Source organism: Pocillopora verrucosa, chromosome 8, assembly GCF_036669915.1.
Source record: "Pocillopora verrucosa isolate sample1 chromosome 8, ASM3666991v2, whole genome shotgun sequence".
NCBI classification, from domain to species: Eukaryota; Metazoa; Cnidaria; class Anthozoa; order Scleractinia; family Pocilloporidae; genus Pocillopora; species Pocillopora verrucosa.
Genome location: NC_089319.1, coordinates 18,826,890 through 18,965,854, shown reverse-complemented (window position 1 = coordinate 18,965,854; position 138,965 = coordinate 18,826,890). Strand labels below are relative to the sequence as shown.

Sequence of the window (138,965 nt, the reverse complement as noted above, 5' to 3'; positions counted from 1 at the left end):
CAGTCGGTTGTTGTAATACCATTCGTTCGCAAAAATTCGACGAAAAGATCCCATTTTTGTTCCCAAGACAGGTGCAGGCAAATGAATGCCGAGTTCTAACCAAATTCAAATTACCACTCGGTTTAAAATGCCGAAGATTCTCGCAAGATCACGAGGAATTCGTGCATTCTAGCGTAGCAGGATCCGACCGAATATCAGGGAAAAAATGAAGTCATTAAAAGCTGAAAACACACTTTACTGCATACATTAAAAGCTAGATAAGATACACTGAAAATTTAAGCGACAGGCAGACAATCTCTTTATCATGAAGAGAGGAAACGAATATTTAACTGTAGAAAAATCAACCTTCTCATAAAACGACAGTGAAATTATTCCCTGACAATTATTATTAGCAGTTTCGGTGTAATTTCTGTATTTCCTTAGTTTGCACAAAAACGAAACAGCCACTAAACGTCGAGTTGTGTTACCATGGCGTCCAACCACATGAAGGCTGATTAAAGTCAGAAGTAAATTTGGCAACCTGAATAAACGAAAAAAAAAATGACAAAAGAACCATGACGAATCATTTAAACAGAAAGAAAAATATCGCTGACGCTACAGGATGTGATTCGTTGAAAATATAGCTCTCCAAAGAAAAAGATTTTGTCGGGAAAAAAAAACAAAACAAAAAAAAATATACTGGTGTAGAAAACCGTATATCGAGTCCATCGATATTCACTACGTTACATGTTGTACACGATCATTGAGGGCCCATTACTTGAACCTCATCAAGGAATCTTTTAGTTTTTGGATTTCTGTATATGGTGAGATTCTTGGTATTTGAAAATAAATATTTTTCCTTAATTGTGCGGAATGATAAAAATAAGGTCTGTTGGTGTTGCAACATGAATATACGCTCGACCTCCCAGAACGCCAACATAGGACCGAAAGGAGACTACTGTCTCCAATATACCGTAACTGTGTTAGTGCTGAAACTATATCATACTACGAGGAAAATACTCCAGTGAACTGAGAAAAATTTGTCTTTCGCAGACGCGTTTTGGCTCCCTGCGTTAAGGAACAATTTTAATAATACTATCCTTATAAAAGACAGGTGTCGGCGACTCTTCTAACAAATGAAGTATACTTCCATGCAGTAGACCAGTTTTGAAAACTATAATCAACGAGGTAACATAAGAATGACAAAACAATGCACCCCGATTGCCACTGCGGGCGTCCAATTAACGATAACAATATGACGAGCCGTGAGCGATATTTTTGATTAAGAAGTTCGTGACTTTTTAATGTGTGTAATGGCATATCTGTCACGGTTTCCATTGTAGGAGTTGACAAAGCCATCTATCAGCGGTTAAATGCACTGATGGCGGTCTAGTTATTCTTCTTTTTCTCGAGTACGTGCAGGAACGAAAAAAACACAGGTCAAGGCGCGGCGACGGAAATGCTACGTATGCAAGACTTTTGAGGCTCCAACCACGGGGTTTAAGGGATCGAAAGTTTGTAATTTTAAAAAGAAAACAAACTAACCGCAGTTTTGTTCAAATCAGCTTGCAAGACTAAGATGACGAAGATCGTCCCAACCACACGCTGTCACATAAATGATGTATGTCATGCCACTAGCGAATGGCTTCATTACAATGAAAAGCAAATCAGTAAGAGGGCGTCAACTGATCGTTTCCTCCAGGCCTGGCCCCTCAGTCTACATAGCTACACATTTCACAATAGAGTGTGATCACACGTTGCTCTCTCCTCTCAAGTTCGGACGCATCCTTGATCGCTCGCTGATTTTTCTCGCGTCTTGCCCCGATTGGAATAGTCACTAAAGGTGTTTACCCAACGTTGACAGCGTTTTCCGAGTAGTAAATTCGACCCCTTTTGAAAATATCATGGCTCCTAAAACGTTTAAGTGGACTCTAGGACTCTTGAACAACGCCAGTAAGAAATATCTCACGCTCGAGACATTCGGTTTCAAGCTGAACGTCGACGGAGTTTCAATGAAGAAGAAGCAAATATGGACGCTGGAACAAGACCAAGGCAGTGATATCTGTTATTTTCGGAGTCACTTGAACCGGTACTTGTCTGCTGATCCGAAAGGCAACGTGAAGTGTGAAGAAGAAGAGCGTACAGAAGAAACGAAATTCACGGTGGAGACGCAAGCCAGCGGAAACTGGGCGATAAAGAGCGTCTACGGCGCATACTTCGGAGGATCGGGTGATCAGCTGAAATGCGTGGCTAAACCATCAGCAACAGAGCTCTGGTCGATTCAGCTCGCAATGCACCCGCAAATCAATGTGATGAGCTCGCGAAGGACACGCTACGCGCATCTCGACACCAAAACCGAGACCATAACAGCCACAGAGGTTATTCCATGGGGAGCAGACGCTATGCTTACCCTCGAGTTCGACGAAATCCAGGGAAAGTACGCTTTTGTAGCCAGCAATAAAATGTACCTGAACAGCGATGGCTCTCTAAATGAAGACCCTAGCAAAAAGAGTCTGTTCACCATTGAGTTTCACGAGGGGGAGGTGGCCTTCCGAACGGACAAAGGCAATTATCTAGCAGCGGTGGGAACAGGTAAAATCCAAGCCGGGAAAAATACTACCGTCGGAAAAGACGAGCTATTTGTTATTCAAGACAGCCCGCCGCAGGTTTCATTCATCGGCCAACGAGACCGACGACTATCGATTCATCAAGGTATGTATGGCTTGTTGTGGTTGAGTACAAGTAAAGCTTGGTTTATTTATTGTTCAAACACGAAACTTTTCACCGATGTCGACGAGTCATCGATAGTAGCGACGTCGATGTGATTTTCATTCACCAAAATGCAAATTTTCCTCTGTTTGCCGATAAATCAACAGGTTTTAAGTTGCTTTGTTTCGAGTCCTCTATTTGTTTATTGTGAGAGCCGAGTTGAAAAGCAAAGATAAATGGATTTGAGATCGATAAACTTAAACACGTGCAACACGACTCTCGGAGAAAAATAGAAAAAGCTTTCGAGCGAAAAATGCCATGAAATGGTGGTCATTCTTGACTTGAGTTTCAACTCGAGAAAAAAAATACAACAAAGCTAAACTTAGATCAAGAAATATTAATAATGAAAAAAATTCCCAACTGGATTTGGTTGCCGACTGTGTCCTACACAGGGCCCTTGCGGCAACTGTGTTCATAATAGTTTGGCACCATTTAAACAATGGAACAATAAAATCGTTGTGGTCTCGTGAATGAAAAATCATACCAATAACTTTTTCAAAGGCAAACCGAGAACGAGGTGAATTTGAGAAGGAAGGGAGGTTCTTAAGAAAGTTGCATGGGCGAGTTGGTGGAATCTTGACAAGTATTTCCGCGCAGTAGAGTCAGCTGATTCATGTGGCGCTTAATTGATTGATATTGATCAAGCGTTCAATCAATAGTTATTTGTCACGAAATCTCTTTTTTAAAAGGTAACAATAGTCATAACCTCTTCGATTGGATACGGCTCGTTTCATCGCAAGGAAAAACATTCAATTTCCTTGTAGCGATCAAAATTTTAAAAAAAAGAAAGAAAAAGAAGAGGACGGCAATCCACAGCTTTTACTCTCATATATCTATTTTGTTGCCACTCAGACGTCCGACGGTCGCCTCTCGCTCAAAGAGTTTCAAATGTTTGCTGTAGAAACTGTTGTTCAGATCGGTGTTTTCATTTGCGGAAACTTATTGCACTTAACTTAATAAAACAAGAAACATTCTTAGCATCGAATTCTAGGAGAAACATAGCATGATGATGGCGATGAAATTATCGAACGAGCTGAAAACTGAAATTTTCTCAAAAGATAACCCAGCAAGACAGTGGATGATGAGATTGGGCCGAAGCAAAATTCTCTTTTGTTTGGTATTTTGCCCTCTTTAAAATGTTCAATTTTTCGGTCGAATTCTGTGTAATTTATTACCTTAAAAGGTAATATAGGAAGTGTGAAGCCTTAACTCAATAAGAGATCCTGACATTAAATAATAATGTTATCCTTTTTGTTATGATAATTACCAGCGATAACAGTTGTACAGCCTGAAAGGTGTTTCGTGGTAATATCAGTCACTGTATATAAAGTAAGAATATATCCAACTGGAATGTTGTGGATTTTTGAATTGTTAAACAATGCTCAAAACTTATCAGTTCTCATCTGTTTAAATTATGTGCGGTATGGCGGGTCATGAGGTTTGTGTTCAAGAGCATTGTTTGGTTGTCAAAGACTTAATATTTGTCACAACAGGAGTGGAAATGTAAAATCAGCTTATCTTGATACGAAAAAAGCTATTTAATACAAAATATCCTTAATATGCAACATTTGGAGAAAAAATTATTATACTGCCTTATCTTGATCTTTAGAAAACAAAATATATCCTTTCAATTTAATTGAAATGTCTTCAGTTTAAAGTTCTGGAATCATTGAAATAAAGTTTTTTGTGTGCCCTTGGCAAGATTTCCTGTGCTGTTAAAACATATTCAAAGGCTAAGTCATTGACAGATTAAAGCCTAGGTCATGAACTTTCATACAAAGACACCTTAATTTGTTGTGCTTTTGAGACACCTAATGTTCCTCTTTGTGGAAACTGATAAGAAAAAGTTTGCCTAGGGGAGCTAACAAGTGCTCAGGTTATGTCTCGACCTGTCGTTCTCTGACTGGGCAAAGCTATGCTGTATAGAAGCTGTTTTGCACGTGATGCACTTACACCTAAACAGAATGTGCATTACAACAATTTTCTATGGAGTCTTGCAAATAATCCAGGATCCTATGGCTCTTGTATTACACTCAAGTCTTTTACAATAACTACTCAACCTTTCAGGTTCAAAGCTAAACCTTAGTGCAACTGTGTCACTTGCATATTTCCACACCTCACACTGCTCATACTTATTTTGCTCATTTCCCTTGAGTTCCCAGCAGCTTGTTGCAACGTTTACAATGATTTAGGTCTGCTGAATTTCTGATTACTTTGGATTCATGGCACTTAATATAAAGGTGCTCTGACTAAATGAATAGACTTACACTGTACCTTCAAACTTGCCCTTTAATAGGAATGGATGTGATCCTTAGTCGTCGTGATGAACTTGAGGACACTGAGATATTCCAGTTAGAATTTGACAAGGCCAGTGACAAGGGACGGGTAGCAGTACGTGGAACCAATGGCAAATACTGGAACCTAGGCGAGAAGGGCATGACAGCATCAGCAGAAGCACCAGGAGATAACTGCTGGTTTGAGCTGGAATGGCATGGCAAACAGATTGTTTTCAAAGCTGGAAATGGGAAGTACATCACAGGCAAGGACAATGGTCATCTTATCGAGGGCAGCGATGAAATTGACCAGGAGAGAGGGTTTCATGTGCCAGAGCTGGTCAACAGACCCATGCTGGTGCTGCGTGGTGAACATGGCTTTGTTGGAGTGAAATCTGGAAAAGATTTATTAGAGAGCAATCATTCTAAATATGATGTGTTCCTTGTGACGTGCAAGAATGGCCTGTACAAGATCCATACCGACTCTGGTAAGTACTGGTGCTGTGATGAGAAAGGCAACGTAATGTTGGCAAATGACGAAGCTGGTGCCCATGAGTACAGTATTGAACTTCCTAAGTACAACAGAATGGCAATAAAAGCTGCTAATGGACTTTACATTGAGGGCCACCAGAATGGATCCTTTTGTGCCACAGGAAAGTCGCTTGGAAAAAACAGTTTATGGGAGTACTAAACTGCAGCAGTTGTAGAATTAATTAATAATTTTCAAACTTAGAGGACAATATTTTTTAACCAAGTAAATTGGAAGCATAACAAATCATTTCCAAAAAAATCCTTAAAGAAGCAAATTTAACTAATTTCTTCTTAGTCTTTGATGATATAGTTATTACACTGTAATTTTATCATAAGAAGGCTGATTAAGATCACTTCTGAGTTTCATTGAAGACCAGAAGAATTAACATAACAAAAAGGTTAGAATGTTACTGCTACATGAAGCTCAGTAACATCTGTTTTCAACATTAAAAAGTAACATCTTCAATCAAAGTATGCAATAAGCTAAACATTGAAGCCATTGTTATTTTTACTATCATTATTATTGTTGTTATCATTATTAGTTTGTTTACAATTAAATTCACTCAATGGGGCAAAAAATTTTTTGCTGGTTAATGACCTGAATTTCTCAATGTCAAGTCAGAATCCATATTAGAAAAACAAAACAAAAACAAGAAAACATTAAATGACAAAAAAGTTAAACATTATATTACCAAAATTCATTTATTTAGGTGGCAAAGAGTGAAGAGAAACGGTGAAGTTTTGCCAATTATTGGATAAGGTCAGAGAGTACCTCTACTGGCAATTTACAGTCTCAAAAAAAATACTAGACAAGAAGTGTGCATTCACTTAACTTACAAACCAGATCCCTAGACTAAGAGAGAACAGTATGCAAAAATTACTTTAAGAATACTTGTTAAATTAATCACAGTACTATCTATCTTACAGAAGATCAAGTTAGTATTTTTGGGTTTAAATGTCAAGGAGCAAATTCCCTACATCAAAAATTGTCTCTTCACAAAATGAAGACTACTTACAAAAAAATTGAAATGGTGAAGTTGTAAACCCTGCTGTTGTTTTGAACTATGAATAAAACTGTTACATCCCTTTATCACTAATTTCCCTTGGTATTTTCATGTGTATTGATTATTTCCCACTCAAAATAACTTGTAATGCTTGGTTAACATGACACATTCTGGCCTTTTGTTCTCTAGAGTTATTTTGGCAGGAAACCCTCAAAAATTTGCAACAGGTAATTTCTACTGTATGTGTCGCAAAATTCCTTTTGTTACATGCATTATGTTTCAGCAATTTAAGTTCCAGAAGCTTGCCGTTCAGTCTACATTTTTAGCCTCCCAGCATGTTTTAACCTTGCACACAAATTTTTTTTAGATGCAACTTTTCACTTTGAAGTAAGTAATATCACTTCCTGTCATGCCAAGCAGTACCCTTCCACTACCTAAGGTCAAAACATTTGAAAGCAGAAGGCACATAAGAAATAGGTGCTAGGTAATAATAGGTTCCATGTTATTTCCTCAGATTATAAAAAAAAAGAGGCAAAGAACTTTTAAGTTAAAATACCCCACACATTCTACAAAGTTTGTACCAACCTGATCAAGGAATTGATTCACACATCTAAACCTGTTCTGATAACTTATCAATCAGTCCCACTCCAAACTGAGAAATGGCTACCATACAAACTTCCAGATTGAATTTCTATATTTGTACCACGTTTCATTGGCGATTTTGGCAAAGGAAAGTTTAACCCTTTCACTCCCAAGATCTTATTAGTAATTCTCCTAACTATCTTCCATACAATTCTTATGATGTTAGTTCAGAGAATTTGGTATTGGATCAACTAACAATCCCATAATTGATATTCTTCTCCATTCTCATCACCTACTCGCTTGATATGGTATTGATATTGTTAGGAGAAATTCTGTCTTGGTCACTTGTGGGAGTGAAAGGTAAATAGCTAACAATAGCAGACTAACCAGTAGTGATGGCCAACAACCAGCTCTTAATGACAACTCTACAGTTTGAACGACACATCCAAGAAATGGGTGTTGAGAAGAGCTGAACTTATTTGCTGTATGGAGTTATCAAGATTTATAGCATGATCATTTATAACATACGAAAGGAGAATTCATAATTAGATATCGGGAGATTGAGGGTAAAATCAATTTTAAGCCACCCAATTTTCCTTAGCAGCTAGTACTTAGAACTGTCAGAACACTCTTAATGTGATCAATGACCAACTCAAGCTCAACTATCCATTATTTATCCAGAGTATAAAAATTAATAATTATGGGAAGAGCTTTGATATTTGAAGTTTTCGTTGCAGTTATCATGACAGGTTTGCTTCAATAATTTCGGCATCTGCATAGCTTTTTCGGTATTTTGCAATTTTGCATACAGCATACAAATCATCGTTCAAAGACATAATTAACAAAAAAATTCAACTTTGAAAGAAACATTCTTCAATTCATTTTGACACGTCGCCCCTGGCTATCAAAGCAGTTATCTGACGATCGATCGAATGTGTTTCAACCTGTACTTTCCAAAAAACAAAAGAAATACTTTACAGATTGATATCTCATCAACGAGTTCTGTTCACCGCCTGTCAAGTGCAAATACTCTTTTGAAAGTTAGCACTGAAAGAATTTTTCTACCTGAAGCACAGTGCAGACCGACAGATTTGCTGCTTCGACGGGTCTGGTGACGAACAGCTTACCTCTTAGTGTTAAGTAAGCCTCTTTTTTTCGGCATTTCACTCCGTCTCCTGTGCGAATTTACCACGGGCATGATTGGAAAGTGCTAGATTGGTCCATTTCCCGAGTGACTGTTCGCGTCTCCAGGCAGTGTGATCCAACCGTGTTCTGTGATTGGCTCATTTTTACACCATGGAAAATCTGTATCAACGCGACTGTATCAGGACTTTGAACAAGTGGATGGTGGATGGAATAAAAGCCCGAAAAAAGGTTGCCTTGCGCGAAAAGCCTCAAGATATGAATATTGATATTGCCACCGATATAATAATGATCTTGAGCTTTTTCATCAGATTGAATAATGAATGGACTTGATAGGTTGTTTCACATTTCCAAAAATCTGAACTCAAGAAAACCAGAGTAATCAGGGTAACTTGAACAGAAGCCAGACATTTCTATTATTTTAAAACATTATGGTCTATTTATTTCCTACAATTTGTTTAAACGTTCCGTCGTTTTAATAGTAATACATCCGAGGGGATATCCGAAAGCTCTTATTTCGACTTACGTACGGATTTATAAAGCTTAGACTGTAAGCCAAGATTCCCTCAGAAATGTCATTCCGTCTCTAGATTTTGTATTGGATTAGGTAAAGAAAGCCAAATTCAGCACAGTAAAACTATCTCACCGCGACACGCATCGTGACACACGTAGATCTACGAGAAGAGACTGGGCGGAGAGCAAACAACAATTTAATGGACACAGCTCCAAAAGCCTTGGTGAACATTCCTGACTATGGTTTCCTAATCGGTTTTTTTTTTATCTTTTTAGATCGTACCACTTTCAGAATAAATTTATATATCTTAGAGCCACTATAATATTCATACAGTGTAAAAACATGCGCGACGACGCCAAATGATTTCACGGATAAAAGATACTTTAATATTCGCTAATCAAATTTTATAGGCTAGGGGAATTTTTCCAGAAAAAGGAGTACCTATAAATTTACGACCTTTTTTTCTTCTAAACCCCCTGTGACAAAAATATGGGTAGTAATAAGAATTTAATCAAACAAAGAAAACTACTATTACCCATAAAGCCACCTAAAACTATCGCCGACGAATTAACGAAAGCGTACGGCGTACGCTTTCGTTAATTCGTCAATTATTGAAACCTTAGCTAGAAGGCAAGGGAGAAAAAGTAGTTTGTACCATAGGGGTGAAAGGCGGTCAAAACGAATGAGAGGGGATGGGAGAGGTGGTTCCCTCACCTTTCCCCGCCCCCTCCCCTCCACCGTCCCCTCTAACTCAAAATCGAACGTGGCCGGTCGCTTAAACGATCGCGAGCTTGTAACATTAACTCGCCCTAATAATACGCCTGCACTGTAGGCTATTGAAACCTGAACTGTATCCTCCAAGACAAAATACCTCTCCATGATTGAATAACTAATATAAACTCTAGCCTTATAGGTCATTTGAGTCACTTATAATATAAAATTCCCAAAACAGTTTCGTTTCCAAAAATGGACTAACTAATATGACATTATCTATCACCAGGGCTCTGAGAACCCCAACGAGATGACAGCAGGGATCCAGTTGTTCAAAGAAAAAATAACGCTATCCAACGGATAAATCGCTATTCAGTGGATAAGTGTTAACAAAACATACTGTGCTATCCACCAGATAAAGATAAATAAGGTGGACAGCGTTATCCACCCTTTAAACAACCAGAAACCAATCTGTAAGTTAAAAGAAGTTCAAATATACAATCTCGCCTCTTCACGCACTCCTCTGTACCTCTGTATGAACTAACTGACCACCTGGAAGAGGATTAAATACATGTGTAACATGAAGTACTAGGAAGAAGTGACGCCATATTAACACACAAAAGTTGTTCACTGTAGGAATAGCAGCGAGCCAAACGAAATGACCTATTCGTACTCAAATCGGAGCCATTCCTAATTCGAATTATCCAACCACAAAACAGTGCTAGCATTTTTCATCGTTTCAAAGTTTTTGATTGAATACTTATTCTCTATTGTACATTTTGTTCTGTGCTACTTCTTTAACATAATCTAGACATCACTTCTGGCCCATTTTCGACGATATCATAAAGGCTATAGACCATAGGCATCGTCAGTGCTTGAAAATGTGCCAAACAATCAAAACGGATATGACCTACATTTAAAAAATCTCAGTATCTTTTGCAATTATAAGGTTTATTTCTTACTGCTCTGCGGTGGATTGTAAAATCTAAGAGACTTGTGCAATCCTTACACATCCGTATCCTTAGTATCATAAATGAGGCCTCTGGATTCATTATTGTCAACGTCCACGTCGTTGTGTCCTTTAGTAGAGTCGTTGGCTGTACTGGCTAGAAGGTTACGTTTTGGTAACACAGGGGAATCCTCTTCTGTTAGACGCACCGACACTTTCTCCTGCGTTTTAACGTACATGGTCCAAGGTGAGACGTCTGCTTGGTTCTTCTCCGGTTGAAACAAGATCACGTACCACTTAGGGAGGTAGATACAACCCAAGATGTTGACAGCGAATAGGAAATCCACAAAGGCCAAGCCAAAAATCTTGCCTTTTCCATTTACGCCGTAGTTGATGGTGACGTAGAGGAAACAGATCACGTACCAATTGAACATGCAAAGCGACGTCCAGCGCACCTCCATGTCATTCTCGGGGGAGATCTCCTCGCTCATGGACATAATTGAATACACAGTGGCCACCGCCATGATGTAGAAAATGACGACCAAAAAACCGAATCCCTCATGGATGGAACACTCGATGTACACAGTGAAAGGGTCATCCGTAGGGTGGCGTAAAATCTCGTTTGGCAGAAAAAACGCTATGACAATTGTAACACCTATGTGGATGAGAACTGTTGCTATGGCAAACAATATACGCGGCGTACAAATGCACTGTCCCCAACTCTCCTTGATTTGACCTTCCGGGTCGTAGTACCGGTTGTCGACAAATATGCTTCTAGCTATTAGGGCAGCTAAGGGAATACCAAGTGCTATGATGAAGAACCCTCGATAACCCTCACAGGAGGAGGCGCTGGGTTTACTGAGGAGGGGGACTGGAATCAAGAAGAGAATAATAACAAAAGGCAACAGAACTAACATAGCATTCCTGGCTCGACGCATCACAGGCGTGCCTCTGTTCTTGAACAGCACTACTGCAACGTAAATGCTAAAACACATTCCTGCCACCATGATGAACAACATAACCAGGCTGCCAGCGTCGCTCCAATAAACGTAGTCTTCAAAGTGAGTGATGCATTCAGTCTTTGCAGCGTTGGCCGTGGACCCCGGTAGACAAGGAATGCATTTTACTGAATCGTCCTCTGTGCTGATGGAATTTTCTGCACATGGTAAGCAGTGCCAACAACACTCGGACTCGCCTCGGGTTTTCTTCAAGGCTTTGTACTTTCCAGGTTTGCATGGATCGTGGCAGATGGATTTCGGTACACTGGTTTCCTTTGTATTCCATTGGATCTCTGTCAAAGATCGCAAAGTCAGTTCTGGGTTTTCTGTGCCCGATTGCTTCCAAGTGCCAACAGAATTGAGCTTAAGGTATGTCTGATCTCGAGCTGACATGGCTGATCCATTTCCAGTTTTCTGAAGGATTTCGATTTTGTACTCAACATCTTTTAAGTTTCTCTGACGGTCGAAACGTATCCTTTGACCACTAAGGCTTGTGAAATTTACATTCTGTATGAACTTGTGAAAGTCGTGCTTTTCTGGGCAGTTAGTTTTGCACTTTTCACGTGCAGAAAGTGCATGAGCCACGGCAAAAATAGAATCAATAGTGCAGGTGGCACTGTATGCCATCGACTTTAACTCAGTCACAAGCTGTTCCAGCGAAGTCTTGTTCAAATGGACAGCGGTGGGTACCACAGAAGGGATAGTAGTGGTCGGGGCTGATGTGGACGGTGCAGGCGGAACTGTAGATGGAGGCTCCGTACTATTTTTTGTGGAGTTAGAGGAATTACTCTTTGGCGGAGTGGTAACTGCAGGCGGCTGGGTCGGTGGACTGGTTGTAGTTTTCACAATAGGTTTCGTGGCTGGTTCAGGGGAAGCCGGACCTAAGGACACGATGTCCATAATCCATGCGTTGCGGCCAGGATTTGACATCAATTGTTGAAGATGAGCTTTAAATTTTCCAATCACTGCGGACGCACCTACTCTAAACATTCCTTGAGCTGCTGTATTTTCGATCGAAAATTTGGCCGCGTTGTCCCATGACGAATCGGTTCCGATCCACGTTAAATCGTTAATTTTCTGCTTAAATGCTTCGTCAATGATGCTCTTGAAAAGATCTTTTGAAGTCAACATTACAATCACCGAAAAATTTTTCTCAGCTTTCAGAGAACTGATAAATGTCTTGACTTGCGTGCCGCTCGCATTTGATGCCAACGAATACTTTTTACCGATACAGACAAATTTATCCAAGGCCTCTTGTTCAAGAAGGTCTGCTGTATACTTTCCCACAGGGCTGTCGTTGTATACTACTCCAACATATGTCCAGTTTAATCGCGCTGCGAGATGAACAATCGCCCTAAGGTTGGATCTGTCCCTCGCGATAGCATGAAATATAAATTCTGCGCGAGATATAAGATCGGGCTTTCTCTCGACTCGGTAAGTGGAAGCGATGCAGCTCATGTGTGGCGTTTGACCGGAGAACAGGATCATCAGTGCGCGGTAAAATACGTCGGTATCGTCATGTTTCTGAGGTAGATCGCCCACAGCTGCAGCTAGAAACTGGTCTTTAGGTCGGTGAGAATTCACCACCAGGTCCATGGCCGCTTCATCCGCCCGAGGACAAGTGTCCCTAATTTCATAACCTAGTGATTGGTTGAGGGAAACAATTTTCTTCTTATTGATTTCGTCCACAGCAAATAAAATGGCCTCGACCGTCAAGATCCCTCGTAAGTTAGGTTTAACACACGATTCTCCTGTTTCCCTCTGATGCACGGGAACAAGACCGGCGACAATCAAACCACTTGGCTTTTTCATATCTCTGTTCGCACAGGTGAAGTTGATGCAGAGCGAACAACAAAACCAAAGCACGCTAAAAACCACACTCGTATGAAATCCTTCCATGCCGAATTCGTCCTTCGTACAGAAATTAAATTAAGAAGGGAACCATGGACGGCGTCTGGTGAGCCTGATAAAGTCAGATGAAATAACTAAGTTCAACGAACAATGAAAAGATTTACTCAATTCATAATAAACAGATAATTTAGATGATTGCGCAAATTATGAGAATGATAAAGGTTTCCCAGGTCTGGTGCATGCTTCTGTTTGAAAAAGGCCTCTGAATTGCTTTTACATGAGAAATATCTACGTACCTTGAATTATAGAACGGATTGGAATGAATGAGTAATGGTTATATAAAATTTCATTTTTGTATTAAACCCATCACTTCTGCAGGAAGACTAGAAAGCGTGGAATTGTACTTCGTTGTGGATCACAGATATGTTGACACCTGAATGAATTGTCAGCTTATGACAATCGAGTTCTCTTGGATCAAGAGCATTTGCATTTAACCCCAAACAAACATAATAAAGGTAATTATCATAAGTACATCTTGCTTTAGTAAGACCTGTGGGCAGCTGCTCGTTCATTTTTAAACATTGATCAAGAAATGTGATCTCTTGTATTAAGGATTTCCATTTTCTCGCGCTTCATGTAGCAGGTTTTAACGAAAGAGGGCAACCCGAACCACATTACGAGAGCAGATAACTTACTATCGTTCAAAACATGAACTTTTTTTTTCTGGCGCCCCCTGAATTTATCGCTATCTCACTGTGACATGACACAAAACGCGTGTTGGGACTCTTTGTGACCGCAGATGCATGGGATCATATCAAAACAAAACATAAACAGAAACTGAGAAGGGTCTAGTGAACACTGTGAGGTGCTCAGAGATGAAACTGTACATGCATGTGAGGTTCTTTTTACTCAACGAGATCTGTCGATGAATGGTTCCTACACGGCCTTCCTTGCCTTAATTTAAGTAAACTTCGAAATTGGTTTTCGCGTTAGTGAGTTCCGTCTGAAGGACAGGCTTCGAAACAGAACTGCTGAACAGAACTGACCTCCAAATATTTACCCACTGGACAAAGCGATAGTTTTAAGAGCTGACATGAGTCGCTGCTGTTTCTTTGTTTTTTTACCCTATGGGCACTATCAAGGGTACAAAACACACAAAAGAGACGTTTTTGTTTAGTTTAATCCCTGAAGAGAGTTTAGACTAAACGTGCTTGCATGAAAATTATAATGCAGATGTAAAACATAAACCATAACTTAAGTTATAACGGTTGATCCCGAATGCTGATAAAAAAAATCATTACCCACTGGAGAAATTGAAGATGAACCCACAATATCGATTCCTTTTTGACAAGAAAATAACTGCAACACATCCACGACATTGTTAGACCGGATATTAATTGTTTTTTAATAAACTTATCAAGGTGTGTCAAGTTTTAAGTTGTTCTAGAAACACCGCATCACTGCCTGAAGCTATTAACCAGGCGAAGGCTGATTTCGGCTCCGTTTTATGTTTTAGAATAATAGAGGAAAATTTAATGATAACGTTCACAGTCTCTTCAGGTTTTGTAGGAGAGAAAACGAAGGAAAAAGTAGAAAACAGAGAAGAAATATATATTCTCCACTATGATCTTACAGTCGTAATCCGCAATGACACTTATTTGCTACAGATTAACACTAAAATTTTCTCTGACTAGACCAATGATTTTAGGCAACTGAAAGTTGCAATTAGTAACTGCACGTTTCTACTTGAGCAAAAGCTTTCTTGAATATGTATATGTCCACAGGGTCATCAGATAACATGGAAGAAAATTAACAATTTCCTTAAATGTCACGGTAGGTCAACAACCAGTTGTGACCATCTATCTTTCACGTGTATAGGACTAAAGGAGACTGTTTCTCACATGTGCTCTCGTAAGATAGAATAGTAGCAGAGAATTTGGACATATTAAAAGCCCTTCTTTTCTGCACAGCTTTCCGCCAAAAAATGCGGCCGTACTTTTTCGAAGAAGGACTGAATGGAGAACAGGGTAAAATTTAGTGAAGTGTAGTCACAGTGGTTGACCCTTTTTCTTTCTTGTTTATTTTATCAGGTATAATCCTTTGTAGCTGATCTACGAATTGAAATTTTATCAGCAATCAAAACTAAATCTAACTATAGTAGTCTGGTTTCGATCTCTTTCCTCGATCAGAACTGATCACAGAAGTGTTCACAAATGCATTAACTCAGTTGCAAACCAAACAGAAAATGAATGAATTCTCTCAGACGAACACACTGTTCAAGTAAAAATGAACAAATTAATTTTCGAAGAATTGGTGAAAGATCTTAGCAATCAAACCATTTTTGTACTACTTCTTGGGGGGGAACCTGATGTTATATCGGTACAGCAAATATCCTTCCGAGCAGATTTTCAAACTTTCAGTGTGACTCTTTATCGGTCCAAAGCTAACAGATGATCAAATTTAGAGCCGAACAGGTCTGACTGTTTGTGACTTTCCTCTGAATGTCATTGATCAAGAAAAACTGAGTTTCTATTTTTTTCGAGAAGGCAATAGAGCTGTTTGAGCCCTGTCTGCCAAATGTTTCGTTAGAGCTGGGGAAGTAAGCCTAAAACTTTTAGTTCATTTCATCCACCAACTCTCTAAAATGTTCAGTCTCTCGAATGCAACAGACCATATCAAAATTTGTCATGACGCTAAAAAGTTCGCCCTCCAAATGATGGAAAATGACGTCTAAGAGTTCGTGACGGTCTAAGTGCCGATTTTACGTAAGTGTTGATTTCAGCTTGACCCTTGGTTGAATGATGAGGTTTTTGAGCAAACGTCTTTTAAAGTACGCTACGTTGCTCTGTGCAGTTATCCGTACGCTTTACTGAACCGTTGGATAAGAGGATCGGTTACTGTTCAACCGTCTTTGCGAAACGATTCGTACTTAAGCCATCTTAGACAAACTGAATTTGGCGTGACGTGTTTATTCTTTCTGTCGCAAGACTGAACGCAAGTTATGGACTTCCTCTAAAAATTACAGTTCCTAGAAAAGGTGGCCTCTGATATGCTGAGCTTTTAGACATGAGCAATAAATTGAGACTAATTCAAAAAAGTTGCTGAAATGATACGGTGGATAATGTTGCTGAACTATTACTGTGGATTACAAAATTAAGGTAAACAGTGTAGTCCTCTATGCTAATATGAATACCGGTTTAATTCGCTTTTCGCAGCTTCTGCTTATTGCTTAAGAAATTCGTCGGAGATTATCATTAGGCATGAAATCGAGATGAAAAAGAGAGATTTAACTGTTTATCGCAGATTTGCATGTCATGCTCAGAATGTTTGTCTGTCACTGCGGTGAAGCTTAATGATATGATTTCAAGCAATGGTCCGCAGGTTCAACAAACCGGTTAATCTTTGTCAAAATGAATCTTCTTAGGAAAACACTGTACTGAGAAGATTGGGGTCTTAAGGAATAGATTTACTTAATATATTTTTATTGAAATAAATACGCTTAGGAAAAATTCTTTATCAGAAATTGCTAATAAAACCATCAAAACAACAGGTCTCCTCAAAGTACTTCTCACTCTTTACGCCGCTTGTAAAATGCATTATGACCTCAGAGCCGGTTGTTGTCATGATGCTACATCTCTATCATGCTACAAATTACCAACCAATAGCTTAAGGGATCACTGTGGTCAGTAAATGCTACACTCTAAAGTGAAGAGGTTTTGGATTGCTAGTGATTTCGAAACGAGTTCAAGCTATGTTTGAAAAAAAAGAGGATGTTTTCACCGTGTGCGTGCGAGTACAACGAATATACATTCAAAATAAAATTACGCCTGGCTATATTTACAGGGAAAACCTTCCTTTGAGTTCTAATGATCGACTCGTCTATTAGCGAAAACAGAACGAATTAAGACTTTCCAGAGACTTCTGTTGGCTTCGTATCATAAAGTCATAATAACTTGGGCCAAGACTAGATGCAAACTTATTACCAAAAACTTCCAACGAAATAACATCTAGCATATTCTTAAGCGTGACAATCGACCAGAGTGCTTACTTTGCAGACGAATAAAAACTTACTCTGCCAGCTACTCTGACTGCTGCATATACTGCGCAAATTGAAAAAAATGAATTTATATCAATGTTCTCGAATTCTCACCGTTTAAGGAAAACTCCGCTACAGTTACCAGACGTCTAATGCAGCACAGGTTTAAAGAGCAGATTTTAGCTGTGGCCTACGCGTTCATCAGGAACGCGCTACCAAAAACCCCTTACAAACATGACAAAAATGTTAAATGCCCAATCATGGCTCACAGTCATTGAGGTGAAGATTACATATAAACAAACTGAACGGCTTACTTAACACGTGGGGTCAAGTTTCAATATTTTCTATTTTTTTCACCACAGGTAGCCTAGACGTACTGTTTCGTAAGTGGTGTTTGAAAGGTCGAAACGTTCTAAGACATCACTCGCATACCTCCAGCGAAACGACTCTTTGTTTGCATTTGCATTTTTGGTGCTGTATCCACCATCTTCTATACACACTATAGACTATACTATCTTGATATCTTAAAGGCAAAAAAATGCCATATAAACCAGCCAGGTAAAACGCGGAGGTGTTCAGCTTTAGACATGAAAAGAGAAGTTTCACTATATTCCGATTATTTACCCACCATTTGGATCTTGATAAAACTCTAGGAGGGTCTTTTAACGGCTAACAGTTAGTACAATTTTGGCTAATTTAACGGCTATCGGTAATATCTTTCCACTGCGGTCATCAGAAAACTTTTTACGTTTCATTTATATTTTTTTTACGACTTACGGTTAATATTTGTCAGTTTTTACGCCTATCAACTTCATTTTCTGACCGTTTTACGACTTACGGTTAACCCCATTGAGATCCTCCTCGACGATAACAGCCCCAACGGGGCCATGACGGTAAGCAAATAAACTAAGAAAAGCAGAACAATTTACCACGTATCGAGGACAAATAGGACAGGATAAAGAAGGACAAATAGGACAGGATAAAGAAGGACAAATAGGACAGGATAAAGAAGGACAAATAGGACAGGATAAAGAAGGACAAATAGGACAGGATAAAGAAGGACAAATAAATAGACAGGAAAAATACACTAGGACAAATAAATAGACAGTAATATAAAAGCCAAAGAACATCTATCCCTTGAAAAAATATTTCAAATCCTTCGCAGTAAATTTAAAATTAACCCACAGACTGACAAGTATAATAAGTGCGTCTGGGCTGCCTGCGTTTTAACCGGTAACGAGGACGTATTTTTTCTATAAACACTGGCTTTTAAGGCACATTAAGCTCCTTGTCAGTTCATCTTTCACAAAAAGAAATTTTAATCTTAATTAACGGACGAAAAATATATACCAATCGCTCAAACTATACTTAACATTGAAGATGACAGAGGAAACCAAATGTCACGACTTTTTCGTAACCTCGATTTTAAGTCGTATCACGGTGAAACACGAGCTCTTGAGTACGGCCTGGACAACAGACAACGGACAAAGGACTAGGGTGGATTTCGAACTATGTTTAAACACAAACTGAGATATAAACACAGCGCCTTTAGGAGACCAACTTTGAAAAGAAGGACCGGGTATGAAATGCGGACTACAAATCACTGGTGTACGGTTATCTAATCATAGTGATGGACGAGCCGTGAAGCCGTGAGCCGTAAAGCTGTTTTCAATGGTGAAGTTTCTTTATCACGCACAATGCTAAATTACTCGCTTTAAGTTCTGAGGAGCTTTCGATGTCGATATTTCGCGAGTTTCTTGATCTCGAGGAGTTGTAAGTGTCACTGACAGCATAAGAGCACCTTCACTTAAAGACAAATTGATTCTCCACTTAGCCCAAATACGAGGAAAATACAAGAAGTTTTGATACACGAATATAATTTTCTGGCTAAACATAAATATATCAATGTTTCAGTAATCTAGACAGGTTCACAATAGGAATTTCGATTGTTGTCATTCGCGACGCGATCTCTTTCTGTCCATTTGTTGTCAGTATGAGTCGATGTCCTCGTCTCTGGCTAAAAACGGTCAGCGGTCCAGAAGAAGATAACAGGTGTTCAAAAGATATTGCAAATCTCTGAAGAAAATCAACAAGCTGATAATATCTTCGTTGGAGTTTCAATCCTTCTTCCCAAAAAATGGGAAAAAACATTTGACGTGTTTTGTCTTTTCATGTAGATGAGAGAAAAAAATCAAGAAAAGAAAACCTAACACGTCACACGACCCATAATTAATTTAAATATGGCGTGACAGATTTTAAAGCAGAAAATATCTGAAGAGGAATAAGCTTTTACCGTAATGGAGATGCACACGAAAATGGCAAAAACGGAAAAATAACCTTTGAATATTATTGAGGTACATGTAAACGTGTTGTTGTAATGGTCATCATGTCAGAAAAACTAAATAAACAGCCGAATAATAATTACTTCAAAGTGTGCTTACCACAAGTCTTTATATTTCAGTGGCTGCGACGATCAGGGAAGAGTCCTTTCCAAATTTCCTGCGACTGGGAAGTATCTCAGGAAATATTCGTGCACTTAGAATCATCCATTGTCGAGAAAATAACGTTTGCTAAAATGAAACAAAAACAATAAAGCAAAAGACGAAACGAAAAATTACATTATATCAATCATTGACTTGCTTAATCTGCAATAATCCAGCTTTGATTCAAGCGCTGTGAGTATGATTTGTAATACAGAAATGGATTCTCATCGGGGGGTGAACCTTTTCTGCAATCACACGAAGCGGAAACAATGCTCTTGAAAGAGTAGAACTAATCAAGACACCAAAGTCTATTCAAGGTTGCCTAAACGCTATAAAAGAAACTTTACCCCAGTTGATCAGCTTCAATGGCCGGATGCAGGAAACCAATTGCTTTCTGTACGGGTTTTAATTTGAATGAACCAAATCATTTATTTTCCACAAACGTAAGTTATAAATTATTTATAGAGACGTGCGTGTACATATAAATGGACTTTCTTTCCTTTTTAGTCAAACGAACGCAATTATCCACTCGAAAAGATGGCAGAAGTTTTGATCAGTCTGCTATCATCAGAAACTGCCAAGATGTTTTGTGCTTAATGCCTGTCCACAATGATAATTCTATCCTGTAGTCTTTCATGTTTGACAGGTGATCCGAGCAAAATTTTAATGCCTTCCTGTCTACGAATATGGCTTAATTTAAAGCGATCCACATGAAAGTTTTTCTCTATTTTTACTATGTTTTGTTTTATAATTAATGCCTTGCCTATTCCACAATTATCTTTCCCTATTCTCTTCTAAAAAAAAGGAAATAAAATCTAACGGGTGTCATTTGTTATGCAGGAAACTCTAATGAGTTGTATTGCCTATCTCCTATTCACATCTTGTCTATCGGTTAGACTGAAATGAATCTGCGTCTAATTTTAACTGCAGAAAAATCCAAAGATGAGAGGTAGATCAGGAGATATGATAAAATGAGGAAACAAAATAAAGCCATAAAAATGATAAGGGAATGGGACTTAGGACATTGTTGTAAGAGGCAAGGGACAGTTAGCTGGTGTGTCGTGCCGGTAGGTAAAATGAGAGAGCAAATGGTTCACGTTAAAGAGCTGAATCGAGGAGATTTCTCTCCTTGTATAAACAAGGTAACAGTTAAGAAGACGAGAATAAAAGATCATTCAATCTCGATAACCAGGGAAACAACAGACTTACGTTTATATGCAGATCTTTTACAGTCACTGTCCAATCCCCTGAAAGTCATCAACCTTTCATACCTTAACATCAGTATGCATATTCTCCATACTGTTCTTTATACATTTTCTAAGGTGCTGACAAGGAGAATTTGTTTGCCAATCAAAGCTTCTCCAATTGGTGATCATTTCCTTAATTCTCACGACCTTAACGTGTGATTCAGGAGTGATATTCCAGGGAGAAATTTGATGTTAGTCACTCTTAGGGTTTAAAGGGTTAAGGAATAGTGTACCTAACATGACAATTGAGGCGTAAGGGACGGTGATTGCCACTTCATCTTGACAACCCGAGAATGGGAACTGATAACTGTTGATACCCCTTGGACTTTCTTCATCCCGCTCTCAGGAAGATGGGGCACGTTGTGAGAAAGAGCTGGGCTGATTTCAATCACCATGACAAAGATTTTAAGAACCAACATCTTGAAAAAGTTAACCTTAATTTGTCAAGTTAAACATTTTTAATGTGTGTTAATCTTCTCCATTTTTTGTCCGTAGAAAAGAGCGGGAAACGTGTACGCGAAAAAACGGTGGGGTTTTGGGAGAAGAGAGTAGGGGGGTCAGCTGCAGCTGCCGTCTATCGCTCTTGACCATCCAACACAGAGGTCAAACGGTGCCGCATGCGCACTAACATTCAAGCAGCATGGCTAGTAAACAAAGCCTTTTCATCGAGAGCTCAAGTGCGACGCGCGACGAAAGTACATCAGTTTACATTTTTTAAAGAAAGTTCGAAGTTTCTGAGGCCACTACTTACATATGTCGTTGTTCTAGACTTTCCACCCTCCTCATTTTTTTACAGTTTACAAGGTGGCGTGATGGAGTCGCTGGTGAGCTTGGCCATGGTGCTTGTAGTTATCCTTTGTTTTGTTCATGGTGGAATTGCCGGCAAGTATTGAAGGATATGTATGAAAAATAAAAAAAAAGAACTACACAAGATATTTGTGACGATAGCAGGTCTATAGCTATGTTTACCGCAGACAGAAGACCGGAAACAAGAGCAACAGAGAAAGGGGTAGAGAAAGGTTTTGTCATTTACCTTCATCACCGAAACGAAGCGTCTGCGTTTAAACAGTTGGGTTATTTAACAATAAAGCAAACACAAGATTGAACTTTTCGCTAAAATCCGTCTTTCATTTGTCCTACGTATTGGAAATTTAACCTTTCCTTCCTCACTTTACAATGGACACGCGCCCAGAACTGCAGTCCGCCATATCGTTTTTAGACTCTTGCAAAACGAACGGTGTTTGACAATCCACGTTTCCTTTCTTCTTCTCGTTTTAACATTTCCAAAATCTGACGTTCTGGTGTTTTTGCGATTACCCTCACGCTGAAGACACTTTTGCGGCAAAAAGTACTGACAATAAATTAATCAAATCATTGTGTTGTAGCATGATGAATTTCGACTGGCATCTCATAATATAGGTGCTGTTCAATGACAAATAACCTAAAGTTTCAGCTAGATTAAACAACTTAACGAAACTAATGATTATTTAAACTGTTCATTGAATGTACTATTTGAACTAACATGTCGCCTGTTTGCTACCCGGCTGCAGCTGATTATGCAGTGAACAAGACTTTCAGTATTTTAAAATATTTTTTCTGAATGGCAATTCATTATTTCAGACCTGAAAACTCAGTGTAAATAATTCCACATTCGGCTTCTAGCTTTCCCAGACACGGCTTGCTTTTGCGTAAATATGTAGGAAAACCCGGAAAATTTTCCAATGCAAGTAAAAGAAAATCTTCATGAAAAAATCCAATTTAAGTGAGAACAAAGTTCTTAAAACAGACTTTCTTCACATCTTAATGAGTGACTATCATCCATCGAATCGAACAAAAAAAATAACAACTGAAAACCATTTCGTTTCTTTTCGCACACTGCAAAGCTATATGCTCCACAAAAAAGGGACTGACAGCTCTCCAACATCCCGCGTTTATATGGCACAGGCAGTCAACAAAAGGATTGAGAACTGACAGACAATTCAGTATCATTCTTCAAGTGTTTGCCCATTAAAAGATAACCTTTCTGTTAATTCCTTTTCATCCAAACCGACAATATCTGAAGACATCATCAAAGTAACCTGTTCTGTGCTAATTATAGCTGAGGGAGAAACTTTTCTATACCTCCAATCAGGTAGTCATCTAGAATTTATCAGTTTTTTTTCGTTATCAAGCATATATTTCTATGTAACTTGCAACGGCTTTCCCCTTGCCCAATCAAAACTTGTTATTCCATCATTTTTAACCCGGGCCATACATCAGAAAACAAAACTGATGCAGATCTCTTCGACCAACACTGAGGTGACGAAGATTCCTCTCTCGTAATCTAGCACTTTGAAACCTTTAACAACTTCATCTGATACCATAAGCATTTTCTATAATTATATAGGATGCTTTGATCAAGGTAGCACGCACACAAGCCTTTAGGAGTCGTTAACAATCATGCTTGACTACAACAGCGAATCTTAAATTTTTCTGTTTTATTCAGCCTTTTGTCGATGTTCCCTCCGGCAAAGTAAAGCTCTACTGTTCTTTCCTTTATGATGCGAATTACGGGGCTATTGTGATATTTGATTAAACCGTTGACCGGTAAATTCAAAAGCAACCAGTCGACATCAAATTTGGCCTCACAAGATCAATATTATTATTTTCCGCTCAAGCGTCGGGCGGGGTTAAAAAGGATATTGTCTTAATTTGTTACTTTTTTTCTTACTTATATCTAAAATTTCGAGAAACCGCTATTCTTAATCATTTGTTACTCAAGAGTTTTTGAAGTTTGTGCTAAACAATACTAGCTTTGATAAAACTGCCGAAAACACAAGAGCTAAAAAGACGCGCACTACTCCTGTTGTTGCACTGCTGATATTTCTCAAAGAATTGAACAGCGTCACGATATTTCCCTTGAATTTTCGCACCCCAAAGAGTTATCGTCATCTTGAAGGAAAGGGCGTAATATAAGCATGGGAAAAATCGAGAAATAAAAAAGATGTAATAAAAAACAAAAAGGGCAAACAGATTATCACAATATAACTTGAGAATATCAACAAGGATCGCAAATGGGAAAATTGAAAAGTTGAGTCATATTCTCTCAACATGAATCTCTCAACATGAACAATCTGTCAATTAGCAGTCCCCCCCCCCCCCCCATACTGTAGAGAGTGATCTCTTCTCTCAACACCAATTGGTTTTCAAAAACTGGTAAAACACTTTACACTATTTTTCTGACGGTGTCAAGTGTTTTCCAGGTAATCACGAAAGCACATGAACCTATATATAATTTTTTCGTCTTTGAAAAACATAAACCAAGCCAATCAGACAAGAGGAAATATCCAAAGGAGCCAAGCAAACTATTCTGGTTATGTATATGGATAAGATTTTGGAATATATTTAAACCCCATCAAATGGGATATTCCTGGGAGGGCCTCTTTATAAGTCTTCTTAAAGCGATTAGGGAAGGGATTGAGGTTTCTCTCGAGAGCTAATAATTAATTAGCGAAATTAAGTACCCCTACCAAGTTTTTTGGCATGTTTCGCACTGTCACATAAGTTGGTTCCCACTGATGTGTTAATTAAACACATTTCAGCATCTTGCGAATGGGAACCGCTACGAACAGATTCTACTCAAAATGCACAAGTGTGTGGTGATCATTAAAATGTAACATACAAATTCTGGTCACTGGACAAACAGAGAACACAGGATTAATTTCATATTTTCATTCAAATATATTGCCGACTGAAATAGATAAACTACCTGACTTAAGAAGTATACAATCTTTTGTGCTGGGACGCTTAATTTTATTATGGACAATACATTCTATTGTATCTTTGTGTCATTGACTGAAAAATTACACCTTTGACTGAAATCATCAGGCTTTGAACCTTCCATCTTTACGTGAATCATTGCGCAAACGCTTAGCGTCCACATTCAGTGATGCAGGATAGCTGTTTCATGAACATTGTAACGTGACCTTACTACGAATTCGATAGAGGTCATTGGTAAAGCGTCTGAAATACTAATTTGGGGGTTAGAGGATTTTATTCATGTTGGAAACTTGGAATTTCTTTTGTCCAAGAATACTTCTATCATTGACTGAAAAATTTCATACTTCACTGCATACTGTTGTCTCTATTATCGATGAAAGACATAAACAGTCCGACAACAATCACTAGCTTGAATATGTACGTTGTAAAATATTACGTGGATAAATTTCACAGTGTTCAATACCACTTGACGGAAGGATGTAAAGGATCTTGATACAAATTGATGTAAATCGTTACATTTCGTTGATTTCTATCGTGTCCCTAAAAGTAGAATCTCATGCCCTCAATACCCTCAAGTCACAGCTCACCGGCTCTAAAAGGTTCAATTTGCAAAATGAATAATTCGATAAAGACAACAAAAGATTGAATGAAATACTTTTTAGTTAATGTCTTAGTCTGTTACCATAGATTTACAGTTTGTTTAGAAACGCTTCAGTCCATGACAAAGATCTCTCGCCGTGCATCACTCGACACACACTCGTCACAATTCTAATTCGACCATTTGAGCGAGCGCCGCGAACAGGACGTACGCATATTAAGCACAAGTGTAGATTGAGGTCAAACACTGGGAGACCTGGATTTCCGTCACTCAGCGACGCCAGGTCATGCAACAACGCTTATATGGCAGTCAGACGAATGCGCAGACGTTTTAGCTCATCGAAAACACGGCAGATGAATACGCGCGCGACATCCTTATAAGAAACCTTGAAAGTACGCTTGGCTAACAATCAGCACGTCAGCGGCGTGGTTCTTGGCTCTGGTACAAGTCACTCTCGAAAACAAGTCATCAACATCGCAGAATCGTTCACCAATATTAGAGCTAAGTTTACCGCAGCAGAGAGTCAAAACTCTTGTAAAAGGTCGCATTTATCCCCACTTCAAATCGTTCTGCTGGCTCAAGGATATTAAGCCAGAGTTATCGACGTGACTAAGCACAGTGATCATATTTGAAGGCCCTGCTTAATGTCATACAAAGATTGATACGAGAGAAGAGTGCGTAGCCATTTGCAGGTAACCCAATCAATCGGAGTGCGCTCGAGAGCATGCCTTTCTGCATTTGATGAATAATTTGAAGCCAACTGAGTTATGTGAGACCAAAAATGCGACGAACAACAGGTCTTCTTGTAGTTGGAATTCTGAGTTTCATTTTAGTCGCTTCAGCTGGAGAGGGGAACCGTAATGTAATTGCTGAAGGAACAAGACGAAACAAAGGTACGACTCAGTAAAGGATTCTGCTCTCACACGTTCGATTTCATTATTTAAAACCTGTGTTACAGATGCGGAAAATTTGCTTGTTCTTGACTGTGTTACGTGCGTTCATCTGATAAAGGTTACCAAACGACACTAGCTTATCGTAGAAACTGTGAAGACCGTCCGAAGCCATTCTGACAGAAATGCCTTCAAAAAAAGCTACAATAACAGCCAGACAAGAATAACTATTAGATATTTTGAAAACGACTGAGTCTTAATAGCTTTTTACTTTCCCATCGAATTGCTTCATGTCATCCGAAACTCAACTGATAAATTTTTCAACCAAAGATGTTCAGGGAGCAAGTAAGATTATTCGAGAGGACATGTGCGTTTTGGTTAGTAAGTAGGCTAATATCTCGTACAAGTATGGTGTTTTTAAGTACCATTCAGAATTTGATCAAAGCGCTCCCGAATTACCCACGACCTATGCTTTTGCTTGCATTCTTTGCAGAATTCGTAATGACTTGTTATGATGCCATTTACTAAAAAAAATCGAAACCTTTTATTGGGCTTTTTATCGCGAATAATCTAAGAGAAAACGCTTGCAGATTTGTTTGATATTGCTTATTCTGTTCCGTCCTTGATAGATAAAACCTCACCAACAGCTTGCCGACGAGGTGCCTTGTGCTGCAGACTTGGACGAAAGGCAGTACGACTTGATTACACGTCGTCAGTTTACACATGCAACATCGAGGCTTTGATACAAGGTCTGAAACACAGTAAGTCTGCAAGTCATCGATTACGCAAGCCTAACCATTCACAAGCGGATAGAATGGATGCTGCTAACTCGCTTCGCATGTCACAAGGATTTGGACGGCGTTTGAACTTCTGCAAATCTCAAAGACCAGTGCAAAGGCGATGCTTTGAAGATTGCTGCGAGCGTAGACTGCGAGAAAGGCAAGTCAAGGCAAAAGCAGCCACACAATCACAAAAGCAAAGCTCTTCTACAGAGTTGGAGACACACTCTGGAGAAACATAGTCTTTTTGAAAAAAACTCTTCCGTAGTAACACGTTGGGGTTTACATTCTAATAGAGAAGCAGGACAGAATGACTCGATAATTAACGAGATGGTTTTGCATTTGTTCCAGTTATACCGTGTCAGTGTTTCGATGCCGTTGGTAAAGTTGTTTATAAAATATTTTATTTCTAAAAAAAGAGTCAGTAGAGACGAATTTATAGTATTCGTGGAATTCTTAATTGCCATTCAAGTTCCTATTGCCGATTTACGTCTTTTCTGTAGAAGAATGTCAAGCATTTGGATTCTCTAAGACCGTGGTTGACATTTGCTTCAAATAATAACGAAATAGCATGTCCATTTTCATCCAAATCGTTATTTCGTGAAGCAAAATGTGCGTCGGCCATTGGTATCCTGCCACGATGAAACAATTTTTTCTGAAGTTGTAACAAAGATCATTAGGAAATCAAATCGACTTGAAAAGGGTTTAGACCCTTAGGCATTTTAAGATCTTCATAATGGTGGAAAAGCGTAATTTCTTGTCCCGATCAGAATTCTAGTGTTGACTAAGTAAATGAATAATCTAATTTAAGACTGTCTGGTTTTATAGCGTTAATGACAGCAAAGAGACTATTAATACGTCGGCTGTGTTGTTTAGTATATCTAAGCTGTCAGCATTACACGTTCTAATGATGTGCTAAGTCAGCTGCGTGAGTAACGTATAGCAAAGTGGAGCTAAGTGGTGGGAGGGACCGAGTTACTGACAAATGTGGGCTGAGCTACCATTAGCATTGTTATCACGCGATCAAGGAACTGTTATTGACGTACTACAAACGTTCAAATATCCATCTGCAAAGCCACAGGATTGCTTGACCTCTCGAAACTTTTTGTTGTCAGGCAGTAAGACAGACGAGAGTACAAAGGACTTAAGGGAGATATTTAAGGTTAACGCTTAACGCAGGTATTAAAAACAGAGAGATTTTCCCTGGAAACTACATACACTGTTCAAGCTCTGTTTCCAGACATTAAGGCAATCCTAAGCAACTCAAGAGTAGTTGGTGCTATTAGCGGGTATAAACTAGCAATACAGGAAATAAACTGAAAGCTAATCACAGAGATAACAGATATACGATCAAATACAATACAGATTAACGATTTGAGTGAGTAGTTGCCTTCTCCAAAGAGTTCTGATCCACGTCTTTCGATAATCTTCTAACATAGAGCTACACCTTTGATCTAATTAACAATTCCTTCTTTGCATCATAAGTCCGATAACACTCATTTTCTGGTGTAAACGTTCCTCTTTCATTAATTAGAATTCGCAATATATTTCACTCTACCAATATAGGCACCCGACGTGCAAGTAGGGTTTGAGTTAATTATCCTTTCCCTTTGAAAAAGTTTTCTTATCTTGTCAGACAATTACATAAAAGTTAAAAGAAAAGTTTCATGTAGTCATTATTGTCAGACAATTACATAAAAGTTAAAAGAAAAGTTTAATGTAGTCATTATTTTTTGCCTATCCTTTTTCCCCATATAATCTTAGCACCAAAGTCTTCGGATGCTACAGTCAAACATTTTCTCAGTGCGGATGGACCTATACTGATCCCAAGTTTTGTGGTATCAAGTTGATCTCTTGAGAAAGAAAAAACGCCGATGTCCTGAGGTCAAGAGTAAATGTAATAATAAACCCAGTAAAATGTCTGTTATTCAATGAAGCGTGTGCATTGACGTCTGAGTTCCTTCCTGTGTTAAAAACGGGAAGATTTAACTTGAGCACGCAGATTAAAGAGTCTGATTGATTACACACGTGATTGGCCAATTTTCCTCATACCAATATCAACATTATCTTTTCATAAACGTTATTACTGAAAACCCGAGCCAGGATAATTAAAGAGTAATTCGGTTGATGTGAGAAGTCTTTGCAGATTACAAAATGAAAAATAACATTCCAAAGTGTAAATTGGATAAAAATTTTAAATTCCATTATCTGGAGTAAATCCGTAAGTAAGATATAGAATGTTTATCCGTGAGGGTATTTTTGGACTTCCTCGACATTGATATCACTCAGCAGCCATATAATTGAAGTGTTCAAAACATCAGCTGTTTGCATTGCCTAAGTGATTTACGAAAAACCGCTTTTCGGCTTATCCCTAGCTCTTAGTTCCTCAGTAAAGGAAATATGAGTGTGCAGGCTACAAGTATGGGCATAGAAAAGAAGCGCTTGGGTTCCTTTTCATTCTGAATAGGATTGAAAATTATCACGTGATCACTGAGCTGAACTCGACGCTACATGACACACTATATGACAGTCAGTTAAAAAAAAAAAGGATAGAAACAGATCAACCAGGAATTGACGAATCAAATTGCTTCTTCTGACTTGATCAACAGAGAAAGTTATTGAAAGCAGTAATTCCACCACTTACGAACTGTGCTTAGATGTTGGTAACATTGGTGATGCCTCCATAGCTTTACACAGATCCTTCGATCTTTTGGTACGCACTGGGTGATATATATAAGTGGAATTTGGTAATTTAGATACAAAGCCAGCTGCCAAAACTAAAAAAAAGCTACTCAAATGTACTCTAGAACCTGTTTTTGTCTTTCAGTTTTGAGTTTGATTTATCAAATGCCGAATAAAAAATAGTACTAAAAAAGTTAAATGAAGAGTTGGAATTTAACCCAGGATCAGCACAGACCACATCCAAAAGACCGCGTTTGATTTCTCCGACTACCTCCCAAACGTTTCCGTTTTCGTGCTTGCGCAGTTACCGAATTTGCAACGTAGAGATTTGTTCTCTTGATGTCTTTTTTTTTAACTTCCTTAAGTAATTAGCATTATCCAGAGATATTTTAATCAGTGACAAGTAACCAACGTCTTCTTTCTCGTCATCGTCTAATCGCATTAACACGTTGTAAAAACTTCCTCATTACAGAAGCGACGTTGCTTTGAAGATGCCTGTAATCTCCAGGTCGGAACTTTCAATAAATTTTTTAAACAAAGCGAAAACCGTCCAGACCGAAAAAACCTTTAATCCAGGTCTCAATTTTAATTAAAACTAATAGATTAGTCAAGGATCTCCGGTAGACACTACGCCCTTCAGTGAGTTATAGTTTCACCACACCAATTTAAGCTATTGGAATAATTTAAGTTTACTCACTCTTGACAACAGCTCATGTCAATTTGGCTTCCTGTATCATGAGTGGTCACGGAATTCTTTTAAATGAGGCATGATTCAAACGTCTTTGTACACATTGGTCCACGCTCAAAATTATCCTGTTTTATTTTCTGTTTAGTGTGAAGTAAAGAAAACAGGAGTAGCCTGAAGGCAGGCCAACACAACCTAGAATTGTAATGAATGCAGAAGTCCTGGTAGCCTGAGAGACTGATATTTTAAGGTCGAAGATAGATTAGAAATTGATTCAGATGAAGAGCCATAACAATTAAGAAACCTTTCGTGTCAGCCTACTCCGGAAAAGATTACTCTTGAGACGGATTCCTGACTAATTATTCCATCATTCCGAGCGAACTAAAGTGGAATGGATCCAATATTAAAAGGATAATCGAAATACCAACCAACGGCACAATTTCCTCCCCTTTTACTTCCCAACTGGTACAGGTGTCAATTCGATCAATTTAGGCTGTTGGATATCTTTCATTTTGAGACAGTATCTCTTAAGAAAATTTAGCTTGGCGAAAGCATTGATCAAGGATCAAGGATCAAGGACACGATTTCGTAATTTACTTCAGTAAAGGAAACTTCTCTAAGACATTTGCTCGACTTAATCGTAGAAAGTTTGATGAAGTGGAATTACTCATAAATCCTCTTAGACGTTTCCTTGGCAAAATTCCTCAACAAGTTTCCTACGCAAACACTGGAATGTTTTTGGAAAGCTTTCCATACTTTTCTATCTCTACTGCCAAGGACAAGGACAGCTCACTAAAGTATTACTCGTCGAAGGCAACTTTGTATTTGAATGCGGCAGATAGGACACGGAACCTATTTGCTGCTTGTTATAGTTGACACTGTCGGGGTAAAGTTGTTACCTTGCAAAGCCGAGACGCAGTTGAAGGTTTGCTTAGCGGCTCCCAACCCCTTACGCGTTTAGATGGGGATATACAAGCACATCAAAGTTCTCTGTTGCTTGTATAAAAAAATATGCGCGACTCTGAAATATTGCAACCGTATTCTCAGGTAATACTTCATTTTTTTAAGTTTCTAAGTTTTCTAAGAATACGACTGAACTAGGTCACCTATCAACCATCCTGTAACTAAAAGAATAAAGGCGGATCCGGAATTTTTTTCTTTTGGTGGGGGGAGAGGTCTAAAGTGACTTCTCGACCAACATAAGCCCCGTCGCACAAACAAAATCAGCCATTTTAGTGGTAACATGCCTCATGTCGTTACAAGAATTTTGGTGTCAGACAAGTGGTAAATAAAGCCAAGAGGTATGATAGGAATGGGGTGTCCCCGTACCGCATTAACACGTCCGTACCCCCCCTAGATCCACCACTAATGAAATAACTCTCTGGTTATTGGAAACAAAATGCACTCAAAATAAATGTGACGGAAAAAGTAGCACGATATCCAAAAATTCACAATATCATGAAATTCTACAAATCATATTTGCAATCGCATTCGCGCAAAAATGAACATTCTCTTACCATGACTGTCCCATACTTTTGAATTCTGGAATCCCAGCATACAACGAATTCCCACGAATTTTCCCACAAAGGATGAGAGGTAAGGTGGCCTCTCATGCTGTAGGTGGTGTACGTGTAACTAACCCAGTACGTGATGGAGCACACAAAGTCTCTTTGGATGTTTAATTTCTCATCTTTGGTTTTGTTGACATAGCCGCTTTGCTTTTGACGTCTTTGCTAATTTTTGCTGACATGAACATTGTCATTATTGTTATTGTTGCTGCTGTACTTCTCGACGTCGTTGTTGTTGCGATAGTGATTGCCAGAGTCATTGCTGTCATCTTGCTTTCTCGTTCAAAATGCGTTTTGAAAGATTCCATCGTAAATCTAACAATGATCTTGATTTCACATCGCCACTTAACACTTACTTTGAATTCGGCTGAGCACTTTGAGATGATTCACAGTGAACTATCGAATACGAAACTATAAACAGAAAAATGAGAGAAAACGTTACTGAGTATCAGTTATAGAAAACAAATCTTCTAATCAATACCAGTCCAAGTTTCATTAGTTTAGTAATGGGCCCCTGGTTTAGTGCGTATTCAAATCCAACTGGTGCGGCACTCCTTCGCTGCTCAAGTTTTCATTAAGCAGATGTGTAATTCTTCCATAGCTACCTGAGGAGAAGTAACAGGGTACCAGTATTGTGTACATTCTAAACCATCAGTCAACATTCTGCGAACGAGCAGACATTAATTGACTTACCATGATGGCAGGCCGCCATTTTAGATATTTCTGTGGCGAGAGAGGTCTGGGCCAAGTGGCTGAGCCACATTATTGGCACATATCTACTTCGAATACAGTCGGCCTAAGTCAATTAAGTTCATCACGTTAGTACATATACAAAAACATGAAATTGGAGGGTTTCGAAATTTTTTCCTCTTTGTCTTCTCACGTTCATTGCTTGCCCTAGTCCTTTTCGACACAACTATGGTCCAGTTCGACTACTTTGGAAGAGACCCTCTGCGAAATCTTGAGTCATGGAATATTATAAAACGGAATTTCGAATTAACAGTCGAGTGCGAAATATAGTCAGCTGCCAAGGCGAGAGAGGATTAAGGAAAGTACCAAAGGATCTCTAACGTGGCTCTCATAAAAGGATTGCAAACACACGTTCTTTGATGAGATATTATAATCGAACTAACAGGCAACTATAGGGGTGTTTGAGTCTGAGTTAAGTAGTATACTGAACTTCTTCGTTATAAACACTGTTACACTTCTTACCCTATTTCTATTACGGACCCCTTAAGTAAGCAAGAGCACCATCCACTCAATGTATACGTATACATCCCTACTGAAAAAATAACTGCTCTTACAACCTCTGTATAGGAGTGTGCGCGCCCCAAAACCAAATACCAAGCGTTTAACATGATGTCTTCTTTTTTAAATAGGCTAATATTTGAATGATTTAGTATAGACGATGAACGAGCAAACTTTTGGCTCGTCTTTTAGCTATTCGGGGTTATATTTTTATGATCGCATTGTAATTCTAGAACTAAAGACAGATAAAGACTTAGACTTAGACTATGGAAACGTTTGTATGCATCACCCACCCCGGCTAATTTTTTCTTTAAAAGGGGCTATAAATATCTTAACAATGATGTTTGTATTCCATAAAGGATATTATAGATTATGATCAGCTTATCTTTTTCTGAGGATGTAGTAGCAGTTTATATACTATGCCACTTGTAAATATAACTACAACACACGATGAAGTGTCAAACAAGATGTGTGATATCCTTCACCTACACTTCGGTCGAATTCACCGTTTTTACCCGGGTACATTTTTATTAAACGAACTTTAAAAAGTAACATCTTGTTACTTTATGAACGTTATTGAACAAGCGTGATGTTACTGATTGCAAGATATTGGCTAATTTCTATTTTAGTGTTTTCGTGTGCAAAAACAACACGGCGTCAATATTAGGGCATCTTGACCTAACAAACTTGGTCAGTAAATGGTGCACATGATGGTCACAATATTTAATTTACGAAGTAAAACGGTCACCGTTTTGCATTGTTTTCAATTCTTTCAAATACAGGAATTATTCTCGCAAGCGGAGCTGCAATTAAAAAAATTTGCCTCGCTCGTCTGGCAGACTTTCCTCACCACCAACACGTGGCTTCGTAGCTCACTTCGTAGTAGCAACTAATATCTGGTACGCAAGGATTTGAATCCCTTCAAAGCCTGAATTGTTTCAGGTTTCTTTCCTTCAATTTCTTTGGTTGCAGCTCCACGGCGAGAATCATTCCTTTACTTGCATTTCATTGGCAGGTCAACAGAAGATTTACATCATTCTGATTTTAGTTCTTTGTAAGGATAACTGGGTTGTATTGATACCAAAAGAGTGATTCAACTGAGTAGCTCTAGAAGAAAAAACACTCAAAAACATAAAAAAAATGTTTGGGAAATTTTAGGTATTTCAACGATCAACAAACCAAGCCCTGATATTAAAATGTTGACAACGAAATTGAATAAGTTGGGAAGAATCAACGAGTTGGTAAATTTAGTACATATTTTAAACCCTCTCACCTTCACAGTTTAGTTGACTTCACTTCTCCAGCTTTGAACTCATCTATTTTGGGGCTGAACAAAATATTCCTGATTTTGATAGGGCCCACTGCATTCAGAAAAGATAATAGCTACTTTAAACAAGTGTGAACAATTTGTCTTGAAGTCGCAGAGAAGACTTCGAAAAAAGGCGGGAATTGAGGTATGTGTTTTCCGCGTCGCACACGTGATAAGGAACGAGCCAATCAACAGCCTTGAACTGTCAAAATAACTTCAATGGGTTCTGTGTTCCGCCATTTTGCCATGGTCGCATGAATTGAGAACAAGGATTTATTGGATGAAGTCGAGCATGATATACTAAAACCGAACTCAATGATTTTTTTATCATACATTTCCTAGGCAATCTGCAATCTCTCGGAGTTTGCAAAGTTTAAGAACACTACGAGGCGCTTAGAAACCAGGCAGACCTTAAACTCGATATCATAAATACGATATCCCTCATAGATATGGCAATTATCATGTCGACTTCAAACGCGATTGTATATTAATTGAATGCTCTCGACCAATCAGATTTTTCATTGCAAATCTAATGCATGATAGCAATGCACAGGTTTTGCTTTACTATGTTCTCTCGTCAATTAAGAAAATCAGTCAAAATTAAAATAACGTACTAAGACACGTATGTTTTTCGGACTTTAGCCTACGTACATTTATTAATTTTGAACTCCCTTAGGCATTTGAAAAGCCCTCTAAAAGCTGTTCAAACTCTGATTAAATTTGAGGAACGTTTTCTCGTCGATCGGAAGTCAGAATTTTTTTTCTTTGTCCCACGCTCGTGATAAGACGAAAAAAGCATATTTTTTTTTCTGCGATCGTTTTTATCAAATAATTTTTTCACATTGCACTTCTATGATCTCTTAATAATCCCACGTGCAAGGTGAAAAAAATTTTAGCGGATATATATGGTAAATAATTAAGTCATGAAACGTAGATTGATACGAAAAAAGATAAAAATTGAAGAATTATATTGAGCTGTCTAAAATTCCGACAAAATTGATCTAAAAACAATACGTATTACAGACTGTACTGTTTTCAAAGTGAGCAATGAAATGAAAGCAGTCTTAGAAAAAGTAGGAGTCGCCATGTGGGAGAGAAATCAAGTTAAAACCCTTAAACTCCCAAGATCTATAATTGTTATGATGTCAATTTGGAGAATTTGGTTAAGGATCAATTAATAATCCCCTAATTGATATTTTACTTTACTCTCATCACTTCTATGCTTGATATTGTATTGAATTTGTAAGGAGAAATTATCTCTTGGTCACTCATGGGAGGTAAAGGGTGAAGGACTGGTCATTTTTTTTTTATCGCCTGCGGGAGGGGGGAGGGGGAAGGGAGGATTTTGGTTGTATCACTGTAGAATTCACCTGATCCCCCCATAAGGCTCTGTAATATTCTCATGATTCCCCTTCCTCCCCCACCGCTCATTGGCAGTCCCCCCTTATAGTCCCCCTTTATACTAATTTGGCGACGATTGATCTCTTTCCTTTCTCACTGAAAACCATTTGATCCATCCAAAATCCCACAGGCGCACACCCCCACTAAGGCCCAGTTGTTCGAAGTCCGATTCGCGCTGACCCAAAAATTAAATTTTAATCCAGATTTCATTATTTCTTTCTTCAAAAGCCTTTTTCCGAATAAAATTTGCTCTCCTTTTAAGATTTTCCAATCATAAAATTGAAGACAAAAATAATAATTCTGAGAATTTTCTTTGGAGATTTTAGATATGAAATCAAATTTCACACTAACCCTGGTTTATCGTAATCCAGCTTTGAACAACCCGGCCCCGCCCGTAGATGTTTGAAATGAAACCTTTTCTATATATAGAATATGCAAGTTAAAAAGGCAGTAGGCGGATTCTAGTCGATCCATAAAAGCCGAACACCTTATTAATGATCCTTCAAATTTAGAGAGATGCTCACTTTCCCAGCGGAAACACAATATTGATGGCTTTTAAACCGGCAGTAATTACAACCATTAAAAACCAAAAATGTCACGTATGGACCCCCTTGTTCATCACCGAAACTAATTAACACAGCAAAGACATAAATTTATTTGACACCATGATCTTAAAGTGCAATGCTTCACTGAGCTTAGGAAGCCAAGATAATAATGAGGTGACATATTCATGTGAATAGAATAGAATAGAGTGGTTGAAGTATGAAAGAAATCTCTCAGCAACTGCGGCTTCGTGGAGAGTACCAGGGTGATCCTTGCGATGTATCTCAGTTTCTTTTTAAGTTTTTGGGAGTTAACCAATAATTAATGTGAATTGATTTACACTGACCGACGCAGTCATCCTATGTGATGGATCGTTTCAACGCTCTATGTGCTGGAGCGTTTCAAACTAGTCTGCAGATAATCAAAACTGAAAGCTCTGTCTTCTCACATCTCCTAATTAATCAAGTGATATTCTTTAAACTTCAAGCAATGGTTTTAAAGAAACAACACGTGCAGCTCACGTGAATACAAGTCAATGGTATTTTCTGTCAAAAAGATTCTTTGTACGCTGACAATGAAAGAACTGTTTGTTTTACCCTCTTGCTAGCAAGTGACTAGAACACCTGAGGCATCAAAGACAGCTACCTCCCGATCCTTACAGCTGAAAAGCAACGAAAAAAGAACGATCTGTTCCATCATCACAGCACGTGAAATATCAACCCCTTATTGCTATTATGACTGCTTCCGAAAACGATCATTCAAGCAGTTATTTGCAAATACGTATAGAGTAAACAATCACGGGCAATTTGTAAACAATGAATACATTTCTATTTTGTTAAAATTTCATATCGCACAGCGCACTTCGTGGAGATGGGAACACCTTGAGGTTGCACATTGGAATCATGTGAAGTTATCCCTGACGAGACAGGCAGGTGCTGTAGACTCGCTAGCAGTATGAATGTTCAAAAATACTTTCATAACAAAATTGCAGTTATAAGAATTGTATTTTTGACCTCGAGGGAAAAAGGGTAACTAACATGTTTGGCCTTCTAAAGTACATCGACTACAGCTTCTGTTCAGTGAAAATGACTTCTTGCACAAAGAACTCTCAAATAAGCCAGTTCTTGAGAAAGAAGCGCTCTAAGTGCGTTGAATAAGCCTTTCTGTCTTACTACCCGTTAAACGTGAGGTGAATACAAAAGAACAATGTTACTTAATTAACAGAACAATACCGGCGACATGCCATGTAATTCTGAAGATGTTGATTTCAATACATTCCTCTGTACACTTGTGGCTTCGCTCCAAACCTCAGGGGGTGTTGACTGTAATACTCTCATGCCTTTTTCTTCATCCTTTTGTCAATTTTAATTGCAGGTGTATGATAGAATCTGGAAAAAAAATAATATCTTCGGATTCCTCGCAAGAGTGTTGAGGCCTTCACTTTATACGTACTTGTATTCCGGAAGCTCTAAACCCTTTAAGTGCTTGACTTGTGTTAAAACGAACAATAGTGATTAGCTAGAAAGTACACTAGATCTGTTATCCTACAAGATAAAACAAGGAGATGAAATGGTCTGTCGTTTTTTAAGGGGTAACTTTAGAGTAATTCTATTCAGTGTGCGTAGACATTTCGGCGCCTGGAAGTTTTCCCGCTCACTTACAATCACAGCAGTCACTCAGCCCAAGGATTCCGACCTCCTATCAGTGATATGTCTAGCTTTGTCCAACAAGCTTAAAGAAGAACAAAATTACAAAAACACAAATTGTTCAGACTTTTTGGGGGGAATTAATTCTGATCATTCCTAAGCTAAAACAAAGCAGTAGAACGTCGCCCTTTATGTGGGGGCTATCGGTAATTAGTGTCTACATGTTACACTTTGGGTAAACATTCCCACGGATTTCTGGAAAAAGAATACACCAGAACGTAAAACTAACAAACAAAATGACTGACCTTAAGGCAGATCAAATTAGCTGTTCTCATAGATCTCGAGAACAATACAGAAAACGGGGTGTGAAATGCTTTCGGTCTCCACAAAGATGTTATTTATTTATGTCTAAAAGTTGGGACAAAAAGATTTTTGTTGCCCCGGAGCGAAGAAACCTTATTCGATCCATTGTGCTATCAATTATTCTGCTATCCTATTGTTCTCTCAGCTGTCAATCATGTAAACCCTCGATGGTGAATGACAGCTAATGGTATTTAACTTTGTTTACTTTGCGTAGTGACTAACACTATAACAATAACGTCAATCGTATCGGACTGGTTTTACTGGGTTAAGTTTCAAAACAAAACTTCAAACACGAGACACTCACGCAGTTACTACGCAAGCACACTCAACGAGGACCGGTGCTCGGGAAAATGAAGCCAATTTCAATTTATTGCATTACCTTAGTGGTCTTATTCAGTTTTTTGACCAAAGGAGCAGTCATCGTTCAAAACAGTGAAAATTTGAAAGGTTGGTGTAAATACTCATTAAAGTGTTTTTTGTTTTGATTCATTTCAGCTAAATTTTTCGTCTTCTTCCGTTTTCAGATTTCGATGTCAGGCCCGCAAAAACACAGGCTACGGACGGATCGACAGCAAAACCTCAAACCGAAGAGGCTGAAAAACTAAAGAAGCTTACTCGGAGGGAAAAGTGCTGCAATCTCGGCCGAGATGTGGCCAAAATAGGAGAGACATGCAGGTACACGAGTAACCCAGACGAAATCTCTCCCAATAGACATTTTCACCAAATGAAAACAGCTGTTTGGAAGCGTACCAGCCATCCTATCAACCGCCGATTGCTGGCAAAATGTAAACCTCATAAAGTTTTCTACGAGAAATGCTGTAACTACGAGTATTCTCAAATCGAACAAGATCTCATCAAGGAAAGGAAAATGATCCACAGCTACTTGCGTCAATTACGGAAGAACACAGTCGAGGAAGATGAAGGAGTTTCAAGCGATGGGGGAAGCCACCCCGTCGAAGTGTCTCAAAACAGACACCGCTATAGAATCTAGTAAATAGTATGATGAACTGAAGAACTCTACATTGAACTAGATTAGAAACATCATTTAACAAAGAAATGAGAGAGCTTATTTTTAATTTTGCGTTGTAATCACTTTGTACTTATATAATCATTTGCAAACGTCATACTCTAAAGGGGAAAAAAGTTTTTCTTTATTTCTTGACGATGACGTATTTCAAGTTTCAATAACTAGATGTGAATTGACGTGGAGGTCTTTTGATCACGGACTCAATAGAGAAGGGCCTACATCAAGTATAATTGACAGTAATAGAAAATTGAAATATCGAGAATTATTATCGAACTGTTTACATGTAAATAACTTGAATGTTATTACGAGGAGTTGATGTACTTTATGTCAAGCTTCCAACATGGGATTTTGTCCAAAATCTACATTTAATTAGTGAGCTTTTTAACATCAGTTTTCTGATCCAATCTTCCTTTCTCCTTGGTTCCCACCTTTGAATGTATTTCAAGCAACCGGAGAGAATTTGAAGATTAATGTGTGGATATAGTTGTTGCGTTAATGATAGTTTTCCCTTTCCTGTTACATATTTTAAAACTTGGTACAAAATTTATTGTATTCATGATTTTTATTAACAGAACTTGTAAATAAAGAGACAAATTATAAATCGTCGTCATGGTCTTCGCTTTTGCAGTTTTCCCACGCTCTCGCAAGTATTGTGTTTGGCACACAAATAACTTATTAATTTACCCCTTTTCAAAGGTCAACAATCAGCACTGTGAAATAGGACATAAAAAGAACAGATTAAACAGACGGAGTCCTATTGTTCTCAACTTTGCACACAATGCATTTACAAACGTGAGTGGGATGGTTTTTACGCAGAATCTAAGCATCTGAAAACTTTCTTATTCTGTTTGCATGTTCTACACTTGTAGAAGTGAGCAGAGCTTTACAGATTACATAGAAACGTTCGATAACGTAGATTAAGATTGATGTGCCTTGAGGGCTTCAAAGTTCTGAAAGGGGCATTGATTCAAGATTGTTCCATCAACTTTGCGAAGCATAAATCGACTTAAGAGACACGGAACTCTCTTGAAAAGCTTACTGACAATCTTTGTCTGCTACAAATACAAGGCATGTAGCCTTGTAAACCATTTTTAGTCAAAATCCAAAATTCTATTACACAGCTTGCAAGATGAACTTAAGATACTAGGAAATATTAAGGTCTTTCAGATTTGATGTAATATTCATACGTGTGGAATAACGACAGGAAAATGATAAAAATCTGACTTTTGCAGAGGAAACGAAACCCAAGGCGTGGAGATCACGAGTTTCTAGTACCTGTCCACCCTCTCACCGCCCACACACTAACTTGATTTGTTTTTATAAGAGCAAGCATAAGAAATTTAAGCTTCAAGACTCAGGAAACGGAAAGAAAGCTGATGTGCGACGCCGTATAAGGTCAAAAACGGAAAATTCCTCCGCCACATCTGTATATCTGACGTAAATTGCACATTACCTAGATTAGCGATTGACCAACTACAATGGTTTTGTTACTGAATAATCTGAAAACAAAACTGTTTTAATCACAACACAAACATTATAGGGTAAGAAACTCGGATTAAGTGCCTGAGATTTCAAGTCATTACATGGTTCTTTTTCCGACATCGACCTCGATTTTTTTTCTTTTTTTCACCGGCAAATTTTTTTGGTCTCACACAAATATTTGGCGCAAATTAATCCAATAAGTCTACACTGGTCTCGACCGCAATGGGTGGTAATTTCTCACCTATAATACCCTAAATAGAAAACAGGTCGAATAAATGGCAGAAGAACCAGAACAGTGTTTCATTACTAAGAGTTGAAACTTGTATTTGGACTCGACACAGCCGGACTTTCAGCAGGTGATCTTCGTTAGTTATCAATCGTCTCATTCCATTGATTACACGCAATCGCCCGTAGGGCTTTCGAAAGTTCTTTGTACTTAAGATAACTTGTCTAATGGAATGACATAATCTTCTTTCACACGAAAGGAGTACTATTTTTGTTCAGTACAAGTCTGGTTTTTCTTTAGAAATATCAGTCTTGTCAGAAATAACCTGACAAGGAAGCTATCACTGTATTCTCGTCGTCTGGCCTAAATCCCGCGACCTTCATGCAGTCCCTTTACCTTCAAAAGTACTAGCAACGATATCCCTTCCTCAAAATAGAAAAGCGCGGAATCATTACAGTTTCTGAGCCCTGTGCAACGTTTTAAACCACTTTATTGATTTTTTCCTCGCTAAAGAAAAATAAACTACACCTTCCACCTTTACCCTGAAAGGATCATGTGTTAAAAGGCTTTCCAAAAATAACATGCGAATTACAGCGACTCCCTGTGGTTGGTTCCGTGATGTAGCTATTTTTTTAGAAGTAAACGGAAATGTGAATTGTAGAGGAGCGAATTACATGATAAAAAAATTAGGAGAAAGCAGTTTGCTGCATTGAGAACAGCTTGAACAGCTCGGGAGTAAAGAAAAGGAAGGCCAAGCCACAAACTCGCAGTGATCCCAAGTGTACGCACCTAAGACGAGCAGATGTTTTTGTCATTGCTAACTGCTTCAGCTGCAGTGAATGCTTTTTGCATGCATTTGATGCATTATTGCTTTTCTTTCACGTGCCGCCCAGAGCATTTCTTATTGCATAAATTTGTTTTTATGTTATCAAAACATTTTCCTCAACAAGTCGATGGTTTAGAGTGCTACAGTGCTGAACAAACATGACTTTGGCCTTATATGGCGGCTTCAACTCGGTAAAGCCAGCAGATCATTAAGGCCCTCTTCAACTAAGTCAAGATAGTAGATCATGAAGGGCTGCACTCATCTCTCCCTTTCTGCTTTATGAGTGTAGCGAAGACCTTGGGATATTTTTTCTACTTCCTCTGTATTAATTAAATCTCAGATGGATTTCTCGCAAAGATGGATTATAGTCACAACGAGGATTTTGACGCAGAAACTTAAACTCGAAGTCATAGTGGCGGACTTTGTTTATGTCGTTTCGTTATTTTGAACATCGAACCTTTGAAGTTTTAAGGGATGAACGAATCAGTTTCCCCGAAGAAAAAAACACAGTGTACTTTCCTAATACAGTAATCTTTGCTGCCAGACACGGACGTTTCAAAACATGAAGGATCACAAATTAAATGCTGTACAAACAGGATGCATTCCACAGACGGGTGGAAGCAGTTTCCAGTTGATTCAAGGTCAAAGGCTTTCATCAAATACAGGATAAACAGACAGAATATTATCTATAATTAAAACAATAAACAAGATTTCCTGAAGCTTGGGGGCTAAAAATGAAAAAAAACTTCCGTAACGAATTTCCGCTATACAACACCATTAGTGTAGCATTTCCGAATAATTGCTGAGAACTCGATTGATACACGCTATTCAGTGAGAACTTTGTCATAAACCTCTACAACAATTAACCGTCCTCGAAAGAAATTGACAATATGATTATGGAAGATAACCTAAGACTGACATATCCTAACAAAGGCCGGCGACAAAAATAAAATCCTGTCCCACCAATTTCAACAAACATCTCTGAAACATTGAATTAAAAAAACATTTCAACTTACTAGAGACGCCTCTTGAAGATATAATGTATATATATATATATATATATATATATATATATATACCTTATTAGACGTTTTGGTGTGTAGCATCGCTGAGTACTTTTAAGAGTTGTACCGTAATTTGACGAGCCCGGAGGGCGAGTCAAAACACAGTGCAAAAATACTCGGCAATACCGTACATCAAAACGTTTAATAATTTTAATAATTTATTTATTGTCCAACTCCCTAAAGTTATAAGCATTTCTTATCAGGCGAGAAAATTAAAGCAGATTGAGAAGCGTAGCAAGCGCAGCCGAACGGTTTAAAGGGATTTTTTTACACTACAAAATAAACAACCGTACAATGACGTGTGATATTTGTGTTCGATTCGCGCGTTATTTATACTCTACTGAGTGCAGTTGGATAACATGTACAATTACTCCTAGCTGTCTCGATATTATTAGCCGGCGTTTTTGTTGTTTAAAACAACAGTGGGCAAGCCATTACGATGCGGCGGGGTCATCTGTGATTTGTGATCATCTTCTCCATTTTTCTAACAAAGAGAATCAATTTTTGGTTTATCCCCTCCTCGTTAGTGTCTGTCAATTCTGGAAACATTGTGAGTCGCAACAAAATGACTCAAAATATGTGCTGACTCGCAGAACTTTCTCTGACCTTTAAACTGCTCTCAATGCCAAAATTGGGTGTTGGTTGTCCAAAGTGCAAACTCTGGAGGTAAATCTAAGCGATCAAAAGAAGCGATGAAAACAAATAAAAAACAAAGTTTAACATTTTATCTCCTTTAAAAATAAAACGGTCTTTAAATTTAATGGTAATTATAGGGATCACAAAGGTGCTAAAAGAGGGGTCTGGACTTAAAATACTTGTGATCTAATTGCAGATGATGTGTCACTGGAATTGGACGCGAGTACTTTTCCCGCCCATATAAAGAAAAGAAAAATGAGGAAAAGAGAGATGTAATGCAACGAAAAGCGAAAGAAAAATTAGAAACAGAAATCGATACCAATTGCACCAACACAGTCGAAACCAATCGTGTTAGTGTTGCTACGTGCTGATGTTACTTTTTTCTTAGGCTCTAAGCCTGTAGAAGTTTCCAAAGTAAACAGATTATATACACTTGCCATTCCGCTAATTTCGGTCAACAAGGCGCTAATATCAAATATTTCGAGAATGTGATGATTGTTAGCCTTCCTATACACACACACTTCGAGATGACTACTTTCTTTCACAAGTAGGCGAGTGGTGAACGCTACTACGGGGCAGTCCAAAGTCTATGACACTAAGAAACTAGGAAATTAAAAGGAGAAGATTGTTGAACTTGTACGAAAGCAATAACACAAGACGGAAACCTGTCTGAACTTTCCTGAGGCAGGATGGAAAACATTATCTTGGTAAATCATTGACACTGAAATGACTTAGAATGAAAACAAACAATTTAGAACATAGAACAATCTCCAAAAGACTGAAAAAAGAATCGATGCAATATTTTTCTCTAAACAAACACTAACAAGAGTAGGAGATCTACGGCGAGCTTTAATCAGGAGACAGATAATTCCGTCCTTGCACGTACACTTTAGTAAATAACTTCACTCACAGATGCCTCGCTTTAGCAGGAACATTTCTCACTGATAAACAGAAACCAGAGTCCGCTGGAGACAAGTTTCACTATATTAGTATTTTGACATCTTATCTTCTCCCACCTATCTACTGTCAAGAAAAAAGAGCGCCGTCTAGAAACATGTTACGTCTGTTGTTTAAGGGTAAGAACGTTAAGGGTTGCGTTACGAGTCCTTCCGCAAGCAAGGTTGGCCCGTAGAGGCGAACATGAAACAGGAGTTAGACTGTTATCAGCTCATTTCGAATTCAAGTAAAATCCAATGGGCTATCCAAGAACACCACTCCTTTCCTTGTTTTTCGGTTTCTACATCATTTTTTAAAGGACGAATTTGCTTAGAAATTTCAAATAGAAACCTGACATCTTTGGAACCAAGAAAAATCTTGCTGGAGACTTCTGTAAAAACTCGTCGAGTTTTTCAACTTTAGATCAGTCTGAAGTCACATGCCGGAGATTAGACTATGACACAACACCTGGAAAAAGTCAATGCTAGTTTTAAACGTTAAGATGGGCAACAATAAATTGCAAAATATCGCGCTGAAGGACTTAAGCGTAATTTCATTCAATACAAATTAATTTTTTTCACCAAACAGATTCTAGATAGAGATTTGGTTTATCCGCATGACACAGATTCGTGAAATAGCATCGTATTCTTTCCACTGACCCAATACTCGCCGCTGCGAGAGGAACTGGGTCAAACTAGATTCAGAAGAAAGAACAAATTATCCATTACATCATAGCTACTTGTAAGGGCGCCAAGACCAAGGCGACGCGTTTATTGATAAACATTCCTCTATTCTTTACAAAGAGCCAAGGCACCATGAACAATCAGTTCCGTTAAAAATAATAAGTCTCCACCAAGGGCTCCAGCTGCATCAATTATAAGTAACACTGCACAGCATTACACAATTATTGAAAGGTGTCAGTCAACGCAAAGTTACATGAGTTCGTCCAAACCGGGCATCATAGAAACATCACCAATGGCTGACAGCGATGGTTTGCCAGAAAATACGCGTTTAGCCACCTGTGAACAAGGATGAAGACAAAATATAAGCAAAGGTAAGGTCTTCACAAGTCTTAGGGCAGACATCTGCAAGACTTAGGAGCTTCTCCCATTTGAAAATACGATGATAACCTTCGATGTAACAAAAAGGAACGATCAACTCACTCCCCCTTCACTACACCGCCTCCCCACTCCCCACAACCTTTGATAGCGACGAGAAAATACCATTTAAACTACTATGAGAAGAGGGGGAGGGGAGGGGATGTCGAAATGATTCATTTACTTTGTCTAAATTGGTGAGGGTGTGATCCCACTCTATTAAAATGAGTTAGCGCATAGCATTTCAACAAAACTTTTTCTGATAGAAATAGTAGAGATGGTAAGTTTTGAGCTCGGTGAAGAATTAAGAAGGATGTTTTTTCGTCTTGTCACGAGCGTGGGATAAAGAACATATTCTGTAGAGGTCGAGCATCGGAGCGCAAATCCGAAGGTCTGGGGTTCGATTCCTCATGGGGACTCAGAATTTATTCTTTATCCCACACTCGTGACAAGACGAAAAAACATCTTTCTTAAAACTTTTTCTGTTGGCCTTCCTAAAATTCGCAGGATCGCATCAACTCTACTAAATAAAGGAAAGGAGAAAGAAAGGGAAAAAGGATTATCAATTAATTAGAAAGAAGAAGGCGGAGGAAGAAAGTAGTGCTTTCGAAACAGAAGTGTCTTACTCCGGAACACGACATAACGGCGCTGTATCACTAAATCCAACCTCACCATCATAACACTGTGCTTCCTTAACCCAGGGTTCGTACCCTTTTTCAAAAACAAATTTCATGGACTTTTCCAGTACTCAGATCGATTCTTTTAGGGCTCCAATTTTCACCTTAAACCCTTCAATTCTTAAGATTTCAAAATCAATTCCTTTTACGGTCCATATACATTTCTTATAACTTTAATTCCGAAAACTCAATTACTTGAGTTAAGCAGATTTTCGGACTTTCCAGGATCTGTAGTCTTTATCCAGGACTTTCCAGCCTTGAAAAATGTCAAATTACAATTCCAGGACTTTCCAGGTTTTCCAGAGCCCGTGCGAACCCTGTTAACAATACGTCTTTGCTTTTCAATTTCCAATTAAAACTGGTTCAAATTGTTGACTTAAACTCAACGAATCCCCAGAAATAGCCCTACCAATACTCGCAGGTGAACTTCTCCCTACCGTTAAAATATCTGCTTTTGTAACGGAGTCAACGGCAGCTGCAACTTCTTGAGGTGCTGTGTAACTTCCTTTTGTCGATATCTAATAAATTAAAAATGAATGAACTAATTGTGAGGAAAGATCACTTGTACTCGGTTCATTACTTTAACCTGTTATGAAGCATTCTGTTAGTTTATAATCGGTAAGTCAGTAAGTCAGTATGTCAGTAAGTCAGTCAGTTCAGTATGACTAAATTTTTCTTTTACATTTAGAGAGTATTGAATGCATGAATTCGACTTCCGAAGTTATTTCGGTTTGAACTGTCGTGACGAGTTTCCACATTGTGACAGCCTTTTCACTTCCACAAGTAGACGCGCTTAGTTTGTTACTGACCAAGCTTTAAACCCACACGAAAGTTCTTGTTTTGAAGAAGTTAACTCAGTTGATCAAAACTATTATGATAAAGTACTTTGTTGTTCAGATCGAAAGTCTAGTAAAATTGTTTGGTTAAGCGTTCTAACAACAAATGTTTGATCTCTCAAGGTCAGCCAGTTGGCATGCCCACCCGTATCTGTCAATAGTGAATATATAAGCAAGTTCTTTACAGTTTGCTTAGAAGAGAGGGGAAAAGGGAGAAAAGAGAGAAAAGGGAGAAAAGAGAGAAGACTAAAATAATGTAGACAGTGTGCACTAGATTACAGTCAGAATTCCGCAGTTGAAGAAGAAGTACCCGGTGAGAATCAAAGTGTGAGAGCCTAAGAGATTAACCAGAATTACATAGAATAAAATAAGCTTGGATGTAGGTGGAATTGTGTACAGTGGATTAAATGAGCACAACAATCTCGTTGCCGCGTTACTCTTCTATAAAATTCCAATGGTTCGAGAATTTGAAGCGACGTACTCTGGTCCATTTCTTCTTCTCTTGTGGTGCTAGATGTTTTCACCCCCAGGACTGTAAAATTAAATGCCTCGAGAAATAAACTAGTACACCTCAGGTAACTGGGTTGAAACAGGCATCGCCTATACGATCTCGAGTCCCACCCAACAACTGATGGAGACAACATTCCTTTAAGGTCTTAAGAGTACAACTAGGACCCATCTGAGTCCAGCAAAATGCTATTTCCCTACACATGGCATAAATGACCATTTCTGTTACATTAAACTTACCTGTGAGCCGATATCTTCAAACAGCGTCTCCTGACTTTCACCATTCATTAAAATATGTGCTTTCATCTGGTTCCTGCGGCAATATCAACATGAACATAAAGATTGTGAAGAGACTTGTCATTTACATAAAACAAGTCCCACTAATTTCATACCAGTAAGTCAGACTATAAAACTTATAAAACTTATTAATGGACCTGGGAAGGAGAAGTCACAGGTAGGTCCCGGGGAGGAAGGCTATGACCACCCTCTTAGTCAAGAAAGAGTAGACATGTCACCTTGAGGAAAATCCTCTCTACACAGTTTACCCCATAAACAGGTCAAAAGGATTGAAGAAATGTATGGCAAAAGCTGAACAGAAAATAATCAACATCCAGATCAGAAGGCAAAATTGGAGTTAGATTGGGCACACCCTAAGAAAACCAAACTGTAGTGTCTACAAGCATGCACTGGGGTGGCACCTACAGGAGGATGGAATCCACAGGAATCAAGGTCATTCCAGGAACAGCTGTGGAAAAACTAGGGATGACAAGATGGACAGGGCAGGCTACCCCTAGGGGCACATCTAGCTGAGAAGACAGCCCAGCACAGAGAAAGATGGAAGCCAGTTTTCCTTGGAGCAATGCTTCACTGAGGGGGAGAGAATAGGTCAAGTAAGTTGTACCACTGTTGTTTTTAACATGACTCACTTTGCTCTGGTAACCTCCTGATCAGAGATCTCTCCTTTAGAGGCTTTGGAAAACTGGCCAATCACTGATTTCATAACCTACAAGGTTAGAAAAAATTAAAATCAACTCAAAGTTATTTAGTTGAAAAAAAAAAAACCAAACAAAACAAACAAACAATGTAATCCTTTTTAAATTAACCAAGAGACAAAAGTAATTTGTACCTTGGATACATCTGAAGGCTCTGCAACCACATAAAATCCAAAAAGTCCACTGTCAGAGTAGCTGGCATTGAAAGCTGATGCCTAATTGAAATGAAAACATTGAGTTACTAACCATTTTGAAACCTTGTTTGTAGCACTGTATTTGAAGCTTACAGGTAGACCATGCCAAAGGATTCTACTATTTTTGGTAAACCTTTCCTGAGATTCATGTTCAGTCAATATTATAGAAATGATCTCCTAAAGACACAACAACCATGTACTCCATTAAAAATTGCATTCTGTGTGACAAAGTCTCGATGCAGGCTCAATTACCGGTCAATATTAGGGAAATGATCTCCACTCTGCCCACAAGAGAAAGAAGATCAAAGGCAAGGCTCCTGCCAAACAGATATGACCTCCAATTTTTACAAATGAGAATCATTTGTTGCATGGGAAAAGAAACTAAAATGTGAAATGTGAACTTACAGCTACTGCTCCACTTGTGGATTCAGTTGCAGTCATTAGAAGCCTGGAAGAGAACAATGTCCATTTCTGTTACCAAGTGAAGGTGACCGTATCAAGTACTTAAGGCTAGGTTACATAGCTTTCATTAACAATACAAACCATAAAGATTTACCAAACTTTGTAATAGAACAAGTAGGATGACTAGATTGTTGTTATGATTAAACAAACTCCTGGTTTTCATTTTTCATGCCTCTCTCATGAGCATCACAACCAGTCCATACAATTTCAAATTATTTTTCCCAAAAATCAAGGCATTCAATAAAGAGCTGACTAGGAAGAACACTAGTTCCTCTGAAATCTCACAATTTGTTTAATACTACAATAATTGCATGATTTATGATCTTCTTGCCTTCTGCAGTTTCTAGGGTTAAATGACAAAAAATATATATTACTAAGTATGGATTGAGAGATGCCATACCTGTTTGATATTGAGTTGCTTCCCCACTTAATGTAAGGTGTTGCCCCAAGGATTTTCTGTAAACATAACAAACATGACATAGCAGCTACTCAAAAAAAGCTTATCTATATTTTAAAAAACCCATTGCCAAATTACAGCCCTTTTGCCAGCCACCCAGACAGCTATGACTGGAAAAGACTAGCAGTAATCTAATAAAACAGTGGAGTCAAAAGTAAATTTACAAGTAAAAAATTTAAAGATGAGTCAGCCCTCACCTGATACACTGATAATGTAAGAAGATCCTTGCTTCCTAAGCTGAAAAATTCAGTAAAGTTACAGATAAGGAATGAATTCCACAAAGAGGATAAAGTATGGTGAAAAATGTAACAAAACTGTCTATGTAGAGGTAACCTGGTGGAGAGGTTCAAAACCATAAAAAAGTGAAATAAAACCTGTTTAAATGTGTGAATTGTGAGTGAATATGCACTAACCTAGCTCCTTCTGTTGCTAGCACAGCATGGACAAGTGGTCCAGAACTAAAGTGAACAACTTCTCCTGTTTAAAAAGATAAGAGAGTCAATCAGAATGGTATTGAATGAACAAGCAATCTACATGTTTTACATGCACATGTAGTATAATTCATCAAACAGTGGTACATCATTGTTCAATATACTGCTGTTGCCATTTCTAAATATACTACTAAATAGCACCTTTAATGAAACCCTCTCTCGGGAAACTTCACTGACTATGGTACTTTAACGCCCAGGATCTAATTAGCAACTCCCCCTTACAGTTGCAATACATTCCTGTGTAAATTAGCCTGAATAATTATTAAGTCAAGAAAACAACCCCTCAGTTAATATGTTTGTCTATCCTGATCGCCTCTTTGCTGGGTGATGTAAGGGGAAGGCATACATGTTTCAAGTTAGAGTTGGCAGCACTGTACAACACTTAAAACCACATCACCACATGTACACAACATCATTTACAGTGGATGACAATCATTTTAGACACAACAAGCTCTCATTAGGAACACAAAAGGGGTTGGCAAATGATAATAGCCAAGCAAAGGCTTGGCAGTAACAGCTTCCCACACTGTTCACAGAGCCAGCCATTGGTAATTGAGTTTGTGAAGATTGTCACACTTCCCAACGAGGTGACAATTCAAAGTTTGAATACCACTGCATACCATTACATTAATTGGTTCATCTCATATCCTTTAAAACATATCCCTAACTTACCTCCATGATACTTTGCAGCTTCTTTGGTGGCTGGTTCACCTTTGGGTAGGAAGGAGAGGGTCGACTTGGCCCAGTTTACCAACTGACTGTGATCAACCCCTGTGGAATGAAATGAATCATTCTGCGTCATTGTGGAAAAAAAATCAGAGCCTAGAGTCTACTAGGGGTGAAAGCACATGGGAAAGCATTAGAGAAGAGTTCAACTGTTCTGCATCATACAACTGCATTGACCCTAAAGCATCATTGGTCACTTGTGAACAGTTTCATTCAAATTAACCTTCAATGAACTTTTTCCAATGAACTTTGTGATATTTTACTCTCTGATTATGTTTGATTAGAGGATTGTTTGGAACACTTGGAGGTTTAAATTACAAATTGTTGTGAAACACTTTCCACAAATTTCAGAAAATAATTTTTTTGGGGGATATCACTCCAGGAGAATGTTTAAGAGGAAACTGGAGTCATATATTTCAATAGTTTTCCTTCTTAAAGTACAACTTAAAATTCAAATTTCCAAATAGCTCTAACCACACCTCAATACAAAAGGCAACCTTATGACATTTCAGAGTTACAATAAGACAACATCCTGATAGACAGTACCTTGTTGAGCTTTTCTTTTTACACATGTTCATGTTAAGCTGACTGTGCCCCATAAAGTGTTTGATCATAGCTAGCAATCTCTAATTCAAACTTACCTACTCCAACGAGAGTCATGCGCTGCCCCACATAACACTCCTGAGTATACTCTTTTAGCTGAATGATAATAAATAAAAGTTTCTAATAAGACCTTGAGGTTATAAAAATTCAACCAAACTCTTCCTCTCCCCCCCCCCAACCAAAATAGTAAATGTATTTCAGAGTCATTCACCATAGGCATGGTAAAAATTGTCCAGATTACTTCATAATAGTGCTTGCCTCTGCTGAGAGTTATTCTTTCAGCACAATTTAATCTGGCCCCAGATGTTCAAAGGATAGAAATTGCTGTCCATTGGATAAATCTCTTATCAGGTGGATAGTACAGAACATTTTGTCAACACTTATCAACTTGATTCAAATTAATCCATTGGATGACTTTACCTACCCTTCAAACAACCCCAAAATGGGTCCCAAATGAATATACCACAGAAACTGCAATTTTCATAATTTTCTTCTTCAGAAATATTGAAAACATCATACAGTGAAACAGCATACAGTGGCCATATTGAAAATTGGCACCTTAGTATTATTATCACCAATTTATGTGTAAATCACTATATCACTTGTGAAGTGTTATGTAGAGCAACTTATGAACACTGAGTTGAACAAGTTGTACATTTAACACTGGTCTCTATTTATTATATCAATAAATCACAGGAAAGTAATTCATGCAATTTATAAATACTTTAAAATGTTCTCACCAATTCAGAAGAAAATTTTCCAGTTCTGTGTGGCAAGCAGTACAGTGAATTTCCCAATGTTTTCCTGAAGCGAAAAATTGAAAAAATAAAAAATTCAAACTCTGTCCACCCTTAACTTAGCATAGTGTGCACATTATGAATCTAAGCAAAACAGTCAATAAAAGCCGGTAACTGGTCATAACCACTGGCTAGTCTGCCATCTTCATTTCACTTCTTTCACCCCATTTTATCACAAGTGCTGATGAAATTTATTCTGCAGCCATTCCCCAGTTTTGACTGGAGTTGATTATATAATTTACCAGTAACAGCACTAGATGTACATGAATGATTCAATTCCACAGTTGGAATTTTCTTGAAAGTTTATGTGAACTTTGAGGAATTCTCCTATCATTTCTTAATTTTCTTCTACTTTTGCAGTTCAGAGAATTCTCCAGCTGCTACCCAAGATTCTCGGCCTAAATTTCAGAGACCTGAGCTAATTTATATTGAGATGTGGAGAAATTCCTCAATTACATTTGTACATGACACTAATCACTTGTTACAAAATAAAAACCCTTGACACTAACTCAAATTATCATAGTTACTGTGCATATGACAGAACACACCTGAATGCAACTCTGTGAAGCTCTTCCACAACATCTAAACACACAATGAAAACCAGACTTTTAAACATATTACTTGATTATGTTACAGAAGTAAAAGACATGTACATGAAAGAAGAAGATAAACTTTCAGTTTAAATTCCCACAAACTGGTAAGGACAATACAATTCTATTGTCACACTTAATCACTCACACACTCATCTCAACAACATGATGACTTTGCCACCTATAGGAGGCAATAGCCTCAAAGATACAAGTAAATTTATCAAAATAAAAGAAAACTTAATTGAATTAAGACAGTCTCTCCAAAGGCTGTCCTGAGCATTTTGGCTCAAATAATTGATCTCTTTCAAACTTTGCTCAGGAATCTGTCTGAAATACCCTCAGTTCTTCCAAACATTGCAAGATGAATTTTTGCTAAGCAAAATTTGCTTAAAGGTCAATTTTTCAAAGCATTGATACTCAAAAATTGGCTCAAGTTGCCAAGCTTGCCTTTTCACAAAATAAAACTTGATTTTTTTGAACCAAAATGCATCAGACTGCTTTTAGAGAAAGTGTATCTTAATTTTTTATAGCTTAAAACTCAGAAGAGTGTATTGATGTTGAACATACTTATTGGTGGCTGAGCATCTTTTATTGCAAGATCTAATTTTAAACGATCTGTCACCTGGTCAACCTGCAACAAAAGGAATTAAAACATTGAAACAATTTCCAAACTAAAATAAGGTATGATACATGCAAATATAGCAACACTGAGAGAAAGGCAAATCAACGCTGTATCTTCTTCTATACTTTGCAGCCTAAAAAAGACAAAAGTTCTGGAATCAAAAGAATACATGCATCTGTCCACCAAAAGGCACTTGCATTTTCGCAAAAACAATCATGTATAATCATGAAAACCTTCATGTAAATCTAGTGTGTAAGAAAGTTCATTGCAAAACACACACCTCCCAGCCATAGAAGGTTGGCTTCTTCACAATGTTGGCGAGGTTGTCAACTACCAAACCACTGTAAATTATTAACAAAATTAATGAGCATTAGTTTAAAAATGGGAAAAAGTTCTTAATAGAAAGGCAGTCAAACTGTCAAAAGTATCAGCTTGGCTGATGTCATTCTTCATTTTTCACACAACCTCAGTTTGAAAACAAAAGACAAACAAACCGAAGGAGACAAATAAAAAAGGAAGAACATCTTTCTTTACATTGTGATTTTCACACACAAATGAAGAACATTCTTGAGCATTTTTACCCTTTACAAGTAGCCATATAAACACTAATTCCATTCCGTTCTACGAACTTAATCACTAGTTTTAAAATAAGTAATGGCCATATTGTCTTATCTACAAACACATTTTATAATTGCAAATCAGCACTTACATATTGCTCCGAAGGCAGTCTGCTGAGTAAACGAGGTTCTCCCTGTTACAAGTAGCCCTGAAATAATATCACGGTTGTCAAAGACTCTGGCGATATAGTGGAAAATATAGATAGCTACACAAACACATTCATAGAATGCAGGGCAGAAGAATCTTCTAAGGTCAAAAATGAAAAGTGTAAATCAGATGAAATCTACATGCAATGGGCGAAAGTAGAAAACAAGCAGACACAACATACTTAAATGTATTGTGAGAAAATGATAACATACTCTAGAGTTGCTCCATAATGTTCTAGCTCTCTTGTAATTCTGAATCCTGAATAGTCCACATTACCCTGGAAACAACATAAGTGAACTATGAATAAATGTTACTGCTGACAGAGATTAAATAAAATTTTTCTCAAAAGAACTAAAAGTTGGATTTCTCAACTACACCCAATACTTACCAAAAATGCAGCACTACGCAGAGCATGGGTAATACCCAGTGTGCTTGGTGTTTCATGACGACTGGCAGCATTAATAAATAACCCTATGCGACTCTTAGGAGAATGTGTCTCCAGAGAAGCAACTCTCAGGCCATTTTCCAAAGTAGTAACCTGCAAAGGTGAGTAGTGTTAAATTCACAATACAAGACCAATAAGCTCCCATGCAGATACAGCTTAAGTTCCCAAGCTCAAATAGTCATCTACTATTAAATAATCCACCACTTAAAATGAACTTTTCCTGTGATGAGTCCTGGCAACAGTTAACTTATTTCCAAGTGTCAACATGAACTACTAATAAAAAATTTGGCTTGCAATCTTGAAGTTGGGGAACTAGGCAATGGAGATGGAGAATTCTCCAGTTACTGCACAGAAACTCTATTGTTTTATCACTAAAGTTACACAATTCACCAGCTATTACCCTTCTTCACAAACACCTTCTATGATACTTTGAGTTTAAACCATGGCATACATGTCATTGAGTTTACTTGCAATGCAATATATAGCATGATGCTTATTTGCCTAAACTAGGCCCATTTCTTTATAAAGTTCAAGAGCGGTTATCAAATAAATATTAAATTGCATTTGAAATATACAATTGATGCTGATTTGAAAGCATGTTAAGCACAAAAAGAAAACACCTCCTTCATTTGGTACAGTATATTTATAGGTAAAAGTGACAACAAGTTCTTTCTGCTATTACAACCAGCAGGCTTGTCTTTTGTGGTTATATATCGGACCTTTGCAAGAATCAAGATTTGTATGTCAAGTATCAAGGAAAAACATGACTTATATTGTTTAACTATGTTCAAAAGATGGAGGTATCACTGACAATGAGACACCAGTTTATGATCTTTGTTACAGTTTCTCCAATATTGACTGCCCTTTGGCCTGCCTCCAAATAGCAGGAGCACCAAACTATGTTGGAAGTAGAACTTTGAAGGTATGGAAGACAGGTTCACTTCTTTGAATATTTCTAACTGAGTCACGACGGCAATTTTCATGTCAATGTTCAATGTTTTACCAAACAGACCCTTTAACTGAACCTTGGTGACCCTATGTTCAGTACTTCCTCTCACTTGAATAACGTAAGTATCCTGTTTTATTATTACAAACCTGTTTTATTATTACAAACCTGCACACTCTGGGGAGTGAGATCAACACCCTCTCCAGCTCCTGTCTGTGTATCTGCCAACGGTTCATTAAGCGGAGAAGCTGCATAGGCGTACAATCTTTTCTATAATACATAAATTTCACATTGTTAGGCGAATACACACGTCAACTAAGGTAAACCAACTTAATATCACGCCAGAACATGTCGCCACATCTCATACTCGTTTTCTCTTTCAATACGCGACAAAATTACATAAAAAGACGGCAGTTACTCACAGAAGAAGTTGCACAACTTATTCCTTTCGAAATTGATGGCAACCTCCGCGATAACGGCAACATTTTCGTCCCTATTACTTGTAAAACTGCAACCTTAGCAGAGACCGGGTAAGGGATAGACCATAATAGTTTCAGTGGTGATCCGCTGGTTATCAAAAATCGCTTTTCAGCACAATGACGCATTTCCGGTCTACTGGTGTACATAAAGAGTTATTCTATATTTGGACATTATGCACTTTGATCAAGCGGCCATTTTTACCACGTTTGGACCGTCATCAAAAGAGCTTGAATTCTGTAATTTTTATCTTTGTGTCTCGGCTGAAAACGAACGGAAGATGAGTTCTAAAGTCGTTCGAAGAGATTCCTTAAGTGTTTGTGTTGTTTGTTGCGAGGATATTGAGTTTTTCGCCATTGGAGTATGTGACCATTGTGTTTGCTACAAGTGTTGTGTTCGAATGCGTGTACTCGGGAAGGAAATTTACTGCCCAGTGTGCCGAACAGAACTGAAGCAGGTTAGTATCATTCAAATGGAAGTAACCTGTGATGTTTACAATATAATGTTGTGTAAACAGGGAAATTGAATCTTTAAATTAGATGAGTTAAAAGTAACACCGGCTCACTAGTAAGACGATCGAACTATGAATGAAAGTGCTTGTAGAAGCATTTTTCATAGCCTTGTGCAAAAATTATTACTCTTCGAGCATTCCACAACTCCAGGTTGCTTTCCTATCGCATTGCAACTTCTTTATAGCAGAGAGCCCTTCTAGCTAAACTATGTCTAAATATACTAGTTCATTTATGATTACAAGCTCACGAGTCTGCTAAACATCTGAGGTGATTGTGAAACAACATCACTTTCGTTTAATAATCACACAGAGAGGTCTTGTAAGATTGATAAGTCGTGAGTAAAACAAGAGAGCTTATGTAGTCCATATATTTGATATAAATATTTGATAATGAATGCTTCTCGGGTGATCCCGGATTGATTGAGGAATGATTCATTTCTTTTTATGATCACTATGCGTAGGCGGTGATAATAGTCAACCACTGTTTTGAAAATGGCTGAACATGCTAAATTTTGTGCAAAGTAGAATCCAGTCGCTCTGCTAATCACCCGTGAAACTATACTATGAAAAATTCATTGGCCTTGCCACTAGGGTAAATTGACAATTTATTTCCTCATCTTTATCTTGAGAATAAATCAACAATACATATTATTACTGTGCCTTTGGCAATTAAATTTATTGTGTTAGAGATATTTAAGCTTTGAACTCCCAAGATCTGACTGTTAATTCTCCCATCTGGCTGTTACACGTAAATCACTTCTAGGAATTAAAGGGTTAATCTTTTGTATGCCATTTTCCTTCAGGTATTCATAACTAAACACATGACCAGTTATGCAAAACTGGCTGGTAGAGGAGGTTCCTTTGTGAATGATAAACGACACAACATTCATTACCAACATAAAGGCATCCAAGACAAAGTTAAGGAACTCTTGGAACATCGCTGTCAGTTCTGCCCAAGCCGCCAGCCAGAGAGATCATTTGGCCGTCTCCGTGATCACATGAAGCGGGAACACGAAATGTTCTATTGTGATCTCTGTGTGGAAAATTTACAAAAGTTCAGCTTTGAACTGAAAGCGTACTCTCGTTCTGACCTGGCACGACACCGCAGAGTTGGTGACTCTGATGACAAATCCCACAAGGGACACCCTCGTTGTGAATTTTGTGATCAGCGTTATCTTGACAACGACGAGCTTCACAAGCACCTGCGTAAGGATCATTTTTGGTGTCACTTCTGTGAACGGGATGGAAGTCAGGACTACTATCCTGATTATAAACATCTACGAGAGCACTTTCGTGATTTTCACTTTCTTTGTGAAGAAGACGATTGTATTCATGAACAGTTTACTTCTGTCTTTCGAACAAAGGTTGATTTTCAAGCACATCGGGCAGCAAAGCACTCTGGAAAGTTGAGTAAAGCACAGGCTCGTCAGGCTCGTCAGTTAGATGTTGATATAACCTTTGCTCCACGGCCAAGGCCTCAGACAAATCATGGTTCAGTTACTGCTGGAGATTTTGTGGAAGTGAGAACTTCAGAACAAAGAAAGGGAAAAAGAGAAAAAGGAGGAAGAAGAGGAGACTTTTCAGGGCCAAACAGGTTTGTAGTGGCAGAGATGTACCAGTAAATCTTCTAGCAGCAGAAGAGTCAGGAATAAAACTCTATGGAGGGTTATTTCTTTTGCCTTTTTTATTTCCTTTTTCATTCTTGTATACACAATTGTAAATGATCACATTCTGATAGCCTTATCAGGTAACTGCCTTATTACAATTACTTTATAAAGGTGTTCATTGGCTGCAACTGCAAGGGACATACTGTACTTGATTACTTTCATAAACCGGTACCTTAAACAGAGTTTCAACCTTTGTTCCACAAGGCTTTTACAGTTAATGCCATGAACTCTGCTTCAAAAATTTGTGGTAAAAATATGGGCAAGGTTTATTGCATTATTGCATGTTAGCAAGGTACTTTACAGCCAGAGTACTTTCCTATCAAGGCTACAAATTGCTACCAGCAGATTGTTAAGTGAACTTGGCAAAATGTGGGGGCATAACTGTCAACATATTGACATCTCATCTAGGGGCAGTAGCAGCACTCTGCTTCATGCTGTATGAACCTGAATAATTTACAGCAGTTATGCCAGTCAATCTCATATGTGGACTATTAGTGTGTGGTAATACCAAAATTTGGGGAAAGAAGTCTTCCTTGAGAAACAAGAAGAGTGTTGCAACAACATTTGCTGGTTCCCTGGCTCTTATCTGTTATTTAGGTAGAATTTCAAGGGTCATAATTATATGTGTTATAACTCTTTTGTTTTGATGTAAGTAAAAATAATATTCCACCTGTTTTTTCTTTGAGGGAGTTTTGCTATATTTTTGTGAATTTTTCACCTCTGTCTCCTTATTTTAGGAAAGAGGCCTTAGAGCTACAGACTGCCATGGCTCTTTCTTTGAGTGAATCCTCAGGGGACCCTTCACAGCTTCCCTCACCTTCATCTAAGCCGCAAGAACCTAAAAAGCACAAGCCAGAAGAAGATGGAGCAGTTGGGGGGCTACCTGCTAAAGAAACAGAGGAATTAGCTCAGTTCCCAGTTTTGCTAAATTCTTTAGAGGTTACAAGTGCAGATAAAGAGTCTAAGAAGAGTAATAAACCCAGGAAACCTCCTTTGTATGCATCTGCTTCTCATCCACCATATTCAGTCAATGACTTTCCCTCTCTGTCTGTTTCTGGTCAAAGATCTGAACAATCACCACCTGTACCTCCAGGATTTGCTTCAGCAGCTCGTCAGCCTCCACCTTTAGCTATAACACAGCAGACTTCTCGTGCTAAGCCCCCTCCTGGTTTTCAGACACCCTTTGAGGCAACTTCTAAGGAGAAGATTAAAGAAAATGTGGCACCATTACAAGAAGCACCTGTTACTAAAACAGATGTTAAGACAAACAGTAGTGTTCAAGAGAGAAATCAAGCTTTAGTTGAAAAAATAAGAGTCTTATTAGGATATGATAAGTCCAAATTTGAAGAGTTCAAGGAATTATCTGGAAAGTTTCGCAAGAGCATTTGTTCTGCTGAAGAATATTATGCTCAGTGTTATGAATTATTTGAGTCTAACTTTTCTCAAGTTTTTGCAGAACTGGTAGATTTATTGCCTGATCCTGATAAACGAAAAGAACTGTTAGCTATCCATCAAGATGCTAAAGTTATAGCAAAGCATCAAGATGATAAAAATAAGAATGGGAAGGTCAACAAAAAGCCACCCTTGCCTGGGGTTTGGCAAACTGGTGCCACTGCTTGGAATGTGGAGACAAACAGGGGTGGTATATCTGAAAGAGATTTTCCAGCATTGCCTGCAGCAACCAAACCATCTTATCAGCGAAGGTATAAAGCACCAAAGAGTGCTGCTGTCCTCAAAGAAGCATGGATCCGAGGAAAATAAGTTCCTTTTTGACAGAATCCTGATACATGTTATTGTGTTTTTAGGGTAATTTACAGTTTATCTTGTGTAGTTTCCCAATTTGAGGACATTTAAGACCTTGTACCAGTATTGTGTCGTATTATTGAATTGTTCGGGTTTTTAAAAGTTATGGTTATCTAGATATAGTACATAAACATTATAAATGATTAGTACAATGAGGGTCTACCATTTTTAAATTATAAGTTTTATAGCTTCATATATATATATTTTTTTGTAACCCGCCAATTTAGTATTTTGTGTTCCTTCCTGTTCAATCAGTCTCACACTTTCCAGTTGCCAGAGACACTTATCTGCCATCTCCTCCCAGAGACACTTTTCTTTCAAGGAAGTATGTTTTAAAAAGACACTGACAGCTGCAAAGGAGATCAGTGAAATAGTGCAACATCTAAGGAACATTCTCAATGCCGTTCTATGAAAAAGTTATCAGGAAAGAACAAGCAAATAGCAAATCCCATTGGCCAACTGCAAGCAACAATAAAAATGTTAATCAATGAGAATTTTAAGTCAATTCTAATGACAGGTGTTAAATTTTTTTAAAAATGGGATTCTGAGTTAACAACTCACTTTTTTATTTTTCAATGGACAAATGTTGCTAAGTTCCCATAGGAAAGGTAGAGAATTAAAATCACTTCATACTCATTCTGTTCTTCAATGTTATAGTATCATACTAGTTCCTTTGATAAATTTTTGAGTTATTTTTTGAATGAAAAAACAACTATGTTTGCATGTAGAGTGGTATGTATCTCATACCAATCAGATCATGGCATTTGGGTATGTATCTTGTACCAATCAGATTGCTGCATAATAGTTTGCATCAAGCACCAATCATATTGCAGCATTTGGATATCTTACACCAATCACAGCATTTAGAGTATGCATCTTGCACCAGTCAGACTATGGCATTAGAGAATGTCTTGCACCAATCATATCACAGCATTTGGATATCTAGCACTAATCAGAATGTTTAGGGTTTGTATCTTGCACCAATCATCACAGCTTTCTTGCAAATGATGTCATGGAATCAGGGGGCTGTGCACAAAGAATGACATAAATCATGAATTTTGGGCTCATTTGATGTGTAATGTTTTGTGGCCTTTGCAAGAGCCTCATCAATCAAGGTCGAGATTGATCAGGATATGAAAGGTTCACATCATTTTTAAGTTAACACATGTTTTTCCACTCCTTTACTGACAACTCGTGTGCCAAATGACTTACATTCCATCATGCACCATGAAAACAATGTCCAAAGTCCAATCAGAACATACCTAATCATTGCACCACATGCATGTTAGGCAATTTTCACATGCTTGAATTGTATTCCACCAATCAAATTCCAGTTACCCTAATTAGACTTTGCTCCATAATGTGTCATTTCCTTGTAAACAACCAACATTTAATCACATTTTCTAACCACATTGTCCAACCCCACTGAAAAATATTCACTAAATGCTGCTGATAGTACATTTTCCACACAATTCTCCTGTGTTTTGAATTTTTCTATGAATGAAATTGGCTTTTAGCTTCCTTGACCTCAATCCAATCACGTTACTTCCTTGTAACCAACCTGTATTTTATCACGTGTTTCACACACAGAGGGCAAAGTCCAGATAGTCAACAATTAACCAAGGAGCCCTCTTTGAAACATTATTCTTTTCTCTTCTTCAATGTATCTTCACTTATTTGAGATGACAGTATATCTTTGGCTAGGGTCTATTGGAGACAACAGGGTTTCAGTTTGCTTTTCATAGTAAAATGAGGTGGAATTATATTTTTGAGGCAACCAACTGTAGACGAATAATTTTTATTTTCTCTGTGTTAGAGGAACAACAGCAGGCATAGTCTCTTTCACAACCATTATTTAGTCTCATCACACAATGCATTCTCTCTCCAACAGGGAATATATAGTGGTGTGTGATAAGACCAAACAATGGCTGCGAGAGGAACAACAGTAAACGTGGCACCCATGCATTTTATTTTGCTAAGTATTTAGCCAAAAGATACAGCAGACCACAAAATACCTGTGTGAGTTCAGTTGAATAAGCTTTTTTTGTTATTCTCAAGGTGAAGTAATGCAATATTTTCGTCTGTTTTAAAGTTATGCTCTTTTTCTGCTACAAAAACATTTGGTACATAAAGTATCCAATCATAACCTGTCCAGCCAAACCAATGACTCTTGCATGCTACCCATGCCTATATTTATTAAAGTAGCCTTGAATTTTGATTCACAATTTTTTCCACATATTTATACACAATAAGAGTAAATTAAGAACAAACAAAAGATGTGACTTTACACATCTTGGTTGAAGTGTGCAACAAGTTCCTTTCCATTTGCTGGCTAACAGTCACTTTAACCATTCCAGATTTTTTCTTAGTTCATTTTTTCTTCATCTTGATTTACACTGCCCTGGCTGGGCAAACTTTGTGGACTGGGCTCTCCCAACAACTGCATCAGCTGCTGACCTGAACTGGCTTCTTGCATGTTTTCTAAGCTTGGTGTGGATGATGAGGACTGATCAGAGCTGGCATCTATAAAATATTAATGTCAATGTATCAGTTAGAAGGGTGCTTACACATTGTTTTGAGTAATAACCAACTAATCTTTTTTCATCAACTTCAAGTTTAAATTTAGGGAGAATTGACAATACATGCCAATAGCAAGATGTTCAGTGCACTCAGAAGACATACATTCATTCTTAACACAGATCATCAAATTGAAGGCAGTAGAATTTTGAACTTGATGAACTACAACACATTTACTTATATTTTATATGCCTTTACTTCCTTAACTACACCTACCCATAACCAAAAACCAATTTCCAGTGCAACTCAATTTGTAGCCATGCTGCCAATATTATCACCATACATGTCAAACACTAGTCACATTGAACGCATTATATACCCCTTTAATAAAGGGCTTATTTGCTATGCTTTTAACTATTTGTAAATAAGCCTTCTGGTCTCGACAACAAGTTTAAAAACAATAGAATTCTCAATCCAAAGTGAGGCCAAGAAGGGTGATTTACATGGGGATTAAAGAATAAAAATCATGCTGATCATTAAGAAAGAGAATTCATAATAAGGCAAAACAAGCTGTTAAACTCCTGGGCCCAGTTGTTTGAAGGCCTATTAGTGCTAACCCAGGATTAAGATTTAACCTGGGTTTCTTTATTTCTTTCTTCAAAAGCCTTTTAGCAGATAAGTATCTCTATTCTTTTTGGAGCATCCAAGCATCACATTGTAGACAAAAAGAATTATACTGAATATTCTTTTAAAGCTTTCATACCTGAGGTCAGATTTCACACTAACCCCAGGTTATCTTAACTTAGTTTTGAACAACCCAGCCCTGAGTTTCAGTATGATGCAAAGAGGTATTCTAAGAACTCACCTAACTTGTTTAAGAGGTACCGTTTGCATGCCAGGTAAGACTCCTCTGTAATCACTGTTTTCAACTTTATAGATTCCACACCTAGTTTTTTCTTGATATCATCTGTCACAAGAAGTTCCTCCGCTACACTATTGAGATGACCTGAACTATAGTCTTGCCAAAGTTTTTCGAGACCTTCCAAGGTTTGGCACTTCACTGTGATATTCAAACTCCTCCCACTTTGCGCTCCTTCACCACTTGATGATTGTCCCTCAACAGAAACATCTGCTATATCTTTATCCAATAACTCTTCAGAACCCACATTTTCCTCTCCGTCCAAAACCATATCTTCTTCGAGTGATGCCATTTCCTCCTCTACAAAACACACGCAAAAAAATGTTTCAGCACAAAGAGTACCACACACCTTTGAACCCAAGAACCATAAAAGCTCGTGTTTAAGATACACTCGTGATAAGCCACACGCCCAAAACTCAAGCATGAAAGAAAAAAAGAAAAAAAAACCTTGAAAAAGGACCTCTGGCAAAAAAGTTGTTTGCATAGTCTTACGTGTGAACCTACCGAAATCTTATGCTGTGTATTAGTAGGGACTTTAATAAGTTCATCGACTCTTACAGTACCTTTTAAATGTTGATCTTAAGTCGATTTCCTTAATACTTGAGACTAACAACGGTTATTTTCATCATTTGTGCCCACAATATTTAGCGAAACCGATGACACTAAAACGCAGGTAAAATTGTCCGCTAAGTAACCTCGCTCATTTGCAGAGTGAAGTCTGGGCCAAGCACATGAAACTGTTTACTTCCTTCCTCGGGAGACATCGCAGTATGTAAATACATATGTAAGCCATCGATCGGAGAAAAACTTGTTGCTAAACAAGATCTTAACAACCACATGGCCAAACACGCCGTACAAGTACAAGAAATAAAAGGCAACGGAACGGTTGGCAATTTGCCTTGCGAGTTCTCCCTAATTCGCCTTTGTCACGGTATCGCCATCTTGAAAATGACGTAATGCTTTTTGGCATGAAAACGAGGTCACGCGTGGTTCTTGACACACTGAACACTCGAGCGATCATGCGGAACAAAGATCACTGTTGTGTTCCTAAGTGCAATAACAATAGATCAAAAGTGCAGTCTAATATAACCTTTCATCAATTCCCGAAAGACAAAGACTTAAGAAGACAGTGGATTATAAAAATTAAGCGTGATGTCGGCCGGTCCTTCAAGGTAAATGGCCTTTTATATATCATAGTTCAGTTTAGCGTCGTTTCAGCGTTGTTTATATAGCAAACCTTATATTTTTTCCGATATCTTTCAGATAACCAACAGTACAAGAGTTTGCTCTGATCATTTTAAACCCACAGATATAAAAAAAACGCTAACAGGAAAAAGTGTACTCGTTAATGGTGCTGTACCATCCGTTTTTGAATGGACAACTTTATCAAAGAAACGAAAGTCACCAACGAAACGCGAATGCACAACACGTACTAACACAACCGAGATTGATGTCGTGGATAATATACAGCCAATCTCCTCTACAGGTATTTATTTTTTATGAAATCGTACTTTAGGCCCGCCCTAAATATTTCTAAACATGTTATTTTCTACATTCCCACAGTCGAAATTGGGCCCATCGAAGATTCAAGCGTAGACGAAAATGTCATCGATACTAGCAGCCACATGGAGGACTCCACCGTAACTACTGACACCACAATCATAACACCTACTGTCAACCTACATGATTATTTATTTACTGAACCCGAAAAGCCTGTAGAAGAGCTACTTGAGGCAGCGCAAGCTCGTATCGAACAATTAGAACAGCTGCTTTCAAAACAATCTTTTTACAGACAACTGAAAGGGATGTCAGACAAACGCGTTAGATTCCATACTGGCTTTTCGTCATTTGCTATTTTTGTGAGTACCTTCAATGCCCTTAGACCCACAGCTGAAAGTATGTTTTCATGGTCCCAAGTACAGAGAGCACGAGCAAAAAGTGGGAAAGATATAAGTAACATGAGAGACACTCTCAAGACATGCAAACTTAGCTTATTTGATCAGTTTTATTTATGCATTACTAAGCTGAGGCTGGGTACTTTTAATGAGAAACTAGCCAGTGAATTTGATATTTCTATTTCAACTGTGAGTAGAGTTTTTATTTCTTGGGTTAACTTTCTCTATTTTGTTTTGGGAACCATTCCTATATGGCCCTCTCGGGCAAAAATTGACAAACATATGCCTAAGTGTTTTAAATTGTTATATCCTAAATGCCGTGGTATTATTGATGCCTCAGAGATCAAGGTACAAGCACCATCTAGTATGGTTTTGAATAGCAATTGCTATTCATCATATAAGAGCCACACAACTTACAAAGGCAATGTTGTAATATCTCCATCTGGGGAAATTATTCATGTAAGTTCTCTTTTGAAGGAAGTATTTCTGACAAGGAGCTTGTTAAGCAATCAGGTTTGTTGAATTTACTTGAGCCAGGTGATCAAATAATGGCTGATAAAGGATTTACTATAGAGGATCTATTAAAGCCAATAGGTTGTGGAGTAGCAATGCCTGCCTTTTTGTCAAGTAAGGGTCAATTTTCAAAGAAAGAACTTTCAACCAGTAAACAGATACATAATTTAAGAGTCCATGTGGAAAGGGCCATAAGAAGGGTGAAAGAGTTTCACTATTTTGATAAAGTTATACCTCTTACAGTAGCTGGCAGCATTAATCAAATATGGACAGTGGCATGTCTTATTACCAATTTCCAGGGGCCTTTGTTGCATGAAAAGCAATATATCTAAATATGTATACAATTGTTGTAAAATAGATGGAAGAGTAAGCATCATTTAAAGTAAAGTATGTAAGGATCTGTAATACAAATAGTACTAACAACTTTTAACAACTAAGAGTTAGTTGACATTGAGTGAGGGTACACTACGTATTAGGTCCAACCTAGGTAAGAACTATGCCATCTGTTAACATGTGATGTGGAAGGGTGAATAGTAGGGTGGCCCTATCCCCTAGGGGCACCCTTTTCGTATGTACATGGCATATTGGTTAGGCATTAAAATAAACAGTAAAATCAGTAAAAATTATATTGTTAGTACTATTTTTGTTTTACAGATTCAATGCAAGCTTTCAAACTAGCTTTTTGGAAAAAAAAATTATGAATTTAATAACTTTACATTTATTCACAAATTTCATTATTGCCAAATATTATAAAATGCCCTTTTGGGGTTTAAATACAAAACCTGTTGAAGTCATTCATGTATTTTTATTTATCATGTTTGTACAGAATGTTCTGTTTAATAACAGTAAAAAACTATTAAATGGCTTGAAATACACCCAACTTAGTCACAGTATTTGAATGCATGATAAACAATGAAATATGTACAGCTGTTTGTAAAAATTATGGCGCTTACAATATATTACAGACATATAGGCTTAAATGAAACTGAATTATCATAAGTATTGTATTTTTGGAAAAAATACAAAAACTATTAAATTACCAATCATGAACCCAATGTTTTTAAAGTTGTGGCAATAATTTCTGCAAACAGCTGTGTAATGATAATTACTAGAACAAGTTCTGAGTCTAATTAGGTTTGACTTGTTACATTTTAACATTTTAAGAATGCTGATTCAAATGTCTTTACTCCACTTCCCACCAAACTTTGTCACACACAATTAGCTTGTTACTTAGGCACGAAGTTATTTTGTATAAGAGACATACAATAAATTATTGAACACATGTATTCAGGTGATAATCAAAAAAAATAAATTCAGTTTGTCCAGCATTTCAGAAAAGAGAAGTTCATCAAAATATACTCGTTCACAGTGAAATTCGTCCTTGCAGTAAACAAAGAAATCGCACCACTGACTTCCTGTTAAACCAAGGCATCCCATAACTTGATAATAATACTTGTGTGTCTTCTTCAATGAATATGACCCATTTCGTTCATTAAACTTTAAATACTGAAGGTTATCCAGATGACTTGCTGGAGAGCACTTTATTTCTATCAGGCCCCATGGATGTTGTTCAGTGTCGTCAAACACTCTTCTGTCTGGGCTACAGCCTAGGTGTGGGAGACATGGGTTTATAAGAAAACCTACTAGGTGAGTGTCTCTGCCAAACTGTGTTTTGTACATATCAGCAGCTACCCCCTCATTTTGTATCCCATATTTCATGGCTGCAGTTTGGATTACTTTTCCCTTTAGTAAACGCGTAGAAAGGATTTCATGGTCTTTTCTTCTTGAGCATATATCTTTGAAATTTGAAGCTGTAAGCCTAAACTTCCTTAGTTCATGCCATGCTGTTGTAGTTGACTGTTCCCTTGTCTCCATTTCAAAGTCAATAGACTGTTGACCTGATATTGCAAGGGAGCTGAAGAAAAGGTCTTGTTTTTCATTGAGCACTGTATCTGGATAGCTTAAAGATGGAAAGTTGAATGCAGGTAGCTGTATGTTAATATTGCTCTTAACTTTCAATGGCTGTTGATAGCTTATGACACAGCCTTTTGGCACCTTTCCAAAGGCCGAGTCTACTAAAATTGGAGGCTCACTTTGTTCATCTTCCCATATTCTCATAAATCCAGGTTGATTGTTGAGATTTTCAAACTGTGGCGACAGCACACTAGTCAAGTCAAGGCTACTTAATGATTGCTGGAAGGGTTTGTAGATCGTGCTTGCCACACCACACACCTTTCTCTTCTTTTTAGGTTCATGCAATTTATCTTTTGGCTTTGACTTTTGTATAATCAAATCTGTCACTGGCCTTGCTTTAATGCCCTCTTTACGACTGGGGATATGCCATCTCTGCAAAAAAATAATATACAAATATACTATATGAATTCAAAATTGCTTATTGTGTTATGTTTAAAAACAGCAGTGTGATTAAAAGGAGTTTTTAAGGAAAAATATTGGTAAGATACAGTCAAATCTCTATACATTAATGACTGTTTTTTCTTATTGTTTATCATCAAATCTATTATTATTATTATTAAATTTTACCTGTGCCTTTGATGTTTTAGAAACCATTGGCGGGACACTTTTTAAGCCTAATAGCTGGAAATGGGCAAGAGTATAGAGCAATCCAAGAACATGATGGCAAAGACCTTGTCCGGCAGCACAACTACACATATACTTGTTGATGCTAGCCTCAATAGAGGAGCTCTCGAACACAACAGACAACTTGTGAGGATCTTCGTTCTTTTTCATACTTCTGAAGCATTTAGCCCGAGCCACTACTCCTGAATCCTCTTCCTTGCAAAGTTTTACTGTTAAAAACCGAGAAAAAAGAGTTAAAACTCAAAACACTGAGCACAGAAACAAAATATTGGAAAGACAGTCAAACAAAGAAAGCTACCACGAGGTCAACGAGGCTCACCTTCAATATCGTGAATATATTCTTCGTGAAAGAATTTATATCCTCTTGTTACAGTGGCTTTGATCGGTAGGTTCTTCTCAGCAAAATCCTCAACAAAAGAGTTTGTAACTTTGGGTATTTTTGTTATATTTTTGTGCCAAAATTCGAGTTCAACGCTATCGCTACTAGTCGCCATTTTGTTTGTGAACTTACCACGCGTGGCCTCGACCTCATGTACAATATTCAATGACGTAATCCAAGATGGCGGGCCGTGACAAAGGCGAATAGCGTGGTGAAGAGATCGGTGAAGTGATCGGTTGAAGACAGCTTTAATGCTATTTATGGTAAAGACAAGCCAGTTTACTGCCGCTGAAAGCAATTTGTCTCGTATATAAGCTGCAACCACGATTTGAGCCCAGAATTTTGGCAAAAATATACGGTTTATACACGAGTTTTTACGGATTTTATTTAACGGCACGGCCTCAGTTAAGTCTTACAAAGAAGCGACTCAGACATAAGCAATACTAACAATTTAAATCCTTAAAAAACTTACATAAGCCCACTACAGACTATTAGCTTAGCTCACCACTGATGCTTCCAAATGTTCCGAGAATGCGCAATTATTTTCCAATTAATCCACAATAGCTCTCTGTCAATATAGGTTTCAAGACAGTTGGTCTATGTACTATAACTGCAACTCCTTGATGGCCGAGTCCTTATATACATTTAATACAACGTATTCAAATACATTCCGGAAGCCTACGGAACAAATATTCTGGGAGAACTACATCATAAGTACAAAAGTTAAGAGGATGTTCCAGAAAGTTCCATGGTATGACATCAGCAAAATTTAGTGTCCATGTCACCATGACTAAGCATTCTAGAAATTTCTAGAAACTTCTATTTCACAGTCACTTCTCAAAAAAATAACATAAATCTGGGTGCAGTTTCCAATTCAAAATCTGATTAGAGGAAATATAACATACCAATATACATGCAGTCATTAGTGGTATGAGAAGAGGTACAATGACTGCATTCCGAGACTACACCATTTCCAGAAGATTACATAGTACCTTAATCAAGCTTTGTCATGTTATAAACTGTCAACAGCTTTATGAATATGTGTGTCTTGACTCAAGTCACCTGCTAAATCCATTAGAGACAATCTACAAGCCAGGTATTCCTCTTTCAAAATAGTTGTCTCCAATGTGATAGAATCCACATCAAATCTGTCTTGAATGTCATTGGTCATAAAATACTTCTCTGACACTGCATTCAGATGACCAAGGCCAGGTTGTTCAAAGCTGGGTTAAGATAACCCAGGGTTGGTGTGAAATCTGATTTCAGGTCTAAAAGCTGTAAAAGGAAATTCAGTCAAATTCTTTTAGTCTAGAGTATGACTATTTGACACTTCAAATAGAACACTGAAAATTATCCCAAAAAGGCTTTTGAGTAAAGGAATAAGGAAACCCAGATTAAAATTTAACCCTGGGTTAGCGCTAATCGGCCTTTGAACAACTGGGCCCAGAACAATACTCTTTCCACAAACATTGAAGAATTTCTAATGTGTGACACTTGACCATAATTATCAAACTTCCTGACGTCACTGTCACAACTGGTAAGTCAAGTACGCCTTTGAGATAATTTTGTAGGTGACTGGGCATATCCTTGGTAGCAATCTTATCTGCTCTTGTCTTAAACATTGGACATCTCAGATACCAATATTTGCTCTACTTTCTCCTGTTCTGCAGGGTCCCACTGTTTTGTATCTTTAAGGGTAACTCTGTCTACTTCAATCAGGATTTTTATGGTTACATTTCCTGAGAAAGTTATCAAAATAATAAAAAGAAAGTTACATAACTATGAAAAAGAGCTGCAATAAAGAAGCAAATTAGAGGTTACTGGTCTCTCCCTATCCCTCACTAGCTTTGCCAATTCATAACCACATAGTCATCACACCTCTCACAAATTTGCTAGCACAGTAGGCTGACATGAAGTCAGCAAAAACAAGAGGCTTTAATTTTAACTTGCATAGTAAAAAGGTTTGTATTTTAATAATCCTTGATCAAACAAGAAATCACCAACCCTTGTTTGGGACAACTGCTAAATCATCAACTTTCTTGCCAACATTTCCTTCTTCCCTTATAATTTTATCCAGCATGCCTTTTCTGTAGTCTTCATCTTTCTTCCATTCTTCAAGAATCTTTTCGTAATGTGCCTCCAACTCAGGATCTATAGACTCAGTTTCAAGGTTATTGATTGCAACTTCATAACTCTTTCCTCCTGATCTTACCAGTTGCATGTATCTCCTGCCAGTGAGAGGAAAACTGAAAATCAGACAAAGAATCCCTCTCTGCATAAGCATAAATATAATTTCTGATACATTCCAGGTGGACCATGTCTGCCTTGCTAATCAGATCTGTTGTTGGAGGAGGTGTGTCCTAAGATCCTGTGGTTGCAGGAGGATTCAAACCACAAATAAGAATAAACATAAGGGTGATATCAAAGTTGGCTAATGACACTGATGTGGCTAAGGTAGGGTACAGCTTGCTCCACTGTGTTGCATTAAGGACTCTCCTTGGCCTCAGTCTCTGTAGGGTAGCTCTGTTTACTTCGAGAACAGCCTGGAGACTTGTGAGGGATGTATGTATTTCAGGAATTATTATGCCCAACTAGCCGTGCTTTTTTCATTTCACATCCCAGTTACTTACCATCCATCATGAACCAGATGTGCAATCCCTCCTTGTTAAAGCTCAACTGACTCGTGGGCGCAAAAGCATCAGCAGCAGTAACCAAAAATTTTTTAAAAACTGGTACACTTTCGCATGCTATAATCACGTACACAGAGTGAAATGTCCTCATACAGGTGCACGGTCCCGTCAATATCGAACCCAACGATTTTACAAAAACCATAAAACGAATAGGCTAAATTGTGCCACCATGACACCTCCTACCTCTTCCAGCAAAATGCCTACAAACTACGAGCAAAGAGGTAAGCCTCGTACTCAGCCTCATACTCAAATGTCCATCGGCTGTTCATACACAGAGGTCGTGTTTAAGTGGAAGCGCAATCAGAGCGATCCTCACTGGAATAAGGCCAGTGGGTGAAGCTGATGTGCTCCTTGTGCAAAAGTTGCAATGAATCAACCACCTAAGTGGTAGACAAGAGCTTGCTAGTCTTTAGACCCTGGCCTAGTTCATGGTTTTACTCACAAGATAGTAACCTTAATGAATTTAACAAAAGGAAGTCAATTTGAAACTCTCTCACTCTGATTTAAAATTCCTGGAGCAGATGGCACACATTTTGTTTGTACTTGAATATGTTCTCAACAAAAAAGCTGAGTTCCGATGGATTTTTTACCTTTAATGTAAATATATGGTTGATTTCAAAGCCTAGAGTTTTTTCTTTCTGTGTACAAAAACTAAAAAGATAATATCTGAAATTTGAAATGTAGTCACCAAAACTTCCATTAAGTTACTAGAATAAAAATGTGCACTTTGTGTTTATGAAATCAACAGCCTTTCAAACCAGGATTGATGGACATATTTGAAAAAACTTTATCTTGTCCCTTTGTGTTTTGATCAGCATTTTTTTTCAAACAGTAAAATAAAAGTTAATCAAATATGATTAAAATCAATAGAAGGCAATTAGGACATTTCAGGAGATTTTATTAAGTTTCTTTCAGACAGAGTTTCCAACAAGTAAGTGGGTGTTCATCCAGCTTCAGTTTAAGCCCACTCTGCTCCACCACTCTTTGCATCCTGCATGGTGACAGAGGTACCCCAATCACTGCTTGGCTGCAGATCATCTGCTCCCCATTCTTTTGGTGCTGGTTCAGCCGACCAATCTTTGGCTTCGGCCCAGTCCTTGGATGGAGCAGGGGTAGTGTCAGTCCATTCACGGCTGGTACCCCAGTCCTCAGTAGCTCCAATGGTGGCAGGTAAAGCAGAAGTGCCCATTTGTTCAGCTCCCCACTGGAAAAACAAAAATCAATAAAATTTTTTTTTAGTTAAGATTTCTCGCAATTACATTTATTTTCAGCCTCAAGAAAGGGCCAAAATGGCAAGAAAAGGGAATCAGGAAGAGTTTCTATTCCCTTTTAAGCTAGCCAAATACCAGGTTCTGGCAATATTCCCAAAAAGAGAGAAATCTTGAAAGAAGCAAAACAAAGAAGCATTCAAACCTTCTTTATCTCCACAAAAAACTTTACACTGACAAATAGTAATTTAGAAGGATACAAAACCTTTGCACAATAACTGCCATGATAAGAAATGATATAGAATATCAAGTCTAAAGTAAACTTTCCTACATATTACGATGGCCTCTCTGGTTGGGGACAGTGGAAGCACTCACCTCTCCAGTTTGCTGATCAGCAGTTCCACCCCATTCACTTGGAAACTGAGGAGCAGAAGCAGGCTGTTCTTCTGCATGTTGCATGGCAGCTTGTTCTTCCTTTTCAGCCTAGAATGAATACAAACAAATTATTTCACAAGTCTATGTGGTACTCCAGATGTGTTATTTCGCAAAACAAACCTTGATCCTCTAACCCCTCAAAGCAAGGGGCTACATTTTGGTCTTCATTGAGCACAGTTTCTTCACTTGTACACCCAGTATTAAGGTATCACAACAATAGCAAGAAGGCCTAATAATCATCATTATTCCCTATATACAGACCATAATTTGGAAAGAATTTCACAAGTTCAGGATCAGATTTGAGACCTCAATGGGACATTTGCCTCATGACATAAATTGACCACAACTACCAGAATTAACTTAGTGTTTCCTATCAGATTTAATCTGCTAATCCCAGTGAGATTTTTGAGACAACCACTTTAATTTCAAAATAATACAAAAATTAAAAGTATTCTGTTAGGTAAGGCAAATAGATACCATCATTAAAATTGATTCTTAAGAAATATAAGAGAAAACAATTAACTCCCAGAAGTGATAAACATATAACTTCTTCCTAAAATACTCAAACTTATCAGGCAGAAGTTGCTATCTTGCTCTACCACCAAATTCTTGCAACTAATTTATGAGGTAATGTGATCAGATTTTTTGAGTTTAGGGGTTAATTTTCACTCTTAATGGAAAAAAAATGTTTTACCTCTTCTGGATCCCTGTAAAAGTAAAGATCAGGCATGATTTCCCAATTGATTTGCCTGCTAATGCTACCACGCATACGGAGCACTTCCCTTGCCAACAACCACCACATAAGACCCACAGCATGCGCACCTTTGTTGTTGCAGGGGATTGCCACATCCACATGGTGCAATGGAGAGTCAGTGTTGCAGAATGCAATAACAGGAATGTTTACGTAGGATGACTCTGTCACGGGCTATGAAAGAAGTTCATGTTCAGTTTGAGGAGTAGTCTTTATGGTTTTAAGTTCCACTTCAAACAGTTGAAATGAAGCTTTACAGGACAATAAATGTTTTCCCCAACTTTTATAGTTTTGAATAGTTCATCCAATTAAATAGTTACCATTCCCTGAGGAAAAAACAGTATTCTGCAATGTGAAGATTACAGCCAGAGTTGGCACGAAAATAAAGTTTATATGTGGTTGAGAAGGAAAAGCAAAGTAATTCCTTGGGGATTTTTCAGATATAGTCAAAATATTACCTGGCTATCAGTGCGTGGATCACATACAACAAGCAAACGTGGTTCTCTGAAGGCTGCTTGAATTTGATTGGTGAATGTACCAGGAGTGAAGCGGCCAGCGATAGCTGTGGCCCCAGTGTGACTGGCAAACTTCAGGATGGCACGCTATAAGATAACATCACTCATTAAGTTTTCACAGCTTTATGTAGCAATCATAATACTGCAACGTCTCATCAGAGGTGGGTCTCAGATTGTGGTCATAAGGTTCACTTCACCACAACTTCATTAAGCCCAAGGCTTAAAAAAAATTTCCCAGCTGGTGCCTGTCAAATTGACTCATCAAACCCATTTTTGCTTGGACACAACCCATTTTCAGCTGCACAAATAAACAAGTACACTTGCCGGGCTTAAGTTCAATGCAGGAAAAGTGCCATATTTAAAACCTAAACTTTGGTCAGAATTGAATTCTTCTTTACAAGTAGTCAACTGAACATTGTCAGCTAATCCACTCCTATTGTGAGCTCTTTAAACCTTCCAAATATATCATGGGAAATGAAAACTCAAATTGAGCAAGGTTACAAGTAAGTCATCTGATATTAGGCAGCTCAACATGTCAGTCTTTATGCCAGAGACCCCTTTGTATTAAACACTGGTCAATTGGAGTGAGTTGGACATTCCCAGTGATAACTGGTAATTACACCTACCTGTCCATAAGGTCTGGCTGAGATCACACAGACATCAGAAGGATGTTCAATGCCAACAATGATACGGGCGGCAAGAAGCAGCTTCTCCCATGTCTTTTTAATGTTGATGATGTGAACACCTGGTGAAAAGACAAATAGAGAAAATAATTATTATGAAAAGATGGAGCAACTTTAATGTGGCTTAAAATATACTTGCAGTTTATAATACTGAGTGCTGCTTGCAATTATGTCTCTGTGTAATCAGTAACCCAATACTTAATAATGAATAACATAATGAAAACACTTTCTTAAACTAAACTTATTTTTCTGACAAAAGCTTTTAACCAAATTGAACACAGGAAAAACAACCCATGTGGGTAGAGGTAAAGGACGCTTCCCCAAAAATTTATTTCATCGTGGCTTGAATTGTTGATACTCTCCTGGCTGTGCTATTCCTAAACCATTTTTCACTTCAACATAAAAGTAGAGAAGGACAACAACCATAGGAAAGTTTAAACCTTCCCTGCAAACTAATCATCTAGCAGATTTATTACCATCAGGTTTTCGTTTGTAAACATAACTTTCCATTTGAAAGTCTACATTGCTGGCACCAAGATGAACACCAGCAGCAAGTAACTTCACAACATCTTCTTCCTTTAATTGTAGAGCTTCAATGCCCCCAGACATTATGCTTTGCTGTGCCAAAAAAAAGTGACGACGGAACAACCTATTGAATACAAGGAAAATTGTTGGTCTTAAAAACTCACCAACAAACTTCACCAATTGTAAATAGCTACCTCTTGTCAACTGCCCGTCATGTTTAATTCTCACCAACATCCAAATTCAATTGAGAGGTGCACTGTTTTTGATAAAGTATCAGCCAAAATCATAGTATTATACTATATGCAGGCTAAGATTGCATGAAGTTGTAACTTCTAAGTTAACTCATTTGTCATGGTCAGATAAAGATAAGGGGTCAGAACAGCTTTATTTGCTTCTGTCAGTCTATGATCTCTCATCCTCTCCTAATTTCCCTGCCATAGCATTGTTTAGTACACATACTATTATTAATACCACTCTCCTATAATCAGTTAAACAGAGACCACTACTGTTCCTCAAGGCCAACTCTCTTGCTGGCTTGAAGCCAAAGTTACTATTGTAAGATGGCTTTATCAACTTTACAGAGCAAGATCACAAACGGTTGAGTGGTTTAATTTAGAGAAACCACACTCAAACTTTTTACCGTGTGGAAAGTGTTTTATTTTTCCAACACAATATTCTTGCGGCTCTATCTAGTCACCCCCCGATCTAAATCATAACCACTGTGTATGTGTGATGATACCTTGTCTATTTATTTAAATGCCATAAAGTAAGTACGAAGTCTTTGAAAGCAAAAGATTGATCATAGCAGTAATACTTTGTATCCAAATAAGAATTTTGATAGGACATTTCTTTCGCACCTTACAGCTTTCATGCAAATGATATTAAAATGAACAAGGACATAACTCGTTAGAACATGACTATGTGAAAATAACAGTACAAGAGGGCTCTAGTATACAGAAATATGGGGAGAAAACGAAGGAACATTCCTTACTCTTGCAAAAGCCAACGAGGGCAGGAAGAAAAGAGAGCGATGGTGGGAAACCACGTGGTACTAGTAGAGCAATGTTCGGGGTGGACTGTGCACCGGAGAAGGGCCTGTAGAAAATTGAGGGAGGGATAGCTAGATGGTTAAGCTCATCTATTCATTTTACCTACCCTCTCCCTGACAAAATATTTTTTGTCACAAAGATTCAATATGGCGGACGAGGGAAGGCCTCGTTGAACTTAAGTCTTTTTGGTATAGTTCTGTCTGATTTTCCTAAAGTCATAGAATAATCACTGCCACAGAGAGATTCACCTTCCAAGAAAGATGCACCGCTTTTGTATGTTGGCAACGATCGCGAGGAGACTAAGCAACCATCCAGAATACGTTTTCGTTGCTTCGAATTCCATGCGCAAGCTATCAACGCCGCAGTCTATGAAGTGCTTGCCAAGAAGACAAATTAGCTGCTCTAGAATTTTAAGCAGCAATTCAGACAAGGAGCTATATGAGGAAAAGGATTACGATGAGAGGCTGGCCAAAATTAGAGCAGAAGATGCAGAGAGCAGTAAACTTGTACATGTGAATTTAACACCTAGCAAGGTCAAAGTTTCTCCATTATCTATGTCTAAACACGTCGTTTCATTTGAGAAAGCGGCCTCCTTAGGGAAAACTAAAGAGAACTTTGTGGGAGTGATTGATAATTTTCTCGCCAGAAACCGGACCAGGAGGGGGCATATGGAATTTCTCAAGACAGCTATGAATTACGTGGAGGAATTTGATCTAGGGAAGGACGTTGAAGTATACAACAGAATGCTAGACGTGTTTCCCAGGGGTAGATTTGACAACAGAACTCTATTTGATGCTATCTGGGCAAAGAAGCATCCTCAAGCTGAGCTGGCATTAGACATCTTGACGCTTATGGAAGACAACTGGATCTCACCTGATGAAACCACTTACGATATTGTACATGAAATTTTTGGCCATGCAAGTCAACCTTTGCAAAAGTGTAAGCGGCTGGTGTATTGGTATCGTAAAATGGAGGAAATGTTTCCTAATCCTTACCCAAAAGCTCTACCTGAAAGTGATGCAGAGTTGAGCAAGCTTGCTCTGATCAGAATGACTAAAGATGAGCAGATTATCACCATCTACAAGGTAACCACATCAAGAGGTTTTAAAATTAAGATTCAATATAAACCCACAGCATTTGGCAAAATCAGTCAATATATGGTATTTGCATAGTAACTTTGAAAAAATTCCCCTGACTCCAAGACAGTGCCCTGTTTTCCCCCACCCCCACCATTAATTAATTCATATGATATACAATTCTTGCAGAAAACATCAGGAAAATATTGTTCAGTTTCCTTATAGGATTGGTCAAAGGCAACATATAGGAATGAATTTAATGGTATCCTCTATGAGAGTGCTAGGTGTCCAACTGGCAAGATATTCCTATTGATGACACAGGCATGAATTGTAACTTATAACCTAGCTTGCCTCAATTCCTTTAGACTTTGCTGTCATCATCCCTCTCATGGATAGCAATGTTATCTTCAAAGTGTTCTTGCCTCAAATTAATTGAGGTCATAAAATAATAAAATCGTGACAGTAGGGTCTGACACAGGATCAGCAATTTGTTGTTTCAATAGATGATGCAACCTCAGCACACAAGAATCCACAATAAACTATGACTTGTTGGTTATCTGTCAACCAACAGTCAGCCAACAAGGTTTCTCTTGGAGCTCTTCTTCAAAATAACCATAATCTTTTTGTTTCATACAGTCAGACTAAAATCCATAAATTATCTCACATTGCCCCATTTATAAGAGACAGGGGAAAAACAGGCATGTAAAGAAAGATTAGCTTATATTTCTATTGGGATGGTGCTTTTATTGTACATATAGGAGAAAAACAATAGACAATGAGAACCAAGAGAAGTTATGCATTAGCAAGCAAAAATATTATTTGTGTGTTAGTTACTGTCCCTGATTATTTCCAGGATAATGCTGATGGTGAAGGCCAAGAGTTCTTGGTTGGTGCTCAGACTGAGCAGCAGAAGAACATTTTAGAAGGTTACAACTCACACAAACCAATGTATGTAGAAGGACCTTTCTTCATTTGGGTTCGTCGCCTTCAAAGATACTTCTTCACACTGAGAACTGATGCTGAGTTTGATGAGGAGAATGGGGAAGGTGGGTCAGGAGTAATGAATCAGCAATTTGTTTTCTTTTTGTCAATATGTATTTTCCTTGTAGAGCTCAGCTTCAATTGAAGGATAGTGTTGGTTTGTCACTCACTGGAGGAAACAAGTTTTAAAAAAGAATGCGACAAGAGATTGCTGCTGGCTTTGAAGCAAAATTTGGTATTTTGGGGAATTGTTTGCTTTCCTGCTTGGAAGAGGTTGTCACCAAAATTGGGACTTTATACTCTGATGAGTAATAGACTAAAATAATCATAGCTTGGAAATTTCTTACTAATCTACTTGTTATACTTGATCCTCTGACCCCCAAGATCCTATTGTTTTAAAATTCTCCTCTCCAGTTGTTCAACATTTCCTTGTAAATTATTTAGGAAAATTTGGTGTTAAATCAAGATAACAACTTTAATCTGATATGTTTGAGTATTACCCTTACCTGTTTGTTGAGTAATGTATGGATTTTGTCATAGTAATGAAATGGGTTGACTGTATTGTTTTTTTTCTTTTAGGTCAAATTGTTGCAGTCTGCATGAGTCATGCTAATGCCAGTGAAGATCTGCTGAGATCATGGATAACTAACCTTCAAAGTGAAAATCCTCAGTTGGCAAACATCAGTGTCATCTTTAACCTTAACCAAACACCAAGATAACAATTAACTCTTTAACCCCTAAGCGTGATTGGCATCTAATTTCTCCTTACCATATCACCCTTGAATTAAACATGAAGGTCACAAGAATAAAGGAAATGATCACCACCTAAAGAAGCTCTTGATTGTTAGACAAATTCTCCTTGTCAGCACCTTAGGAAATGTTCAGAGAACACTATGGAGAATATGTATACTGATGTTAGGGAGTAAAGGGTTAAAAGGAATAGATCTTGTACTTGTGGGGGTTGAAAAGAACCTCAAGTTGAAGTTATTCTAAACAAGGTTGATGTCTATCTTTCTTTGTTTAATAATGATGGAAATTCTTCTAGAACAAAGGTGAATACATATTAAACTGGTTAAAAATATTTGACCAAGTTTCGTTTCAAGCCACAACATACACGTCAAATTGTCACCCAGGCTTTGGCATCTTTTTAAAGCCTTGAAGTAGCTGTTGGAAGGGGGTGTAAGGAAACACAAGATAGTACCGCAGTACATCCTCACCATGTGGAATTCCTTGACAATTCAGATCTAACTTAAGTTGATGCAATGCATTTCGCTGTATTTATTCGCTGGTGTTCACATCCTATTTGCCCACAAGAAAAAGTTTCTACAAAGTGTTAAAGAATTTGTAGCTCCTTTCAGCTCTGCGGTGTATTCTTGTGGAAGCCCGCGTTTTTAAAGGATCGTATTAAGAGAAACGTATTTATGCATGTTTGCTGTGCTTTATATGGGACATCCACGGCCCCGTGAATTCGTGGTTTACATCGCAAACATTAAAAGGTCTCTCTCGCTCTTTAATGATCAGTTTAAGAAGCGTACATGAACAGCACCAAGAGTCGTGCGTTTTGTCCGGCAAGTATATGACGGTATGTTTGAACGAGTGCAAAAAATGTATGGTGAGACGAAACGACCAAACTTTGCGAATTTTGCTCAATCAACTACCTACCATATGTCCCTCGCATAATTGAAGGTCTCTCATTCTATTACTTGTGTTTCAAAAACGGTAGAACGTTTTGCAAAATTATTTTTACCTATTGTAAAGTAGTCCCCTTTGTTTTCTCCGGCAGTGAGGAAAACGAACAGGGCACAAATTCGAGACAGTTGTCCTCAGCTGTTTCAAGTTCGCCCTTTTCTACTATTTTATTGCTTAGCACAATGCCTCAACGGTGTCCGTAACCGTTAAAAGTAGTGTCATTTCATTTAACTTTGCCACCTAGACTTTCATCAAGTCCTATCCAATAGAATATCGGATCTTCTCGTTATTGTCCCCTGTGTGATGGTCTGAACCACTTGCGACTTTCGCTAGGGTTCATCTCGCCTCACTTAAGAACCAGGCTTTGCTGGTTCGAAGAATGGATAGCAGCATCCGCTAAAAAAGTCCCCTTCCGGTGGATAGCGCAGAACGACTTGTTACCTAGCCGCTGGATACCGTCATTCGCCGGTTGTATAACTTGGCCTCGAGGGTCTATCGGCGACAAACCTACAGTAGCCTGTTCCACACGTGCAGTTAATAAAACGAAGCGCGAGTTATCGCGCCGTTAACTATTTGGCTGCATTTTACTAACTGGACACCTGGAACAGGCTACCTTCTGATGAATTACACCTAGTCTCGTACCCAGACCTTTCAAGGCCAAGCGGTTGTCAAATATACACGGTAGGACCTAAGTTGATAAAACTTCAAATAAAAGATATAAACTTCATTATTAACAGTCTAAAAATACACATCAGGTGAGAAAGAAGACGTTTAAGGGGCAGGAAATATTGAAATATGACCTCTGTTTTTAATGTGCTGTGTTCTGTCCGTATCTAGACTAAGCTTCATTCTGACAGCTTCGCGAACCGAATAATCAAAAGTGAAAGACGTTTTATTTCTTCTACATAATATATTACAAAATATAAGTGTAATTCTGATTGTTTAAAACAGAGTCATTTGTACAATCTTCACATCCTATCATAAAAAATAAGATTCGCGTTCCAAAATATTATTTTCTCAAGACTTTGAGAAGTATGATTCAATAGTACATTAAAATCGTAGATGAATGAAAACGCCAATAAATACGTGAAAACTAAATAAAATAATATGTACAAGTAATTACTGTGTTCTCGATCAAGTTAATTTAGACAATTAAATATCTTATTTCCCTCCCTGTGAAAGCATGATCTAGCTATTGTGTCATGTTCAACAATCATCAATAGTGTTCATACTATTTCTCTACCATGATACAGTTCCAATTTTAATTTCAGTACATTGAGGATGGTTTATCCCATTTTGTGAACAGGCTAGAATTAGGCTAAATCTTAATTTTTGCTGTTACTTGACTACAAGTAATTAAAAGTAATTTTCAATTAAACGGCGAACCTGAGATTCGCATCTTTGATTGCCCAGGTTTTGGTTACCCGCGTTTTCCCGCGCTTCTGGCAGTTTGCTAGTTAAACTTTGAAATTTGATTGGCTCCTTTCGCTTATTTCTTTGTTCTGATTGGTTGTTGTGATAACTTTGGTAGTGGTTTTTGACACTCACTTAAAAATCACTATGTTCTAGGATTTTACAGTCACAAAAGACCTTACTCGTGTGGTTGTCACATTGCTCACTGTCGGCTGACGAGTACCAAAGAAAAAATTCTCTTTAGCAAAGAGATCTCGTTTAGTTAAACATTTAATCTTAACTTTCGATAATAAATGAGGTCAATCTTCTGAGAACATCACGCGCTCTACGACAAGAACTATCAAGTGGCATGAATAAGGAATACTGAGTGGTCGAGTGCTTTACAGAGCAAAAAAAACTCTAGCAAAACAAACATGCCAACAAACACAACATAATAAAAGAAACAAGCAAAAACAAAACTTCCTCCGATACACAAACTCAAAAGAAGAACCTAAGTTTGATCTGACATTATCCTTTCATTTAGTTCATTTTCCAAACGATTCCCCATGAGAAATTGAAAAATTAAAAATAAATAAATATCTTTCTTCTTGAATTATCAGTCCAGATCAGAACGGTATCTAATATAGATTACAATACAAACGAAACTAAATAGCAAAATTTGACATAGCACTATACGTTAATCCCTTAACTCCCACCAGTGACCAAGATAGAATTTCTCCTTACAATATCAATACAATGTCAAGCAAACAAATAACGAGAATAGAGAATAACATCAATAAGGAGATCAATAATTGATACAATACCAAATTCTCCGAACTAAGATCATAAGAATTGTTTGGCAGACAGTAAGGAGAATTATCCAAGAGATCTGGGGAGTGAAAGAATTAACAGATCTGAGGTAAATCTAAAATGTAAGGAGTCTCTCTCGTGAGGTTCCCTTTACAATACAAGAGGATGGCTCAAATTCTTGAAGCTTTATACGGACAAACAGACCACTGTGGGGAATCTCAACACCTGTTGGACTTCGCAGTCGGATGTAGTGAAGTCCTAAAAAAAGATATGTAGCAAATAAATTAATCACAAGCTATTTGGTTTGACGGTAAATTGCTGATTTTTGGGGGAGGTGAGTAGGATGCGGCAGTTTTTCTACAAAAATGGAGAGAAGTTTTAACGAACTAGACCTTTGAGCTACCCACAACTGTACTATATAGCCAGTACACAAAGCGTCTTCTTCCTTAAAAGGACATTTTATGCAGGTTAAAAGACGTCTCTCTACGGGTCAGTTGTGGGATCAGAACTTCATGACCTTATAAATAGTTTGTGACGATTACAAGTACAAGACTAGTTGGAATTGGTAATTTGGTTCCACAGGAGATTTTCAGTTCTCTCAGAACTTTAACTTACCTGGTCTAAGACTGTCCAAAGAAAGTACATTTTGAAAAATAATTCTGCTTTTGTTTCTGTTCAGCAGATGGACTTTGAAGTAAACCAGACACTGAAAGGCACAGACAAAATTTAAGTTTGTTAAAGATACATCAGTGATTTTTTTCACAGTTTTAGTTGGTATCAGTGATCAATCCATTTCTCAACACTTACCAATTCCGGCATGATTATTTTAAAGAGACGCTTGGCATTCTCAAACTGGGGATTCAGCTTGTCCATAGTTGGCTAATGAAGAAATAAAGAAATGCGTCGTCACCAGTTAAGAAAAGAGGACTACGCCCATTGATGACAGCAGGAACACCAAACATTGTACAACACCTGAGAACAGTGCCACTACTATATATGGACAACCAAAAACTACATCAAATTGGCCTTATAGTGTCACTATTTGGACTGTTGACATGCAATCCGCTAATCACTTCTTTTACAATTTTTTGTGTGGTAAATTTCAAAGCTAACCTCTGTGCTGAGCGATGCACAATCCTGTGGGACACCAACTATCTCAATATCAACACGAATTGGAAGATAAGAGTCCTGATCCAAGTGCAAATATTGCCCTGATAACACCTAAAAAAAAGCCGTTTAATTTCAAAATTTCTTATGGATATAACGTTTACAATTAAGGAAAGCACAATATCAAATACCTAACCGACAAAAGTGAATATTAAGTAAAGCTTATTCAAGTACGAGTATCCAATTGATTTGCCATTTTGGTTTAAGCATTATAAAAAATGTTTTATGCTTTTAAAACACCATCATGTAGAACCTAAGGTTTTTTTCTTTGTAACTCCTGTGAGAGAACTTAATTCTGCCAACCTGACAGCAAAAAAATTGGCCAACACAACGTTTCCACATGCGCAGACATTTGACCATTGTGTAAGTCCAATCAGCACCTTGACTGGGTGCCACACCCATGACAGGCAAACCCATAACCAAGAGGTCCCACAGAATAGGACCAGGCACCCAACACAGAAATTTAAGGGGAGAAAAACCCAGAATAGGCTGGAAAGCAAGAGGGAGAATAAGACAAACCAACACAGCAAGGGATGGCCTGCAAACTTTTTTGAAGAATTTTATTCCCCTTCCCTTTAAATTAATTCAATCAAGAGAATAGCAAACCTCAATGGTGAAGTAACATGATTTTCCATTCTTAGGACTTTCCTTAATCATTGGGTGATAATTTGACTTCTCTGCAAAAAATTAACAGTCAATTGAAATCAGTTTCACAAGGGCAGGGGCATGTGGGTGTTAAAGGTTAATTCTAGATAAAACAGGAACAAGTGTTCCACAGTTATTGTTGCCACCATGAGATAATAAAGACAACAGTGTTCACCAGTACAAATTCCTTACCTCTGTCTCTCAAAGAATCAGGTTTTAAAATATAACCACATCCTCCATTCTTCCTGAACTTTCCTTGGTTTAGATGCATGCTAAAATCTGCAAAATAACACCAATGATCAATAGGAATCAATACTTTAAAAAAAAAACAACTAATTTCCTCTCTGACACCTGAAGGAACATGAAATAATCAAGACAAAGAATGAAGATCATCAGATCAAAGATGGAAACCGAATTAAATCCCTTTAAAAACTCCTTCTTTTTTGTCTTTTGTGAATTAACTGTTAATGAAAATTTACTGGCTGAGATAGATTATAGGATAATGATCAGAATAACTATTTCATAAGAGGTGTTCTTGAAAATGAAAAGATTTTTTACAGCATATTTACTAAATGATCTTGTATAGTATCTCAAACTTTATGACAACAATTAAAATGATCAAAAACTGATCAGGGCTTCTGAGAGACAGAAAAAGGTATAAGGCTAGCAGAGATGAGTGATTTGAGGTTATGATAATTTTAAGTTTGAGATATTTGTGGTTAAATATAATAAGACTGTAGAGCTTCTTTGGCAATTTCTTCTTTATAGCACACCTGGTTTTTGAAAATTAATTGCCACCATTTGAATGCCAGCATTCCACATGGTCTGGGGATTATAGTTTGACGAGTCCACTCTTGAACCTTTGGGGTATGTTCTGACAATGTGCTTGTTAGCCAAATACAAAATATCTAAAGAACACAAATTAAGCATTAGATCTTCATGAAACTAAACATTGCAGTACTCAGCATCTGTCTGAAATTACATGGAACAGTCATGTGAGAGTGTGCAAATGTGTATACATTATGTGTATGCAATATATATATATATGTCATATTATTTTGTAAGAGATCTTAAATTTGTGGGATGCAATAAGTTCTAAGGTTCCACTACTATGAAAAGCACTCAGAATTTATTTCAGTCTCTATTTTTTCATGTGGGCCTCCATCTTTGCTCAAAGAATTTCAGCTTTAAAAACCACCATCATCATATAAAATATCCAATTTCTCCTTTCAGAATTTCTAGGAAAAAAAGCTATGTCCCCTGTTAATTTTAAGACTAGTTAGAGGGCTAAGTAAGACAGGAAAAGTTACAGAAGAGACATGTCTTATGTATTTTAAAGAAAACAAAAAAATTACAAAAAGGATCAACATGTAACTTCTCATGACCATATTGATCCAATACTTACCAGTAACAAACTGACAACAAGAAAAAAACAAACTTAAAGATATCAGCTGGGTGATGTTTTCCTGATGTAACACCAAATTCTCTTGACTAATTTACAAGGAGATGTATGGCAACAAGATGAGAGAATTAAAATTCAGATCACACCTCTTGGATGCCCTGTAATGGCATCTTGTGCTGCTCCATCATTAAATGAGTACATCTCACAGCAGTCACCAGAGACTTCACTCCTCTTGTAAGGAACTGCACGCATATACACAATCAGTTTTCCCATGGCATCTTCTAATGGGACCTAGAAAACCACAGTGATGGTGAAATAAGAGATCAGTATGGTCTCACAAACACAAGTAAATTGAATGCCCATCCCCCCCTTCCCACGGCAACATAAAGCACAATATTTTTTCTAGAAATTGTCAAGTTTGCTTGCAATACATTGAAATATCATTATGATCTCAGTATGTTCCTCTCCCTAATTATCATAATGGAATAAGAATTTTTAGAGGACTTACTATATGATACTGCTCTTCACTTGTTGAGCTCTGAAATGAAATATGGAACATGGTAAATGTAAAATGCTGGTCATGGAACCAATTTAACTTTGATTTAACATAAGTTCTTTAATTCTTTTACATGCCATTAGATGCCCTCTGGCTCAATTATGTCATGTTTCAGTGCCAGATTCTGTTGTTATTCCACTTGACCAACTGGTGGTCCTATTTACTCAAAGCTGGGAGAAGAAAGCTTTTCTTAAAATAAGACCACAGTACATCCTCAGCTGGAATGTTGACAAGTCAACCCAGTGGACATGTCGTATGCAGAATGCAAATAGTTGTGAAAGGAAAGCCAGTTAAAAATTTGTCAGGCTTTTATGGGATTTAAACTCATGGCCATCCAGCTGAGCTATCAAGCCAGCTATGTGTTGCCAAGAATATCTAAATCAAGATGATTTTTAAACTTAATTGGTTCCGCTCCTGACTGTGATTGAATTTGTCCCATGCTATGTTCATTTTGAAACCAAAAACTAGTAAATCCCATTACCTTGTCTTCTGTCAATGTGGTTGTTGTTGAAGATCTCAATCTAGTACCGAGTGACTGTGATGAAGGTGTTCTTGCCAACATTGCTTCAGACTGTTGACAGAATTCAGAGCAATGAACTGAAAACATTCTTTAGCAGTGAAATATTGGCCTAGGTTCAAAAGTGTCCTGTACTAGAAGGGGTACTAAAATAAAAAGTTAACTTTGCTTCAAAAATCAAATTTGCATTTTATCATAACTCTAGTTAGTGCATGAAAGACCTGACAAGCCAGCATAACAAAACCCTATTCTGAGTAAATAAAGAGGTTACAAGGTTTGCCAAGGGCAATCTATTATACAGATACACTGTAATTATCAAATAAAAATAAAACTAGTGATGTTTGGTACCTGACTTGAAACTAGCACTCTGCTGGTCTTCTTTACCCTTGGAGTAAGACCCTATTTGAGATTAAGTCAACCATTAACATCTAACTTGAAGAACAGAATACAAATAGTACTTTCTCCAGAGAAATGGCCATGATTGATTACTAGTGATATTCACTTTCTGTGCAACTGATTAATCATTAATAAAATCTCAACAAAATATATATGAATAATGTGTAAACCTAGTCCTATATGAATTTACATGAAGTGCACACTAAACAATATACACAGTCAATCCTGAACATAGGAGAGTCTGTGTGGAATGTAATGCTGTAGTCACCAAGTAGCCATGACTAAGTAATACTATGTAGTATTATGTAAATCAGTATTAGGAATCTTATGAAGGTCTTACTTGCATAAAGTAAGTCAAACCCACTGCAGTCATTCCAGTGCCATCTCAGAGAATTTGATATTCAACCAGTATTAAACATGTGCTTCGCACTACCTGTAACTGCACTACCTTTACATAACCTTGGAGTCCAAATACTTACGGAGATTATAGGAGTAATGGCAGTTGATATCTTGTGCTGAAGGATGAAAAACAATAATGAAAGGAATATTTAATATCATAGCCCATTCATAACTCACACAGGAACAAAGGAAACCTTGACTACATCAAATAAAGTACTTGTTTGAATCATGATTTCACCTTTTTCTTGACTTTAATCTTGCCTTTCAGCAAAATTTTTCTCTTGAGCTGATTTGGTGAAGGAAGAGTATTGATACTCATCTCATCACAGAGGTTATTTGTTGCCAGCATATCACCAAGCTCAGAGACAAAAATGTCAGCCATGATCGCCTACAGATTGATAAAAAAATGAGACCAAAGGTATTTTTAAATTCTAGAGGAGCATTATTGATCATAGCATTGAAATATCATTCCTTGAACCTACTTGTTGTTGCTCACAGCAGTGATTCTCTAGGGACAAAATCAAAGGAAAATCTGTTGTCTCAAAGGCATACTCCTGTAAAAAGACACAATACAATGAAGTTAAAGTTCACACCATAACATCATAATGCATATTCTCTGTATTGTCCTTAAAACATTTTCAATGTAACAGTTACTTTTAGGGAGAGTTCATTTTTCAAGCAAGAATTTGTTATGTTGGAGATCATTTCTTTTCCTCTCATGACCTTAATGTTTAATTCAGGATGATATTGTAAGGAGAAATTAGATGCTAGTCACTCTTATGGGTTTAAGAGTTAAAATAAGGTTTGCAGTATGCATGTTTTCACTAACATTTATAAAATAATATGCATTAGTTCCATTTTGCTGATAATTAGAGCATGTACTTCTTGTTTCTTACTCTGCTGGCATTGTGCAAAGACGCATTTTACACCACTATTAAACAAGCTCAGTTAAACATTAAAAATGGTTTGTTTTGTGTTTTTAGTAAAGTTTCAAAAAGTATGATTTTCAAACACAATCACTTTACAGTGTTATAATTACACACCAAATATATGACACAAATATTTAATGAACATATTCTCAACAAGAATTGCACAATTTTAAATATGCCCCATGGAAAACACAGTGCAAGTTGATCCAGTTCACCCACTAACAGTATTCCATCAATGCATCAAACAGAAGCAAGACATCTTCACACCAGAATGATGCAAAGCTTTATCAGGCCTTTTTCTGACAACAGACTTTCAAAACAAAGTTAAATTTTTCTTTAAACCACACTCTCTTGAGTGCAATCTTTGTCCCTTCCTCAGCAAAAGATCCTAAACTTATTTCTCCAACAGTAATCAGTGTGTGTTAGAATTAAGTGGTTAAGTTATATCATGCATTTATCAAATCCCTCTACTGAAATAAAAAACAAGGCATCATTCCTACCTTAATAACTTGCACCACATCTCTGAACCTGACTTTAGATGTGAGTGTAAGTCCATGTGTTATCACAGGCTCGTCTGAAATCCAAAGACAGTTTCTTTTCTCATTTTACAGCAGAGTAATATTGATTTTAAAAAATTAAGTATGTATTAGATAGTGAAGAAAACAGTGACATGTACCCTTAGGCTATAACATGTCCATTTCATAATATTGTATAATCCTCAATTTTGAATTTTTATTCCAAAACAATACTGTCTTGTAACCTTGTATGATGTGGGGGCATGCAAGCAAATCATCATTCCTTGCCCATTCAGAAGTACTGCTAATAGGTTATGGTGCAGCTAAATTGTGGAACATTGAGTATTTGAAACCACAAGTTGCAACCGCTGACATTTTAAATATTAATTATCTCATTGCTGAGTTTGAAATTTGATTTGAATTGGGATGTCTAACATCTCACAGAAATTAGATAGGAAATACCTATCTGCCTTTTGAAATAGATATCACATGATTGTCTTGTTGTGTTTAGCAACTAAACAAATATATACTGTTGCCTTCAGATATTTTTTATTTAGCCCTCACATTACATCAACAAGTAAATTACATTTCACCTACCTGGGCCATCCCAACAGTCAAGTTCAAGACAGCGACAGCCCTGTAATAGAGCTCTTACATAAGCCTCAAGACTGGATTTGCCTTTCAGTTGTCATCCAGTAAGATAGGTGTTGTGAGATGAGTTGATAAAATAATCAGACAGAGGCTGATCCATGTCCTGTATTAAAAAAAAAAAAAAGGGAAACAAATCCAGATGACTGTGTAACAACCAAGATCATTCTATTCATCACAAAACAACAGTTCAAGTTCAAATATTAACTTTAAGTTTGAATTTTGCGAGGCCCCTTCTACTTAATTTATGATACTACATTGTTTTTCTTTGTGCAAACCTTCCTCAGCAATATTGAAAAGAGAGGAAGGTCAATAAATAGCTAACTTTACATATATATTTAAATCTCCCCCACAAACAAGAACATAATTCTTAGCACAGAGGGGGCCCCATGCTTAAGTTTAACCAAACAACATTTTCAAGGGTGATTCACGCACAACTGAAATTCAAACACACATTCATGTCAAAATCCATTCTGACAATTCTGCCTGATTCAATTCCTATTGGATAAATCAAATCACCCCTCACTTGGTGGACAGTTTTCTCTTCTGGATTGACAGCAGAGTTGTCTTCACTTCTGAGATAACTGAAATAAAATAACACAACTCTCTTAATAGTTGCTACTAGTTTAATTTTGTTAACACATGATAAGGCTGCAGTTATATTTAAAATTCTCTTCTTTCCAGAGTTGTAAAGCCCATTTAATTTTATCTATAAATGTGAGCCTCATAGATATATCACCCTTAGCTCAAAGATTTAGCTCAAATTACGCAGACAAAATTGAAACCTAATCTTGCCTCCTCAGTCGTTTGTCAATTTGTGTCATTAGTGACAGTTTATATTTTGCATAACTTTAAAAAGTGGTTAAACCCTTGGGAAATTAAAACTATCATCCAAGTTTATTTTAGCACAGAGAAGTATCCCATTACAAGAAACATATTCAGCAAAAAGTGTACTAGTATGGCCAAGTTCACAGATACTTTTCTTTGTTAAGTAGAAGGTTATAGATCTTAATGATTATACTGTCCTCCAATAATAGTTAAATAATAGTTTGTACAAGTACCTGAACAGTGATTTCTTGATAGCACTTTATTTACCTTAAAAATCCATGATATGACAGAAGAGATTTACTCAATCTGAAGAAATCTGGATTGTCTCCTGCACATCTCTGCTTGAATATCATGTGAAATTTGTCATGAGCTGACATCAGCCTCGCACAAGCAGCTAGACTGAGTGTTTCCTGTTTATAAAAAAAATCATATTTAATGGATCTCCTACATCACGACTGTCACTGTTACTAACAACTTCACCATCAACAATATAAATAAAATATCAAATAATATCATCAACATTCTTCATAACTTATAATTTGTGTATTTACCAAAAACTTAACACAAGTGTCAACACAGATGTCAAGTGTAATAATTCTCCATTACTTACCTCTTGCTCTCTGCTAAGAAATTCTGCAAACTCAGCTGGTGTCATACCAAGGTCAGGGTATTCCTTTGCATACTTACAAAACATCTCATACAACTGGTAAAAAAAAAGGTTAAAAAAGTTATTACAGATTGACATTGACATAATGATATTAAATTGTCCATAACTTTAATTGCAATCAATATCTCTTCCATAATGCACATGTTATGAGTTTCCAAAATATAGTAAATTAAAGCAATTTGTACTATTTCTACGAGATAGATACTATTGAAGATGTACAATTTTTCACCAAGGGTGGTCATGAGAGCCTCTAAGTAATTAAACAAGGATCTTAAGACCACAGTAAGTCTTGGACTGTTCTATTTAACAGTCAGTGTGAAAATTACAAGCTTTCTAGCATGGGACTCTTAATTTAACTTCAAATCACCATTCCCTGGAGTCAATAGTTCATGACTGCCCTTAGCTACTGGTATTAAGTACAAAAATGTACATGAATTTTGAGAGAGAGAGCATACAAAAAAAAAATGAAATCATTTGGCAAAAACCTTTAAGATGAGCTTAATCATCACTCCTTGACCTTGAATAATAGCAATGACTGCTCTCATAATGTTTTAGCAATGATTAAATAAACTTTAAAGAAACACCTCAGAACATACAGTAACTAGCCTTGTAACAATACTAACCTTTGGTTGTTTATTTAGAGAGTTGAATAGCATTACAAAGGAGTTCCACAGCAGATTCTCATTATGCTGAGCCATTCCACACTGAGCCTCAAGTACATCCTAAAAACCCAACAAGACAAAAGCAGAAAATCAAAGGATATCTAGATGTTTCAGAAACTGGAGTCTTGCAGAACTTGTTTTCCTACCTTAACATAATTTCTCATCAGTTTCCGTTTAGCTCCACTGCATTGTTGAGCAAAAGACAAAGCTTGGTCCACGGAAATTCCCTTGCTGTGTCGTGATGACATCACTGACCAGTGCCTTTTCAACCAGCTTCATATACTGAATCAAAGAAAAAACTTACAATAGAAAGACAAATACCAGTTAACCAAAGAATGGACAGAGCCTAAGGCACAGCTACCCTATGTAAAATTTGTGTGCAAGTATTTTTAAAATTCATTGAAAAAAATAAGAAGCTGATATTTTTGGAGAATCATTTCAAGACATGGAAGAAAAACAAAATTCACTAATTTCACGGCATCTTTTATATAATCACTTTAAATGAAAAACAATAAAATAAAAATATCTCAAAATGAGGACCACAAAGCCTAATGAACTGACCCATAAGAAAAAACAAAAAAACAAAAAAGAGGAAAGGGAAAAAGCAGCGATGATATCATAAAATGCTTATTACCTTAGTTAGGGTGGGGTAGATGGAAAAAATATTTGGCTATCAATCCCAACATTCAACCTCAAGCCAAACATTTTTGGCTTCTTCCCTCCAACTCAGTACAAATGTAGGTACAGAGTATTATACTGGAAACTAAACATACTGCCAAGAATTGAGCCTAAAAGATAGAAGCCTATTATAAAAGGATACAGCACAATTGGATCTACACCATCAAATTTGTGCCTGTTTACTCTTTGATCTCTACTGTAAATAACCTCTCTCATCTGAAAGGAGTTTAAATTCAGCATTATAAAAGGCCAAAACTCTGCATCAAAGCTAAACTTGAGGTATTAAAAAGAAATATTAGATGGTAGAAAGAGAATAGCACAAATTATTATCAGGAACATTCTCCCTCTCTGAATAAAAAATAGTTTGAGCTATTGAAAAAAGATAACAATACAGATAACATTTCATAGCTATTATAGAAACTCTCACAAGAAGCTGCAAGTTTTATAACAGAAAGGTAGTTTCTTATAGGAGGTTGAGAGTAATAAGATCATTTTTTCAAAAACAACAAACAGTAATCAATATCTGCAACAATTTGAAAGCAAAAACTACAAGATCATAAAGTGGATGTGCTGACAGCAACCCAACTAAGCTCCTTTATCAAATTCTCCCATCTGTTTGTTATACATTTCATATTTATAATAATGTTAGTTCCGAGAACTAGGCATTGATTCAAATACTATTCCCCACTGCACTGTAGGCAATACATTTCTTTTTTCTCACTATCTTTCTGCTTGATAGTGTATTGATGTTGGACAGTGAAATTGTTTCTTGGTTACTCGAGGGTTAAGGATCACACATTTAATAATAAAGTACTCACTGCACTTGTCCACTTCTCATAAGCCTTTTCTGAGTCACAAATAAGATCCAAGGAACATAACTGACTCCATTCCCCTATAAAAAGAAAACATGCTGCTGAACGGACGAAGAATAAATTTGTGAAAATGCCATTACAAACAACTGTAGGGCAAACTTGTGTATAAAATTATATAGTTACTGACTATCTTAACCAACAATTATCTTCCACCACAGCACCAGTGTCCATTAATAGCTATGGTTTTCTGTTGTGTACCTTAATTTTCATTTTAATTAAGTGTGACCTTCAGTGTATATTTCTGATCTAAACAGCGTCAAGGAGTCTTTGTATCAATGTTAAGTCACGTCATATGGCTGAATCAAGGTCTAGTATGTACTTTGAAGTTCTCTCCTAATCTAAGTTCATCCACATTTTTAAAATGAGTTTTTTTTTACCTGCAATATTCTCTACAGATAAAAAAATTAATACCTTGTTGTTTCTCAAACATGAGTGAGAAAGACTGCTCCTCAACTTCAGTGTAAGGAAACTTGACAAAGTTTTTGGTTTGTTGGCCACAGCGTACCTCAATAACCCTGTCTAAACACACTGATGAAACAAAACAAAATACATCATCCATATAAAGCATTAAGCACAGAAAACATTTTGTTGATCCCTTAAACCCTATAAGTGACTGACTTCTAATTTCTCCTCACACTATCACCCTTAAATCAAATGTAAAGGTTATAACAGGGCGTGAAATTAATTATTTTTTCTGATAGCCACTTGGCTCCTAAATTCTTCAAAGTGGTAGCCAATTCAAAAAAAGTTGGTCGCCATTTTCAAAGACAAACAAAATCTTTCTTTACGCTGTCAGCGTTCTAGATAGGCCCTCCAAAATTAAGTTAGGGAAAAGATCTTTAACGTGCTACAAAGTGGACACTAGGATGGATGATATACAACGTTCAGGCTCATCTAAATCCAAGATGGCGTCTAGTTATCGATCCAGATGCATGTGCTACGTTTTGGAAACAAACTTAACGAGGAAGTTTGCCGCAGATTTATCTTTGCAAATCTTTTTAATTCACAATATCTCTTGGTAAGGTTATGATGAAACGTTCTAGTCGCCAATTTGGCGACTAACTTTCAGGATTTGGTCGCCAAAGTGAAAAATTTAGTCGCATTGGCGCCTGTATTAGGCGCAATTTCACGCCCTGTATAAGAAAAACAGAAATTATCACCAATTAAAACAGCTCTGATGGTCAAACAAATTCTCCTTGTCAGTACTATATGAAATATAGAAAGATCAGTAAGGAGAATGTGAATACTAATGAAGGGGTATGAGAGGGTTGATTAACCTCAATCAAACAGGAAAATACATAGAAATACAATTAAGATGCAAACTCACAAGTGTTGGTAAAAGAAAAACTATGACCTTTTCCCCTTTTCTTCCACATGATATGCTGTAAAATAGAATATGACAGATAAAAATAATTCTACGACCTACAAGTGAAACAATTTTTGCTCATATACTCAGTTAATAAATATAATTTTATCTCCTAAGCTCAAAATATCTTCTCTCTTACCAAGTTGTCTTTGTCAAGCTTAAATACTCTTTCATGTGGAATTGACCTCCCAATACGTGCATACTTTATCATTGGAAACTCCTGATGAAGCTCACTGGCAGCTGGACAATAATTTAAAAAATGCATGTTAGGATTGAGTAACCATATATGATGTCAATGGATGGATCTATAAAGTCAATAAACATGATATCTTGTCTTTATGATAAATTTATTTATAATGTACAGTATTTATCAATTAATCACCAAAGGAGTTGAAGAATGGTGGATATTTACTTTCACTGATGTTTCACGGTTTAATAAATATCCACAACTTTCACCAACATTGAGGTGAATACTTGTGTTAGTACATACTGCAAAAACAAACAAACAAACAAACAAACAAGGAGTTTACTCTGATGATATATCAAAAATGGTCAGAAATTAAACTCTTGATGCATGGTTTTGTCTCTTTGTCTATTCAGCTGATAATCACTTCCAAACTAGGCAATCAGTACATGCAAAGAGTTCTAGTCACCTGTGTGGTATGTCCTAAATTGAGATATGAAGAACTGATTCTAAGATAAAAAATAACCTAAACAACTAAAAACGAATCATATTACGATATTATGAGGTCTAACGATATAAGTCACTGTATGCCGGTCTATGTTATCATCAGCAAACACAAAACCAAATTATTCACCTGAAATCAAAACTCCATCACCAACAGGGCAAAACAAAGAAGGATAGAGCATCTACAAAAAAAAATCAAGAAATATGTATCAGCAATTATAAATATTGATTCAAATGACTTTTTGATGACTTTCTATCATTATCGCCACATAAATTTTAGAGATTATATGCTCTCCTTATAGAATGTAAAAGCATGCAGATTTTTTTGCTGCTTGATATTAACCCTAGAATGTAGCATGCAGATGGAGTAACTGGTAACTAAAGGTAAATTTTTGAGCTAAAATAGAGTTGGATTGTGTGATCAGTTAAGGTTTCTTATCAGTTAATGTTTCTTATATTGGATACAAAGCATCCTGTACCCAGTAGTTCAAAGGGTGGATAACACTATCAACTGGATAAACCTCCATCCCATGAATAATGCAATACCTTTCATGAACACTTATCCACTGGACAGTGATTTATGCGTTGAATAGTGTTATCTGCCCTTGGAACAACTGGACCCTGGGCATGAAGTAATATAGTTTTCCTAAGAATTACACATGGCTGTTTAGCCCTAAATCAAAGATGTTTCACTTGGTATGGAAATATAAATTCATTTAATGCAATTGGCTTGCTGGCTTATGAAATACTGCAGACAAACCACTCATTCACATATTTTTACAGTTATTCAGATGACAATGTATTTGGGTTGCAATACAACTATCAGACATGATGGTCTTTATATGGAGTGCATGTACTTTAATAAACTTCACTTCAGCACTAATCAGTACAGACAGACATCCAGGTACCTTCATCTTTGGTGCAGCATTCAAAGAACATTGTAAGCTATCTATTTCATCTTCCTTATGCAAAGATGAGTTTGCATCAGAATCTAAACACCACTGCTGAATTCCTAAATATAAATAATATCAAATTGCCATAATATTAAAATGTAAAGCTATGTGTCATTTTCATCAGTATAACTCTATGATTCGCAATTTAATACATAACATTTTTACGATGACATGATTGCCTTCTCTCTCGAGAAGGTAGCTCCTTTGGTTCATCAGGGAAAGAAATAAACAAAAGGGAAAATGACAAAATTGACAAAGGAAGCCTGGGTTTGTAAAAGGTAAGATGGCTTGGTTACAAATACATCTCAACTCCCTGATAGGCCACTTCACAGTTGTGTACTTAGTTGCCAAGCCTTTGATTTGGAGTAAGGCTGAAGGTGACCTTGTTGTGATAGAGACCAGTATGTAGTTGGCATGATAACAAAGTGGATTACAATTAGAAAAGCAGCAACATTTGTATCATAATAAGGTTAACTCTAGCCTCACTCCCATTCAAAGGCTTGGCAACCAAGAACGCAACTGTAAAAAGGACCACTGTCTTTCCAACTCAGACTTATCCAATATAATAAGCAAACTAGAAAATCAGATATAAACAATATCCATACAACATCAAGTCTTGATTTCATTTTTTTCCCCTAAAATCTAGGATGCAAGTTATTGTCAAAATCAAAATGTTGATCAACAAAATAGAACCTGACATTTTTTCTTCCAAAAAACTGGGTGGGTTACATGATGGGAAATGCAACATTTCACTAGCAAGGCCAAATGAAATCTGCTTTTTTTTAAGTGTTGTTTTACCATTCTCAATGGCCTCTATCCATTCTTGACATTCTTTTATTCCAGACGCTTGTAAAATCAGTGGATGTTTAAAGGGGCCAGTGATCTTTAAGGAGTTGTTAATTTCTCGCAGCTTCTCCACAGCATCTATGGCAGCCAATGGAAGACTTCCCTTGAGTTTTTCCTAATAAGAAAGGATCATCATTTGATTATCAATATTCAGGAGTTGTTTAGAGCATTGTCAAAAAGCTGAGGTAAACCTGGCACTTTTTTCCTGAATTTAAAGCAAAGTAAGATGAAAAAGAAAGATTTCTCCCTCTTTTCAACCCTTTGACCCCTAAGAGTGATTTCTCCCTACAAGATCAATCAAAAATCACACTTTACGGTCACAAGGATAAAGAAAATGATCACCAAGACAAGTTCTTGATTGTCACACAAATTATCTTTTTCAGCAACTTGGGAAATGTATTAAGAACAGTATGGAGAATATGCATACTTATGTTAGTATGTCAAATTCACCCTCTTCCAAAGTTAATATAATTTTGCAGAATTGGCTTTAATCTATCTCTCCCAACTCCCTGAATTTCGTTTTCTCCCTATTATAATTATTATTTTTAACTATAAAATGATCTGATCTTTATCAAGATCATTTCCGAACAAGATCAAGCACTTATTTGAGTTGATTATATCTGGGGAGCTTCGTATTCTTTACGTTTTACTCAAGTTATTGTGCAACGCAAGTGGAAATTTTGCAAGATTTCCATAGAGCGGCATACATCATTACACATACAATTTCTTAATAAAAGAAAACAAGAATGAAAAAAAAAGCAGAATGTTTTTGCGACTAAAACTTTGTTCTTGAACAGAATGGCTTTATGCGTAAATCTTTCCGAAAATCTATGAAAATGCACGAGAACGTTTATGAAGTTTAGCTTATACAATACATTATGTCATGTGTTGTTCTTTTACCCTGTCATGGTTTCTGAAATGATCCAGGGAGCTCTTGGTTAGGACAAAGTATCTGCTTCGAGATGAAGTTCTCCCTGGGTGATGAGAAATCTTCCACAAATATCCACTCTTCACAACTGCAGTTGATTCTTGGGAGAACGTAGTTCTGCTTCTCTGCCGCTCCAAACTCCTTGTGGCTCTACCCTCTAAATAATTCATTGTGCAGGCTCGAGATTACATCGCATTGTACGACATCGTTCAATCTTCTCCACAGACAATAAAAATTACTTTTGGAGCCTAAATTTCCCCAAAGGCGTTTTGAAAGCTTTCCATAGCTTTCATGTCGGTCAGATTGTTATTTAAACTTTGCAGACCTATGACAAGTGAGCAGCTTCGTCGTTTTGCCCGCCAAAAAGACAAGTGTCTGACTAAGCTTAAATCATTTATAAACAGGAAGGATCAATTAGAGAGACACTTGATAAGTCCCTAAGGAAATTGGAAGAATTAAAAGTCAAAGACACTACACAAAAGCACGCAAATACCCAGACAATAAGAAGCGACATAGCATTTTCCTACCAGGGTAGGGTAACGTCAAGGTATTAGAATTGAGTAGATCGCGAATCCTGCATATTTTAATTCAAAGTTTGGATTAAATTGAATTTCTTCTCATCCTTTAACTTCTATAATGCAAAAAAAAAAAACCCACAAGAAAGGGCAAAATTTTCTAAACTCCAAAACTATTTTTTCGGAAGCTACCTCCTACCCTACCCTACTTAAAAAGTAAATAATCATGAAGGCCATGGCTGCTCTTTCACTCAGACGCGGTCGCAAAGCTTAAGGGGACGCCATGTTGTTTGACTGCACTAACAGCACTTGACCATCCTTTCATTTAACACATTACTTGTTGTATTTTCACTAGTGCAAGATGGGGAGGCGGTCTATTTCAACGACAAAGAGTGGGAAGTTTATGAACCCCACTGATCAAGCGAGTAAGATGGCTGAAAATATTCTTCCATCTCCACTCAATTTCTGTCACTGAGTTTTCCAGCTTTCATTGTACTAATGGATTTTGTTATTTTTCAAAGGGAAAGAAGCAAGGAAAAGAGAGTTGAAGAAGGTATGTGTGATGGATATCATAGCCTGTGATGCTGGTGATTGAGAATATTTAAATATTTATTGGATGACAGATTTCGAGAGGTTTAGCCTGCTGCAGCTATGAAAGTTACGAATTAGACTACTCATTTTCAAGTCATTAAATTCCATAAGGATTAAACTTACCTGAGTTTGTTGTATCTTCCTCTCAAAACAGTTGTAGGTGTTTGAACAAATGTGAAAAATGGGCTTTTTTTTCTTTTTTCGAATAACCATTTTCTTCTTAGAAAATCTTGATTGTTTGACTTTTGTTTCCATAATTATTTCAATATAGATGGATAAAAAATCAATACTTTTTGTAAGCTGATCTACATGTATGCTTTTACCTGTATTTCATGAATTAACAATACACATGTGTGGATTGTTAAAGACCTATGCAGCATAAACACAGGTGCATGTTTCACTTCTATGCCAAAGATATGCGATAAAATTTCTGCACACCCCCATACTTCATTATGCATTCAGTTCTTGACTAGATAAAACAATGCCAAAAACAATACATTTCCATTGGGAAAACAGATTTGAATTACACTAGTATGGGGCTGTGCGGAAATTTTACCAGATATGCTAAATGTTTTAAATGTTCTCAACAAAATTTTGAAAATCCATGCTTAAGTACTTTTGCTTTGTTCAAGCTTGGTACTTATGTTTTTATGTCCTCTCTGCAGCACCTTGAAGTTCAAATAGATTTTAAATATCTTTTAGCACTATAGCAGCCATTAAACACTGGATACCAAGCCTCCAAATTCTAAAACTTAAAACAGGAAGTAATTCATGTATTTGTTTATTTTCATACACTAGAATAAGAAGCAGAGGAAGATGGTACGGGAAGCTGTGTTAAAATCCAAGGACCCTCAAAGGATATTAGAGGAAATTGAGAAAATTGAAACCATGGGTAATGTAACACTTTTGCACCTGGTTCTTTGCAGAACTAATTTAAAGTAATAAATTGATAGAATTTTACAGCGCACATCAAGAGATAATGGTCTTGAAAAGCCCTATGAGTTTACAAATTATCAAACATCACTTTTAACCCTTTAACTCCCAAGATCTAATTGTTAATTCTCCACTCTAGTTGCTACACATTTCCTTGTAAATATGTTATGAGAATTTGGTGTTACATCAGTGTAACAACTTTTATCTGATAGGTTTGAGTATTCTCATTGCCTTTTTGCTGAATAGTGTACGGATATTATAGGGAGAAGTTACATGGTAATCTTTTTTGGGGATTAAATGGTTAAAAGTGTACACTGTATGTCAATAGTTCCACTGTCTAATACTTTATTAGACATGTAATTACCAATCAGCGAAAATGTTTTAAAAAAGCCCCTGAAAGAGTTCACATGGTCAGGACCACACATTTCAATTCTAAAACAGCTCTTGGACCAGAGAGGGTTTTGTTTTGATCAAGTTCAAAGCCACATTGTTTTCTAGGGTTTTTGGTACTTGAATGGGGATGTGAGGGTTGTTGAAAATTTTAGCTTCCTTATATTTGGTGTCCTGATTCTTGGACATGAAACCTTTTTGTTTTCATTAAGGGCCTATTTACACGGTACGACTTTGTCGCATGCGACAAGCTTACGACAGGCTTACGACACGAATTGTTTCGTGTAAATCAAACCTACAACTCGCTTACGACTCTTAAGTCATGTCGTAGGCCTGTCGTAAGCTTGTCGCATGCGACAAAGTCGTGCCGTGTAAATAGGCCTTAAAACTAACACAATACATATACACCAGTACAAAAAACCTCGTGAGCATTCTTCTTTTTTAACAGTTTGTGTATAATAATTTCTTTAAATTATTTTTATGACCTAAATAAAATGTATATAGTCACTGTGAAATTAGACATCAGTATTTGTGTTTCAGTTCATTTACTCATCTTCATCTTTATCTTTCTTTTTTCACATAGAAAGTCAGTATTAATTTTTAGCATTTTCTATATCATTAGAAATTGATGCTGGGCCAGTCCCACTTCCCAATGACAAGGCACTTAAAGAGAAGAAAAGAAAGCTGAAGGAAACACTTGACAGAATGTTGAAACTATATGTGAGTCTTTCTGAAATTTGTTTTTCTGATTGTTGTTGACCATAATATTTTACATTCTTATGATGTTATTGTACCTGTTTCCTGAAACATCTTATTTGTTATTAATGAAACTTTTTGTAGGAGAAAGATGATCCATCTCACTCTGGACAAATGAGGCAGTAAGTAAAAACAAACAAAAAATGGTCAGTTAATCTGTGACTTTGGCAATTGTTGTTTTATCTGTGGGAAAAGAATAGGTTCCTTGTTGCCCTAAGTTTGTTCAGTCATAATATTACTGTAAGGGATGAATGATGAAAAATGTAAAATGTGCATCAGGCAGTTGACAGACAACTTGAACTCACTTTCTTTAATGAGAGTGGGCCACTTTGCTTCAATTCAGTGATTCAGTGATACAATCATTGAACGTTCCCACCAGTCAACTAGGGAAGCAAAAATGTTAGTGTTACTCAGGTCAGGTCATTTAGGCCAGGTTAGGCCACTTAATGCAGCAGAAGTTGTTCAGCCACCTCTAATGACTCTTTAAGATGTCCTGAGATTTTTTCCAATTATATGCTGCCCTCTATGATGTGGGAAAGAAAATCTTATGAAACTGCATCTAAGATCTTATGGAATTAATGAAACTCAAACTTGTCTTGCAGATTGATCGCTGATAGTGAGAGGAAGCGTTTACAGGCTCAAATGTCTGCTCATGGTAATGTGGATAACTTTTTCATCCTGATTTATAGACTGTAATTTATATTTGATACCAGGAACTTTTAAGAGGGCTTCTTTGCCTGCCAGAGTAGATCACATTTTATAAATTTTTGCTGCTACCTTGACATGTTTATACCGATACTTGTATGTTAGTTCAGGCTGTCAAGTTTCTTGATCTTGTTTTAGCTGCAAACAGGCTTATCAGTATCTCTGTGACAGAGATTTTTTTTTTTGAGATCTTTGGCTTTTAAAATTGTCCTTCAGAAAAAAATGAACTAAGCACAAATGAAGGGTTTTCAAGCTAAGCTGACAGTTGGTGCATTTCACCATCTACTCTGATAAATGTGCCAGCTATTCTGAATGCTTGTGGCTCAAATTTTCAGTTTGGAAGTATTACATTGTGCTGCCTATTTTGTATCACAGTCCCCATGCTCCTAATCTTTTTGACAAACAGCAAACTGCTATTTTTGCACATGCTGATTCAGCCTCCTTGTTTGACAAACTTTACAATTTTGATCTTCCTACCAAACACAGATCTCACCTGTGATCTTGCTTCAGACCTCATTTCAGCATTTCACACAAGAAATTAAGAAAAGAAATCTTGAAATGCTCAAGCACATTTAAAGAAAACCAATGGTAACTGTAAGATAGACATGACACTTGTACTGCAAACATATCCATCATTTTAGCAAAATGGCCCCTAATTGATTCTCTGTGATGGTTTATCTCTGCCGTAAGATCTTTATTGAGAACAGATACATGTATTTGCCAGAAAAAAAACATCATTTATTATCTTTTTCAGAAATACGACAAAAAGCTCTAGCAGAGGTAGGTGTGGGTACAATGTACAATTAAATAGAGAATTTAAACTGACAGTGCAATTAGAAAACTGGCAGATTTAACAGGAACAAAAGGAGGTCAGTTCAACCCTGACTTGAAAGAGTACTTATCAACCAACTTTCTGTCAAGTGTGTATTTTTGTCCTGTGGGTTAGGAGAAGACTACATTTTCATCAGGTCTTCCTTAATTTTCTGAATTCACCCATGGCAAAAACACTAGAGGAGGGTGATTAAAAAAAAATTAGGGAAAAGGATAATGAAGGATATAAACTTGAGCTAATAACCACAGAGGATTTTTTTGTAGAAGAAACATTTAGAGAAAGACACTATAATTGTATGGCATGTCTTAAACTCAGGTTCGTGTACCTGGGACAAAAGTGTATTGAAAAGCTCCAAGATTTTTCTTCACATTTTCCTTGATGTGACACATGCACATGTACTCTGTTATCTTCCAGGAAGCAAGAATGCCACCTGACATCCCTCTGCCACCAAACATCCCTCTTCCCCATGCAGGTATCATACTCTCTGTAAAGGAGAATTCTGAGTTTTTTAAATGAGTTTGTAGTTAAGATAAAAGAGAAATTTTTTTGTTACTCATGTTATGTCCACACTGTTGTGTAGTGTGTATCCATATCACTCCGTCTTTATTGTTCTCTGTAGCACTGATTAACTCTTAACTTGTTCATAACTGTTAGGAATGTTAATGCCAAGTGATATCCCTCTTCCTGGACCCTTACCTGGACAACTGTGAGTAGCTGATCATTGTGCAATTTTATACTGTGTACATGTATCTATTGAAAATTGATTTTGTGATCTGCCATGAAGAAGTTTTCTTGTATTACAGAGGTCAAACAGGGTTTTATAACCAAAACTCAGAAAAAAGAGGTCTTTGCAAACTCTATTTAATACTTATAACAAGTGTAAGCTAATCCTTGGCTAACTCCCCAGAAGTTACAATTACCCAGTACCCACAGTACAATTACTGGCAAACAAATCTTTGCAGCTGTGAATCACATGCTAAAAAGATTTTAGTGAGTTTTTTAGATTCTCTACCAATAAAACACTCTTGTTTCCTTACATACTTTAGGCCCCTTCCTCCAGGTTTGATCCCCCCAGGTCCTCCTCCTGGGCCTCCACCAAAACGCCCCTCAGGAATGATCCCACCTGGTCCTCCACCAGGCCCCCCACCAGGTATACCACCAATGAGTGCTCCCCCACCCCTCCCCCCTGGAATAGCACCTGAGGACATGGAAAGTGGTCAGTATGATGATGATGATGACAGTGAAGGGAGCACCAGTGAATCAGGAGGTGAGGAAGAGGAGTATGATCCTGCTGTTCCACTTGGAAGATTGGAGGGAGATGCTGGAGATGGCCAACCACTTGGAGACAGACGAAACAGCAGAGATGATGGCATGGATGACAGTGAAGGAGATAAAGGTTTTTGACAATATTTTGATCAAGCTAAGGCTAAACTCAGAGTTCCAATTACTGCAATTGATTTTTACTGGTTTCGTTAAATTAAAATTAACAGTTTGAAAAAAGAGACCATAAAATGTTTGGAAAGATTTAAGTATGTACAGGTGCAGCCATAATGCAAGGTTTTCTTATGAAATGCTTTTTTTTTTTTGCAGCCAGCTAGGTTCACCATATTTTGTTGGAGTTATAAGTTCTACAGTGGCTCTGCTAAAAATCATTAAATATGTTTTAAGCAAAAGTGGAGTTTTATGGTTTTGCTGTTTGCAGAAATGGGAGAGCGCCAAAGAACTGTGAGGTTTGCAGATGAAGTTGAAAATAGTGGGGGTGAGAGCCAGTCCTCAAAAGGCGCTGGTACCACTTCAATACAAGACTTTCTTCTTAAAATGGCAGGCCAACCCCTCCCTGATAAACCAGTGAGTAGTTTTAATTTAAGTACTCTGCCATTACCAGGAACACTCCTTATGAAATGTTCTGTTTCTGACTGCTTGTAGGCTTTTATCTTTTTCAGATCATATTGTCTCCCATGTGCTGTTTCCATTCTTGATTTGATTTATACTTTTTAGCATTGCAACTGTTGGTTCTTGTTTGGGAACCATCATGTTAAATACAAACACAAAAAGGCAAAAACTGTGCAGCTAAAAGGGAATTAAGGGAATTTTCTGTCTTCAAGGATCACTGTAGTGAGAGGTTTCCTGTTGAACTATCTGTGATCTTGCACCTTGAAGAGACACAAACTTCTGACTTAATTTTATGCCCTTACACAGCAGGAAGCAGGCAATGAAGGAGATCAATCCAGAAAAACTATGACACAGACAGGTCAACCCCAACCTCCAGGGCCACCACCTGGCCCACCTCCTGGACAGCTTCCCCTACCTGGAAGTCAGCAGCCTGGAAGTCTACCCATTCAGCCAAACTTTCAGATCAGAGCCCCACCCCCAAGAATGTTTCCTCCTGGCCCACCGCCTGGCAGACCCCCAGGCCCTCCTCCAGGGATGCCTGGCATGGTCCCTCCTGGTCCACCCCCAGGGTTACCACCTAATATAATGGCGCATGCTATGGCAAGAGGGCCCAGGCCTCTAATGCAACAGCCAATGCCAATGCCACCTGTGAGACCTGGCATGCCAAGACCCCCTGGCCCTCCCCCTGGTATGATGCCCCCTCCCCCACATGGAGCAGTTTTATCTGCACCCCCAACTTTTATAAGCAAACCTCCTATGGCCAACCCAGCTGGAGAAGTTGGAAAAGGTACACTATATTTTTAACATAGGTCGGAATAGATCCATTGTTCGTACGGCCTTTTTTCAACACTTTAACATGGGACCAGTTTCAGAGGTGACACTGACAAGAAAGTGAATGTTACGTTCAAGATTCTAGAAGATATTTTGAATAAGCCATTCCGTCTTAATACTTATTGATGTTTAAATATTAAATAGACGGTATGGGGCGATAGTGTGTCGCCATTCTAATGAAAGCTTGAATGTCTAATTTCACGTTGCGGTGAAGTCATTTTAATTTATAACATGTTCAGAAATGGACGATACTCTGGCTCTCGTGACGCTTCTCATCGTTATTTAAATTTAGTGTTGTTTGTTTTGCCCTGCAAAAACGACTGTTCATTGTTCTTGCAAGAACCCATCAGCGGAACTTTTACAGTACTCCTAAAAGTCTGTATTAAGGTTTATTCCGTATAACTGCAGACGTTCACTTATAGTCACGAAAGAATTAAAAAGTTCCTCTTACAGTTTCCACTTTCTTTAAACAGGTGCAACGATAAGCAAAGAGGCAACAGCAACGATCAGCGCCAAACCGCAACTGAGGAACACACAAGCAGAACTAACAAAACTAGTACCAACTGCTCTACGAGTCAAACGAGAACAACCGAAGAGTAAAGCAAAACTTCGGCCGTCGGGAGCCGTCTCAGAGACTGTTGAGAGTATACCGCAACAAGTTTCACAACCAAAGGTTGCTGAAACTGGCACTAAAGACGATGCGTACGCGCTTTTTATGAAAGAAATGCAAGGACTTTTGTAAATGTATTGAGAGGTTTTTAATTTGTTTTTCCACTGATGTAGCCTTTCGCAAAGGGTCGTGCTATGTTCAAAATGTGTGCATGGGCGCGAAGGGTGTATTTTTGTTTATTTTTTTGGGTTTTTTTTCTCTTTTTTACCACTAATTAGAGAGTACCAGATGCAAGAATATTGATAGAATATTTTCTCGCTCTGCTCACCATTTTCAGTATAAGCTTTTTCTTATTTGATAGGTAACCAGCGCCATACTCCAAAACTATACGGTATGCACTCATGAGAGTATTGAATGAGCGTATTGAACTGCACTCAGTGGGGGCACTTTACAGTTGGAAATGAATTTTGTATCCCCCAAATAGGGCTGTTCTACGAAAAAAGGTTCCATTGTGCTGTGAAAATCATCGCTGTTCGTACTATTTCTTTTGATGTCCCAGAGTTGTAATGCCACAAAGAGTTACATTGCATATCCTTTTAATATGTCTACCCAGGAGATACACATCTGATAAACAATCTTAGTTTGTTGCTGCTCTTGCACTCTCCATGATTTTCTGGATACACTGCTATTTAGCATATCAAACGCTGTCTCAAAGCACTGCACTTAAAGCCCCAAACGCTTGCCAAAAACAAATGTGAAGACCAAATATGACTTGACTGATGTCCTACAAAAGTGGCTATTCTCTTTGCCCTACTCATTAACAATAACAAAATGGTAAAATTAAACGAAAGCTTCCGACTTAAGTTAGTTGTTTTGCATGTGCAAACTGTTTGTAAGCCATACTCAGGAGAGCAGAGACAGTTTTCTCACTTGAGTTTTAACAATTGCTATCACCGATTTGCAACTGCATAGGAAATGCTACTCTTAACTAAGTGGGTCAACTTTCCGATAAAGTCATAAAAGATACATGCCGCGAAGTTTTCTACCAAAATCAAACTTCAGCTGTAAGAATAGGGTTCTGCCAAACTGAATGTCTTTAAACTTTGCGATCCTTTTTCCAGTACATGGTGAATTGTTTTGAGCTGCAAGAAAACTTTATAGAAGTAGAGAGACCATCGTCCCAAGTGTACGGTTTGAGCGAAGTTAAAATTAGAATGGTTTCACTCGAAAGCAGCATATGCACCCATGTTGGCCAAAAATGATCCTGCAAGTCCTCCTGTTACACTTCCCACCAGACCACCAACTAACGGAACGGGTATGACAGCTTGTCCAATGGCCATTCCTATGGTAGATCCTCCAAGATTTCCTGCACCGGTCACGGCTCTCATCTTGGCGACTTTGCGAAATTCTTTCTTGCTTATTTGTCCTTTAAGCAAGTCTCTGTACATGTTCCGGATGTCGTATAAGACGCTGATTCCCTCACACACGGCTCCACACGCTAGTCCTAAGGCTGCAGAATTAGTTTTCAAGACTCCTTTTCCTGCCTTTGAAGTAGTTTTCTTTACAGCTTCTTCAACTCCAGTTTTAAGGGAATATTCTCCAGTCTGTGCAAGACTTCGGCTTGCCACTCTCTTGCCTCCGGTTTTCGCTGCCTCATTTGTCATTTTGAATATAGCCTCGGCTGCCGCTTTGACCATAGCCTCGGTTGCCACTTCCTCTGTTGCCTCTTTGACTCCGTTTTTCACTGCTCCACCAAATAATTCATTTTTCATCATTAGCAAAGCTTTTTTAATCTGGTCGGAAGATTGTTTACCCGTTTTGCACCACATGGCAAAGTGTTCACAATTATTTTCGATGGGGCTGTAGTTCGCATTCCCGAGCTTACTCCTTGCTCTATAAATCACAATGGCAGGATCTGAACAATCTGTGTGTACCAGCAAGTAAACATGGTCTCCTTGGAAATTTGGTCTCCAACTTCTCCTCATCACCCTTGCGATAGGTAGTGAAAAGGAGTTTGATGAGTCTTCTGAGCCGTAGTTGTCGTTCCAAAACCCTTCAACTGTATTGGAATACTCAATGATGTCGAGTGTGCCTGTCTCCGAGTGGATCTCTTCGATTATTGCATGATGCCAGTAGGAACCGCAATGTCGATGGAATGCGATATGATCTCCGATCAGAAGCTCGGCAAATAACTTCAAGCGTCTTCTGGGTACTTCGTATTTTTTGCCATAGCTGTTATACACATGGACATCGTTATCCATATTCCAGGACCTAAGTTTTATGAAAAAGGAGACGAGGATTAATTGCGCGCAAAAATTCGTACCTAACGTAAGATAATTTTGTATTATCGACTTAGTTGATAACGTAGATTGGCCACCTTTAAGAGTTTAAAAACTGACGTTTCGAGCGTTAGCCCTGGAGGAATTGTGGGTTGTGTGTGTGTGTGTTTATATGCAGAAAATGGAGTTACCCTATTGGTGGGAAGATGGTGACGAGAAAACAGGAATAAATTAGTTGAATGAAAAGCGCTCGTTGATACTGTGGGGATTAAGAGTGCCGATTTGAAATATAAATTTTTGTACTAGAGTTTTGCGACTTCCCGAACTGCCTAGATGTAGGCAAAAGCCGCAAACTGCCATATGCTGTTTAGAATGGTTAGGGAGATTTAAGAGTCTGGCGACTGGTTTGGATGCGTCTTTGTCGTTTTTTTTTTTATCTTGATGGTGTTCTCGGAATCGGTCACCTAGTCGTCTTACTGTTTCACCAATGTATGACTTTTGACAATAAATGCAAGTTATGCAGTAGATGACACTGGCAGAGATGCTCGTGAAGTGATCATTAGTCCCAATGGATCTCTTTGGTCTTTTGGTTTGCATCGTGAGTGAGCGCATTTAAAAGTTCCAGGTTGGTCATTGGTTTGAAATGAACTTCTGACCAAAAAGTTGCCTATGTTTTTGTCGCGTTCGAACTGAATTAGTGGAGGTTGCGAAAAGATAGTACCAGTCTCTGAATCGTTTTGTAGTAATGTAAAGTTTTTAGGCATGATAGATTCAACTACATGGTTGTGAGGGTGAAATGTGAGACTGAATGGAATGCGATCAGTATTTTCCTACTAAGTCGTTTCTAGTGCTGACTGTCGTTAAATTTGTTAGGCGTGGTGGTGGCTCGCTTGAACGACAGAAATAGGATAGCCGTGTTTATCGAAAAACTGGGACATTGCCTCTGATTTTTCCGGAAAATCAGAGTCGTTACTACTTAACGACGAAGTCTGAGAACTGTGAAAAAGGTATGGAATTCTTGACGTGTTATCGATGCGAAGATAAATGCAACAAGAAACTATGTGAATCTGTAGGTTTGTAGTAAACACTAATGCATAAACCGTTGCCTTCAATTGAAATTTTGATGGGCTAGAAAAGCCACCACAGTTTCTTTAGAAACCTACCCCCTTTAAAGAAAGAGAAGACATGTATGAGAGTATGAAACCCCCTTCTAGAATTAAGACAAAGGATTGTCAGGGTTACTCCTCTCAACTTATCACCGTGACTTTCTTGGCTCAAGGTATTCTATCTCTAACGAATAATTTTACCACCTGTATTACTCGTGTTGCATTGTCTACCTGCAGGTTCGGTGAGTGACTAATTCACACCAAACGGGGATGTGGCCGAATTGTGTGACACAAGATGAGTCATTTCAAGGTCAAGATCAAGATCATTTCAAATCATTCAGAAATCTCTGAGGTGAGAATAGTGATTAAAAAATAGCTCTTGATTGATTTCTTTGGAAACAAGGCTACTATGGAAAATCTGGTTTCTGAGTTTATTCCTCTGTTATTAACTAAGAAGATTAATTTAAAACTATCCACTGAAATAGAGGTGAATAGTGGTGGATGTTTAGCTCGTCGCGAAGCGTCAAGTTTATGTGAAAAGCACAGTCACGGCGTGTTTTTTAATCAATTATTCAAAAATTAATGGGAGGACAGGTTTGAGGTTTTTGTTCGGGTATATGGCTTTAAGATCTACAAAATTAGACCCTGTTTTAGAAAGAATGCACAATGCGAAATTTGGGCCCGTCTTGTCTATTAAGAAAGTACAGCTTCGCCAAGTATATGATGATAATTGACCCAACAAGGAAAAGATAACCCGGTTCAAGACACAAGGGAGTTCGAGTTAGCTGATGGCAAATGACGGAACAAGTGCACATCAAGGAGGCCCCAGTCATCCAAGAGAATATAAACTCAACATTCAGTTTTGAAGCCAGTTCTACCAAAACAGGCATAAATCCTGCCGCGGCTTTCATTTCGAAAACGCACGACTCGTGTCTAAGGATGATCCCTACATGTAATTCCTCTGTGCTGTTTTAGATATAGGAGGCGATTTTGCATTAAAAAAACGCTCAACAGACAGAAACTATGAAAAGCAACTCTGAATATAAGTGTCTTACATTCTGTGAAATTAATAGCACGACAGGTAAAGCGCTATAACTTCAGAGAACTCACAGACATTATTGCCTTCAGTATAAAGAGTTTTGAAATATTTTACTATTGAAGACTGATTTGTTGTGTCTTCTGTGTTTTAAGTCTCCATCAATGATTGCAGTTCAGCTGTGAGGATCTTACTTGAAGTAACTAACGCTGGTCATTCTTATTCTTCTAACTATTTTCCATCACCAGCATGTACAGGACAATAAAAATCCTAGAATAATTAATTAAAACTATGAAAAGACTGGTTTAAAGATTTATTGAATAATTTCAAAAGACTTGTATGAGATGTTCAGCCGAAATGTAGTAAGAATTTTTGTCTGGTATTCAACCGTCGAGATGGATGGGAGGTAAAATAAGATTATAAGTGAAAACGGAAGTCTATACCTTCTTCTTCTTCTATACCACTTCTGCATGATAAATTCATGTGCTTTAAAGATGCACTGTTCTCGATATTTAAGGCGACTTGTATTTAAAAACACTTGGAACTGGAGTACAAACTTTGAAAAGTAACTCGTAATCTCAGCGATTTGCCATGCATCTGGGAAATTTACAACTCGACAGGTTTTCCAGGAATTCGGGACACTATTATCTTCCTTTACATGCAAGGTTTTGTCGACAGACAAGTACCCGGTAATCATTCATCGAAAACCAATAGACTGCATATGAGTAAAACAAAGATTCCTGACAACTATGAACGGGCATATAAGAAAATTATCTTTTCTAGTTCTAAACGTGCATACAATTTACGAATCATTCTCGGTTTCTTAGGAGTTTAAATTTCAAGTCTGAAACTTTCTTGGAGAGAACTTGCAAATTTATAAACTTTATTATTATTTTGGAAGCAGACAAGTGGAGGCTAACATTGTGGAAAATCAGCGCGGACTGCTTCACATTTCTTGGAAGATTCGACATGGAAATGAAGATAATAATCCAGTCTACCGGCCATTTCCGCCCCAAACAGGGAAAACGAAACTGAAATCGGGGAATTTTCAGACGTGCTTTTTCTTGTCTAATGGAGAAGTGCGCCTTTCCTGATTTCATTTCAAATGATCTAGCCACTAAGAGAACCATTTCAGTTCCCAATGTAAAAGACATGGAAAACCAGAGGAGGTGCGTATCGGCGAGTTAAGCTCCCTAGAGCGCACCATATAAACAAGTCCAACTGAATGTCTACAAATATGCGTTCTAAATCGAAACGAGATTTTCAGTCGAGACGAAATAAAAATTTCTCCCTGGTTTTCAACCGAAGCGTTGGAAGACGAATTTTCAGGGAAATAATTCATAATACTGTATGCTTAATGATACTTTTACATATGAACGACAGGAGGCAAGCTACGACTAAATAGACGCCAACTGTATCATATTTTTCATAAAATGAAATGGAAATAACACCTGCCGTTTAGCGTACCGAGACTTCCGTTGTAAAAACGAAACTGAAAAGTTGCGGGGAAATTTTTACCTCAAAGTTCTTTTCTTCTAGGAATGTACGCATTAACTGAGGATTTTCATGTATAATTGAACCAACAAGGAAAACAAAAAACGCTTAAAGACGAAGGGGATTTCGAGTTAGGGGAAATGACCGAAAAAATGCGCATCAAGAGAAACAAGGAGTTCGAGTGGATCTTGTTGGATCCAATTCGCGCAGCAAAGTTCACTTATAATGTGTCTACGCTTTTAACATCGGTTAACTATTTTCAACACACAAGTCAACCTATTTGTAATTTTACTGGCATAAAAATATCAGTCATTCAAGGTCTTAGCTTAGTTCGAATTAAACCGGCATCACCAAATGCGTGTTTCGACAATTGCCCCTTCTAAAGTGTAATAAGACAACATTTGCAAACTTACTGCATTCAAGGAAGAAACCTTGTCTTGTAAATAACTTGAGGTACTCTTGTGATAAGTGGACCCACGATTTGATTTCAAATTTTAGAACAAACCTTAACGTGTGAGAAAAACAGGCGGTTGATTCGAAAGCTTCTTGAAGCCGAATGAATCACATGATGCCTCGTGACTAAATATAATTTGCATAAGAAAGGACCTCTGATCGTTACCTCTGGCAACTACAGAAATATCTTAGATTTAAACGGAATTGAAACGTCTTTAACGTCATTATAGATTTCCGATTCGTTCCCAGATGCGCTGCCAAATGTTTGAAGCCAATGCTACCAAAACAGGCATAAATCCTGCCGAGGCGTTCATTTCATATGATGCACACGTTAAGAACAATCATATGATGATCTGGGATTTAAAGTATTAAATTTTTAAAAATCGCAACTATTCTACAACAAACGGATGTTTTTGAATGATAAACACGCATTCGAGCCGGTACTTTGGCAGAAAATTATCTAATGTCGTGTGAGTTCATATCAGTTCATCTGGGGCATGGCCAAAAATAGGACGCGGTTCAAAAGGCTCTCAGCTCGACAGTGTAAAGATTCCATTGCATGTGGTCACATTCTTTGATATGCTAAGAAACCTTGTCTTGTAAATAACTCGAGGTACTCTTGTGATAAGTGGACCCACGATTTGATTTCAAGTTTTAGAACAAACCTTAACGTGTGAGAAAAACAGGCGGTTGATTCGAAAGCTTCTTGAAGCCGAATGAATCACATGATGCCTCGTGACTAAATATAATTTGCATAAGAAAGGACCTCTGATCGTTACCTCTGGCAACTACAGAAATATCTTAGATTTAAACGGAATTGAAACGTCTTTAACGTCATTATAGATTTCCGATTCGTTCCCAGATGCGCTGCCAAATGTTTGAAGCCATTGCTACCAAAACAGGCATAAATCCTGCCGAGGCGTTCATTTTATATGATGCACACGTTAAGAACAAGCATTTAATGATCTGGCCTTTAAAGTATTAGATTTTTAAACATCGAAACGATCCTGCAACAAAGGGAAGTTTTTGAGATGAGAAACACACATTCGAGCCGCTACCGTGGCAGGAAATTATTTAATATCGAGTAAGTTCATGTCGGTTCATCTGGGGCGTGGCCAAAATAGGGCGTGGTTCAAATGTTCTCAGCTCGACAGTGTAAAGATTCCATTGCATGTGGTCACATTCTTTGATATGCTATCGAGCATTATTAGAAAACACATTGGTTTTTTTATTCTGTGCGCCGAAAACGAAACTGAAGAAATCAAGTGTTTGTTTCTCTTCCTTACAAGACTTATTACAATAACAGGAGCTTATGACAATACTGAAAACCCCAGTATGTCCGGAAACCGTTTTTGAGCATGTGAGTGTGTCTGGAAAAGTTTTCCTTTTCTTCTAACTTAGTTACATATGTGGGGAAAATACAAAAGAAAAAAAAGAAAAAAAAAGAACACGTTATTTATCTTTTTCCTGCCCATGATAGGATAATAGTCTCGTACCCAGACCTTCCCCGGTTAAGCGGTTGCAATTTTCAGTTATAGTTTAAGGTAGGATCCGGGTACGAGATTAATATTAGAAAATATGCATATTAGAATATCATCTTTTCTAGTTTTAAACTTGCATACAATTTACGAATCATTCTCGGTTTCTTAGAGGTTTAAATTTCAAGTCTGAAACTTTCTTGGAGAGAACTTGCAAATAATAATTTATAGACTTTATTATTATCATGATTTTGGAAGCAGACAAGTGGAGGCTAACATTGTGGAAAATCAGCGCGGACTGCTTCACATTTCTTGGAAGATTCGACATGGAAATGAAGATAATAATCTAGTCTACCGGCCATTTCCGCCCCAAACAGGGAAAACGAAACTGAAATCGGGGAATTTTCAGACGTGCTTTTTCTTGTCTAATGGAGAAGTGCGCCTTTCCTGATTTCATTTCAAATGATCTAGCCACTAAGAGAACCATTTCAGTTCCCAATGTAAAAGACATGGAAAACCAGAGGAGGTGCGTATCGGCGAGTTAAGCTCCCTAGAGCGCACCATATAAACAAGTCCAACTGAATGTCTACAAATATGCGTTCTAAATCGAAACGAGATTTTCAGTCGAGACGAAATAAAAATTTCTCCCTGGTTTTCAACCGAAGCGTTGGAAGACGAATTTTTAGGGAAATAATTCATAATACTGTATGCTTAATGATACTTTTACATATGAACGACAGGAGGCAAGCTACGAATAAATAGACGCCAACTGTTTCATATTTTTCATAAAATGAAATGGAAATAACACCTGCCGTTTAGCGTACCGAGACTTCCGTTGTAAAAACGAAACTGAAAAGTTGCGGGGAAATTTTTACCTCAAAGTTCTTTTCTTCTAGGAATGTACGCATTAACTGAGGATTTTCATGTATAATTGAACCAACAAGGAAAACAAAAAACGCTTAAAGACGAAGGGGATTTCGAGTTAGGGGAAATGACCGAAAAAATGCGCATCAAGAGAAACAAGGAGTTCGAGTGGATCTTGTTGGATCCAATTCGCGCAGCAAAGTTCACTTATAATGTGTCTACGCTTTTAACATCGGTTAACTATTTTCAACACACAAGTCAACCTATTTGTAATTTTACTGGCATAAAAATATCAGTCATTCAAGGTCTTAGCTTAGTTCGAATTAAACCGGCATCACCAAATGCGTGTTTCGACAATTGCCCCTTCTAAAGTGTAATAAGACAACATTTGCAAACTTACTGCATTCAAGGAAGAAACCTTGTCTTGTAAATAACTTGAGGTACTCTTGTGATAAGTGGACCCACGATTTGATTTCAAATTTTAGAACAAACCTTAACGTGTGAGAAAAACAGGCGGTTGATTCGAAAGCTTCTTGAAGCCGAATGAATTACATGATGCCTCGTGACTAAATATAATTTGCATAAGAAAGGACCTCTGATCGTTACCTCTGGCAACTACAGAAATATCTTAGATTTAAACGGAATTGAAACGTCTTTAACGTCATTATAGATTTCCGATTCGTTCCCAGATGCGCTGCCAAATGTTTGAAGCCAATGCTACCAAAACAGGCATAAATCCTGCCGAGGCGTTCATTTCATATGATGCACACGTTAAGAACAATCATATGATGATCTGGGATTTAAAGTATTAAATTTTTAAAAATCGAAACAAGTCCAACTGAATGTCTACAAATATGCGTTCTAAATCGAAACGATATTTTCAGTCGAGACGAAATAAAAATTTCTCCCTTGTTTTCAACCGAAGCCTTGGAAGACACCAAATGTAGCATTGTTAGTTTAACAACTTTTGAGATGATTGAGACGACTTACATTCAGATACGCTCACCATTTATAAAAACAATATCAGCCGTAACTTTTGCTCTTGCTTTGCGATCTAAGCAATTTACATATAAATTAGCAGGCAGAGCGCTAACGTTTCTTGGAAATATTTGCTTTATCACGCTATTGACGCATTTACATACTGTTTTCTGATTTTCAAGAGAAAAATTTTCAGGGAAAGAATTCATAATACTGTATGCTTAATGATACTTTTACATATGAACGACAGGAGGCAAGCTACGACTAAATAGACGCCAACTGTTTCATATTTTTCATAAAATGAAATGGAAATAACACTTGCCGTTTAGCGTACCGAGACTTCCGTTGTAAAAACGAAACTGAAAAGTTGCGGGGAAATTTTTACCTCAAAGTTCTTTTCTTCTAGGAATGTACGCATTTACTGAGGATTTTCATGTATAATTGAACCAACAAGGAAAACAAAAAACACTTAAAGACGAAGGGGATTTCGAGTTAGGGGAAATGACCGAAAAAATGCGCATCAAGAGAAACAAGGAGTTCAAGTGGATCTTGTTGGATCCAATTCGCGCAGTAAAGTTCACTTATAATGTGTCTACGCTTTTAACATCGGTTAACTATTTTCAACACACAAGTCAACCTATTTGTAATTTTACTGGCATGAAAATATCAGTCATTCAAGGTCTTAGCTTAGTTCGAATTAAACCGGCATCACCAAATGCGTGTTTCGACAATTGCCCCTTCTAAAGTGTAATAAGACAACATTTGCAAACTTACTGCATTCAAGGAAGAAACCTTGTCTTGTAAATAACTTGAGGTACTCTTGTGATAAGTGGACCCACGATTTGATTTCAAATTTTAGAACAAACCTTAACGTGTGAGAAAAACAGGCGGTTGATTCGAAAGCTTCTTGAAGCCGAATGAATCACATGATGCCTCGTGACTAAATATAATTTGCATAAGAAAGGACCTCTGATCGTTACCTCTGGCAACTACAGAAATATCTTAGATTTAAACGGAATTGAAACGTCTTTAAAGTCATTATAGATTTCCGATTCGTTCCCAGATGCGCTGCCAAATGTTTGAAGCCAATGCTACCAAAACAGGCATAAATCCTGCCGAGGCGTTCATTTCATATGATGCACACGTTAAGAACAATCATATGATGATCTGGGATTTAAAGTATAAAATTTTTAAAAATCGCAACTATCCTACAACAAAGGGATGTTTTTGATATGATAAACACGCATTCGAGCCGGTACTTTGGCAGAAAATTATCTAATGTCGTGTAAGTTCATATCAGTTCATCTGGGGCGCGGCCAAAAATAGGGCGCGGTTCAAATGTTCTCAGCTCGACAGTGTGAAGATTCCATTGCGTACGTTCGCATTCTTTGGTATGCTATCGAGCTTTATTAGAAAACACATTGGTTTTTTTTATTATGTGCACCGAAAACGAAACTGAAGAAATCAAGTGTTTGTTTCTCTTACTTACAAGACTTCTTACAATAACAGGAGCTTATGACAATACTGAAAACCCTAGTATGTCCGGAAACCGTTTTTGAGCATGTGATTGTGTCTGGAAAAGTTTTTCTTTTCTTCTAGCCTAGTTAAATGTGTGAGAAAAGTACGGAAAAAAAAAGAAAAGGAAAAACACGTCACTCATCTTTTTCCTGCCCAAGGGAAATGATAGGATAATAGTCTCGTACCCAGACTTTCCCCGGCCAAGCGATTGTAAATAATTTTCAGTTACAGTAAGGTAGGATCTGGGTACGAGATTAATGTGATAAGTTACTCAATCGCCTCAGGCTTCAAAGAAAGATTCGGGAACTTTTGAAATAAAAGTAATAAAATGATTCTCGCAAGTATGCTGTAATTTTGAGCAATCGCAGAAACGAAGCCTGAAAAAGCTTCAGGCCTGGACGTGATTCAAACCCGTAACCCATGCGTCCCTGATACTAGCTCAAATGACTAGGAATCTTAGCTCATCACTGCCTTTGCACTCTCTATGATTTAGCAAATCAACTGCTGTTCTAACAACCAATGTCAAGATCAAATATAATTTGACTTGTGTTCTAAAAAAGGGGCTATTCTCCTAGCCTTACTCATCACGAAAATGAAATAAAACGAAAGCTTCCGACTAAGGTCAGTTGTTTTGCATGTGCAAACTGTTTGTTAGCCATACAGGACAATTACAAAACAACTAGCCTTCTGAAATATGACGAGTGTTCTTCTGAAATTATAGAGACCAGATACAGTTTTGTCACTTAAATTATAATAATTGTTATTATCACCGACTTGAAACTACAAAGAAAATGCTACTCTTAACTAAGTGAGTGAACTTTCTGATACGGTCGTAGAAGATAAATACACGTGCCGAAAAGTTTTCTACACAAAATCGAGCTTCAACTACAAGAATATAGTTCTGCAAAACTGTAACTCTTCAAACTTTCCAAACCTTTCTGTTGTACCCGGTAAGTTGTTTTGAGCTGCAAGAGGACCTGAAAACTATATTGAACCAACTGGGACCCTAAAGTGACCATAGTCCCAAATTCATTGTTGGAGTGAACATAAAATTGGAATACCTTCATGGTAAAGCAGCACTTGCAGCGCTGATAACCTTTATCGAGACCTTGATTATTCCGGATATCACAAAAACCGAATCTAATAATTATTTTATTATACATTGAACGAAAAAAATTGTCACGAAAATACAAATCAGCAAGCGAAACAAAGCGCGCGAACTTGACATGGTTACCCTTAGAAATCATACACTGAGGTAAAACATAACATGATTGCCCATGACCTTGAGTGTCCTTGACACGATCATTTTATAGTCTACAGTTAGACTGGACTTCTTGTGCGCTATTTCGAAAATTCACTGTAAGCTTTCGGCCAATCAGAAAAGAGATAGTGAGTTGAATGTATATTAAACACCATTATGAGAACTCCACCAAATTTTATTACACAGGATTAGGTTTATATTTCAAGATCGTCCCGAAATGTCTGAGGTGAGAACAGGGTAGTCGAAGAATAACCTCAATTAAAGCGATTACTTTGGAAACAAGGCTAGCATGGGAAATCCAATATTCCTCTGTCGTAAAAGAAGATTAATTGACAATTATCTAGCGCAGTAGAAGTGAATAGTGGTAGACGTTTACCGAGTCGCGAAGCACCGATCAAGTTTTTATGAAATACACTGTTTATGAGTGTGTGTGTGTGTTTTTAATCGATTATCCAAAAATTAACGAGAACAGGTCTCGGGCTCACGTTCGGGTATATGGCTTTAAGTTCTATAAAACTAGACCTGTTTTAGAAAGAATGTGCATTGCACAAGCAAAACAAAACAAAAAAACACTTGTAACACCTGAATGAGTGAGGATGCCCATTGGTTCAGCAGCAATTAAGGAAAGTTGCCTGTAAGACATTTAGCTAAATAATTCTGACTTAAAAAAAAAAAAAAAACAAGGACCATTTTTGAGCTTCTTTACCTTTTCTTTACCCTTTTGTTGTGTTTTTAATTGATTCTTATCATTGCAATTTGAAATAAATCATACATCATACTTTGACCAGCGACTGAAATCCAAGCAAAGAAATTATCCTCGCCACTAAATTTGAAATTTAAGCAATTGCAGAAAAGAATCTGAAAAAAAACTTCAAGTTTGGACAGGAGTTGAACCCAGGCCTCTCAAATGCTAGATAGGCACTACTACCCTTGAACTGAGCCATAAATCCACACATTGGGGGTGCGTGGGAAATTTAAATGGATCCTTCATCCAACTAGACAAATCTGATCACAATGTGATATTAATCATTTGTTGAACTTTGGATAAAAGTTACGTGAAGAAGGTAAGCTACAATTCAAGCAATTGCAGACAAGGAACCTGAATAAGCCTGTCCAAGAGATTAACTTTTTAACTCCCAAAATCTCATTAGTATTTCTCCTTACTGTCTGCCCTACAGTTCTTTTGAAGTTAGTTTAAAGAATTTGGTATTGGATCAAGTTATAATCCCCTAACTGATATTCTTCTTTATTATCATCGTTTGTCTGCTTGATATTGTATTAATATTGTAAGGAGAAATTCTGTCTTGGTCACTCATGGGAGTGACCAAGACAAGTTGAAGGGCTAAAAACCTCTTGAAGAGAAAATTAAATCACAGGAGGGTAAGTCAGTTGATTGAGATGATGTTTTGTCCTTTGGTTTCTTTTTTTTCCTTCACAGTTGATTCAAAGTGTTCTTTAACCCCTTTACTGAGCAAAACAGAGAGAGAGAGAGGGAGGGAGATAGGGGGAGACTGACCCCAACCTGCAACAAGGACAGTCTTAATACAGGTAATATTCTAGAGAAAAGCACTTTTTACCTGCTCAGCAAGAGATTATATCATCTTTGGCTGCTGAGCTATTGGCAGTGATAACCCCCTACACTGCAAGTATTAACATAGGTGGGATGGCAAAATTGTCAAACCATGTTGCATGGAAATTATCTTTATTTTCAAGGGCTATGCCACTAACAGAAGAGTCACTATGTCCACTTTACTAAGAACTGAGACTTTTAGGAAGTAATCTACTGGTACAGTTTGTTCTAATAAGATTTTAAAGGGCTTTATATGGAATTTTATCTCTCAAAGATGGTAGTGATTGTCTCTTGGGTAAAAAACAAGGGGAGAGTGCTCTAAATTCTCATGTTTTGCTACTTTTAATGCTTCAAATGCACAAATGTTTTAATAATAAAAGTATTAACCAATTTACATCACTATTCTTGAGTAAATGACTATAAATATATAAAAAAATTATATACGTGAACTGCGGGTTAAGAAATGAATATGAGAGTGATCATTGCAGTAATAAACACTACTTATTATCACTAGAAGTAGTGTTAATCATGGAAAAAATTGCTTTCATATTCATTATTCACAAGTATTGCTTTACATTAGTGTGTTCTGCGAAGTAACAATATAGTCAAATCTCTAATCCACATTAAGGGTCAGATATAGTAAATACTTATCACCTGCCAACCAGTAGCGTTACTAAGCGTATGACGTTTTCTAAAAGTTAAATACACTATCTTAGGAATATCTAAGTCAATTATCTTGACATTTCCAAGCTGCCTTTGAAACGCTCCCTTTCCATTGCCCCTTGTGCACACAAAGGCAACTGTTATGTTCACCTCAAAATGTCCCTCGCCAGAACTTAAAGTAGTTTCATCCGCTTCGAATCTGAATTTTACTTTCTGTATATTCGCCGATAAAATCTCTTTCAACGAAACCACTTCCTTAATTGGTTTATCATCTTTCATACTCATCAATGACTCTAGTAGTTCATTAGATACTATCTCCTGCAACTGGCTGTATTGTTCTTTGTTCAATAGCTGAGAGACTACACACAGAGCTTGCTTGGCGCCCCGGAGAAATTCCTTTTCATCGAATTCTGTATCCACTATGCTCTTTAGCAAGAACAGCTTCAAATTATTTGCAATCCAACCAAAAGGTCCCTGATTGAGGGATACTACAACAGGTTTTACCTTCGTGTGGACTTCATCACGGTCTCCATTTCCATCTTCATCGCCAGAAAAGCCTTTACCTCTTTTGGAGCACATTGTTCTTGTTATACGCAAAGAATAAGCAGATGGTGGTCTTAGAATCAAAGAACTGGTTTCAAAGCTCGAAGCTAATGCTCTATACCGCAAGTAAACCTCATTAAAGGGAAGTTTTTGGATTGTGAAATGAATTCGTCTAAGGCACGTTTGAGCCGCCATCTTTGCAGAAGAACAGGCTAGGTTTTCAGCTCGAAAGGAGAGGTCACTCAGTAAGTGTTTATTTTTAGAGCACTACGTAATGTAAGCCAAAATGCCGGTCACTTTTCTGTCATGTGAGTTGTGTGTAAGCTTTATAAAAGAAACGAAAGAAGCAGGAGTTCTGTCATTCTACGCACGTATCTAGCACAGCTTTCGACGCGAATGCAGCTCAGTTGACGGGGTAAGATTGATTTTATGGTAAGTGTCTGATCTTCAAGCAAATTACGGCCAGGTCGCGAATCCTCACGCGATTGCATTCCGTTATCCAATTCGTGTAAGTTGGAAGAACATGGTTACGTAAATGCCCAATTCATTTCTGCTTAATTTACGCTGACTCATCAGATTGTAGTTTTGTAGCTAAAGTCGTAGCTTGGTAAATGACATTCGCCTTACCTCTTTAAAATCTGTGGCTCTTTCCCTGGCCTCTAAGCATCCCTTCGCCTCTCATCGATATTCGTAGAATTATGATAATCACAAATCTCGTTGTTTTGTAGGTCTAGATATGTAAAATTTTGATAGCCTCTAACTTAGTCGGAAGACTTTTAACTTCTATATTACCGGCGTTGAGGTAGCAAGTAACCCGGTGACTAGACGGCTACACTGGCGTTGGAATAGAGGGAAATTTAGGATAGCCAGTAACTCAATGACTTAACAGCTACTCCTTTGCGTCCGTATAATGAGAAATTATAAGAGAGCCAGTAACGCAATGACTTAACAGCTACTCCTTTGTGTCCGCATGGTGAGAAATTATAAGACTTAGTGTAGTTTGATAGTCCAGGTGAGTGTAGTCATGAGAAGGACTGTTGTCAGATAGTGGTGACTGACGTTTCGACAACCTGAGCAGAAGTCATCATCAGAGTCAAATGGCTAGATTTCTCATTAGAGAAGATTTTTAATGAGAAATTATAAGATAGCCACTAACTCAATGACTTAACGGCTACTCCTTTGCGTCCATGTAATGAGAAATTATAAGATAGCCAGCAATGCAATGACTTAACAACTACTCCTTTGCATCTGTATAATGAGAAATCACAATATAGCCACTAACTCAATGACTTAACAGCTACATTTCCATTGGTATATAAGGAAATTCTAAGATAGCCAGTAACGCAATGACTTAATGGCTATATTTGTGGTGGTACACAGGAAAATTCTAAGATAGCCAGTAACTCAATGACTAATGGCTACATTTGTGTTGGTACATAGGGAAACTCTAAAATAGCCAGTAACGCAATAACTTAATGGCTACATTTGTGTTGGTACATAGGGAAACTCTAAAATAGCCAGTAACGCAATAACTTAATGGCTACATTTATGGTGGTACATAGGAAAATTCTAAGATAGCCAGCAACGCATGACTAATGGCTATACTTGCATTGGGACATAGGGAAACTCTAAAACTGTAACGCAATGACTTAATGGCTACATTTGTGTTGATATATAAGAAAGCCACTACCACGATGACTTATAGAGAATAGTGTGGAGAATATACATACTGATGATTGGGTGTAAAGTGTGAAGTAAAACTGGGAAAATCAAATATACAAACACCTTTATGAGAATTGTTAAGGATTGCTTTGATTTATTATCTGTTCATCAACAGGGATATTCTACTAGATAATTGGACTATCAGCTAAAAGATGGGAAAAGGAAAGCAATTTTTGCTGTTGTTGTGGAAGAATGTTGTCCTTCTCAAGAGATCTCCAGTGCGAGCTTTCTTTCAAATTTCAATGCCACTATTTTTTATAATAATTCTTGTCGTTCTGAGAGCCTCTGTTGTTAAAGTGGAACCTAAGCCAAGCCGTAACTATTCTGCATTTGACATTGTTGAATTACCACCCGATGTCACTCAAACAAAACTGGCATTTACTCCAAACACAAGTGATGTGAGGCAGATTATGGATTTGGTTGCAAAGCAACTTGTGCGTTTATCTGTTGTTGGATTCCAAACTGAGAAAGAAATGCAAACATTTTTAGTAAATGAGGAAGAGCAGAATAATGGCAACGAAAAAAAGAAAAGAAAAAATGTATCCCTTGGTGGAATTGTCTTCAATAGGACTCTCTACTCCAGAAATATTATTTATAAGATTCGCCTTAGTTCTAAAGCAAGGGGAAGTGGGAAACCATCATTTGGAGCATCTCCTTCAACATCCTGGCTCACTCAATTAACATTTCCAGTGTTCCAGAAGCCAGGACCTCGAACTGTAGATAATGGTTATGGTGGCCCTCCACCTTATTATAGTGAAGGATTTCTGTCTCTTCAACATGCTGTGGATTCTGCAATTGTTAAGTACATAGGAAACATTTCAGCCCTGAACACAACAGTGTCGATGAAACGATTTCCTTATCCTCATTATATTCACGATGAATTTGTGTTGGTTATTCAAAACTCTCTACCCTTACTCTTGATGTTGTCTCTTATCTTCACTGCCCTAAACATTGTACAGGATATTGTTTATGAAAAGGAAAAGAAACTGAAGGTGAGGTGACCAATACATATACAGCTTTTATAACCCTTTACTCAGAAGTGATTAACATGTAACTTCTCCTGCTAATGTCAATACATTATCCAGCAAACAGGTAATGAGAATACCCAAACTTATCAGATGGTTGTTATCTTGATTTAACACCAAATTCTTGTTACTAGTTTTTAGAGAAATGGTAGCAGCTAGGGGGTAGAATTAGAAATCAGATCTTGGCAGTAAAAAGGTTAACATTTAATTTATTTTTTTTCTTACAATTATGAATAGCTTTTACAATATTCAACTCTGCAGGCTCAGTATGGCACGTGTTTATGGGTGAATATGATATACAATTGCACAAAGTGTTCCTTTGTCTTAAATGCTCTTACAGCCAGTATTTTAACTCTCAAGATTTCATATGCAATTCTCCTCTTCTATACAATTCTTAGATGTGAGTTTGGGGAATTTGGCATTGAATCAACTAATAATCCCCAAATTGATATTTTTCTTTATTTTGACTTTCTGTCTGCTTGATATTGTATTGATATGGTAAAGAGAAGTTTGGTCTTACTCTCTAATGGGAGTCAAAGGGTTAATTAACTCATTTGTAATTCATTTTGACAACAGGAATCAATGAAGATGATGGGTCTAAATGGTTGGCTCCATTGGTTGGCATGGTTTACAAAGTACTTCATATTCCTTGTCATTACCATGGCCTTAGCAGCTGTTTTCTTCACTGTGAAGTTCAGTGAAAGGGGCCGCGTCCTGAATCAAAGCTCAGGCTCTGTCATATTTGTATTCTTTCTTCTGTATTCAATATCATCCATCATGTTCTGTTTCTGCATCAGTGTCTTCTTCTCCAAGGCAAATATTGCTGCGGCTGCAGGAGGGATCCTCTGGTTCATGAACTACATTCCATATTTCTTTATCCAACAGTCTTATGATACAATGGGTCTGGGAAGTAAGCTGGCAAGCTGCCTCCTTTCTAATGTTGCCATGTCATTGGGTGCTCAGTTGATTGGGAAATTTGAAGGGGAGGGAACTGGAGTTCAGTGGTCAAATCTCAATCGTGGGCCTTCCATTGATGATGATCTTACACTTGGTTATGTCTTTTGGATGTTTGCTGTGGACTCAGTTGTTTATGGTTTGATAGCTTGGTATGTTGAGGCAGTATTTCCTGGTGACTATGGGGTTCCACAACCTTGGTACTTCCCTGTTTTGCCCAGTTACTGGTGTGGAAAAAGCAAAGAGGTTAGGACTATCCCATTCATGTATTCTCAAGATTATGAAGTCAACTTTGAGTTTGGCAGTTATACCTACAGTAAAGTAAAAAAAGTAAAGCCTTTATACGGGCCCAAGTGGCCCATGGGGCCAGTGCTTAACTCCGGTTTTCTTTGCATGATCTACACAGTCATTATAAGAAACCACCACCTTGACTTATTATTATGTTTCCTGCAGCTATTATATTCCCTTAGTTTGTTTCTTCCAATTTGCCATTGGCTGTAAAGCATTTTGCACCTTTTCAACTCTCTGTAAGTTCTCTGTAAATATCTAACCACCAATGGCTATCAACTATTCAAGAAGACCACATACGACCATTTGTGACATTTTGACCCTACTTGAAAAACAAGCACTGCTAGGTAATCTCCCTCATTCCCCACCAATGCAAGTCTGTTCTATTATTATCATTTGACATATGTTACTATAAGTTTTGCTTCTAACTCTGTTACAGGTGGAAGTAGGCAATTTTCACAGTATGCAAAATGGCACCACACCTGCAGCGACTGCTCCTGAGTTTCTAGAAAAAGATCCTGTTGGTTTGGAGCGAGGTGTTGAAATAAGAAACCTGAAGAAAGTTTTCTCCACAGAGAAAGGTGTGTAAAAGCTACATTCAAATGTACTTTTAAGCGGAGCAGTTCAAATAAATAAGAAACCTCCTCGCTTGATGGTTTTCTACACTTTTTAATTGCTTTGAAAAATAGGGTATATCATGGTCTTACAATAGAATTATATGCTCTGACCCTTTTATTTTGAGTGTGATTCATACTTGGTTGATTAATTGTGTGTGTCCATGTGTAGTTGTTCTGATTAGTTAACTCTACCATTTTGGTAACCTCTATTTAGTTATTGATGTTTGTTACAGTACAATTTTATGGGTTATTGAGGTGCTCATGTTAGGAACAGTTGACTGAGAGTTATAATAATTTATACAAACCTGTTACAAGTAGCTTTATCCTTTTAACTGAAGAATGCGTGGAAAAATATTCTAAGTAACTACTGATTAACTGCTAGATTCTCCTTGAATTGTCTTGAATTCCCTTGTGAAATGCATGGAGAATTTAGTCGTATATCAGGAATTGCTTCCCAGGTTAGGGCTTCATACATACATTCCTTTTGTTACAAAACTTCACCAATTATTGGTTTTTTTTTTATTTCAAATCTGTAGGAAAGAAAACAGCAGTCAATGGAGTGTCTCTGAACTTGTATGAAGGGCAGATTACTGTACTTTTGGGGCACAATGGGGCTGGTAAAACAACACTGATGTCCATGCTGACTGGACTATTTCCTGCCACTTCTGGCTCTGCACTTGTAAATGGCTGTTCAATCAGTGATAATATTAGTGGTGTACGCAGCAGTCTAGGTGAGATATTATACTGTAAAACTTATTGATTCTTTCATTTTGATTCTGAAGTGTACTTAAAGAAAAAATATGAAGCTATTTGTTCAACAAGAATATGATTTCCTCCTAGAAAAGTTTGAGGACAAGTAGGAGCTGTTTGAAAACTGTATATGTTTGAAAGATGTTGCTCCTTCTCTGTATAATCAAGCCACTGCCACCAAAGTGGTATGAAGTTCATGGTCTAGGATCTTTTATAACTTATCAGAAGGGTTTCTTTAGAACTTATAGTAAATATACACCTGGCACAGGGAAACATGGGTAAACTAGTCATAAAATGTGTTAGTTTTTGTGAGTGGTTGTAAAGTTGGCATTAGATTTCTTAACCAATGCAGTGATGCTAATCTTGGTTAACAGAACCCTGTAACTTAACTTCTCCTCAGGTCTCTGTCCTCAGCATGATGTGTTGTTTGACCGTCTAACCGTTGAAGAGCATCTATGGTTCTTTGCCAAGCTAAAGACCCGCTCATCCTGGCAGGTGAAAAAGGAGGTTGACAGAATGATAGAGTGCATTGGTCTGTCAGACAAGAGACAAACACAGGCTCGTGCACTGTCCGGTGGCATGAAAAGGAAACTCTCAGTAGGAATAGCACTGATTGGTGGCTCAAAGGTAATAGTTACAGTCACCCTCAACCCTTTAACTCCCAGATCAAATTTGTAATTCTCCTTACTGTCAACCATACAATTCTTATAAAGTTAGTTCAGAGAATTTCGTATTGAATCAACAAATTATCCTCAAATTGATATTTTTCTTTATTCTCATCACTTATCTGGTTGATATTATAATGATATTGTAAGGAGATATTCTGTCTTGGTCACTCATGGAAGTTAAAGGGTTAAAGACTGGCTGACTTAAGAATACAGGTTTGGTGTTATTTTTCTTCATTATGCAGTCTGGAAATTTAGAAATTTTTACTTTTTTTTAGGTTGTGATGTTAGATGAACCAACATCTGGTATGGACCCATCAGCACGTAGGTTTACTTGGGATTTACTACAGCAGCATAAGGAAGGCAGGACTATTCTTCTCACCACTCACTTTATGGACGAAGCAGACATTCTTGGTGATAGGATTGCCATAATGGCTGAGGGCAATGTCAAATGTTGTGGCTCTTCTCTGTTTCTTAAGAACAGATATGGAGTGGGCTATCACATGGTCATTGTAAAGGAGCCCTCTTGCGACGTCTCTAAGGTTACTGCTATGGTCACTAGTCACGTGCCTACAGCTACTGTGGAGAGTAATATTGGTGAGTTTGTAAACTTTTATGCATTGACTCCCAGAAGTGATTAACATGTAACTTCTCCCTAAACTATCCATACATTATCCAGCAAATAGGTAATGGGAATAATCAAACTTATCTGGTAGAAATTGTTATCTTGATAAAACAACAAGTCATCGTAACTAAGTTACAAGGAAAGGTGTCGTAGCGAGAAGGGAGAGTTAACAAGGAGATCTTGGGAGTTTAAGGGTTAAGATACTGCTGGTTAGTTTTCATTTGATTGGTCGTACTTCAAGATCTCATCCAAGAGCGAAACATTTCGATAAAATTTCACTTGAATGCTCACACACTTCTGGCTTTATCCTCAAATATCTTCTCATTCATCAACGTTTTTTTTTTTTTAGTTTTGAACGCCTTTGTTAACTCATGATCTTCTTTTCTCTTCAGGAGCTGAACTTTCTTTTATTTTGCCAAGTGAAGCCACAGGCAACTTTGAGAATCTCTTTCTGGAGTTAGAGACCCGCCGCAAAGAACTTGGAATCGCCAGTTATGGCGCCTCCGTTACAACCATGGAGGAAGTTTTTCTCAAAGTTGGAGAGGAAATGGACAGTACTCTAAGCGATAAACTTCAGCAGAATAGCAAAGGTTGGAAATCTTTCGAGGATTATCATTACTTCATAACAAAACATTAAAAGTGTTTGACTAATTTTTCGTTCCAGTTCCTATTCACTTTTACAATGACCTTACAAAATTATGATGTCTTTTACTTGTCTGTTTGGTTTCTTTCTTGAAACTTTTGAAAAACCTCGTTCACTGTAAGGAATTAGAGCCTGAATAGTCACGAGAACATAGCGCATTACCAACCAATCACGAGTGCCTAACAAGCTGCCTGGGGTTCATTTTCCCGCGTTTGGCCAGTGTCGCATACTTATCTTGGCTAAACTTCCGTCACGTATTTATTTCTCACTCTCTCTAGTCTCCTTCGCAACTATTCTTCAGGAAGTCACGTGATATCTCTAATAACGGTTGCGAAGGAGCTCACATTTTCTTTGTAAAACGTTCTCTCATAACCTTAACTTAGGATTGGCTAGTTGCTCAAGTAATTCAATGAAATTTGAAATGCAACCAGTCTTGGTATGAGGACTGTTTTACAGGGATTTAATTGCATTCTTCTTCTTTGCCTTGGCTCTTTGTAAGTCTCCTCTGATATCGTAGGAAAGGTTGTGATTAGTCATCGTGGTGAGTACATGAAGTAAATGAAGTAGAATCGTTTTCCTCACGATGAATGAATCCAATCCTGACCTACCGACTGCATACTGGGAGTCGTCTTCTGGCGACACGGTCGACTGGTTAGGCGTCACCTTATAAACGGTTATAAATGATTACACTTCGTGAACAAGTGTCTTTTGTAATGAAGTCCTCAGAATCATTATCCGTCATCATGTTTTTGTATCTGTTACAAGGTTGCTTTCCTTTCTAGGAACACCGTCAGCCAACGGTATGTTGGATAGGGAAAATATACCTGTTCCAAGCGAGAAATCCTCCGTTATGGCACGTATGGGTACGTTGGGAGCATCCTCGGCCAGCTATGGCACATTTGGGGACTACAACAACTACAATCACACTTCCGGTTTCCGGCTGTTTCGTCAGCGGTGGTACGCAATGTTTGTGAAACGTATCTTGCACTCCAAGCGGCACAAGCTGGCTCTCATATCTCAGCTTCTTCTTCCTCTGGTATATACGCTGTTTGCTCTGATCAGTGCTAAGACCATTCCTCAGCCTACTGATTCTCCTCCGCTCACTCTGTCCACGCAGAACTTCTTGGACAACTCTGTTCCCTACGAGTGTGATAACAGGTAAATTCTTTTTTGGAACCTCTTTTAATTAATTGGACCATTTTGAGCATTGACTTTGGGACGTTATAAAATGAATTGCTTAGTTACGGAATCCTTTAACTGCTATTGGCTAAAACAACCACGACAAGCGGGATTTTCCACCATGAAATCAACAATAAGTTCTAGAGCAAGCGTGTAGTTCTCTTGAGTTTCGTAGAGCCATAACCAAAGTTATCACAACGGCCATTCAAACAAGAACTTGGGAAAACATCACAATGAGTCAAAATAAACTTAAATTAAATAAACAAGAAAACTGCTTGAGGCGTGAGAAAACGCAAGAGACCAAGGAAAGCACGCACTACGCACGTTGCTTCAAACCAAGTGAGCCCCCGATGCTCTAGCGGTTAAGGTTAGTGTTAGGAATATCGGGGGCTCACATGGTTTAAAGCAATGTTCCCTAGTGCTTTCCAGTGACAAAGTCACGATTGGTTTTGGTTTTGTATCTTACTGTGTGAGAGGGTGGGGCGATCATAAGCTCTTGCTTTTTCGCGATCTATCAAAAATATGAAGGCATATCAAGTTGCTTATTGGTTTGATCTGCTGGACATTTTATTTAGCACCTGCAGCTTGGCGGATAAGTACAGGACTCAGTGGTCTGATGAGAGCAAGACACATCCTGTGAAAGTCGAAGTCCATATGGGACAGTACCTGTTGGAAAAACCGAGCGAAATAGGAGTTGGCCCCTTCAACAAAAGAGACCTGATTGCAGCCACCTTCCAGAAACAGAACGATAAAGGTAATTTTTTTTAACAGAAGTTTGAACATGGCAGTTACGGAAAAAGGCACACGACAACAATTTACTTTCTGCTAAACTCAAGTCAAAATACTTGTGATAAGTTGATTCCTCAATATTGCACTGCACATCGGTCGGTCAAGGGGTTCGTGTTTATATAATAAGGAGTTTTAGATTTACGTTTGTGTCTGAATACGTGTGACCGCAAACGTCTAGGAGTCCGTGACCTGACTCCAGCGGTCACGTTCGCCGTTTGCCGTCCACGTTTGAACTTCGGGCAGGGCAGTGTCAGGTATTTCAACTCCATCGACGCTGGTTTTTCTTTTTGTTCGAAAATATGTCCTATAAATGTAAGTGAGGTGAAGTCTTTTCTTTATAACCAATCCGTTTTGGACGCTAGGAAACCAATCTTTTAGCCACGTTTAGTGTTTGAGATGAAGGACCTCCATCCTTTGTTTAAATCAAGATGGCGGCGCTCATGTTGATTTTTTTCAAGGGAAAGCCGACGTCGATCTAAAAAGCTGAAAGTCTCGAAATTTATAACTTCTAACCACAAACTGCTGATCGCGGTTCAACGTTAGCGATGAACACGCCAAACGTGGATCTAAAACTCTCTAATATTTCTATGAAGCTTACTTGGTTACCTCTCTTCCCTCAGTAAATGTCACAGCGTGGTTCAATAACCAAGCATACCATTCCATCGCGGTGTCTCTAGCAGCTGCTGACAACGCCATCTTACGGGCTGCTCTGGGCAGTAACTACACACTAACGACCGTTAACCACCCGCTGCCAAGAACTGCTAAAGAATCTGCAAATGATTTACAGCGGTAAGGATTGAGGCATTTTGTGAAGGATGGTCAAACGTTTGGTAAAATTGCCAAAAGTTACGTCATAGATTAATAGTCCTGTTACCTGAAACTTTTGCTATCTCAAATTTCTAGGTTTTGGTAACATGTGGTACTTTCCAGTTAGTTTTGGCTGTAGGTTCGAAGTATATATATGTATTTTGGTTACTTTGTCACAATTTTACCGGGATCGGTTTCTCGAAGCAACTCCAGGGAGAAGAAACATCATTGCTAGAATCGAATTAGAGAATACAGAATTTTTTTTGTATGTTATATTACGCTATGAGACCTCCCTCTCTCTCCAATCTTGGTTGTAAATTGGTGTAAACTGAAACCTCCAACTCGTCTTATTTATTTTGGTTGTGGTGAAAGCTTTTGATTCCAATCGGTTTACGTCAACGTCTTTATTTTAGCAATGGCGTCGGGTTCAATGTCGCGTTCAACATTTTATTTGGTATGGCTTTCCTGGCTTCAAGTTTCGTCGTCTTTCTTGTCCAAGAACGTTCCAATAAAGCGAAACACGTTCAGTTTGTCAGCGGTGTGGACCCATTTAGCTACTGGGATTCTGCGTATACCTGGGACTTGATTAACTTCCTCCTCCCAACGCTGTCTCTTCTGATCCTCGTGGCTGCTTTTGACGTGCCGGCTTATACAGGTTTGTTGTGAGCTTTAGTGATTTGACGTAAGTTTTTAGATGGGTTTACTAATGCTTGAAGTGGACAAATCAAATTTTACTCACTTCAGTTGACCAGTCAGGCTGTCACAACCAAGCTGTCACGCACGAGTTACAAACAACCATACAAGCTAATACGTCTCAGTGTTTCAAAAACATAAAACTCTTTCAGTAAAGCTAAAAACAGAATGTTAAATCAACAGGATACTATGTTTGAATAAGATTTGTATTTCAAAGTTTCTAGTTCTCTTACTGTGAAATTTAGCGCGGGAAATTGACGCGCGGCCGTTCGGGAGACCTTCCGGCATTGATTCCCACACGCATGCACGACGTTTGGCTGCTGTGTTGTACAGTACTTTACGGATCCGAAAATGATGACGCCGGTGCTCATATTAGCGCAAGAAAAGATGCCTACACTGCTTAATATGAGAACTGATATTGCCAATTTGCAACGCGCGAAATTTGAGATGTCACCAGTGTTTGGGGCTGGAAAAACTTGAGCCAGCTTTTGCCTTGGGCGAGAAAACTTGCCTGAGCTTCTCGGTTCATGAAAAAAGCAGCAATCACGGCCATGTAATGAGAGAGATTTTAATTGCTAAAACTCTTTTAATTTGTCGCATTTGAAGGTGCTCGTCTTGGCTATCTTTTCATTTTGCTGATGTTGTATGGCTGGGCGATTATACCTCTCATGTATCTCTTCTCGTTCTTGTATCGAACTGCATCAACTGCCTTTGTCGTTCTGACTGTCTTCAACATCATCACCGGACTGGCTACACTGTTGACCGTCTTTGTTTTAAGTATACCAGGTAAATTCCACTACGCCAGTTTTTGTTGCTTTTCTTTTTATGTTGTAGTACGCGGCTTTTTTTCGTTAAAAGAGACAGACAAGCTCTGTTATTTTCTGAGGACATCTGGGGAACATTCCGAGGAAGATGCAGATGTATCTCCTCAGGAAAAGTGCTAGTAGTATGATTGTGCTCAGATTGTGCCAAGATAATTTGCTCAAGATTAGACCCATTACCTCTTCGCTTTTATCGGGAAGAAGTTAATAACAAATTATGTTTTCCAGAACTTGACCTTGAGGACGTGGCTGATGGTCTCAAATGGGCTTTCCTCGTCTTGCCGAACTACTGCCTCGGCCAAGGAATTTCAGACATTTTCAATAACTACAATACATTGCGTCTTGTGGACCAGGAATGTCATTCCAAAGCAAAGTTTTTGCCCTTGGCAGACTGTGAAAAAATGGCCAAAGAATTTCTAGGCCCAAAGTTGAAGTTTCAAACGAATTATTTGGCCTGGGATAATCCTGGTATAGGCCGATACCTGGTATTCTTGGCTTTGGAAGGAATTGTTTTCTACTCTCTCGTGCTGTTGATCGAGTATGGTGCATTTAGCGCTTGCGCGCGTTTTTTTAAGCGCTTGCGCGCCTTCTCCGCAAACGTGATTGTATCTCAGGACTCGCACTCGGCCGATGATGACGACGTTCTAGAGGAGAAGGAAAGAGTAATGAGGTCTACGGACAAAGACGATGTGCTCGTAATCAGGGAGCTGAGCAAGGTTTTCTATGGAAACGGCCGTAAGTTCTATTTCAACCTTTTTTTTGCAAGAAAAATAATATATTGTAAAACGTAACGTCGCTTTTATTTCATTGCCCCTCAGAATTTAACGAAGCTATCGAGTTTTTAGGGAACTCCTCAAGTGACATCACCTTTTTTTTAAAGACTTGTTAAGCATTTTTGAACCGTAAGGTTGAAATTTACTAAGTACCAGATACTAGCGGAAGACTTCATTTATGATATTGTTAGGATTCTAAGCTAGGTTATTGACTTAGGAGACAAGACATGTCTAACCTATGAACAATGAGACACGTAGGCTTGTGGTTGAGTTTAGTTTTACGTCTGATTGGTTGGAAGAGTTCTCTGTAATAATCACATGGCCTGGTAAGCAAAACTAGTGCAAACCTGAATAAGTTTCGACACTCAGTTAAGAATTGCTCTCAGTCCAAGTACAAATTTCTAGAGACGCTCAATCGGTAATCATATTCTTTATGTTCTAGGTCGTTCTCCGTTGGTTGCTGTGGATAGTTTAAGTCTTGGTGTCCCTATGAATGAGTGTTTTGGTCTCTTGGGAATTAACGGAGCAGGGAAGACCACAACCTTCCGCATGTTGACTGGTGACGAGACAATGACATCCGGGACAGCTCTGGTCGAAGGGTTTGACATCAGGACCAACATGAACAAGGTAAGATGTCTTCAATGGAATGCTGTTGAAATTTCTTTTGGGAGTCAAGATTTGGGATCTTAGGTCTTTTTCGAGGTTTTACTGGTCCATTGTGTTGTGTTCTTGCGTAAAATACTTTACCCTCACTGTGCCTAACCTGCGATGAAGTAACATCTCACCCAGGAGTAGAGTAGTAATACTTCTAGCCGCTTCAATCGGTAGAAACCGGGATAAACTTCGGCTGAATGAGCCGGTAGCGTTCACATTTAACTCTTGATACTTTGGTCAATGACCACTTGCCCTCTGCGTTTTCAGGTTCGGCAGCGCATTGGCTATTGTCCCCAGTTTGACGCCTTAATCGATCAGATGACCGGAAGAGAAATTTTATATATGTACGCGCGGCTTCGTGGCGTACCGGAAGTCATAATTCCGGATGTTGTGGATACTCTCATTCAATCGTTACTGCTTCAGGATCATGCTGATAAAGTAGCCGGTTCTTACAGGTTAGTCGTTTCTCCTGGGTGACATCAACAAAGGATGTATGATGTAAAGCCATATTCTTAAAGGTGAAGGCTGCCTACAAACGTCGGCAGCAATCGTTTTGTACTCAAGCAAAGGTGTTGCACGACCAACATAGCCTTTAATTTACCGTGATTTGATTGGTGCAAGCAGCATCCCCCAATACCGGGAAGTGATGATGCGAGCAACAAAAATTACTGAGGAGAATGTGTTGCCTTTGCCATGGCATCTGCAAATGGTTAGACGTTCCATTCCACTCGGATAAGGACGATAAACCGAAGGCCCCGTCTCTTGTCTCTTCTCTGTACTGGTTAGCAGGGGATGTTAAGAAACCACATGTACTTTTCGCAAAGAGAGGGAACTTAGCTTCTGGTGTTGTGATCTGGCCTTGATTCCGAAATAAGGGACACCTTCGAAAGTTTCCTTTAAATATCGTAAACTGCTCAATGCAGTCTGGCCGAAATCCCCCACAAAGTGTTGTAAATTAACCCTTTAACTCCCACAAGTGACCAAGACAGAATTTCTCCTTACAATATCAATACAATATCACGCAGACAAGTGATGAGAATGGAGAAGAATATCAATCATGGAATTATTAGTTGATCCAATACCAAATTCTCTGAACTAACATCATAAGAATTGTATGGCAGATAGTAAGGAGAATTACTAATTAGATCAGTCTTGGGAGTGAAAGGGTTAACTCAGAATACCTTACAAGGAGGAGAGTTGATAAAACTGTTATACTGCAAACATGAAAACAAACTCCACACCCTAATGCCGGGATTTGATGGATACAGTAAATTTTCCATCGGTTGATTAATGCGTCATAACTTTCTCTTTCTAGTGGTGGAAACAAACGCAAGCTGAGTACAGCCATATCACTGGTAGGGGACCCTCCAGTGGTATTTCTGGATGAGCCCACGACTGGAATGGACCCAGTGGCTAGGAGACTATTATGGGATGCACTGTCACGTGTACGGGCGGATGGACGATGTATCGTGATCACGTCACACAGGTAGGTCTCTCTATGGGTTCCTAATACCATCGTGATATAAAACTCTCGTCTACCCGTTTGTAAGTTTTACTGCTCTAGTATGCCTCAGTTTTGAGCGGTGATGAATGAAGCTTTTATTCAACAAATTATTACTCTTGCTTATACGATGATTTTGCTCTTCCCAGTATTAGGGAAGAACAACCAAATCAGTTGGATACCACTCCGATTCTTTTTTTTTTTTAAAGTGTTATAGATCCTTTTCTCCCTACGCCCACCTGAGCCTCGTCCCCAGGGTCTCCCTTCTTTCCGTCCGAGGCTCGGTTCTTCATGGGCACTCTTTTTCTTTGTCCAACGCGCGTGACAAGACGAAAAAACATCTTTATCTATTTTCTTTACCATTTATAACAACTTTTTCTTGCTTTCAGTATGGAAGAATGCGAAGCTCTTTGTACCCGACTCGCCATTATGGTTAATGGACGTTTCAAATGCCTCGGAAGTCCGCAGCACCTCAAAACCAAGTTTGGTGAGGGATACACTGTGTTGGCAAGAGTGGGCAGCGATACACCGGATACCGGACCGCTGAAACAATTTATTGAAGGTACATTCCCTGGCAGCGTGTTGAAGGACGAGCACCAAGGCATGGTCCACTATCACATCCGTGACACCAGCGTATCGTGGGCTCAGCTGTTTGGAACAATTGAGCGGGTCAAGATGAACTACAACATTGAGGACTACTCTGTTAGTCAGACCACATTGGAGCAAGTATTTTTGAACTTTGCGCGAGGTCAGAGAGCAGAAGACGAGTAAACGATTCTTAAATGAAAAGAGATAGATATTGATAACAAAAATTTTAAAATTCTTACATTTTAGAAAATTTTGATTGCTTTATTATTCTATTATTTTATTTCAATTTAGTACCATACGAAAGACAAATATTTTATTACGGTTTGAAGAGAATTTATCAGGAGATATCTTTACAGAGTAGTGGGCGCTCTGGGAAATAGTTGAGGTTTTCGAGTTACCCGCAGCAGTGTACTTGACCAAAAAGGCATGCCACGCCCTGCACCCTTCCTACACCCTTCCTGACAACGCGCGCTTTTATTTATTTATTCACTTGATACGAAAGCAAAGTTGTGAAAACAAAGTTGATGCATTTTGTCGAGGTTTATCGTTTCCGTGAGAAGTAAAAAGTTGTCACTACGATATTTTTTTCAGAAACAACGACGATAACACTATCTCATTGCACTAACTGAGGTTACTTAATTTTAAGTCTTAATTTTGGGTTGAAAATACGACATTAAGAAGTGCTCAGGTCATTTTGACCCTCGCGTGGAAAACGGTACAGCTTGAGCTGTCGTCAGTCCAAAGAGAATTTTGCTGGAATCGCGCCGTCGCAACATCAAGATATTGTAACTTGGATTCAGATTACTTTGTGATCAGAAGAGAAGTTGACTTCATTTTTCTTTAGCTTCAAGAAAAATAACGTTATCAATTCTTCTGCTCGCGAAGTGTAAAACGAAAGTTTTTAGGGTTGATATTCCCTTAGCATTTTGTAGAAGGTGCACGTGTGAAATACCTTTTAATCATCAGTATCTTTAGCCATCTTTTTTATCTTCTTACTTAATTTTTATCAGTATGAGGTTATTCTTAGTTATCAAACTGCAGTTTTCTTAAAGTTGAAGGCAATTTTGCCGATTCGTTTCCAGTTTTCCGTTTTTGATATTTAGAGATAGAAAGACAGGGAACTAGTCAAAATTATTCAGTACGTCGGAAATCCCAGCAACGGCGTTCGCAGGAACAGCAGTCATGGAATATGGACAGGGAGGTCCATTCTCGTAATTTTTCCTTCCTCAAGGATTTCATAACAATTGAATTTAAAGCTGTAGGCGAAAAGTAGTATAAAGCAATTAGACGTTTCTATCAGGAAGTTTAGATGTACAGGGTTTAGATAATACGGAAAAATGTTTGGAAATTGTATTACGTACATACGATGAATAATTAGTGGTGCATCCTTATATATAGTTCACTTAGTGAAATCAACTGAGACAAATCATAAGGTTTGTCCGGACTAAATTTATATCATTTTTTTTTTCGAAATTTATAGATAAAACACTTTCTTGTGTCATAAGAATAATAATGATAGCATATTTTTTTTAATTTTGAAAGTAAGAAAATTTTTGTATTAAAAATAGGTTTTTTTAAAAATTTATTTTGCTGATATTTCTTTATATTACAATGAGCCTGAAGCCAATGCTTGCTGTTGGTGTCGGTACCAAACTAGCAGGCAACAAGCGAGGAACATTTTCTGCTCAGATCCGGGATAAGAAAAAAAAGAAAACAAGAAAAAAAGACGAAGATAAGTATTACAAAGGCAACTTAAAACAAAGCAAGTGAGTTACAGCGAGAATTTTTTATCTTGATCGAAAATCCCTAGGGCAAAGAGTCGGCGTAAAGAAAGTTGAAAATACGAGAAAGGGTTAGCGGCAAAGTTCTTAAATTTAACGGG

General features: G+C 37.8%; 17 protein-coding genes and 1 long non-coding RNA gene across 28 annotated transcripts in view; 8 read left to right on the top strand and 10 right to left on the bottom strand.

Moving 5' to 3' along the window:
- Positions 1-5,157, bottom strand: part of LOC131782543 (uncharacterized) — an 11,411-nt gene extending 6,254 nt beyond the window's left edge. The window contains exon 1 of the long non-coding RNA XR_009340045.2: positions 5,023-5,157. This is a non-coding gene — a long non-coding RNA (uncharacterized lncRNA). The remainder of the gene's footprint in view (positions 1-5,022) is intronic.
- LOC131782525 (fascin) lies at positions 1,713-6,649 on the top strand. The gene is made up of 2 exons (XM_059099265.2): positions 1,713-2,691; positions 5,045-6,649. Exons 1-2 carry the CDS (start codon positions 1,884-1,886, stop codon positions 5,710-5,712), a joined length of 1,476 nt encoding a protein of 491 aa, XP_058955248.1. The 5' UTR covers positions 1,713-1,883; the 3' UTR covers positions 5,713-6,649.
- Positions 6,650-9,709: 3,060 nt separating this feature from the next.
- On the bottom strand, positions 9,710-32,749 carry LOC131782559 (metabotropic glutamate receptor). 7 transcript variants are annotated; one of them, XM_066170944.1, is made up of 6 exons: positions 32,637-32,703; positions 31,981-32,442; positions 21,822-21,993; positions 21,033-21,070; positions 19,782-19,910; positions 9,710-13,416 (listed from the first exon to the last, which is right to left on the bottom strand). In XM_066170944.1, exon 6 carries the CDS (start codon positions 13,350-13,352, stop codon positions 10,512-10,514), a length of 2,841 nt encoding a protein of 946 aa, XP_066027041.1. In that variant the 5' UTR covers positions 13,353-13,416; positions 19,782-19,910; positions 21,033-21,070; positions 21,822-21,993; positions 31,981-32,442; positions 32,637-32,703; the 3' UTR covers positions 9,710-10,511. The 7 variants fall into 7 exon arrangements, with proteins under 7 accessions (XP_066027041.1, XP_066027039.1, XP_066027040.1 ...); XM_066170942.1 differs by having other exon boundaries at positions 20,171-21,993; XM_066170943.1 differs by having other exon boundaries at positions 21,033-21,993.
- On the top strand, positions 25,725-28,471 carry LOC131782595 (uncharacterized). The gene is made up of 2 exons (XM_059099350.2): positions 25,725-26,320; positions 26,947-28,471. Exons 1-2 carry the CDS (start codon positions 26,209-26,211, stop codon positions 27,336-27,338), a joined length of 504 nt encoding a protein of 167 aa, XP_058955333.1. The 5' UTR covers positions 25,725-26,208; the 3' UTR covers positions 27,339-28,471.
- A 6,019-nt stretch (positions 32,750-38,768) lies between the features above and the next one.
- Positions 38,769-40,168, top strand: LOC131782779 (uncharacterized). Its single transcript, XM_059099516.2, has 2 exons — positions 38,769-38,988; positions 39,066-40,168. Exons 1-2 carry the CDS (start codon positions 38,892-38,894, stop codon positions 39,530-39,532), a joined length of 564 nt encoding a protein of 187 aa, XP_058955499.2. The 5' UTR covers positions 38,769-38,891; the 3' UTR covers positions 39,533-40,168.
- A 5,306-nt stretch (positions 40,169-45,474) lies between these two features.
- On the bottom strand, positions 45,475-56,495 carry LOC131782770 (cytochrome b-c1 complex subunit 2, mitochondrial). Its single transcript, XM_066170948.1, has 20 exons — positions 56,368-56,495; positions 56,114-56,215; positions 54,943-55,092; positions 54,767-54,831; positions 54,499-54,555; positions 54,070-54,130; positions 53,735-53,798; positions 53,126-53,159; positions 52,521-52,584; positions 51,819-51,876; positions 51,124-51,222; positions 50,374-50,437; positions 50,158-50,197; positions 49,904-49,959; positions 49,447-49,489; positions 48,982-49,062; positions 48,782-48,858; positions 48,096-48,168; positions 46,950-47,030; positions 45,475-45,757 (listed from the first exon to the last, which is right to left on the bottom strand). The coding sequence occupies exons 1-20, from the start codon at positions 56,428-56,430 to the stop codon at positions 45,671-45,673; spliced, it is 1,419 nt and encodes a 472-aa protein (XP_066027045.1). The 5' UTR covers positions 56,431-56,495; the 3' UTR covers positions 45,475-45,670.
- Positions 56,496-56,615: 120 nt separating this feature from the next.
- LOC131782850 (E3 ubiquitin-protein ligase ZNF598-like) lies at positions 56,616-61,039 on the top strand. The gene is made up of 3 exons (XM_059099583.2): positions 56,616-56,879; positions 57,737-58,527; positions 59,338-61,039. The coding sequence occupies exons 1-3, from the start codon at positions 56,703-56,705 to the stop codon at positions 60,359-60,361; spliced, it is 1,992 nt and encodes a 663-aa protein (XP_058955566.2). The 5' UTR covers positions 56,616-56,702; the 3' UTR covers positions 60,362-61,039.
- A 1,146-nt stretch (positions 61,040-62,185) lies between these two features.
- LOC131782699 (uncharacterized) lies at positions 62,186-69,851 on the bottom strand. 3 transcript variants are annotated; one of them, XM_059099449.2, is made up of 3 exons: positions 69,730-69,851; positions 63,786-64,139; positions 62,186-62,926 (listed from the first exon to the last, which is right to left on the bottom strand). In XM_059099449.2, exons 2-3 carry the CDS (start codon positions 64,129-64,131, stop codon positions 62,769-62,771), a joined length of 504 nt encoding a protein of 167 aa, XP_058955432.1. In that variant the 5' UTR covers positions 64,132-64,139; positions 69,730-69,851; the 3' UTR covers positions 62,186-62,768. The 3 variants fall into 3 exon arrangements, with proteins under 3 accessions (XP_058955432.1, XP_066027048.1, XP_058955424.1); XM_066170951.1 differs by having other exon boundaries at positions 69,697-69,806; XM_059099441.2 differs by lacking the exon at positions 69,730-69,851 and adding an exon at positions 64,403-64,549.
- LOC131781488 (uncharacterized) lies at positions 64,621-66,984 on the top strand. Its single transcript, XM_059098157.2, has 3 exons — positions 64,621-65,011; positions 65,103-65,325; positions 65,403-66,984. The coding sequence occupies exons 1-3, from the start codon at positions 64,796-64,798 to the stop codon at positions 66,254-66,256; spliced, it is 1,293 nt and encodes a 430-aa protein (XP_058954140.2). The 5' UTR covers positions 64,621-64,795; the 3' UTR covers positions 66,257-66,984.
- Positions 67,010-69,418, bottom strand: LOC136282907 (uncharacterized). Its single transcript, XM_066170947.1, has 3 exons — positions 69,165-69,418; positions 68,789-69,054; positions 67,010-68,593 (listed from the first exon to the last, which is right to left on the bottom strand). The coding sequence occupies exons 1-3, from the start codon at positions 69,337-69,339 to the stop codon at positions 67,535-67,537; spliced, it is 1,500 nt and encodes a 499-aa protein (XP_066027044.1). The 5' UTR covers positions 69,340-69,418; the 3' UTR covers positions 67,010-67,534.
- A 2,944-nt stretch (positions 69,852-72,795) lies between the features above and the next one.
- On the bottom strand, positions 72,796-77,069 carry LOC131782656 (small ribosomal subunit protein uS2). Its single transcript, XM_059099401.2, has 7 exons — positions 77,023-77,069; positions 75,983-76,155; positions 75,450-75,568; positions 74,767-74,910; positions 74,252-74,482; positions 73,498-73,605; positions 72,796-73,118 (listed from the first exon to the last, which is right to left on the bottom strand). Exons 2-7 carry the CDS (start codon positions 76,113-76,115, stop codon positions 72,873-72,875), a joined length of 981 nt encoding a protein of 326 aa, XP_058955384.1. The 5' UTR covers positions 76,116-76,155; positions 77,023-77,069; the 3' UTR covers positions 72,796-72,872.
- A 151-nt stretch (positions 77,070-77,220) lies between these two features.
- Positions 77,221-80,427, top strand: LOC131782751 (evolutionarily conserved signaling intermediate in Toll pathway, mitochondrial). Its single transcript, XM_059099492.2, has 3 exons — positions 77,221-78,165; positions 79,010-79,202; positions 79,717-80,427. The coding sequence occupies exons 1-3, from the start codon at positions 77,341-77,343 to the stop codon at positions 79,854-79,856; spliced, it is 1,158 nt and encodes a 385-aa protein (XP_058955475.2). The 5' UTR covers positions 77,221-77,340; the 3' UTR covers positions 79,857-80,427.
- A 1,294-nt stretch (positions 80,428-81,721) lies between these two features.
- Positions 81,722-99,167, bottom strand: LOC131782717 (1-phosphatidylinositol 4,5-bisphosphate phosphodiesterase delta-4). The gene is made up of 30 exons (XM_066170946.1): positions 98,663-99,167; positions 97,715-97,877; positions 96,872-96,975; positions 96,094-96,145; positions 95,415-95,515; positions 95,237-95,291; positions 94,321-94,437; positions 93,856-93,929; positions 93,180-93,253; positions 92,506-92,632; positions 92,321-92,419; positions 91,641-91,733; positions 91,298-91,440; positions 90,729-90,786; positions 90,152-90,308; positions 89,540-89,613; positions 88,593-88,664; positions 88,349-88,498; positions 88,191-88,226; positions 87,664-87,714; positions 87,280-87,369; positions 86,751-86,780; positions 86,389-86,533; positions 85,614-85,748; positions 85,033-85,119; positions 84,802-84,872; positions 84,142-84,249; positions 83,836-83,907; positions 83,644-83,734; positions 81,722-83,286 (listed from the first exon to the last, which is right to left on the bottom strand). The coding sequence occupies exons 1-15, from the start codon at positions 98,858-98,860 to the stop codon at positions 90,243-90,245; spliced, it is 1,524 nt and encodes a 507-aa protein (XP_066027043.1). The 5' UTR covers positions 98,861-99,167; the 3' UTR covers positions 81,722-83,286; positions 83,644-83,734; positions 83,836-83,907; positions 84,142-84,249; positions 84,802-84,872; positions 85,033-85,119; positions 85,614-85,748; positions 86,389-86,533; positions 86,751-86,780; positions 87,280-87,369; positions 87,664-87,714; positions 88,191-88,226; positions 88,349-88,498; positions 88,593-88,664; positions 89,540-89,613; positions 90,152-90,242.
- LOC136283053 (1-phosphatidylinositol 4,5-bisphosphate phosphodiesterase delta-1-like) lies at positions 83,144-90,160 on the bottom strand. Its single transcript, XM_066171212.1, has 16 exons — positions 90,152-90,160; positions 88,593-88,664; positions 88,349-88,498; positions 88,191-88,226; positions 87,664-87,714; positions 87,280-87,369; positions 86,751-86,780; positions 86,389-86,533; positions 85,614-85,748; positions 85,033-85,119; positions 84,802-84,872; positions 84,499-84,684; positions 84,142-84,249; positions 83,836-83,907; positions 83,644-83,734; positions 83,144-83,286 (listed from the first exon to the last, which is right to left on the bottom strand). The coding sequence occupies exons 1-16, from the start codon at positions 90,158-90,160 to the stop codon at positions 83,144-83,146; spliced, it is 1,476 nt and encodes a 491-aa protein (XP_066027309.1).
- A 307-nt stretch (positions 99,168-99,474) lies between the features above and the next one.
- On the top strand, positions 99,475-107,394 carry LOC131782839 (WW domain-binding protein 11). Of its 2 annotated transcripts, none has more exons than XM_059099573.2 (13): positions 99,475-99,630; positions 99,727-99,758; positions 100,595-100,688; positions 101,742-101,839; positions 101,960-101,997; positions 102,478-102,530; positions 103,335-103,360; positions 103,827-103,884; positions 104,067-104,118; positions 104,459-104,808; positions 105,115-105,260; positions 105,615-106,092; positions 106,610-107,394. In XM_059099573.2, the coding sequence occupies exons 1-13, from the start codon at positions 99,567-99,569 to the stop codon at positions 106,876-106,878; spliced, it is 1,758 nt and encodes a 585-aa protein (XP_058955556.2). In that variant the 5' UTR covers positions 99,475-99,566; the 3' UTR covers positions 106,879-107,394. The 2 variants fall into 2 exon arrangements, with proteins under 2 accessions (XP_058955556.2, XP_066027042.1); XM_066170945.1 differs by having other exon boundaries at positions 105,612-106,092.
- On the bottom strand, positions 107,346-113,201 carry LOC136282908 (uncharacterized). The gene is made up of 2 exons (XM_066170949.1): positions 113,075-113,201; positions 107,346-109,017 (listed from the first exon to the last, which is right to left on the bottom strand). The coding sequence occupies exons 1-2, from the start codon at positions 113,077-113,079 to the stop codon at positions 107,967-107,969; spliced, it is 1,056 nt and encodes a 351-aa protein (XP_066027046.1). The 5' UTR covers positions 113,080-113,201; the 3' UTR covers positions 107,346-107,966.
- A 7,710-nt stretch (positions 113,202-120,911) lies between these two features.
- On the bottom strand, positions 120,912-122,215 carry LOC131782616 (m-AAA protease-interacting protein 1, mitochondrial-like). Its single transcript, XM_059099364.2, has one exon. The coding sequence runs from the start codon at positions 122,182-122,184 to the stop codon at positions 121,414-121,416; it is 771 nt and encodes a 256-aa protein (XP_058955347.2). The 5' UTR covers positions 122,185-122,215; the 3' UTR covers positions 120,912-121,413.
- Positions 122,216-122,275: 60 nt separating this feature from the next.
- Positions 122,276-138,608, top strand: LOC131782605 (phospholipid-transporting ATPase ABCA3). Of its 2 annotated transcripts, none has more exons than XM_059099360.2 (18): positions 122,276-122,421; positions 123,827-124,703; positions 125,313-125,936; positions 126,418-126,559; positions 127,132-127,326; positions 127,746-127,972; positions 128,289-128,607; positions 129,028-129,225; positions 130,061-130,436; positions 131,033-131,211; positions 131,867-132,035; positions 132,467-132,708; positions 133,353-133,532; positions 133,796-134,302; positions 134,783-134,967; positions 135,262-135,449; positions 136,310-136,480; positions 136,885-138,608. In XM_059099360.2, the coding sequence occupies exons 2-18, from the start codon at positions 123,864-123,866 to the stop codon at positions 137,264-137,266; spliced, it is 5,124 nt and encodes a 1,707-aa protein (XP_058955343.2). In that variant the 5' UTR covers positions 122,276-122,421; positions 123,827-123,863; the 3' UTR covers positions 137,267-138,608. The 2 variants fall into 2 exon arrangements, with proteins under 2 accessions (XP_058955343.2, XP_066027037.1); XM_066170940.1 differs by having other exon boundaries at positions 122,339-122,404.
- Positions 138,609-138,965: the final 357 nt, after the last annotated feature.

Bases quoted from the DNA above. Each gene is read 5' to 3' on its own strand.
- LOC131782850 (XM_059099583.2), top strand. From the start codon at position 56,703: ATGAGTTCTAAAGTCGTTCGAAGAGATTCCTTAAGTGTTTGTGTTGTT. The intron at 56,880-57,736 runs GTTAGTATCATT...ATTTTCCTTCAG, and splicing joins GCCGAACAGAACTGAAGCAG to GTATTCATAACTAAACACAT. The intron at 58,528-59,337 runs GTTTGTAGTGGC...TCCTTATTTTAG, and splicing joins GACTTTTCAGGGCCAAACAG to GAAAGAGGCCTTAGAGCTAC.
- LOC131782770 (XM_066170948.1), bottom strand. From the start codon at position 56,430: ATGTTGCCGTTATCGCGGAGGTTGCCATCAATTTCGAAAGGAATAAGT. The intron at 54,556-54,766 runs GTATGTTATCAT...ATATTATTTCAG, and splicing joins CATTATGGAGCAACTCTAGA to GGCTACTTGTAACAGGGAGA. The intron at 51,223-51,818 runs GTAAGTTTGAAT...TTCATTCCACAG, and splicing joins CATGACTCTCGTTGGAGTAG to GGGTTGATCACAGTCAGTTG.
- LOC131782525 (XM_059099265.2), top strand. From the start codon at position 1,884: ATGGCTCCTAAAACGTTTAAGTGGACTCTAGGACTCTTGAACAACGCC. The intron at 2,692-5,044 runs GTATGTATGGCT...GCCCTTTAATAG, and splicing joins ACGACTATCGATTCATCAAG to GAATGGATGTGATCCTTAGT.
- LOC131782605 (XM_059099360.2), top strand. From the start codon at position 123,864: ATGGGAAAAGGAAAGCAATTTTTGCTGTTGTTGTGGAAGAATGTTGTC. The intron at 127,973-128,288 runs GTAATAGTTACA...ACTTTTTTTTAG, and splicing joins CACTGATTGGTGGCTCAAAG to GTTGTGATGTTAGATGAACC. The intron at 129,226-130,060 runs GTTGGAAATCTT...TTTCCTTTCTAG, and splicing joins ACTTCAGCAGAATAGCAAAG to GAACACCGTCAGCCAACGGT.
- LOC131782656 (XM_059099401.2), bottom strand. From the start codon at position 76,115: ATGTCTGGGGGCATTGAAGCTCTACAATTAAAGGAAGAAGATGTTGTG. The intron at 75,569-75,982 runs GTAATAAATCTG...TCTTTTCACCAG, and splicing joins TTACAAACGAAAACCTGATG to GTGTTCACATCATCAACATT. The intron at 73,119-73,497 runs GTGAGTGCTTCC...TTGTTTTTCCAG, and splicing joins CTGATCAGCAAACTGGAGAG to TGGGGAGCTGAACAAATGGG.
- LOC131782839 (XM_066170945.1), top strand. From the start codon at position 99,567: ATGGGGAGGCGGTCTATTTCAACGACAAAGAGTGGGAAGTTTATGAAC. The intron at 99,759-100,594 runs GTATGTGTGATG...TTCATACACTAG, and splicing joins GGAAAAGAGAGTTGAAGAAG to AATAAGAAGCAGAGGAAGAT. The intron at 101,840-101,959 runs GTGAGTCTTTCT...AACTTTTTGTAG, and splicing joins ACAGAATGTTGAAACTATAT to GAGAAAGATGATCCATCTCA.
- LOC131782595 (XM_059099350.2), top strand. From the start codon at position 26,209: ATGCGACGAACAACAGGTCTTCTTGTAGTTGGAATTCTGAGTTTCATT. The intron at 26,321-26,946 runs GTACGACTCAGT...CGTCCTTGATAG, and splicing joins AGGAACAAGACGAAACAAAG to ATAAAACCTCACCAACAGCT.
- LOC131782699 (XM_059099449.2), bottom strand. From the start codon at position 64,131: ATGGCATCACTCGAAGAAGATATGGTTTTGGACGGAGAGGAAAATGTG. The intron at 62,927-63,785 runs GTGAGTTCTTAG...AATATTTTATAG, and splicing joins GTACCTCTTAAACAAGTTAG to ATGCCAGCTCTGATCAGTCC.
- LOC136282907 (XM_066170947.1), bottom strand. From the start codon at position 69,339: ATGGCGACTAGTAGCGATAGCGTTGAACTCGAATTTTGGCACAAAAAT. The intron at 69,055-69,164 runs GTGAGCCTCGTT...GGTTTTTAACAG, and splicing joins ATATATTCACGATATTGAAG to TAAAACTTTGCAAGGAAGAG. The intron at 68,594-68,788 runs GTAAAATTTAAT...ATTTTTTTGCAG, and splicing joins CTAAAACATCAAAGGCACAG to AGATGGCATATCCCCAGTCG.
- LOC131782616 (XM_059099364.2), bottom strand. From the start codon at position 122,184: ATGGCGGCTCAAACGTGCCTTAGACGAATTCATTTCACAATCCAAAAA.
- LOC136283053 (XM_066171212.1), bottom strand. The intron at 86,781-87,279 runs GTAATGGGATTT...ATTTCATTTCAG, and splicing joins CCACATTGACAGAAGACAAG to AGCTCAACAAGTGAAGAGCA. The intron at 83,908-84,141 runs GTTAGCTTTGAA...TTTCTTCATTAG, and splicing joins GTGCATCGCTCAGCACAGAG to CCAACTATGGACAAGCTGAA.
- LOC131781488 (XM_059098157.2), top strand. From the start codon at position 64,796: ATGCTTTTTGGCATGAAAACGAGGTCACGCGTGGTTCTTGACACACTG. The intron at 65,012-65,102 runs GTAAATGGCCTT...GATATCTTTCAG, and splicing joins ATGTCGGCCGGTCCTTCAAG to ATAACCAACAGTACAAGAGT. The intron at 65,326-65,402 runs GTATTTATTTTT...ACATTCCCACAG, and splicing joins ACAGCCAATCTCCTCTACAG to TCGAAATTGGGCCCATCGAA.
- LOC131782779 (XM_059099516.2), top strand. From the start codon at position 38,892: ATGAAGCCAATTTCAATTTATTGCATTACCTTAGTGGTCTTATTCAGT. The intron at 38,989-39,065 runs GTTGGTGTAAAT...TTCCGTTTTCAG, and splicing joins AAACAGTGAAAATTTGAAAG to ATTTCGATGTCAGGCCCGCA.
- LOC131782717 (XM_066170946.1), bottom strand. From the start codon at position 98,860: ATGAATTATTTAGAGGGTAGAGCCACAAGGAGTTTGGAGCGGCAGAGA. The intron at 96,146-96,871 runs GTACCTGGATGT...TTTTTTTTGTAG, and splicing joins ATGCTGCACCAAAGATGAAG to ATGCTCTATCCTTCTTTGTT. The intron at 94,438-95,236 runs GTGAGTTTGCAT...TTGTTTCATCAG, and splicing joins TTTTTCTTTTACCAACACTT to TGTGTTTAGACAGGGTTATT.
- LOC131782559 (XM_066170941.1), bottom strand. From the start codon at position 13,352: ATGGAAGGATTTCATACGAGTGTGGTTTTTAGCGTGCTTTGGTTTTGT.
- LOC131782751 (XM_059099492.2), top strand. From the start codon at position 77,341: ATGCACCGCTTTTGTATGTTGGCAACGATCGCGAGGAGACTAAGCAAC. The intron at 78,166-79,009 runs GTAACCACATCA...GATTATTTCCAG, and splicing joins AGATTATCACCATCTACAAG to GATAATGCTGATGGTGAAGG. The intron at 79,203-79,716 runs GTGGGTCAGGAG...TTTTTCTTTTAG, and splicing joins TGATGAGGAGAATGGGGAAG to GTCAAATTGTTGCAGTCTGC.